The 140,124-nt window shown below is 34.4% G+C and overlaps 11 protein-coding genes and 1 long non-coding RNA gene across 19 annotated transcripts; 8 read left to right on the top strand and 4 right to left on the bottom strand.

The window, feature by feature from the left end:
* Nucleotides 1–11,686: 11,686 nt before the first annotated feature.
* LOC122611291 (annexin D2-like) lies at nt 11,687–15,708 on the top strand. Its single transcript, XM_043784295.1, has 5 exons — nt 11,687–11,865; nt 14,126–14,271; nt 14,346–14,564; nt 14,721–14,933; nt 15,248–15,708. The coding sequence occupies exons 1-5, from the start codon at nt 11,790–11,792 to the stop codon at nt 15,542–15,544; spliced, it is 951 nt and encodes a 316-aa protein (XP_043640230.1). The 5' UTR covers nt 11,687–11,789; the 3' UTR covers nt 15,545–15,708.
* Nucleotides 15,709–17,707: 1,999 nt separating this feature from the next.
* Nucleotides 17,708–18,515, top strand: LOC122580641. Its single transcript, XM_043752909.1, has one exon. It carries the CDS (start codon nt 17,911–17,913, stop codon nt 18,496–18,498), a length of 588 nt encoding a protein of 195 aa, XP_043608844.1. The 5' UTR covers nt 17,708–17,910; the 3' UTR covers nt 18,499–18,515.
* Nucleotides 18,516–21,723: 3,208 nt separating this feature from the next.
* On the top strand, nt 21,724–22,476 carry LOC122580575. Its single transcript, XM_043752847.1, has one exon. The coding sequence runs from the start codon at nt 21,738–21,740 to the stop codon at nt 22,323–22,325; it is 588 nt and encodes a 195-aa protein (XP_043608782.1). The 5' UTR covers nt 21,724–21,737; the 3' UTR covers nt 22,326–22,476.
* A 1,022-nt stretch (nt 22,477–23,498) lies between these two features.
* On the top strand, nt 23,499–24,758 carry LOC122610403. The gene is made up of 2 exons (XM_043783395.1): nt 23,499–24,096; nt 24,361–24,758. Exons 1-2 carry the CDS (start codon nt 23,499–23,501, stop codon nt 24,756–24,758), a joined length of 996 nt encoding a protein of 331 aa, XP_043639330.1.
* Nucleotides 24,759–35,970: 11,212 nt separating this feature from the next.
* On the bottom strand, nt 35,971–36,755 carry LOC122610404 (VQ motif-containing protein 22-like; the record flags this gene model as incomplete). The annotated part of the gene is made up of 1 exon (XM_043783396.1): nt 35,971–36,755. A coding segment is annotated over exon 1 (663 nt), but the record flags the coding sequence as incomplete, so codon positions are not given.
* Nucleotides 36,756–64,473: 27,718 nt separating this feature from the next.
* Nucleotides 64,474–69,466, top strand: LOC122578932 (probable mitochondrial adenine nucleotide transporter BTL3). The gene is made up of 4 exons (XM_043750983.1): nt 64,474–65,195; nt 66,556–66,859; nt 68,068–68,535; nt 69,231–69,466. Exons 1-4 carry the CDS (start codon nt 64,768–64,770, stop codon nt 69,303–69,305), a joined length of 1,275 nt encoding a protein of 424 aa, XP_043606918.1. The 5' UTR covers nt 64,474–64,767; the 3' UTR covers nt 69,306–69,466.
* A 3,616-nt stretch (nt 69,467–73,082) lies between these two features.
* On the bottom strand, nt 73,083–77,773 carry LOC122579788. The gene is made up of 8 exons (XM_043752023.1): nt 77,536–77,773; nt 77,099–77,167; nt 76,842–76,871; nt 76,371–76,403; nt 75,986–76,056; nt 75,372–75,453; nt 73,975–74,067; nt 73,083–73,396 (listed from the first exon to the last, which is right to left on the bottom strand). The coding sequence occupies exons 1-8, from the start codon at nt 77,611–77,613 to the stop codon at nt 73,352–73,354; spliced, it is 501 nt and encodes a 166-aa protein (XP_043607958.1). The 5' UTR covers nt 77,614–77,773; the 3' UTR covers nt 73,083–73,351.
* An 11,692-nt stretch (nt 77,774–89,465) lies between these two features.
* Nucleotides 89,466–103,037, top strand: LOC122609820 (calmodulin-binding transcription activator 3). The gene is made up of 13 exons (XM_043782763.1): nt 89,466–89,674; nt 90,378–90,497; nt 90,651–90,766; nt 90,907–90,995; nt 91,424–91,466; nt 94,103–94,295; nt 94,658–94,771; nt 94,853–95,076; nt 95,257–95,760; nt 96,347–97,047; nt 100,404–100,968; nt 101,679–102,017; nt 102,695–103,037. The coding sequence occupies exons 1-13, from the start codon at nt 89,635–89,637 to the stop codon at nt 102,803–102,805; spliced, it is 3,159 nt and encodes a 1,052-aa protein (XP_043638698.1). The 5' UTR covers nt 89,466–89,634; the 3' UTR covers nt 102,806–103,037.
* A 1,149-nt stretch (nt 103,038–104,186) lies between these two features.
* On the bottom strand, nt 104,187–108,152 carry LOC122578963 (BTB/POZ domain-containing protein DOT3). 6 transcript variants are annotated; one of them, XM_043751032.1, is made up of 7 exons: nt 107,882–108,152; nt 107,676–107,793; nt 107,512–107,581; nt 106,274–107,139; nt 105,915–106,173; nt 104,951–105,079; nt 104,187–104,889 (listed from the first exon to the last, which is right to left on the bottom strand). In XM_043751032.1, the coding sequence occupies exons 2-7, from the start codon at nt 107,750–107,752 to the stop codon at nt 104,524–104,526; spliced, it is 1,767 nt and encodes a 588-aa protein (XP_043606967.1). In that variant the 5' UTR covers nt 107,753–107,793; nt 107,882–108,152; the 3' UTR covers nt 104,187–104,523. The 6 variants fall into 6 exon arrangements, with proteins under 6 accessions (XP_043606967.1, XP_043606965.1, XP_043606966.1 ...); XM_043751030.1 differs by lacking the exon at nt 107,882–108,152 and having other exon boundaries at nt 107,676–107,859; XM_043751031.1 differs by lacking the exon at nt 107,882–108,152 and having other exon boundaries at nt 104,187–104,886; nt 107,676–107,856.
* On the top strand, nt 105,025–105,394 carry LOC122578964. The gene is made up of 2 exons (XR_006320568.1): nt 105,025–105,110; nt 105,198–105,394. It is a non-coding gene; the product is annotated as an uncharacterized LOC122578964 (long non-coding RNA).
* Nucleotides 108,153–109,927: 1,775 nt separating the features above from the next.
* LOC122580011 (pentatricopeptide repeat-containing protein At4g02750-like) lies at nt 109,928–112,823 on the bottom strand. The gene is made up of 3 exons (XM_043752280.1): nt 111,846–112,823; nt 111,214–111,636; nt 109,928–110,720 (listed from the first exon to the last, which is right to left on the bottom strand). Exons 1-3 carry the CDS (start codon nt 112,615–112,617, stop codon nt 110,206–110,208), a joined length of 1,710 nt encoding a protein of 569 aa, XP_043608215.1. The 5' UTR covers nt 112,618–112,823; the 3' UTR covers nt 109,928–110,205.
* Nucleotides 112,824–115,008: 2,185 nt separating this feature from the next.
* Nucleotides 115,009–121,412, top strand: LOC122580093 (protein SCAI). Of its 3 annotated transcripts, XM_043752366.1 has the most exons (10): nt 115,010–115,491; nt 115,651–115,720; nt 117,135–117,341; nt 117,455–117,697; nt 117,915–117,981; nt 118,923–119,090; nt 119,178–119,269; nt 119,847–120,029; nt 120,109–120,245; nt 120,768–121,412. In XM_043752366.1, the coding sequence occupies exons 1-10, from the start codon at nt 115,214–115,216 to the stop codon at nt 120,952–120,954; spliced, it is 1,632 nt and encodes a 543-aa protein (XP_043608301.1). In that variant the 5' UTR covers nt 115,010–115,213; the 3' UTR covers nt 120,955–121,412. The 3 variants fall into 3 exon arrangements, with proteins under 3 accessions (XP_043608300.1, XP_043608301.1, XP_043608299.1); XM_043752365.1 differs by having other exon boundaries at nt 115,009–115,720; nt 119,178–119,273; nt 119,863–120,029; XM_043752364.1 differs by having other exon boundaries at nt 115,010–115,720.
* Nucleotides 121,413–140,124: the final 18,712 nt, after the last annotated feature.

Raw genomic sequence — 140,124 nt, forward strand, 5'->3', positions numbered from 1 at the left:
ACCTTGGGAAAGAATCTTTTAAAGTTACTTCCGATATCCATGGATCTAGCCAGAAGCTTATGTCCTTCCCATCCCCGCAAACGCCTTTAAAGAGATTATTTATCCCTACCCCATCCACCTTCATTTTCTGAACCGAGTGAACAATAGTTTTCCAAACTCACGTAAGAGTTTTATTGAGGGGAAGGGATTCCCATCATCTTCTAGTATCGTGCAAAGCTGTGATAACTGACCTCCAAAGGCTATCATGTTCATTATGAAACCTCCATATCCATTTGGAAAGGAGAGCCACATTCGCATCTTTTAACCAGCTCAAACCAAGGCCAGCCACCTAAATAGGTGACGCCACCCTCTCCCACGCGACCCAATGTATTTTCCTCCCCTCGTCCCCCCCCCCCCCCCCCCCCACGATAATCTTGTAATCTTGCTCTCGAGTTTTTGAATAACCGTATCAAGTACTTTGAACAGGCTGAAGTAATAGGTGGGCAGATTTTCTAACACAACCTTAATCAAAGTGACCTTTCCTCATATATAAATACTTTCAGCCTTCCATTTTGACAGCCTGTTATCACAAATATCATAGAGAAAATTCCAGCTAGCTACCTTGTTCATATTGCCACCGATTTGGATGCCTAAATGTTTGAATGGAAAGGAGCCTTCCTTGCAGTTCACCATCTTTTCCATGTATCTGATTTCATTATCCTCAACTCCCACACCAAAATGATTGGACTTTTTCAAGTTGATCTTTAGTCCCGAGCAAAGATAAAAACACCCAAGAATCCTTGTCACCCCTTTCATGTTATCAACAGACCATTCCCCTAAAAAGGTGTAGGCATCTGCATAAATAAGATGCGAAAGAACCAGACCATTGTTAGGAAGAGAAGCACATTTAAAAAGACCAGATTGACCAGCCTTCTGCATCATGAACGACAGCCTTTCCATAACGATTAAAAAAAGGAATGGAGAAATCGGGTCACCTTGGCGTAACCCCTTTTGACACATCAAAAGTCGGTGAAGTATTCACCAAAACCGCTGATCTGACTGCATTAAGAACACCATGGATTCATCTACACCATCGCTCTTGAAACCCCATTTGACTCATAATTTCCAAAAGGAAGAGCCAATTTACGTTATCGTATGCTTTGTTGAAGTTGACCCTTAAGATAAAGACTTTCTTCTTACTTTTTCGCACCCATAAAACCACCTCATTGAGAATTAGAGGCCCATCCAATATCAATCTATCCTTGATGAAGGCAGATTGCGTACAAGATGTCACCGAACTGAGAACATTCTGCAGTCGATTAGCTAGAACCTTCGAGATGACCTTGTTACTCTTAATCCCAGTTTGTCATAGGAGGAAAAGCCCGTTCGATGGGCGGCCATGTGTAAACGCTAGTTTGTCATAGGAGGAAAACCCCGTTCGATGGGCGGCCATGCGTAAACGCACACTCTTTCTCATGTTCTTGTTTTGTATGGCGAAATTTTATGCAATGTTGAAAGTTGTTGCAATATATATTTTTCGCTTGTCATGCATATATACTCTTCCAACAAAATAAATCAATTAGGATAATACATAGATAAAAAACAAAAGATACAAAGAATACCCTACTTATAAACTTGTGGGGCTTGGGCTATGGATCGGATATCGATCATGGAAAGAAAGGAAAAGAAAATAAAAGGATTTTTTTTTTTTAATTAGACGACATGTTTTATGGATACAAAATGGATGAGTATTGTTTGGGGTTTGGTAATGAGTTTGTTGGTTGGACTTTTGTTTGATCTTTGGTTGATTTGTAATTAACTCATATGAGTACTTGAATTATAAATTAACTTAATACTTAATAATTATATATCCTATCAAATATAAAGATATAGATTGTATATATATAGATATAGATTATAAGATGTATATATATATATACTAGTCCTAATACCCGTAGGATACACGATAGCTATATACATTGTATCATAAAGAAATTTGAATATGTCTCATACATGATTTGTGAATATGAAATAAATTGTGATTAAAGTGAAGCGATGATCTAAACTAAATTATAATATATGTTTAGTTAAAGTTTTGGATTTAGCTTAAATTTTTACAATCACATCAAAATCGAAACTTGTAAATATAACGGATGATAGCAACAAACTTGTGATTTCGAATCGTAAATTTAATTTTTTGAAGTCTTCATGTTATTAACTTATTATAAGTAATATACCAATAATTAATAGGACTTGAAAAATTAAAAAAGAAAAAGAGACAATTTTACTAATGAGAAAACGGTCAATCAAATAAGGTTATAATGTGTTTTGTATCTATAAGCTAAGAGTTAGAGCTTAACTCTAAGTATAATAAGAATATTAAATCTATTAAATCTATATATAATTTAAAAAGCTAATTTAATAAAATAAATAAATAAATAAAAAATGTATTGATCAAAAGTTACAACACTTGTTAAACACTCTAAAAAACTTCCTTCCAAATATACCAATAGATAGAGTTTGCTCCCTATATGAAAAGTAGTTTAAATACTAACCTTAACCTAAAAGTTACGAGTAATATTAAAACCCACATTCTCTTCGGAATTTTTTGGGTCGTCCAAAAAGAAAAAAAAAAAGACCAAAACGAAAAACCTTTTTTGGTTCATCTGCACAAAATAATAAAAAAGAATTTTTTTGGTGGACAGAGAAGGAATTAAGAGCAAGATTGTTTTGTTTCTTTCGTTTGATTAGTTTCTGACTAGACAAAAGAGAAAGCGGGAGCTTTTTGTTTTTGTGATTATGATTTAGCAGTCTTCTATTAGACGTGTTCGTGTGGATTATTCGTCGAGATATTTATCTGTGTTCATCGATTCATAAAGGTAATTTTTTACTCACTTTGTAATTTAGAAACATGGCAATTGTTGTGATATAATTGGTTCTTGGTGGAAAACTTTAATCATATATATACGTCTGTTTAAAATTTTTAAAAGAACAATCTCTGATAATGAATTCAATTAAATTTATAATATCAGAAGGAGAAGGACATATTATCCAACGGATGATGGAATTCAACGTTCGCATATGGTTAACTATTCTGTATTTAGAAGGGATAATTATACGAGAGTAACTATGTCAAAATGGTTATGTTGTATAAACTTACTTATATGGACGGAGATAAGGTGGGGCAGTGTGGGCAGCTGCCCTCATTCCGGTCTTGATACAATGTAATATTTTTCAATTTAAATGGTATATTTATAATTTGTCTTAAAAAAAAAGATAAAAAATAAAAGGGAAATACATACAAATGTTACATTCGTTGTCATAAGTCTATTATTTAGAAGTCAATGGTCTTTAAAGCATTAGTTTTGAAATAAATCTATCCATTGAAATAGTATAGTTTGAGTTTTTTTTCTATCAGGAAGAAAAAAAAAAGCAGAATGAAAGAAAAATTTTTATTTATATAAATGTGTAATACATTAATAATGTAGTTGTATGTGGAAGAGTTATTTTCTTTCAAATTATTATTATATATGTTTACTACAACCAACTACTAATAATAATCGTAAGTCATGTAAGAAAAAACTAGTTATTTCATATAGACTTATATATTTTGAGTTTCTTTTTTATATTAATGTTAATGAGATTAGCTAGTAACATCATTTTTTTTAGGAACCTATTTTCTATTCTCTAGCTAGGATTCAATTGCTTTTAATATTATCATATATGACTCTTATAAATATGAAAAATGACTTCTAAATTTGTCCCCTCGTAAAAAAATTTCTGGTTCCGTCCCTGCTTACTTAGACGTTCAATTAACAAAAAAACTTATATATTTTATTCGAACAATGCAAAATATGTAAGAACCATAGATTGTGTGAACAAAATAAATACAAATGTCCTTATATTTATGAGTCAAATAAAAAATTAACTCCCTACATTGATTGTACTAATATTTATTTGACGTCCGAGTAAGTGATTACATTATATAACAATTTTGGCATAGTTTGGACCATTATTTCTATTAAGGACATGTGTATACCTTTTACATAAGGTTAAAAAAATCTATATAATAAAGTTTCATATGTGTATAACCTTATATTTATTTTTTCTTTGAATTGGTTTTTTGCGTGCAGTAATTTAAATATGAAAGCTCAACGTTCTTCGAATTCGGATAGAATGTCCCGAACCCATAATCGCAAACATCCTATGTCATGTCCCCATTCAAGATGCGGTGAGGACGAGTATCCTCTCCAAGAATTGGAGGTACAATTGGACCAACATTCCTCGACTTGCCTTCAATTCGTCTCATTATTCTGAAGTATCCACCCATGGTGATAATTATCAGCTGTCCACTTTGAAGCAAACATTTAGCTCTCTAAATCAAAAGGGATATATGACCAAAAGATGTAAATTCTTCAATGCTATATACCAAGTTTTGTTACTCCACCAGAGTCCAATTGAGGTGTTTTCACTTTCCATGTTCGCAAACAAAAATTTTGCTGAACTTGACCAAATAATCCTTCATTTGTCAAGATTCAATACCCTCAAGAAACTTACGCTTTGCTTAGGTTATGTGACTGGGTATATGTTACCCTATTCTTTCTTTTCTATGAATCAGTTAACTCACCTATCTCTCGAGGGGTGTCAATTGCTTGATGATCAACGAACGTTCAAAGGATTTGGTAGCCTTACAACCTTATACTTGGACAATGTATACATCTCTAAAAACACGCTTCTTCATTTCGTGTCCAATTGTCCTTTAATTAAAAGAATCATTCTCGTAAGTACATTAATCCTTTCGAGCTAGCGTTCTTAACTAATTACCTTGAGGGTTAAGTATCTGAGAGTGTATGTAACTTTTACATTTTTCCTATTGTGTGAAAAAAAAAACTTACATTCGGTTCACTGTATGTAATCAACTTGCAAAATTGAACAACTCGTATAAATAAGAAGCTAAATGCTGCTGTAGGGGTCACTCATTGTGCCACGTCTCATATGTCGGTTGGTGCCACATCAGCATCCAGCCGATTTTTTACACGATTTGTTCAATTTTATAAGTTAATTACATAAAATGAACCGAACGAAAGGTTTTTTTTCAAAATAAAAAGTGTAAGAGTTGCATACCTCCCTAGATGCTTAACTCATACCTTAATATATATTGTAACTTACTTACCGTAGCTTTTAATGGAGGGAAATATTGATGATGTCGACGATGTCAACATTACTAAGCTATTGGATTGTTTGCATTTGGTTGAACATTTTTGTATTACTGAATGGGCTATTCAGGTAATGTATCTAATTGGTTCAACTTTAAATTCAAAAGAAAAAAAAACACTTTTCAATTATGCTAATCTTTGTTTTTTGGCTATGATTATTGATTCAGTGTTTTGTGGATAAATATGGAGTTCCGAAAGAGGTTCCTACCGCTTTAGTCAACCTCAAATCCTTCTGTTTTGTAGATATACGTTTCTTTGAGTTATTTGATGCGTTACCATTTGTGGCTCTTGTTATCAAAAGCTCTCCAAATTTGGAGAAACTTAGGCTCAAGGTAAATAATACGGAGTATTAATCATCCATCTTGTATCTTTTTCTTTTTTTTTTTCGTAAAAAAAATATGTGAATGTATGTAACTTGTCTTCAGCTACTATCTCTGATGCATGGAAACGCCCGGAAGCCACCGTACCCCGTACCGGAAACTCGCCGGGGACGGAAACGTGTACGGAGACGGCTGCGAAACGTTTCCAAAAATTTGGGGACGTTCCTTGACCGCTTCGATAAGTCAACTGGTGTTTCTTGTACCGTTTCTAGTTTTAGGGACGTTTTTTTTTAAGTTTCCGGCAGTCCCAGTGGCGGATCCAGTGTAGAATGAGGGTGGTCACTACCCCACCCTCAACCCATTTTTGTTAGCTTTTTTTTTTAAGGTCTGTAAGTTCCCGGAATAACGTATACAGAGGAGGGAAAGGTATGACGGCGTATTTATAGGTTATCCAAATGGGGAAGATGACGTTCTCTTATAATATTTATTCATTTAAGTCCTTTTAGTATACTCAAAGTTTAAGTTTAGTCCCTACGCATTTAAAGTTATAATTTCTTTAGAATAAAATTAATAATATATTAATTATTTGTAAATATCATCACATGATTTTACTCTATGTTGAGTAATTTCTTTTAGTCAGTTTCTAAAATTTAAATAATGATTTTTTTTTCCTTCTTGAGCAGTTTAGATTAGTTTATATTTAGAATACGAGCCTTCACATGGTTCATTTGGTAAAAATGATAATACTTGTAGGTCATGTGTTCGAGGTCGGTATCGATATTTAAACGTATAGTTTATATTTGGGATTAGTTTCTCAAACTATAAGTCTTTAAGATTTAATTAACACGAGAGCAAGTACCCGCGCGTTGCGACGGTGAGATGGTGGAGTGATACATAGGTCATAGAGTATGATAGATGATAGGAGTTGATATGTCATAGAGTATGATTGTCAAATGCCTTAGCCGTACGGGCTCCGCCCTCGGATTTAAAAATTTGTCGAAAGTATATCGAATGACATCTCTAATGAAAGAGCATGAAATTTTAAGAACATCCATACAATTTTTATAATTTATCGATGTATGGTTTTTGAGATAAAAGATTTTGAATAAATTGGAGGAATAAATGATTTATGAGGAGAGAGAAAAAAAATGATTGGTTGAGATTTGAGAAGAGAGAAATGGTATTATAGTTATTTTAGATAAATATAGAATAAATAAAAGAGGCATTTTGGGGAAGTACTTAAAATCAATATTGAAAATTTCAAGTTCAATGTTTAAAATATAGGGAAAATCTGCTTTATAATATAGTATAGATATAGATAATACCTCCATTTTTTTTTATTAATTTAGGTTATCAAGAATATAGAAGATGTATGAATTTTGAAAGATTTATGATTTTCTTTGGAAGATGTATGAATTTTGAAGTTTACATCAGTATGAATATATTTTGAGGTTTGTGGTACATTATCTATAATATATATATATTTTTTTTTTATGTATTTACCGTACCCGTGCCGTACTCGTTTCTTGATTTTTTTAGTTTTGCCGTTTCCCGTACCCGTACCCGTTTCTCGTTCCCGTACCAGTTCCCATGCAACATAGGCTACTATTGTAGGAAATAAACTTTGTTTTGGTTCATTATATGTAAGTTTGTCTCAAAAGTGAACGAATTTGTAAGAAATCGATCAGATACTACGTGGCACCATCAAACATCTGATACGTGGCCCAATGAGAAACCACCACATCAGCATTTTTACACGATTCATTCAGTTTAGCAGGTTACTTACATACAACAAACCAAAACAAAGTTTTTTCCTACAATAGTAGCTGAAAAGACAAGTTACATACACACAGATTCTTTTCCCATTTTTTTCTTTTATTCTAAATAATTATATGCACTGATTGACATGAGAAATATATATATATATATATATATATATTCTTACTGACAAATGATACAGATAAATAGAGATGATCCGGATCTTGACAAAGACGAGATAGAGTCCATTGATTTGCAAGATTATTCGAATATTTGGATGGAGCATCTGGAAGTAATTGAGCTTGAACATTTTATCTACTTAAAGCAGGAAATGGATTTTGTGAAGCTTATGTTGACCAAGTCACCTGTACTGAAAAACTTAAGCATATTCCTCTACTACAAGGTTACTAAGGATGAAAGAGATGATGTTAAGAATTCTCTTACGCTCCCCACGCGCATCACCGAAAGTAAAAATTTTTGTTGAGCGTCGTCCCGATAGTATAACTGAAGCTGAGTTTAAACGTATATATACCCGTGCCTGATGATTTAATTAGTTGTTTTCGATTTTTTATGTACTTATCGTTTGCTAAGAGGATCGAATACTGATGAGTGATGAGCCTACCTCTTTTTCTTGATAAATATTGCTCTTTCTGTTTTGTGTTGTTTATTCCGAATAGCTAAGGAGAATCATACTGTATGTACATCACTTTTATATATATATATGAAGGAAACTAACATTTGAACCTTCTGGTATTCAATAACTAGTTTTTAAACCCGGGCCTTGCCTGGGAAATGTAACGATAAATCAACCTTGCAATGTGTATAAGATGAGTGATATATGCGAAAAGATAGACGTCCATTACCAAAGCGTATCATAGAACTAAAAAATTACAACATGGAGAATAAAAAGTGGTTCAAAAGACTATTTAAAAATAATACTATGACATAGTGTTATGTGATTACCAGGTCATTAGTCATGCAAATATTAGTTGTTTTTAATTTAGAAGAACCCTTGTTGACAAAAGTTATGTGGTGAGAAGTAAGATAATGAAACTTTCGTGGCAAAAGTTAGAAAAATAAAAGTATAAAAAGTAAATAAAAGAAAACTGTCGTGCGAAAAGTAAAAGAAATGAAAGTGATGCGGCAAAAAGTAAAAGGTCTAAAACTTTAGTAAATTTATGTGATAAAAAGTAAAGAGAATGAAACATTTGTGGCAAAATTTATAAAAACGAAAGTTTAAAAAGTAAACAAAACAGAACTTTGATGCCAAAATTAAAAGAGATTAAGTTTTGTGAAAAAAGTTAGAATATAAAACTTTGTTGACAAAAGTTAAAAATCCAAAAGTTATGTGGTGAAAAGTAAGAAAAATGAAACATTCGTGTCCAAAGTTTAAAAACTGATAGTTTAAAAACTAAATAAATCAAAACTTTTGTGCCAAAAGTAAAATATTTAAAGTTATGTGACAAAAAGTAAAATATATGGTAAAAAAATAAAGAGAATGAAATTTTTGTGGCAAAAGTTAAAAAAATAAAGTTTAAAAACTAAATAAAACAAACTTTTGGGCCAAAGGTAAAATAAATAAAGTTATATGACAACAAATAAAAAGGTTAAAAATTTTACGACAAAAATGGAAATGTCAAAAAGTTATGTGGCAAAAGTTAGAAGAATGAAAGTTTAAAACTAAATAAAACAAAGCTTTTATGTCAAAAGTAAAATAAATAAAGTTAAGTGACAAAAAATAAAAGGTTAATAGAAATAAAGTTGTGTGACAAAAAGTAAAAAGATTATAAAAAGTAAAGAGAATGAAACTTTCGTGTCAAAAGTTAGAAAAATGAAAGTTTAAAACTAAATAAAATAAAACTTTTGTGCCAAAGGCAAAAGTTTTAAAGCTATGTGACAAAAAGTAAATATATAGTAAAAAGTAAAGAGGATGAAATTTTTATGGCAAAAGTTAGAAAAATGAAAACTTAATATCTAAATTAAAGAAACTTTTGGGCCAAAAGTAAAAAGAAATAAAGTTATGTGACAATAAATAAAACGGTTAAAAAGTTTCGAAAAGTAAAATATATGGTAAAAAGTAAAGAGAATGAAACTTTCGTGACAAAAGTAACAAAAAAAGAGTAAAAAGTAAATTAAATAAACTTTTGGGCCAAAAGTAAAAAGAAATAAAGTTATGTGACAATAAATAAAGAGGTTAAAAGTTTCACAGCAGAAATGGAAAATGCCAAAAGTTAAGTGGCAAAAGTTAGAAGAATGAAAGTTTAAAAACTAAATAAAACAAAGCTTTTGTGTCAAAAGTAAAAGAAATAAAGTTATGTGACAAGAAAAATAAAAGGATAAAAGTTTCGTGACAGAATTAAAAAAAAAAAAAATCACCATTCGTAAGAAAGTCTATAATTGTCGGAGCCTGTCTATAATTGTCGGAGCCTGTCTATAATTGTCGGAGCCTGCCCAATAAGGTTAGTGGGTTAGGCGACAGTTTAAGGCCTTGATCTGAAAATCCCCCCGATTTTACATCCATATATGTGAAGGTTTGTTAAGAAAAACTTGCAAAGGAAGATAAGGTTATTTAGTTTTGTGAAGAAGATGATGTAAAATCATTTTTACAGTATTGGTCCCTTGTATAGTATTATTATACACAGTTTAACCCTTATCTGTATTGTCTGTTCATTAAATTAGCCCCTATACTTATAAATTATTAAATATTTTGCCCAAAGGAAAGTTAGTTTCATCTAATACTACTCGGTTGTCAGTGTAGATTTATGTGAAGTTTGAGCTTTATATATTTTACTTCTCTTGTAATTACATCTTAAATTTTATATATCTGTTTTCTTAAATACTCGTATAACTTAACTAAACAATTTATAACCAATTATAAATATATTTTTTTTCAATAACATAGCATAACAGAGATGACTATAAGATAAGAAAATAATTTTGGCCGTCAATATTTATTGTCACGGAGTATTAGTTTTGGCCACCCATCTTGTAGATTCCTGGCTTTGCCACTGATTTTAGCTTTTAAGACTTAAAAAGATCTAGTTAATGAGTATATAAAAGGCCCCAAGATTAATTCCGTTTAGAGTCTCCAAAAATGTTAAGGCGGCCTTGATAATTGTTATATATATATATATATAATAACCGAATGGTTTCTAACCAAAGTAGATGGCAAATGTTTGTAAATTATTCAAGGTGTGTATATACAAGGGTATTTTAAAGCTTAATTCGAAACATTGTAAAGAATTTTATGAGTAGGTACGTTGAACTAAAATAAAAATGTAATGTAACTTGGTTAATTTCTAAACTTATATTTGGAGGTTATATTGTGAATGTTATATATCAGGTATTATATTAGTATCATATAATTAAGTTCCAGTCAAGAAAAATAACACTAAAAATGCGTTGTCCATTCAAATTACCAACAAATTGTTTTTAACCTATAAAAACTAGTATATTCAAATTTCAAATTACCTATTAAAATAGCTATTAAGAGTTTGGAAGGTTTTTTTTTAACTGTTTGGGCTCGAGATCAGTTAGATGTGCTATGGGCTATAAAATTTTTGGACTACAAAATGGAGGGGACCTAAAGTTCTTAATAATAACCGGTGGTGGCCCGCTTAATAAATACTAATTTTTTCAACTAGTACTACGCGCAAAACAAAACGGGAGGAACTCCAGCGGGCCTAATAGCTATTTTATTTGGGAGAGATATTTATAAGTTTTATTTAAAGAATTAATTTACAAAAAAAATAAAAAAAAAATAAAAATGTGTGAGATATTATCAACCAATGAACATTACGCAATAACAATATTAAATTTCGGATGTTTCGAATGTCAGTCTTAAGATCGCATAAAAAACTTGATATCAAAGCCCGTCCTGAAGTTTCGAGGTTCACAAGATTAAATGTAATATCCAATGTCAGTTGTTTTTTTCGGGTTTTTATCTCAATACCTTGATGATGTATGAGAGAGGTTGAGATAAAGACAGTATTACCTCTACCAAAATTGAGAAGCTATTTCCGAGTTCTATCTAAATGATAGAAAAGAACCTCTAACTGTAACATGAGATGAGGAATGAAACTTTTATATTTAAATGATAAAAAATGAATTTCGACCTTTACATATGTTGAATATTGATGATTCCTTAACCTTTATTTTAAAGGTAAAACATTTTAACCATTTAATTGAATCATCCTATTTCAAGGTTCACATGATTGTAATTATCAAAACCTCTTATAAATATGTTTTAGGGTCAAATTCATGTGTAGCACGTAGCTATTAAAATCTTTGAGAAAAGGAAAGGAAATAAATAAGAAACGTGTGTCGCGGCGTGTATGGTGTGTTATTTATTGCAATACCATTATTTTGTATTACATATACTCATTTTGCAACAGATTTGAAGATATATTCAACATATCATTGTCATATCATATATTCGTACCATCTATAAATATTAAAAGAAAGAAGTAAGGTAGAGAAAAATATCACAAGAAGAATTAACAAGATCAAAGAATTAATGGCAACTCTTAAGGTTCCATCAACTATCCCTTCTCCTTCTGAAGATTGTGAACAACTCCGAAAAGCTTTCGCAGGTATCGAACATTCTTTCGATTTTCATTTTCTAGTGTTTAAATTGTTGGAATATTGTATCAGATCTAGGTTATTTTCTGTACGTATTCAATAGATCATTATTTTGGATAATATTAATAATGTTGTTCTTGATGATGTTGGATCATCATGCATTGTATTGTAATAATGCTGCCAGAACTGGATGGGTGGTTGAAAATAATGTTTTTCAAAAAATGTCATATGGGTATCTAGATCTCATCAATACATATACAAAAAATATATATGTGTGTGACCCTTGGTTAATCTATTAAGATCGTGTCGTATATTGATACAATAGTGCTACAAGATGTTTTAAAATTGCATGTAGATCATATCCTAGCTAATTAGATCATGATTCTATCATACTAGCACGGTACCCGTGCAATGTGGCAATGGTTGTGTCGGCGACGGTGTAGGGGTGGAGTCGACTGTTGGTGGTGGAGACGACGTTGAGTGGTGTATATTGATGTAAATATAATTGTTATAAATGAGTATAATTTAAAGGATTAGACGATTAGTGCGTCGAAATATAACCAATCATGCCCAAAAAGTGATAGTAACTAAGTCCGATCTTTATTTTATGCACGAACTTATAAAAAATGTTTATATCATACAAAAACATGGTCGACCAATCAAAAACTTGCACATGACAGTTAATATGGGGTGTCATGTGCTCACGTAGTTGATATGAGTTCTCACGCATGCATTTTGTATGATATAACTTTTTGATCATAGCTTATTACATTTTAGCGCATTAAACCCTAATTTAAAAGATAATGGTAAATTTAGGTAAATAATATATTAAAGGAGTATTGTAGGTAAAAATATTTTAAAGGTGCTCTTAACGCTTTCAAAAATAATTTTGTGTTTTTTTTACTGGATAGTATAAATTAAAAATAGTACTACATAGTAAAAGTAGAAATTATGTTTATAATCAGAAATGCTCACAAGGTACGATACATTGAGGTCCCAATCAAATTCTATAAGCAGAAAAATATACCCGTTGTGGTCACAAGACTTTCACCGGTGACGAGTACTTCAGGCTACTCGTTAAGCTGGTGGTCGTCCTATGATTAGTTGATACTTAGGTTAGTGGAAAAAATTCGTTTTAAGTAGCATTTTTATTTTATTTGTTTCAAACTAAATATCTACTATATTTCAACCGATTAAAAGAGATTTTAGTTGGTATGAACAACATATTAATGGTAATTTTAAACTAGGCAATTTATATTGAACTATGGAACAACAAATTTTTCTAAGAGGTAATTATCATAATTTTAATTGTTTCTACATATTTCAGACAAATGTTGACTTTATCATGTCTTACAAAGCTGTGTGTCATTGTTTATTAATTAGCAATTTAAGTAATCTATGACGGTCATATTGAGGAAATGGAGTTATTTTTTATGTTGTTTTTGTCTTCATGTTAAAAAAATTTTATCTTATGTTTTGTGCTAACTTACAATATATATAAAATTATTTTTTTCTTATTGGACGGCAAGAGCTAATTTTTAATAGTTAGACATCGGGTCTCATGAATAATTACTTTTTATTATATGTATACACTCTTGTTAATGGTTCGATCTTTTTGATTAAAACCTAATTCATATAAAACTACCTAAATTAGATTATTTCACATCGATTAATAGTTACATGAAATTAAAATTACAACAATGTGATCTTCGTGCGTTCGTCATTCACTTGTGAGATGTACTTTCATTAATATTGTTTTTGGGTCAGGGTCCCATTTTAGGTGGCCAGTGTTTGACTGATATATTGTTTAAGGATATTATTTGAAATTGGCCGGTAAACTATATTTGAAAAAATGATGGACACTTGTAAAGTATAATAAACAGAAATGGAAACACGGACATAAAAAAATAGTAGTGACGGAGTAAATGTCATTTTTAACACTAAATGTGTATGAGAATCAAGATCAGACATGTAATATGAATATATGATGTATGTTTTGTGTTTTAGAATAACAAATTATGGTTAGCATGTAGTCACATCGATACACTTTATTCTAGGAGAATGTATGCAAAATTTCTCGATATTTGCGAGTAATCTATACTTTCTAAAATAATAAAAGTTACAATCTAGCCAAGCCTATGATATTGTCTTATCAATCATTTTGCAACTGAACATGAGTGCCATTTGAAGCGATAATCAAATCGCTTGTGACATTTGGTTTAATCTTATTAACTTTTAATCCAATATAACGAGTAAGTTAATATTTTACAGGTTGGGGAACAAATGAGGCATTGATCATTGATATCCTGGCCCATAGAAACGGAGCTCAGCGCAAAAAGATACGAGAAACGTATACCGAAACATATAGTGAAGATCTACTCAAAGATTTGGACTCCGAGCTTTCAAATGATTTTCAGGTCACTATTTATCTAAACAATCAGTATAACAAAATTTGATATAATACTGACTGTGTTTTACTTCCATAATTCAGCGGGTGGTATTGTTATGGACACTGGAGCCAGCCGAGCGTGATGCATATTTGGTTCATGAAGCAACAAAGAAACTGACTGCAAGCAATTGGGTTCTCATGGAAATTGCCTGCTCTAGGTCTTCGGATCAATTACTTAGTGCAAGGAAGGCATATCATGATAAATATAAGAAGTCCATTGAGGAAGATGTTGCACATCACATATCTGGGGATTTCCGAAAGGTATATCCTTAAGTTGCACATCACACATTATGGGTTTTTTTTTTTTTTTTTTCTTGTAACCGGTGATGTAAATGAAAATAGCTAAGGAATTAATGAGTCCAGTGTGTCATGCTACTATGAGACCATTTATGGGGTTATTTTTATATCTCTATACAGCTTTTAGTTTCTCTTCTGAGTGCTTTCCGTTATGAGGGAGAAGAGGTAAACATGACTCTAGCTAAATCAGAGGCTAAAATCGTTCATCAGAAGATCTGCGATAAAGCTTACAACGATGATGAGCTCATTAGGATTCTAGCAACAAGAAGCAAAGCTCAACTCAATGCAACATTGAATCAGTACAACAATCAGTTTGGGAATGTCATCACCAAGGTATCTCTTGATCCAAAATCATTTCTTAATCTGACAAAATTACCTAAATGTGTATGTACTTGGGTTGATTTGTCTTAAAAGAAATGCTTATTGAGTCAAAATTAGGTACTATCCAAAGCAACCCACGATATACAGATAGTTTGGTTCCAAATGGGTTACATAAGTTCTACTTGATACACACAAACAAAACAAAAAAAGAAATTCGTAATACCATATTCTAAGTTTTGATCCATTAATTCACCACATTTAAATCATTTCTTACATAGGATTTGAACTTAAGGTTTTCTATACCGAAAAGTAATCATATTTTGCAGGACTTGAAAACAGATCCTGAAGACGAATATCTCAAACTTTTAAGGTCTGCAATAAAATGCTTAACTGTTCCAGAGAAATACTATGAGAAGCTTCTGAGGTTGGCAATTAACAAACTAGGAACAGACGAACGGGCTCTGACCCGTGTTGTGGCCACTCGTGCTGAAGTTGATTTGCAGCGTATTGCTGAAGAATACCAGAGAAGGAACAGTGTGGCTTTGGATCATGCAATTGCTGGAGACACATCTGGAGATTATGAGAAAATGCTTCTTGCATTGATGGGCCATTGTGATGCTTGACCATAACTCTGCCTCAATGATCTTGCTTTTACAACTTTCATGAATCTGTCTTGTTGAGTTTGGTGATTTTGCGTTTGGCATATTTTCTCAACTGATGTGTTTGAATATTTATGTGCAACTATGAGTGTGAATTTGTGCTATGTAATGAGGATTTACCAAGAACATAATTTTGGGAGTAGAGTTTGGAAATTTAGAATCTGAAATAAGGCTAACAAAATTGAGAACTAACCACTTACGATCCACTAAAGGGCGAGTTCCTTTCTTGTCTTGCCCAATGACACAGATTGCATATGCTACAAATCCAACAGTGAGTCTGGCTTTAGGAGCTTAAGCCGGCCTACAAACGTGTTGATAAATGCCGAATTTGAGGCTGAAATTCCTTACATGTACTCATCCTATGAAGTTGAGTGTGAATCAGTCCACGAAAAGTAACAAGGTTTTGATTTTGGGTGGTGGACCAAATCTCATTCGGCAAGGAATCGAATTCCATGCTTCATTTGCCCTTCAGCTTTGTTCATTTCATGGATTGCTATATTTAGTGATACATACTACAGCTGGTTTATTAACCATTTACTTAAGGATCGGTCTCTTTGGGTTGAGTTGTATCTCAAAGGCGCCAGTTGATTATTAGTTTTAAATGAAATGGGAACCGTTTAAATGGGATCAACCAGGTTGAAAGTCCTTCACAGTTGATTTTTAACTGCATTAAACCTATTTTGACCCATACTAAAAACAGTCCGCTTGAACCTATACCCGTTTTGACGGTCTGACCCACGATCCCCATACATCATGCCACTTCTATGTGATACTGGTTTGATTAAGCAACCGACGCATCCATCCGGCTAATTTAATCTAATTTACTTATTTCACTTATTGTGCCTATTTATTTTTATTATCTTTATTTTTGAACGGAAAGTGTTAGATGCAATGTTTCGACCGTATAAGTGACATCCAAGGTGGACTAGAAGTTGGAATCCGCATAGTCATGCTAAACAGGTAAATTTTTTTGTATCTATGAAATCATAAACTGTTTGGATCTAGTTTCGATTAATCAAGTCTTGTAAACTATATACCACTATAGCTAGCGAATATAATTACCTGAACACGAACATTGATGTCATTGGCTTGTGCAAAGCAAAAGTGACAAGTCCACTAAATAGGCAATGACTCAACAGGACATTTTTTCAATAACGTTCGACAAATTACATGACTATAGATTTCAGTACTATTTTAATAAACATCGATATCCAATGAAGGTATAAATTAATACTTACAACTATAAAGTTAGTCCTTTCAAATTTATGCTTTTCTATAGTGCCTGGATGTGTCTTAGCCACAACATTGTTTAACTTTGATACGATAAGATTTTGTTAATACTTGATCTTTTATCACTGCCAAAATCTAATATGAGAATCTATTACAATAATATGTTTAACCATCTTGGTTATAATATTCATCAAAATGTTACTGTATGGCTAAGTGTGACCCGACTACTAGCTGAAAATCGATAGTACGTAAGTAACAATGTTTTTGCGGCCAGACTGGCAACAGTGAGTAAAGGTGGTCTAGCTAGTCATACACGGTGCACTTATACGTCTTCCATTCAACTGGCGGGTTGAACTGGTAGTTGTTGGTTGGCCCGGCCGAGCTTTAAAGAAAAAACATCATTAGTTAGTAAGTACTTACAAATTGAACTGTGAACTTCGCCCATTAAGTCGGTTCAACATCCGGTCATATTCTAAAAAAATCATTTGTTAGTAAGTAAATACAAAAATGAGTCACTTGAGTACAAGCCTTTTATTTGTTAGGCCAAATGGGCAGATTATAAAAAGTTAACCAGCTGGAGTACCACTTTTTTGATGAACTGGCAAAGGGAATATAACCATGGTGAAAAAGTAAGGTGGAACTTTTTGTACCTTTGAAATTCTTGGTATAACCTTTTCTTTTAAACATATATATCTTTTAGGCATATGGTAGATTTACCATAAGCAATGAAAATCTATCTTTCATTTTATAATAACGACTTATGATACATACTAGATCTCTTGGCGATCTTACCTTTATCTTGTTTGATATTTGATATACACCATGTATTATTATATCTTCAAAGATTGATTAAATAATATAAAAGAAATGGATCTCAAATCCTTCAAGTATATAAAATATGCACTGCCCGTTCAATCACAAATGCTTTAGTTGGAGTCGGTTGATTTGGTGGACTTTTATATTAGATTTTGGGTTACTTCTTGCCTTGTCTATATAAATACTACCACTCCAATCTTCCTAGATATAATAACTTACTCAAAAACAACTTCAATTCCCTCTAATTCATCAACTCAAACATATTAGAAACATATAATACACATATGGATTCTCTAAAAGCTTTATCGTCTCTTCATTGTGAAATGAAGATAATAAGTGCTAAAAACATCCAAGTTGCCAACTCCAATGGATATTTGTTTGTTAGATGCTATCTTTCAACCGAAAATAACAAAAGGGTACGTATAGACAGCCGAAAAGTATTTCCTAATGAAGTCGTTTCATGGAACGAAGCGTTCTCCTTGGATTGTATAGGGGCAAACCAATCCATGGATATGATCATTCATGGAAAGATTGTTTTGGAGATTCGTTGGAGGAGCAATTCAGTTTCTTTGTTTAGCACGGCGTCGTCACAACTCCTTGGAAGAGCTGAAGTGTGTTGGAGAGATATTTTCGACTCGCCAAAGATGGAAATGGAAAGATGGGTGATGATGAAATCAAAGAAAAAAGATGTAAAAGCACCATCGATTAAGATAGCTATGAAGATTGAAGCTCCTCAAAGTGTTGTATTAGTTGAAAAGAGGAAGACCAAGAAATGGGAAGAAAGATGTGCTTGTTGCCATGATGATTGTTGTAACAATACTTGTGTAGATAGTGAACTTTTTGTAATAGGAGCTACATTGGATGCATTTTAGATGTAATACATATAAATAGACACTTCAATTTTTTAGAAAGTATTTTGATGAAAAAAATGTATAAGTTATAACTTTTACCTGACAAACAAGTTTGCTAAAGGCATCTTGGTAACTTTTATATTGGTAAATTTCCCATTTTTGATCGATGGATACCTTTTACATAATTAACTAAGGCTAAAGGGTATGACGACAGTTGCCCGGCGACTCACGTCCTAATCGCCTAAGGATCGTCGGCTAACCACCCCTGTTAGGCGATCCAGCTCCAAGGCGATTCCAAAGGCTCGCTCCAAAATTGTTGACCAGACACGGATTTCCAAATATGTGGCTTTTCAAACGGCTCCTTTTTTATTGAAAAAAAAAAACTTTTTTCGTTTTTTTTAGTTACACATTTCCGTCCAATATATAAAACAACATTTTCACACTTTTTCATACTTCACATCTATATATTCCTATATTCTTACACTTTAAAAGAACACATTACAATTCATATTTATGGATGATATTGAATATTTGTTATCATCCTCAAGTTCCAATTCTAGTTTAAACGGTTGGACGGACCTAGATGAGGCAATCGATAGTGTGGTTGCATTGACCACTGCTAGAATGATACAAGCCACAGAGGAAGAGGATCAGGGGCGGATGTAACTAATAACTGACGGAGTATGGCCCCCAATGGCATGAAAATATAATAACCTATCTAATACTCCGTATTTGCCAAGAACATTTTTATATACTGTATAGTTGATATGTCATCGGTTTAAAAAAAGTCATGCCCTCTGTGTGATAAAGTAAAAGTTAAAAAGTTGGAGTATAACTATTTAATCTTCAAAATTTTTAGAGTTTATCATAAATATACTATATTGTATATTTATATTTTTCTATTTATATAATACTCCGTAGATGAAATATAAAAAAATTTACTTTTTAGGCTATGTGGGGTAAAACCTAGTCTTGTCTGCTTTGCTCATATTTTTTTTGCACACGATCAAATATTGTTTTCCCTATTTCATTTTTTCACATTGATCAAACATTTGTTTTATTATTAAAATTATACACATAATATAATTTCATTTTTCTCTACTTATTTATTATTATCATAAGGTTAACTTTTAGTTTATTTTATCTCAAGTTTATTGTGATTAAGAGACAATTATGTAAATTATGCAGCTTTGAATTTGTGATATAATGGTTATGGATTTTTTTATTCGCTAAAAAGTATATAATTTTTAATATCGTGCACGCATTATGAGTTTGTGTTAAAGATTACTATTTATTATACGAGTTATGTAGCGTATATAATTTTTTTTTAGTACTTACTAATTACTTGTTTTATTTGATGTGTTTTCTATTAATAACATCAAAATAATAAGGTATTTATCTATTATTTTTGTTGTATTTTTTTTCTGTGTAGTCGTTTCATGGTTTTCTTCTTGCTGTTAACAAGTTGTGTAGCTAATACTATGCTGGTGCTTTTTTACCATTTAGTCGCTACAGAATTTTTTTGCCCCGTTATGTCGAAAGTTTGGATCCGCCTCTGAAGAGGATGGTGGGGTGGTTTTTAAAAGAAGACGGTTGTACAATTCATCGGCACAAGGCAAACGAGCAGTGTGTGCTTTTACTTTAATGATGACCTGGTATTCAGATCGAGGGATTAAGCGGCACTATCGTATTGAGTAAGCACCTATATTTTAGGTGCTTACTCAATAATAGTACTAGTATTTTCATCAAAGATTGTCATGGGAGGTTAGGTTTCACCACGACACAAAAAATGTACTCCTGCGCTTCATTAATTAGCATACGGCATGAGCGTTGACTCCTTTGATGAGAATTAGGAAATGTCAGCTAGGACTTCACGTGAGTCATTAGCACAGTTTTGTAAAGGTACTTTTCTTATATTCATTTTGTGTTAGTTACGTTTTTAATATTTGTTTATAGTTTTAATAGTAGTTGCAATCTTAGTATATTTTTATAGTAATATTACACTTTTATATTCATCTTATGCTAGTATGTTAATAGTGGTTTTTTTATTAAAATTTTTTTCTAACATATTCTTAATATATCTTATAGTAATATTACATTGTTAGTATAGGTATAATAGACATTTTTGGACCGACATATCTATCGACTTGGATTGACGTTCAGCGCATATACGAAGTGCATGAGTACTTCCATGGTTTTTGGGTGGGCTTGATTGATAGTATCGACCCCACTAATTTATCAATTAAACCCATGACAACTCAAAACCTAAGGGCGGCTCAATACGTGAGATCTATTTCTTAAAATTTGTGATTTAATTACTAGATACGTAGCTTCTTTCAAAAATAAAACATAAAATTGGCATTAAAAAGTAATAATCCTATTTAAGTGATTATTTTTTTGGATTTTTTTTACCGTTAGTTGAGAATCGATTTTTAGAATACACCGGACCATAAATTGGACGAGCTAGCACAACACTCTGATCCATTACAAGCTCAAAAGCTATTATTAGTATTCTTGAAAAAAAAAAAAAAAAAAAAAAAAACGACTTGTCACCAATAAGGCAATAAGAGTATATGTAATGGTTCACACATGCACATCAGCGCCACATCAACATCATACAATACCACCTCATAACAACATCATATCCGTAATAATAACTATACCACACCATATTAAAAACAAATTAAAAAAATAAAAAAGAAAGGAAAGAACACACCACCCAATCTAATCTCAAGGTGGACTCATCCACTTTGTAACCTCCACACCAAATTCACTTTGAAGTTGTAGTGATACCACATCATGTAGTCAAGGTTATACTTTTCATCTTGTTCACACCATACCCCATTACAAAGGCTCTAAAAGATGGTGTGTGTGGGGTGGACCCACCCCCAAAGTTATTCCGTATAATAAGCAAATGAAATTATATCTTAATTAATTTTGTTTTTGTATAGAAGACTTGCAATCTGATACAAGATCTATTGGTGATTTTTCCTTTATTTAATTTGTTTGATATTTGATATAGACCATGTATTAATTATATATTCAGAGATTGATTAAATAAAGTAAAAGAAATGGATCTCAAAATCCATCAAGTATATAGAATGTATGCACACATGATGCGTTAGTGGGAGCCGATTGATTTTGTGGACTTTTATATTGGATTTTGGGTTACTTCTTGCCTTGCCTCTATAAATACCACACCAATCTTCAACTCCCTCTCATTCATCAACTCAAACACATTAGAAACATATAATACACATATGGATTCTCTAAAAGCTTTATCATCTCTTCATTGTGAGTTAAAGATTATGAGTGCTAAAAACATCCAAGTAACCAACTCCAATGGATATTTGTTTGTTAGATGCTATATTTCAACCGAAAAGAACAAAAGGGTACGTATAGACAGCCGAGAAATTTCTTCTAATGAAGTCGTTTCATGGAACGAAGCGTTCGCCTTGAATTGCATAGGAGCAAACCAATCTATGGACATGATGATTCACGGAAAGATTGTTTTGGAGATTCGTTGGAGAAGCAATACAATTTCTTTGTTTAGCGCGTCGTCGTCACAACTTCTTGGAAGAGCTGAAGTGTGTTGGAGAGATATTTTCGACTCGCCAAAGATGGAAATGGAAAGATGGGTGATGATGAAATCAAAGAAAAAAGATGTAAAAGCACCATCCCTAAGAATATCTATGAAGATTGAAGTCCCTCAAAGTGTAGTATTGGTTGAAAAGAGAAAGAACAAGAAAGGTGAAGAAAGATGTGCTTGTTGCCATGATGATTGTTGTAATAATACTTGTGTAGATAGTGAACTTTTTGTAATAGGAGCTGCATTGGATGCATTTTAGATAAAATATGATATGAAATACATAGAATTTTCTAGCGAGGATTTGGATAAAGAAAAATATGTAAGTTATAGCTTTTTTTTTACCTTTCCTCATCATGTATCCTATAGTTATCCGGGTAACTTTTGTAATTCTTAGATTTATGGTTTATGGATACAGGATACCTTTTATATAGGTAATTTAAGGGTTTAAAAGAGAGAGATTATAAAAATCCTCTTAACAAATCAACTTCACAATTCCTTTAACTATTTGATCATGTCACATGATAAAATCAAAGAATTGATGTTTTGTAGTCTTGTTGGCTTTAATATCATGAAATAAAATAGAAAAAAAAGACCTTCAAGATAATAACCATTTTCAAAAGACAAACTCCAGTGAATCACTTTCTTCCGGCCCAAAATGCTTGTGTATCTTTTCTAATGATAATGTCTATTAAATTGATTTGTTAAAAAATATATCATTTTCTTTTATTAAACTGATGAGTTAACAAAAATAAACAATTGTACGACCCAGTACTATCTTTCACCAATAGACGAGATATGGGGGGAAAAAAATAGATGAGATATGGAAAAAATTAGATGTGATAGTCTTACCAACAACCTAATAAAGCAATTTTATACAACTGCTAACTTTTGTCTAGGCGTGACAATTAATCAAACACCATTTATGTAAATTCGAGGAATTGAGGTGTTGGTGTTGTGACTTGTGACAAATTCCGATTTTTTTTTATGTGGAGAAAATGACTTTTCTTGTAAGTTTATTTATCCGTTAGAACTCAAGTAGCTTGATTTGAGAAATTGGTCATATACATACACTCAAGTGGAGGTGATTTTTTACTAACAAGGAGCAAGGGTGTAGTCGGCTAATTTTATCGGCAAAAACCATCGGCTAAATCGGCAATGCTATAGCACGTCACTCGGCAAGTATCGGCAAGTTTAATCGGCGAGAATTGGCATGCTACATCGGCTAGTTTTGGCCGATCAAAGTGAACGTTGGGAGTGTCCTTTTTGACCTTTTTTTTTTGTTTTTTATGAGATTTGAATGTTGGGAGTATTTTTTTTTCCCTTTTCCATCTTCTATATATACAAACACATATTTACCAAACAACAAACTATCACATACATCACTACTATCACATACAATCAAACACCAAACTATCAAATTTCATAAGGCAAAATGTCTGACGATGAACTACCCGTGTATATAATTCCTGAATTTTCGTCGTCGTCGTCATCGTCATCGTCTTCTGGCGGCTTCGAGTTTTTGGCGTCTGTTGCTCTTGCAGCCTTAGAAGAAGACACTGCATCTTCTTCTGCAAACTCACGAAGATATATTTGGAGAGATCGGTACTCGGCTCATGAAAGATTGATGAACATGTACTTTGTGGATGAGCCGATGTTTGAGGATGATGTCTTTCGCCAGAGATATCGTATGTCGAGGAGGTTGTTTTTGAAAATCGTGGAAGATATCACTGCAGCATTTTCATGGTTTCGGTCTTCGGTAAGTGCGGCGGGTATTAGAGGGTTCTCGGCGATTCAAAAGTGCATGTGCGCGCTACGGCAACTCGCGTACGGCAACCTCGCCGACAACTATGATGAGGGGTTGTCGTTCTCTACTAGAACGGCCCGTGAGTGTCTAGACAACTTTTGCATTGCCATAAAGTATCTTTATGGTAAAGAGTATTTGCGTTCTCCGACTAGCCACGATGTTGCGTGTTTATATGAGGCGCATGAAGCCCGACATCATTTTCCTGGCATGATCGGTAGCATAGATTGTACCCACTGGAGTTGGAGAAATTGTCCACATAGTTTGCGTGGTCAATACCACCGGGGTGATCATGACCGCCCGACTATCATACTTGAGGCCGTTGCTTCCTATAATTTATAGTTTTGGCATGCGTATTTTGATGTTACGGGCTCAAACAATGACATCAATGTTTTGAAGCAATCGCCATTGTTTATTCCCGAGGTGAATGGGAAGTCTCCTGAGTACGGCTTTACCGTAACCGGGAACCGTTACGATAGATGATACTATCTAGGGGATGGTATTTACCCACCATGGTCTTGTTTTCTCAAGGCGTATGCATACCCGGTTGCGAGAAAGGAGAAGGTTTTGAAGAATCTCCAAGAGTCCGCAAGGAAAGACGTTGAGCGAGCATTCGGGCATTTGAAGAACAAGTGGGCGATCATCGAACGACCGGCACGGATGAGGGACAAAGAAAAGATCATTAACGCGGTGTATACGTGTGTTATTTTACATAACATGATACTCAAGGACGACGGCAACACGATATCACCGGTGTACATCAGGGATACTCCTAACGATATTCGTGCTACCGACCCTAATTTTCTCTATCGCTTACATAACAAAGAGACGCATTACATGTTACGTCGTGATATTACGGAGCACGTGGGAGATCTAGATATCGATGTTTAGTGATCTTGTTTTATATTTTTTAAGTATTTGTATGTTTTATGTTTTAAATAAGGGAAATGCTAAATACAGCTCTAAGGGTTGTATTTAACGTGCATAAAAAAACTTGTACCTTCCATATTAAAAGCCCACCCCCTGATTTTCATGGTAAATGTACAAACAATATATGCACCTTAAACACAGTCCTAAGGGTTGTATTTAGCAAACCCCTTTAAATAAATGTAATGTTTTATTTAGTTGTATTGTGTTTTTAAGAAAAGTGTAAGGTTTCTTTTGAAAATATTTTCAATTGGCAAATTGGCAAAAAATTGGGACTATAACATGTAATTTGGCAAAGTTTGGCTAGTTTTTGGCAAAAAAATCTTCGGACACGTGGCGGCTTGTGATTGGCTTGTTTCTTGCCAATTTTTTCCAATTAGCCACAAGTGTAGCACTACACCCTTGCTCCTAATAAGCCTGGGCCTCTAAAGATTATAAGAGGATAAAAGATCAATATTCCATCCATTCCATTAGGAATGTCTTTTTTTGAATTTTAGAGTTTTTATTTTTCTGTGTCATTTCAAATATATTTTTTTGTGTTATATAAATAAAAACTATATTACTGAAAACACATTAAAAAAAACTCAATTAATTAATAAGGTTATGCTAAACAAAGCCTTAAGAACTTTCGCCAAGGTACATTAGATAGTTATACATTTACCATAAAATTCAGGGGTATGGTTTTTGATATTGAATGTACAATATTTTAATGCACGTTAAGTGAAACGCTAAAGGCATCGTTTATCATTTTTCAAAAATGAATAGAGGAAAGACAAGTGGAAATTACATCAATTTTATTCATTATTTTTAAACATCTTTACTTATTATACTTATTTTGTTTTAGTATATTTATATCATCTATCAGTAATTATCCTCAAATCAATAACCAACACTAGTCTTCGTCGCTACAACTACCACTGGTCGCCGCTCGCTAGTACCCCTCTATCTATACAGATTATAATTATATACTATATAATTGGAAGAAAAAAAACACCTATATTGAAAGTTACACAGAGGAATTCTCTCTAAAATACCACTCGCCACAAAAACAACTCCGCCCTTTTCAGTTGCATCCATTCACACACAAAGACAACCTTCTCTCAATATCTCTCTCTTTCTTTCATTTGCACCCATTAATGGTATCCGCTGAAACGCACGAGTAACATGCTCCTATTGTAAAAATTATAACTCCCATGTTGAAAGTTACATGGGGAGAATTGTTTAAAATACTCTTTGAGCATGAAAAGTTAAGCTCAATCACAAAAGGGGTTTAACCACGAAATCATCAAAATCTCCTAAATATAAGAGTGCAAACCTACTAAGTTCTTGACGAACCTAAGGTAAATGATGATTTTCCCAAAGAGATGTTTTGATCTTTGGAGGATATGAAATATGAGTATTTTTATGTTATGAATGATTGATTGTGAGTAAATTGAATGAATGATATTGAATGAACTATGTGTCGAATGTCTGAATTGAATTCCTCTTAAATATGTCTGACAATTAGTATTTATAGATAGCCAAATTAGGGTAACCTCATGATTTGGGCATGTCAGAAACGGGACTTGGCCTTAAAGTCCAACACGATTTCATAGAATAGAATATTGTAGAGCACTTGACACTTCGCTAAGATTAAAGGCTTGTTAGTTTTCCAGTGTGACAGTGTGACACCTCATCTGGGTGTCAGTCTTCTAGTGTGACACCTCTCTAAGATTAAAGGTTTGCTAGACAGAAGGCTTTCTAGAGGCTTGCCACACGTAAACTTATATATGTAAATTAATTAATTCACATAAAGTTTGATCCATTTGAAGCCTTAATAATATTTGACTTTTCTTAAGGTTAGATGAAGGCTCTCCTCGAGCGCACTTCCATCCTTTACACTCTTTGTCTTTTTCCTAAGGTTAGATGAAGGCTCTTTCAAGACCTTTCCGCCTTAATCCTTTCCAAAGCCTTCCTTTGCCAAGTCTTCTATAAACGTATATTTGTTTGTCTATATTTATTATTATTTTTATTTATATGGGAGAAATAAAAATTGAGTTATCTTACTTTGAGTGTGGATTTAAATCGGATCACACCTCATCAAATACCTTTAATGATTTATATTACACAATCAGTCTTTTAATTTTTTAAATATCTCCATTAACACATTACATTAATTATTATATGTCAATTATCCGTTTCCACCCCACACCATCGCCGTCAATACAAACGTGTTATTACGCGGGGGTGACGTACTAGTACGTAAATACTTATATGCGTTCTATCCGTTCTTACAAATTAATCAAATAGTCGGTCTAGTTTCACATCTTTGAAAATAAGGGAAAAGGGTGAAAGTTATTTGACTTGACTAGGATATCAAATTTTATATTCAGTTTTATCGAGGATTATGCATGTGGGAATTGACGAGTTTTTTTTATTCTTTTTTGGTAATCGTAGTCATCTGTTGTAAGTCAATCAATATTCAAACTTGAATTCGTTTGGAGATAACCCATAGGAATGTGGAAGATGACACATGAAGCAATGCAAACTAGTGTTGGGAAATACATGTTGATCTTAAAGTTGTTTTTTATGTGATTTTGCGATCCGACGATGTGCCTTAGATTTTTATGAGTTTGTTATGTCCATTGAAGTGCACCAAGAGTCTAATAGAATTTATAAAGATTTCGACGTCCATTTTGTTCGAGCCCATATATAAAGTTTTTAACTCAATTAGAATTAATTTATTGGAATTTAAGATCTATATATCTTTATAAATATTATAACTTATTTATAAAAAAAGTTATCAAATTACTCAAACCTCTATCTTTAATCTCTATCTATCTCTAATTTCTATTTTTAATCTTCTTTATATATAACTAGTGTTCCGCCCCTCCGATGGACGGATAGTCTTAAAATATATTAATCAAAGCTTAAAAATTGGAATTCAAGTATATTAAATAGATATGGAATAAAATTACAATTCTTAAAATTAATACGAAAGTTAAATAAGAAACATATGGAAAATAATTTCATATAAATATTGATTCTAGTTTACTCTTTTTTTTCAACTTTAGTTATTTTCTAAAAGTGTACAATACATAATTTAAAAAATACATATCAATTCATCAACAAAGACCATCTCAAAAGTTTTAATTTTCTTTGGGTTATTCCACTCCGAAACAGTCTATACATGCACAACACGGAGTCGTAGATAATGGTTAACATGTGTTTGATTAAAATCTTCAAGATGAACTAATGTGGTATTATTTTTTGTTGTTGGAAAAAAAAACCATAACGAATCTATAATAGATAACAAACTAAATTAAAAGAGATAATAATAATAATAACATAAAAATTAAATGTTTAATAATCATGATAATAATAATTAATATGAAGAAATTATATAAATAAATAAAAAGCTTGCTAGTCGAACAAAAAACCCTTGTAAATCGAACGTAGGTATTTTTTTGTGTCATAGGTTTTTGGGTTTATATATATATAGATAGATAAATAATAATAATAATAATAATAATAATAATAATAATAATAATAATAATAATAATAATAATAATAATAAAGTTTTTTTTTATTAAAACTAAAAGTTGGTCATTATTTAGAAAATATTTAAAAAAAATAAAATAAAAGATTAATAAGGAGGGGAGATTAGACTCAAGGTGATTAGGGGGGTCATTATTAAGAAAATATTAAAAAAATAAAGGATTAATTAGGAGAGAAGATTAGGTTCAAAGAGGGGGATTAGGGGTGCCAAGTGTACCCCCAGCCCACTCTTTTAGTTATATTATAGATTAAGAGAAGATATGAAAAAACTTATATAACAACTTTATTTAACTTACAAGTAAGATTTTAACTTATTTGACAATTGTTAGATGAATCAAAACTATAAAACATTTTAGTCTTTTATCAAGCAATGTATCCTTCTCACTTTATAGACGTAATAATAACTCTATTATATAATAGTAGTATACATATCATTATAAGTTTCGTAATAATTTATGTTTGGTTAACCATACATCATACTGGGATTAATCTAGTGTCTAATATACAATAAAAAAAAAAAATTCTATAAGTTAACAATGAAAAACTATGAACCGTTAATAACACTTTTAATTATCACACTTTAATCTAGTTATTTAGAAACCTTTTATCTAAATCTTTTTGTTATTCGAATTTTGACTTTTTGTTTGTATGTTAATATTAACTTACAAATATTTATAAATACCAAATTTTCAAATAAAAGTTATATTGGGAAAACCATTATTTGATTGAAACAAAATATTGATTAATACCGGAAATACCGGCCAGGTTAGTATCATAAAAGTATTCTTAACAAAAGTTGTTATAATTTAACATATATGTATTTTACAACAAAATATAAGTTTTAAATTTCACAAATAATAAAAAATAACATTAAAGTATCATAAAGCTATTTTTTCAAAAAGAAGAAAAAGTAAAGATACCAGAAATATCAGAACGGTAATACCACGAAATATCGACTCGTATTAAATAGTGAAAATACAGGATAAAATATTAGGATAATTATACCGGGATATCCTCTGATACCACCATACGGATATTACCGCTCGGTATATATATACTCGTATTTAAAACATATATAGTACTTTACCCCAACACAATTGTAAACTTCGAACATATTTTGATTATTCCTCCAAATCCGCTACCTATCTTTTTTTACTTTTCCATAAAGTAACCCTCCCAAGTCAATTTTTGTACATCTCTGTTCTTCTAAAACTCTAGCAATTCTGGCTTTTCCTCTTCACAAGATGGCACCAATGAATGTCGAATGTGGAGCTTTTGGAAATATTGACGTAGGATTAAAGCCACAAGCCAATCTAAATTGTCCTTTCAAACTTCACAAAGGCTTTATTGCCTTAATGAATTTTCATGGTTATATACTGCATCACTTGCAAATTATTAGTATTCAATTCAAGTAAACCATAACTCATGTATAAAGGAAAACCACCTTTTAGAGAACTACACAAAGGTATATATATATATTGTGATTTTACTTTTTTGTGTTTTAAAGATAATAAACACTGATCGATGGGGTGATGGGTATTGAACAATTGACAATTAATGTCAACATTCCCAACTTACTTGTTATATCCACTAATGTCCAATAAAAAAAAAAAAGTGGTTTTTAATGGCGTTATCAGCTGTAGTCTTGGTCTTACATAATGTATGAGCTAGGTATCCTATTCAATAGGAGCTTTTGTGTACAGTGTAAGAGGAATCCATAAATATTACTGCAAGTAGGAAAATTCGGATCTGCTTGAAGCAAGAAGCTGTTTCGCAAGAAACATCTCAGATCGACGATGAATAATAATCGACTGATTCTCAATGACTTCTCCCCTAATAAGCAAGCAAAAAGGCAATTTAGGTTAATTAGGTTGGTTACAAACTTACTAGCACTACTAATACCCGTACGATCATTGTACGAATTGACAATATGTATGCATTATATACACTCTAGAAAAGGGGTTATAAAAAAAATTAACCTGTAACTTTTTTTTATTATGATCAAAGTTTTTGGTAAATATTCATATATGATCATCCACACAAATTTATGTCTACAAAATTATTAGATCAAAGTGAATAATTTTAAATTATAAGTAAGAATGAGATATAAAACATACCAATGATAATATGACGTCGTCTAGCCAATGATGATATTGATTACAATGGAACGAATAGAGATGTTGTTTAAGAATAAACCATCGTAATTCGAAATTATGTTAACTCTTATTATATAGCCAAACCTTATGATATTAAATTTAATCTACATAAAAGTATCCACAATGTATAAAAGGTTAAAACTCTTGTAGACATCGAGTTGGTTTTTGAATCTAAGATGGTTTCCTTGTTATGTAAATAAATATTGTATATTAATTAAGATAAATATAAATAACTCTTGTAAATTATTTTTTTTTTAAAATTTTGCCAAAAGTGACCCATGTCTGCGTTAAAACAATTTTTCTTTGAACGAAACTTGTGTTCTCTGATTTCGGCCCACACTGGAAATTTCAAAGTGGCAAAAAGAAAAAGTGTTGGCACTTTGGCCCACCAAGCTAGACTTGGCCCATCTATCTCAATTCAGTAAAACAAGATCTATATTTTGCTTTATGTACTCGTGCCCAAAACCCGAACAGGTTTGTTCGAACCCGGATTTCACCGGATTCAGTTTTTGGCTTGTTCGATCCGATTTTCAAAACCTGGTTTTTTCAATTATGTACCCATCCACGGAGTTCAATTTCTATAAATTCACCGAGTTAGTTTGAAATATTGACTTCGAGATTGATATAGCACCGATATAGATTTTAGGAATTCACACTGTGGTTAAATTCACCGACATATTAATATATTGATAAATTAATATTTTACATTGTATGTTTTGGAGAAGACACTAGGTCGTGTTTGGTTCACAGAATTTGATGGAATTGGAATTGAATTCCATTACTTAGTGTGTTTGGTTGGTTAAAGATGAAGGAATCACATTCTGTTGGAATGTTAACATTCCCTCATTTGATGGAATCTCCATTCCTTGGGGATGGGGGAAGGAATCTCATTCCGTCCCTCACTTGAATCTTCAAAAAATCAAAAACATTCCGTCAAATTCCATTCTTTTAGATTCCAATTCCTTTGAAAGATTTCATTCCTTCCAAAAACATTCCGCGAACCAAACGCGCCCTAAAAAACTTGAAAACTTGATTATGGGTTTGCATTCAAAATCACTTACTAGATTATCCTGGAGAAAATAATGAATATTATAAAGTTTAAAGCATTGAAGAAAAAGAAATACTACAATTACTAATATTTTACAAACACTTTTTATACTAACTGATATGGCATTGCATATGGACCTTCCATGTCAGCAACTAACATTGACTACAGTTAATTTGTTCATCTCTACCCCTAATTTTAGCAGAGTAGTTTTCTTTTTTAACATTTTAATTGTCCTCTTCATCCCGATGAGTCTATATCTTAATTGAATCTAACTTCGTTCCAATAAATCTTTTCTCTTCTATGAATATAAAACTAAAATACTTTTCTCTCACAAATATAAAATATGTTTATAATTCCAAAGTATAAGTCTCTTCACGATGTTGGTATTTTTAAATGGTTCCATCTTATAATACCAACTTGGTTTCTGAATTGACAGGTAAAGTTCTATATGTTATTGGTGATTGTATGGTAAGTTTTATAATATTGGATCATTGATTTTTGATCAAATAATTAAAGTTTGTGAGACATATGATGAGTATCATCCTATTATATTTCCCCGTACCATATATTGCATCATGTTGAATCAATATAATTCGTCTTTCATGTTTGGGCCAAGTTTTATTTCACTAGACGAGATTTATGCAGATGAAAATGGATCTAATAATCCATCATGTTCTTACAATAATGTCTCTGTTATACAATAAGTTCCTTTAATTTTACAAGAAGATGTAGACAACTTAATCAAACCGAAAAAAACAAGTATGCAGTCAACTGAAGAATGTAATGTTTAAGTCTTTTGTTTGTGGCTTTTTAACCTAACATGTTCTTGCAATAATGTCTCTGGTATACAAGAAGTTGATTAAATTTCACGAGAAGATGTAGCCAAGTCAACGAAACTATACAAATCAAGCATGAAGTCAGCTTATGAATTTAATGTTTAAGTATGTAGTTTGTGGTTTTTTATTTTTAGTTATATGGTAATATTATGTTCACATGGATATCTAATCGAGCTCTTTATGATGTTATGGGTTTACACAATTATGTTTCTAATTGCTTATGTGTATAATTGCTTAAAGAATAAAGTTTAAAGATTGCTTACGACTACAAGCGTATCGCACGGGTCTAAGCACTAGTTAATTAATTAATATATACAAGGTTGAGTACAGCTATTTCAAACTAAAGTTATTTAATTTTCATTTTTTTTTTCTTATGTAGGATTATTTCAAATGTTTTTAAACAATGTGTAATATGTTTTATATTTTATAACTGTAAGCAATTAGTATTATTTAATTTTTATAACGTTTAGTTCATTTAACATATTATGTCAAAACATTCTAGAATTTATTTAATATAAATTTTTTTTTATATTTTTTTATTTGCGTATCCTTGCTGTACCCATATCTTGAATTTTTAAGTTTTGCTGTTTTTCGTCCCTGCATCTTATTACCGTACCCATTCCCGTATAACATAGAATACCGCATTACGTATTTACGTGGTACTGGATACCCATCTAATACGTAGTGTACTTTTAATATGAGCAAAGTATAGGCAGTAGTATCATATCGCTTGTTAATTATAAAACTCCATGTTCCTAAACAGTAACCAAAAGTCAAATCGCATGTGACATCCATGCCACTCCACTCCATCCATCCATTATTTTCATACATTTTCGTCAACATTGTCTTCGATTCTTCAGCCTAATAATCCAAATTTATCTACACATTTTTTTTTCTTTTTTCTTTTTGGTAAGTGTTTGAAAGGAAAGACACTTTAGTGATTAGTCTAAACTTTTTTTTGCATATGGGCAAACTTAAACATGTGCACACGTACCCTAAAAAAAAGGTAATCTTATGACGACACGTACCCTAAACTTTTTCTTACAGTTAATTTTGTTTATGTTTATCAAAATTGTATTATATATATATATATACCAATAAACTAAAACATGATTGACATATTCTTAATTAAGACGACATGTGGCGTAATCCTTAATCGATATGTGTTCTTTTAATTTATTTATTTAGCTTTTATATTTGTATATAAATTCAATTTTCTTATTGGATTTAGAATTAAACTCTAACTCTTGGCTTATTAATACAAAAGACATTATAACCTTATTTGATTGATCGTTTTCTCATTAATAAATTGTTTTTTTTTTCTTTTTCAAGTCTTAAACTCCTATTACTTATATTAAATATAATAAGTTATTGATATGAAGACTTCAAAAGTTTGAGTTTACGATCCGAAATCACAAGGCTATTTGTCATCATCTACTATACTTACAAGTTCTGATTTTGACATAGTTCTAAAAATTTAAGGTAAATCCAAAATTATAGCCAAACATATATTATATTTATTAAAACTGTTTATTATAATTTTCGATCATCGATTTACTTTAATCACAAATTAGTTGATACTCACGAATCATGTATGAGACATATTTGAATTTCTTTAGGATACAATCTATATAGCTATCATACATCGTACGGGTATCAAACTAATGTATATATATATACACACACCCTTTAATATGATACTTCCTTATAATTTATTATAGTTTTGACTTTCCGTTGTATTTCAAAAAAGTTATTGAAAATTGACAAGACTTTATTCTAAACATAAAGTTTTTTTCCTTTCATAAAGAAACAAATAAAATTTAATCCTCGTAGTAAAAATAGTTTATTTATATACGGTTAGCACTTCATTACAGCATGAAAATACAACGAATTGAAAACAATTGTCTAATACTATAATTAAGTTAGTCAATACATAAACATATAGAAATCGGTTATTGTAAAAAAAGTATTAAAAGTAAAATACATAGGCCAAGATCTTGACCTTGGTATCATTATAAAATTGATGCATAAATATTCAGGAACCATATATAAATATATTGATGCACAACGATTTTCATGATGCACGGTAATTTTTAGTGAAGAAAAACCTATTGTTTATTTGTTTCAATTTAATATATGCTTGATTTTAACTAAAACGCATAGAAGTAACTAAATAAAAAAAGTAATGTGATGTACTTCCCCTTATAGCTCAGCAGTTGAGGACTAACTTTATATGTTGGAGGTTTCGAGTTCGAGACATGGGAAGGACATTTGAAGAAATTTCATAATAAAGTCCCCAGTGAAGCAGGTTTGAGTCCTGCAGGGACATGGTTTTATAGCAATTAAATGTCATGCCTTCGGGTGGTTTAGTTGGGAGTTTCTCCTCTACTAGATATTGAGGGTGGGAGGGTTCTCTAGCACAGACCCGGTTAAGAAAACGTAAGCTAGATCCCCTATTACGAGCAAATGACTCACACCTTTAAAAAAACATAAAAGAGTGATACTTTTAAAATATAACTTAAGCGTTTCAATGGAAAATATTCTGATATCTAGAGACAGAGGTCAAAGGTTAGATCCTCGATCATCTCATGCTAAGATCGGAGGTCCTTTTCTACCATTTAGGTAGAAACTATAAGTAGTTTCTCTACCTTGGTAGGGGTAAGGTCTGCCTATATACCTTTTCGATATACCGTCAAGGTATTGGGGCTCAAAACCCACGGAAAATGAAACTGAGCAGACCCACAGAAATTTAACAAATTGTATTATAGTATGATGCAAAATTAGTCTAACGATAAAAATAAGGTACAAACACAATTTGAAAATATAACAACACCCGTCTATATAAGTCATCACTAATAATTCACTATGCAGTAAGCCAGTAACAATGGTTAAACATTAGATACAAGCAAATAAAAAGATTTAAACTTGAATATATATACAGTAAAATATATCATTTTGCATGTAGACTATAATTGGATACATTTTCAAATATATAGTGTAATTAACCTAGCTAATAAATATAACCCCCAAAATCATATATAGAAAAACGTCACCACTGCTAATTGAATAATAACCATATAGTGTTTTCTCAAACTCGTAACAAATCACTAATTTTATGGACAAACCATTTCTAATTCATAAGTGATCAAGTGTTTGAACACATACAAATTAATCATGGCTAGCTACGTACCTAGTTGTTGTAATTAAATAAAAGAAAGAAAAAAATACAATAAAAACACTAATCAATTAATCAGATGAACAAATTATATCCATGGTTCAATAAACCCTTGGTCATCACCTTTAACACCAGCTGATGATTCTTCTTTTCTGTTTTTGCCATCCCATATATTATTGCCTCCCACTTGATGATGATGATCATCATCAACATTGCTAGTTGGTAGTATTTCAAGAATCTGTTTTTGTTGTTGTCCAATCATCACATGATCATCATTAAAAACATTTCGAATAATGGTTTTAGGGTCATCTTGATGAAAAGTTGATAAAATAGGGTTATTATTATCAGAATCACAAGTAGTAGTAGGAAATGTGATTGTAGTGTTTTGTTGCATGGAAGAATAATTTTCCAACAAAGATGAAGTAGAAGAAGAGGATGAAGATTGAAACAGTATATTTGAAAATGGGTTGTTGTTGTTGTTATCAAAAAGAAGTAGTTGGTTGTTATTGTTCACAAATCTCATATTCATTGAAGAAGAGGGTAAAAAAGATGGTCTACTAAAAAGATCAAAACTATTTATATTACTACTTAACCTAGGTGGAAACAAAGGTGATGATGATGGAGTAGTAATAAAAGGTGGTGCAGGAATGCCAGTAAATTCTTGAACCATGGCTCTAAAGTTACTTGTATCTGTTGTCAAAACAGTAGTTGGTGCTTTTCTTGAGGCTCTTGATCTTTTCTTTGGGTTTTTTGTTGGATTAACCAAATGAGGGTTTGGGTTTAGGGTTGTTGGAATAATGGGTGTGATGGGTTCAGGAGTAGTAGTCAAGTTGTTGTTTTTGGACCAAAAGACTGAGTCAAGTTGTTGTTGGTGTTGTGGGGTTGGTGAAAAAAAGGTTGGGTTTGGGTTTAAGTTGTTGATCTGATTAGAAGTATTATTGTAGATATGGTGGTTGAAAGGTGGTGGTGGTGGTGGTGGTTGGTGAAGTTGGTAAATATTGGTGGTGGTGGTGATGGATTGAGAATCACACTCTTCTTCAGCCCCACTTGAAGATTGTAAGCTCATCCCACTATTAACAGAATCCATATGTGTTGGTAAATATGTTGTTTCTTATAAGTTGTTTTTTTAGAAAGATGAAAAGGGGATCAAAAAGGTGTGATCTTGAAGAAATTAATCAGCAACAGATTTGATGGTAGTGGTGTGTGTAAGTTTATTGTAGGGTTTCCATAAGAAAAGAAATAAGAATCAAATCAAATATTATTATTGGTATAGATACAGAAGATTGAGAGAAGGCTGCTAATGTTTCCACTAGAAAGAAAGAAGAGAGTAGTGGGGACATAGCATTAGTTCACAAAGCATATATGGTGTTTCTAGACAGAAAAGAAACACAGGATTTGGTTCAAATGGAAGGTGTGAAACCAAGAAAAAAAGATGGGACTAGTTCAGTCATCACACCACTCTCTCTATATAAAGCGTCATGATTTTATAAACATACAAGAAGTATTATATTATTTGGTCTTTTACACGCGATTTTTTAATACGTTTTAATAGTGAAACTTAAATATTAATTATTTTGAAAGATATGTGTTGAGTGTAAATTTGGTGATGACAAATCTGATAGTAAAACACTTAGAAATCTTTTGGTTCTTGTAATATGATCTGAGTCAGACTAAGCTAACACAGCTTACGATCTGTTTCTGGCCCAGATCACTCTTCATATTTTGTAATGTAATATCTTATGGAAGCAAGTGCTATTCAAACTGTATCAACAATGTTCATAGCATTCAATCCAAGTCGAAGAAGAGGATTGAAGATAGAAGACCAAGCTGGTAGTGAAAGTCAGCTTGGGATTAGCATGCAGCTTGGAATCACTTGGGCAGATTGAGCTTTGACAAATGGCTCAATCTGTGTCTGAAAATCAAGTGAAGATACAATCTGGATTGAAGATCATCTTAGTCTTCACATAATTTTGTTTGCTCTTATACACAACTTAGTATGTAGAAGATCAGCTTGCGCTGATTCATGTGAGTAGAAACTTGTTGATTGTAATTTGCCATTTCAAATGGGTTGTTTAGATATTTGTAGGCTGTCTTATTTTCGTAACAACCATGTGATTCTTTGTATATATCATATCTTAATAAAGAGTTACAGTTGAAAAATTACAATCTGTGTCGAAGAATATTTTCTTATTTATTCAGCTAAACTGTTTTATTGATTCATGTTCTTTACATTATTAATATATAAATTGAGTCTTTAAAACGAATTGGTAAAAGTTTGTAAAGATCGAATTAAGTTGTATTCCCTCCCCCCCTCCTAAAAGTGTTTTGTGTATATATATTTTGGTATATTGATACACCTTAGGACTTGTCAATATGTAGGCAGATGTACCAATTTATCGATCAATCACAACTTTCAATTAATTTCAATATTAACTTTTGCCATTCTAATTATAAATTAGATTATTGCTTTTTTTTCACAATATGCCAAATACACATATAAATTTTCATAATAACATAACTAATAATTATATACGTACTACATCTTCTTGAAATATAATACTATTATTATTATTATTTAAAAAATTTTTTGTATTAAAAATAGTTTAATAGATTATATATTTATTATATCTTGTATAAAAATAGTTTTATATTTATTATTTTTTGAAAATATGATATTATCATTTAAAAATGATGTTTGTATTGTACATGTTTTGTAAGGTATGTGTATTATATATTTGTATAATGATGATGTAAAATTATATATATATATATGATAGAGATCAAATGAGAAGGTACCTTAAAGAGAGAAGGGAGAGAAGGTTCATTTTTTATTTTATTTAACTTCTTTTTTTGAACTTTTTTTTCGTTTTTCACTTTTTTCATCTCTCTAATAATTAACTAATTTCATATAAAAAATTTAAATTTTTTTTAAAAATATTTATTTTTCAAAGGGCGTAGCCCGTAAGCTATAGACGAAACCTTTCAGACTATGGCGGAGCCATGATAGCTAATTAAGGGCGAAGCCCGTAAGGTAGATTACTCCATCACCGATCACCCCTATGAACTATCACCCTCAATGACCTATCACTCCCACCAGCTACCCTTTATTTATCCTTAAGGGCGAAGCCCGTACCGTACCCTTACATGTATAACTCGCTAACTCAGGTTAGAAAAAAAAAATTTCTAATTTTTTAAAAAATTTTTTATGGATTGAGTTAATTAAAAAAAAGAATGAAAAAAGTGAAAAAATGAAAAAATATTATAAAAATAAGCTAAAAATAAATGAATAACGGACCTTCTTTCCCTTCTCTCTTTAAGAACCTTCTCTCTGGATCTCTACCCTATATATATATATATATATAGGGTGGCAATCAAATGAGAACCAACTTAAAATGAGAACAAATAAGAACACTTAAAAACTATATTTTGATGCATTAAAAGTCCATAAAACTGACACAGTGCATAACTAATTATCATTATTTAAGTGTTTAACAACACATGGATCCGTCAAAATCGAAAAAAGTATTGTTTTTTGTTGGATGCATCATTTTGATAATATGCATCCAAGATGGATGCACAAAACAAAAAACGTGATTTTTTCGATTTTGAAGGATCAATGTGTTGTTAAACATTTAAATAATGATAATTAGTTATGCACTATGTTAGTTTTATGGACTTTTAATGCATCAAAATGATGTTTTTAAGTATTCTCACCGTTCTTATTTTAAAAGTGTTCTCACCGGAGTGTTACCCTATATATATATATATATATATATATATTTGTAAGGTATGTGTATTATATATTTGTATAATGATGATGTAAAATTATAACACTCCGGTGAGAACAGTCTTAAAATAAGAACGGTGAGAACACTTAAAAAATATCATTTTGATGCATTAAAAGTCCATATAACTAACATAGTGCATAACTAATTATCATTATTTAAGTGTTTAACAACACATTGGCATGTCAAAATCAAGAAAATCATGTTTTTTGTTTTGTGCATCCATCTTGGATGCATATTCTTCAAAACGATGCATCCATCAAAAAACGTGATTTTTTCGATTTTGACGGATTAATGTGTAGTTAAACACTTAAAATAATGATAATTAGTTATGCACTATGTTAGTTTTATGGACTTTTAATGCATCAAAATGATGTTTTTTAAATGTTCTCACCGTTCTTATTTTAATACTGTTCTTATTTGATTGTTCCCTATATATATATATATATATATATAGGGGTGAGATAATTTGAGACCACCTCTTATTTTAGGACCAACTAGGACCATTGATTTTTGTACACCATCATGATCTACTACGATATACAAGACTTTTTTGTAAAAACACTAAGACTTTCTGGCGATGGATCCATAGAAAAATCATGTGTAAGTGTGTAAGTTAACTTACACATGATTTTTCTATGGGCCCGTCGCTCGAAAGTCTTAGTGTTTTTACAAAAAAGTCTTGTATATCATAGTAGATCATGATGGTGGTGTGTAACTTACGAAAATCAATGGTCCTTTTTTGGACTTTTTTTAGTTGGTCTCAAATTATCTTTATTAAATATATATCATAGTATATATATATATATATAAACATGTTTATTAAATATAATAATAAAATTCTAAAAGATGCATATCTAAAATTTTATACCTTATATCAAAACTATAGACCGATATTGAAAAGTACATATTAAGGATATGCGAAATGTTTAATATGTCACTGTTATCTATATACATCATTTATGTATCCTGTAAATCTTTAAATACATATATTATCCCCATTACAACAATTATCTTTACATTTGCGGATTACCTATATTTAGTGTTGTGAAAATCGGCCGATACATTCAATTCTTGGAATCGGATCGTGTATCGGTCTGGTGACGATCTGAGTTTGCCATACTCAAACTAAAAGCATTACAAACTAGAGCCAACTTGGTCAAGACTTGGGTATATCTGTCAAGAATAGGGTGTATCAGATTGGGTCAACATAAAGTTAAATTTTTATTTTTATTTTTAAGCTTTGATGAATTATGTTATTGTAGCTAAACAATTATGTTTAAGTTGAAAAAAATTATGTCATGTTTATGTTTAAAGTTTTTTTTATATATTTTAATATTCCATTAGCTATAATTTCAAAAATTATTATTTTATACATAATGACCAATCCGGATTTTCTCGATACGAACTAATTCTTAAAATACTTTTACTCCCCACCTTGCCGATCCAATCCCGAATCCCGAGTTCCGCAACTTTGCCTACATTATTCGCCATCATTGTCGCCGCCACCATTACACCGCCACCGCACCTATGTCCTTACAAAACTAAATATAATGATGTTTGGAACCACCGACTGTGACCAATATTGAAAGTCTTAAAATTTAAATTTGGTTTTAAAAAATATTATATTTCTAACTTTGCTAAGTTAATTAAAATCAATTATCTTACTTATTAATATAAAATTTTAACATTCGATTGTTGAAGCCTGTTAGACTCCGAAGCAACTCGGGCAGGATGTAATTGTAAGGATTTCAAGAAAAAAAAACCCACAGGGTTGTTACTCCGGAGAGTGAAACTCAAGACCCCTGAGTAAACCAAAGATGCCTCCTTATTCAAACAAATGTTAGCTGATCTATGTCTCATTGCCACATTATTAATTTATCTTATAAAAATTTGAAATTGTAATATTAACATTAAATGATTAATTAATAATATTATTATAAAGAGTTAATTAATATTACTTTTCTTATATATTTAATTACATTAGGTCATGTGTTCAATTCTCTAGAGTCATGAGTCATAAGGGTTTTTTTTTTTTTTTTTTTTGAATTACACTTGTAACAACTCATGGTTTACATTTTGTAGTCTAGAGTACGTGTAAGGTTTCAAATTAGTGAGGTTTCCCTTGATGCAAACCTTGTATGGAACGACTCAACCCGAAAAAGACCAAATATTTTATTATTATTATTATTATTATTATTATTATTATATAGTTGACTTTTATTGACCGGTTCCAACACTTAGAAAAATATTGTCAAGTTTCGCTAAAAATCAAAGTACTCAAATTCAAGAAATGACGATTGGAACATTCTTATAATGATATAATAAGACTAATTTACAATTTTCAGGACTCGAGAAGTTCAAACGAAGGCTCGAAAAATAGTGAGTTCGAGGACAGCGGATGGTGTGGCGGATGTCCGCCTTCACCTGCGGATGCTCTGGCGGACAATACGCAACATCCACAGTTTATGCAGTAACACCAAATTCAACAACACTTCATGACAACATTCTTTTGACCAAATTGATTTAACTTACATTTTGACATCCAACTAAGTTATATACTACAAATCTAACTTCCCAAGACCCTCCATTTGATCAAGTATGCATTTTACACAAAACAAAAAAATTATTTGCCTACTCTACCAAACAACCAAAACCAATTTGTCAAGATACAAATGACCATATGACCATGTTATAAGTACAAAAGCATACATATTTTACTTGCCAAAACATAACCAATGTATCATGAGCCATAAATGAAGTGGGATATCTAAGTGTCTACACAAAATATCATTCTTCCATGAATGGCAATACCTCCAAGTCTTCCAAAAGAAACTTCAACTTGAATTCAACAAAGTCCTAGTTCCTTCTTCCAGAATCGCCTAAAATAAAAAGGGAAACAACTAAAACGTAAGCGAATGCTTAGTGAATATACTTGCATACATTTATGAACATGAAGGAGGGCAACGCACAATGGACTATTATATGTAACTTATGACACCATTGTGCCATACTTACATACTCACCTTTATACTTTAACGTTATACATGGATCCATATAAGCAAATCAACACAATCAATATCACATACTTGGGGTTCTTAGGCCCCATTCACAACAGGTTCTTAGGCCTCATACACAAGGGATTCTTATGCCCCATAAGTCACAAATCAAGAGGTTCTTAGGCCTCATACACAAGGGATTCTTAGGCCCCATTTAACACAATGCCCCACATGGGTTTTAAAGCCAAATCGATTTCCATACATGAAATCCATCATCATATGAAAATTGACCCAACGTATACATAAATGTATGCAAATATACTCACCTCCTCTGCGACTCGAACAACAACTCAATATAATGGCAATGCACAAATATAAGCTTCAACCTATAATCACATCATAATATGCATATAAGCTAACATTCACAATTTTGACTAACTCAACTTAGTCATTCTAACATTTCACTAGCATTCTCAACCCATAATCATCTCACTTTGTCATTGAGTTGCTTTTCATTCAAAATTTGTTTATTCAATTCCATTCATCATCAACATCATTACTTTCATCACCAAATAATTTAACTAGTGATAATTATCACTTTCTCAAAATCAATACTTTCATGTCAACACACATATTTATAGTTAAATACATTAAGCAACTCAATAACAAACTAGAATAAACTAGAATTTGGGGAAATTTTATACAAAATCTCAATTTCTAACAAAACCCCCCAAATTTGGGCACCAAGAACCCTAATTTTCAATATAACACAAAACTAGGTTAAGGGTTTAACACCTTAAGGATTCAAGAACAAATTTCAAGACTTTAAGTGGAAATTTCTCCTCCTCCACCTTTTCTTCTTGTAATTTTCGGCCACCCCACACACACCAAACCCTTTCTATTAATTTCTAAGTTAAAAAAAAGATTATTATTCTTGTTGATATTGGAAGAACTCTTTAGTTGAATTAGGGATGAGATTTGATGAAAACAATGGATGAAGAAGGTAGAAGAAGAAGATAGAAGATGTAGTGGAGGATGACTAAGGAAAAGAGATGGGTATCTGGCACTTTCTTGAGATGCCACGATCCAATTCACATTTGTGGGTAATTGTCCGCTATCCGCTAAAGTTCCAACTAAATTAACCCCATAATCAAAAATAAAATACTATGAAATTATTTTAATGTCAAAACTATAAAAAGGGATTAATTTCTTTACCTTAAAAACTTTGGGGGTGTTACATTGTAAGTGATCCCATGTCGTCTTTATTTGTATTGTACAACTATTACTCGAGAATCGACACAACACCTTTTTTTTAATGTTTAACTCTGTGAACTCACCAACCTCGTATCGACATTTTTGTTTGAACATAATAATTGGGAGGGCTACAGTTCAATATGTGTGATGTCCTCTCGTTTAGTAAATGTTGTTTGAAATATTAGTTTCAAAATTAAAAAGTAAGTGATGGTATTAAGCTAGTTGAAAAGTAAACAAGAAAGGGAAGGTAAAATATTAGTGGCTAAAAATAAATGGTAAAAGTTAATTGCCAAAAGTGAAAAAGAAAAAAAAATGGTGGTGGACTGGTGGGAGTCGAACTCTTGCAAATTGGTACAAGGGTGACTGAAAAACAAACATAAATCAACTAAGCTATAGTGAATTGATTTAATACTGCTACAAAACAGTTTATATATACATAACTACAAAGATTCTTAGGAGGGACACAGCCCTCTCTGGTCTCTACGTAGCTCCGCCTATGTAGGTAACCCAAATGATTCGATGATGAAGGTTGATAGAGCTTGCTGAAAATTATACACATCACACATCTTTTGTTAGAATTAAATTAGGGATATATGTGAACATTTGTTAGCTTCACTTGATAAATTATCATACATACCAAAGGAAATCAGTAGAATAAACTTCTCAAATGGAGAAACATTTATTTCTTAAATGGAGAAACATTTATGAAATACCATTATATAAAGGCGGCTATTACTTGCACCCCTCCTTCAAATGATATATAGATACTGGACCACTAGACCACCAAGTATATATGAAACCAAGTGATTTATAAAGGGATTTTGATTTGTACAAATTGTACAGTGTACTATACTATGTACAAAATGTGTGTATATCTCCATTTCTCAAGTGTAAAAGTCATCACCAAATGTTGGCCCAAGTTTAAGTCATGGAGTACACAAACATGTAAATTACTACGTTATGGTATTTGATACTCGTATTTTTATGATAATAGAGTTCTAGTCTCTAATTGACAACAAAGTGAAATTATGTTTTTGATGAAATGGTTAAAAAGGAACAATAGATAATATTATATCATTTTTCTAATCATCAATATTAATACAAGTTTTCACACCTCCTGAACTACGATTGGGAAATTTAAGTTGATTGTACACATTTTGTCTATGCAAAAAAGGAGTTTCCCATGCCCGGTTGAATGCGTTGCTAGACCATAGTGGATGAGTAGGAGGTATCGAAAAATCTCCTTGAAGTACGAATCTTACAAAATGGTTACCATTGACGAGTGCAATTACCCAAATATCATGCGGTTGCGAATTTGGTGGGCTACTAAAAAGTGGTAAAAATTTTGTCTCTTCATTGTTGCTTAAAGTAATTTAGTGCAAATCATATTCTGACTAGTCATTGTTACAACTAAACTAGTGTCATGACTAGTCAACCTTTGTGCAAATGGATGACCCTCCATAAACAGTACAGGTTCATGATTATGTTCATGACATTTCACTGTTAACACCCATACATCATTAGTTTTATAATACTTTCCCACCAATTCAAATTTGCAATCAATTTTTTTGGTTTGAGTCTCTCTAACAACAGGATTAGTACTTCTAGACACACCGCCATGATCACATATAAGTACAATTTTAGAAAGATAACCATTTTTTTCTTAGATCTTTTGGTTACAAGAACGTAACCATGAGAGCGTGTCACTTTTTATGCCCATTCTACTAATTCTTGATTAGAGTTAAACACCTATAAATATCACATAAGTGGTTTGTTATTTACATAAACAAGTATTTTAAAGCAAGTATTCTTGATGTATAATATAAAACAATCTACATAAACAATAATATAAAACAAATATTCTTGATGTATAATGTAAAACAATCTACATAAACAATAATTACACTAACAATCTACATAAACTATATGATCAACTTTATCGAACTTCTTTTCTACTTCTGCTTTTTTGGTTGGATTAGTTTGTATGTTTGTGTAGAAGATATACAAAATATATAATAGTTGAAACATTTATTACAAAGTATATTTATTAGGGGTGAGCAAAAACCAAACCGGAAAACCGAAAAAACCCGATAAAACCGAACCAATAAAACCGAAAACCGAACCAAACCGATCGGTTTGGTTTTGGTTTTTCAAAAACCGAACGGATCGGTTCGGTTTTCGGTTTTATGTACAAAAACCGACCCTCAAAACCGAACCGAACCTAATACTATATATATAATTTTTAATTTAGTATTTATATCATTTTGTATCTATTACTAGTTTAGCTTCTATACGTAACTAATGCTTCATTACATTATCTACAATACGAATACGAAAGTCACATTAATTTGTTTTTGCAACTACTCCTGCTTAATAGCCCAGTTCTACATAAATATAAGTTATATTATGTTCTATGTTTTTTGCTGGTAGACATTAACAATAGATGACCAAAACTTAATAGTCTAGCTTCTATAAACTTTTAAGAATTTTACTACATAATAAACATTTTTTTAGTTAACACTACATAATAAAGCAAAAAAAAAAAAAAAAACACCGAAACAAAACCGACCCAAACCGAACCGAGAAATCGACAAACCGAACCGAATCCAATGGTTTCTGGTTTTCAAAAACCGAAAGTTTCGGTTCGGTTTTCGTTTTTGGGCCAAAACCGACCCAATCTCACCCCTAATATTTATTACAAAATAAATAGACTGTCAAAATATCATACGAATCTATCACTATTTTGTATAAAATCAATGTCACTTTATTAAAAACATATTTATTACTTAACTTAATTTATGAAAACCGAAGGTAGTATTGTCCTCACTTTTCTGTTCCTCACTTTTCCTGCAGAACCTGCAAAATCATATCATTATTTTGTATAAAACTAATGACAATTTCTAAAAGTGCATTTGTTTTTAACTCGATTTGATTCTCATAAATGTCACCTGACATTTTATACAAATGTATAAAATTAATGACCTGACAAAGTTATACAAAGTTATAGGCAATGTTTTAAAAGATTGTTTCATTAATGTAACAATAGAAATAAAGATGTATATGTCACTATCCTTAAGTTTTGTCCTCATTATTAATTTTATAAACATGACAGAAACAACTTTCTCAAGTGGTCCATTTTATCTTGTGGTCCATATGTCATATTTATGTTGTTCATTTTATCTTGTCAGTATCTTGCGTTAGCCTCTTTATTTTCATTTTGTACTATATAACATGACATCAAGCTAGGGGATCGAAATAGCATCTAGTTATTCAAGTATATCTGTAAAAAGCATAACGATCACGAAAGGCGACAAAATGATTCCGACGAGAAAGGCATTCAAGAAAAGGCAAAAGGAAGTCATCAAAATGTTCAAGTCCTTCAAAAGCCAATTCTCAACGATTTGAGTAAAAGGAATAATATTTAAAAAACACGAGAAAAGCCAATGTTAGGTCCAGTTTAAGCCAAACTGGAGCTCTCCAGCGACATCTGGAGAGCATGCGGAATTGTCCGAAATATTAGAAGTCCAGTTGCAGTGTACAGGTTTAGCAACTGATGACTTCCTCCAGTTGAGATCAGAAGACTAGAATCTGAAGACCTTCCAGTTGAAGTCAAAGACAACAAATGGAACATTTTGAATATTCTCAATATTCTGCAATATTGGTGAACTTGTGCAATATTCTCTCAATCGCAAAAAGGAACATTTCACAACTCTAAGTGTTTCGATTGTTTAGGAGAATTTCCAAGTTTAGATCAATTGTAATTCATGGGTTGTTAGGATATTTACATTCATGTATTATCTTGGTTCCCCAACAACCTTGTATTTTATTTAAACAATCAATAAATAAAATACACTTGAAAATTACATATTGTCTCACCAGTTTATATACTTGTCATTTATATTATTGCATTGTATTTATTTACGTATTCTGTCACCTTAATACATTTACTCCAGTTAACCTGGTACACGATCAATCTAAAACTGGTCATATCCAGATTAATTGATTGTGTTGCAAAGTTCACTCACCATCGACATAGAGGTGTCTTCAGCACCCATCTAGTAATAGTTGGGACTAACAAGTGGTATCAGAGCAGGCAGGTTGAATTGTTTCAATTTTATAACCTAGGTCTGCTTCGATGGCTGCTGAAGGTGAGAATGGTTCTGGTCCAAATGAATCTAATCCTAATATTGCTACCCCTTTAAATACTAACCCTCCTCCTCCTCCAACTCCTGGAGCTAACCACATTAATGTACATTACTCCAACTCTCATGTTCCCAAATTCGATGGGAATGGTGAGACATTTGGTACATGGAAGGCTAGAATGCTCTTGCATTTTGGTGGGATAGAGAGGTATATGTTGAAAATCCTTAAGGATGGACCATATATACCCATGTCCAGTGGTGTTAGCCCTCTTCTCGACCCTACTGGGAGAAGAGGCACCTGGGAGAAATCTGAGGAACATTGGTCAGATGAGGATCGCAGATTGGTTGATCTTGATACCAAACTGAAAAACATGATCCTTTCTGCTATACCTGAGGAACTAATTCCTACTCTTGTGCTATTTCCTAGTGCAAAATCTATGTGGGATGAACTTGTTCTCCAGTTTGAAGGAGGAAATGACACCATTGTCACCAGAAAGGTTGCTCTTAACAAGAAGTATGAATCCTTCTTTGCTCTTCCCAATGAAAGTTTAACTGGTACTTATACCAGATTTACTGGCCTAATTAATCAACTTAGAGGCTTGGGAGTGGAGAAGGATAAGGATATTCTTCTTGAAAAATTCTGTGATGTTTTGCCATCCAAATGGGCACACATGGTTCTTGTCTTAAGACAAGGAAAGACCTTGCATAGCCATACTCTTGCTTCCCTTTGTGGAGCCTTCAGATTCACTGAAGATAACGATGCTGCAAGATTATTGGCTGAGCAAGATGCTTTAAACCATGCTTAGAGTTCCAAGGCTGCCAATTTTTCTGGGCAACCTTGTGCTGCTTTAATGTCTACTGAGAATGTCCAGTCACATTCTATGAAGGAAATGTTAAACAACTTACTGAACTCTGGCCTAACCACAAATCTCAGTGATGGTTGTGAGGAAACTGACGATGATGATCTGGTAGCCATGATTGCTAAAACCTTTAATAGGTTTAAGCATAAATCTAATCGATTTAATGGGTCCAATAATGCTTCCAGTTCAATTTCTATGGATAAGGCTAATCTTACCTGCTACAAATGTGGTAAGAAAAGCCATTTCATGAAGGAATGCAGATCTAGTCAGATGAACAACCAAACTGGTCCTATTGTCCCAAATTTTGTTAAAACTGATGATTATAAGGCCAAATACAAGAAACTTAAGGCACAGATTGCTCTCATGTCACTTGAACAAGAAAACGAGAAAGAAAAGAACAAGTGCATGATGGCTCAAACTGAAGGGAAATGGGAACTCTCTGATGATTCATCTGATGATGAAGAAGAGAGATGTGTGTTTCATGGCATTGGAGAATCAACAACCAGTGGTGAAAGATGATGTTGTGTCAGGAAGATGGGTTGACATCATTTTAAAGAAGGTAAGGGATTATGATGTCGAGATAGATTCAGAATTGAAACTGGATATTGCTGAATCATTGAATGATGACTTGTTATTTGTTGATACCATGAGAACTGACTGTGAAAGATACTTAGAAACAGTTTTGGTTGAATTTAACAACATGAAAGGTCAAGTAAATGATTTGCAAAGTGTCCAGTTGGCTCTTAAAGAGTCAGATTTGAAAAATGAGGCATTGGAAAGAGATAACCAAAAACTAAAATTTAATCTTGAAAAGGAACACATGGTTATCAATTCTTGGGTACAAGCATCTGGTAAAAATTATGACGCTTTTTCTAAAACCAATGATGCTCAAAAAACTGCCTGGAAATCTGGTGATCTTCAGATGGCAGCTGTTTTACCCACAATTCACCAATTGCCAGAATCTGTTAGGGTTGAAACTCCTTATGATTCATCTGACACTGTCAAATCTGAATTCACTAAGACCAACCCTGTTGAGGTCAAAACTGGAGCCAAGAAGGCTAAAGCTCTAGTTAAAAAGGAATCTGGTGACAATCCTTTACCTCATAAGTCAAATGAGTCCTCAACTCAAAAGACTAAAACCCCCGCTGAGCCCAAGTCCATAGGCCAGCAGCCTGATGAAAAAAACATTTTGTTAAAAATGGAGAATCAACTCCAAAATTTGTCAAGGCAGGTACAAAGTTGTACTGCCAGAATTAAAAATTTGGAAGGAGTTGCATCTTCTTCTGTTGAAAAACAAAATGTCAAAACTCCTCCTCATAAACAAAAGATAAAACAATCTGCTCAGAAAGGAGCAAACATCGAAAAGAAAAAGGAGGTCAATGTTCCACTAAAACCAATTGTTTTCACTCCAGAAACTGGAGAGAACCCTCCAGTTTCTTCATCCAGTTCTACACCAAGTCAAGCACCTGGGACTTCTCAGAAGAAGTCCAGTGGACCCATCAAGAAAAGATGGGTTCACAAAAATAACTAATTACTTACTTGGGTGTGCAGGGCGATCGAAAGAAGAATATTTGGTATCTGGACAGCGCAGCTGGCCGGACTATGACCGGATGTAAGCCCCTGCTGGAAGAGTTCACTGTTTGCGATGGACCAGCATTGATATTTGGTAATGATGGAAGTGGGAAAACTGAAGGATATGGTGTTGTTGACAATGGGCAGATCCAGTTCACAAAAGTTGCGTTTGTCAATGGTTTGAAATATAACCTGATAAGTGTCAGTCAACTTTGTGATGATGGATATAGGGTACTGTTCGACATTGCTCAAGGCACTGTTTTTAACAAGGATTGGAAGGTAGTCATGATTGCACTAAGAAAAGGGAATGTGTACATCATGGACATGGAGCCTGCTCCAAAAGAGCATTGTTTCTATGTCAAGGCTGATGAGGACACCAACTGGTTGTGGCATAAACGGTTATCCCATCTTAATTTCAAAAATATCAACAAGTTGTCAAGGAAGCAACTGGTTGATGGGATACCTTTGTTCTCCTTTACAAGGGAGAAGCCATGTCTAGGGTGTGAAATGGGCAAAAAGAAAAGAGCCAGTTTCAAGACCAGACAGAATTTCGGTATCACTGAACCTCTTCACATGCTTCATATGGATCTCTTTGGTCCAGTGAATGTTCAAACTAAAGCTGGTAAGAGATACACTTTAGTTGTGGTCGATGAATACACCAGATTTTGTTGGGTAATATTTATCAGATCAAAGAGTGATGCACCTGGTGAAATTATTTCTCTCTCATCAAGCGAATTGAACTCAAGTATACCAAGAAAGTGTGTCAGTTGCGAAGTGATAATGGTACAGAATTCATTAATAAAGAATTGGAGACATTTTGCACTGACACTGGCGTTTCTCAAAACTTTTCGTCAGCTCGTTCTCCAGAACAAAATGGTGTGGTTGAAAGGAAGAATCGCACATTGATTGAAGCTGCCAGAAGTATGTTATCTGGATCTGGTCTTCCCACCTGTTTTTGGGCTGAAGCTGTGGCAACTGCTTGTCACACCCAAAATCGGTCAGTTTATGTCAAGAGACACAGGAAGACTGCCTATGAAGTCCTCAGGAATCGTAAACCAAATATTGGATACTTCCATGTATTTGGTTATCCTGTTTACATTTTAAACGATTCCAGTCAGTTGGGAAAATTTGATGCAAAAGCTGACGAATGTGTCTTTGTGGGGTATTCAGATATTAGAAAAGCCTATAGAGTTTATAATTATAGACTCCAAAAGGTACATGAGACAATTCATGTCACATTCGATGAATCAAATGAAGCAATCAACAAAAGATCAACCCTTGATTTATCTTCAGTTGTCCCAGTTGATTTTGGTGTATCTGATCAGGTTCATCAATCAGTTAGTACACCAGAAAATGTTTCCAGATATCAAGTCTTGGAACCAGCTAAAGAAAAGAAGAACTTCTGTGACACCTCATTTTATCCTTCTATCAGTTTTAACCTACCTGAAAAACTGGTAATTGGATCTGATGTACGTGCCACAACAACATCAGAACCAGTTCAAGCTTCTCCAGTTCTTCAAGATATATCTTTGTTTGAAGAAAATCATGTTAACTCTTCAGTTGACACTGATGATGAAGTTGAAGTAGTTTGGACTGATCCTCCTCCAGTTGCTACATCTGTTGGAGATCGTCAGGTGTCTTGCACTGATGTTGTAATATATCAACCTAGTCAATACACTAAATGGACTGCTGCTCATCCCATCGAGCAGATTATTGGCAATCCAGATAGTGGGGTTCAGACTAGAAGAGCCACAAGTGATCAATGCTTGAACGTCACCTTCTTATCACTGATTGAACCGAAGAAGATTGACGAGGCTATGGTAGATCCAAGCTGGGTTGAAGCTATGCAAGAAGAACTCAACCAGTTCGAAAGGAACAATGTTTGGGAGCTTGTTCCTTGTCCTCCAGGGTTAAAGAGAGAACCCATTGGAACGAGGTGGGTCTACCGGAACAAGATGGATGAAGATGGCAACGTGATAAGAAACAAAGCTAGATTGGTTGCCAAGGGTTATTGTCAAGCAAAAGGTGTTGATTTCGATGAAACTTTTGCTCCAGTTGCAAGACTTGAAGCCATCAGAATTTTCTTGGCTTATGCTGCTCACTTGCAATTCAAGGTCTTCCAGATGGATGTAAAAAGTGCGTTTCTGAATGGCACGTTGGAAGAAGAAGTGTATGTTACACAGACTCCAGGCTTCATAAATGAAAAGCATCCTCATTGGGTATATAGACTGAACAAAGCTTTATATGGTCTTCGACAAGCCCCAAGAGCCTGGTATGATACTCTAACTAAACATCTTCTCAAAAATGGTTTTCAAAGAGGTGCAATAGATAATACCTTGTTTATCTTGAAAGAAAAAGGTAATATCTTGCTGGTACAAATTTATGTTGATGATATTATATTCGGGTCAACTGATGATGGAATGTGTAAAAGGTTTTCGAAAATTATGTCTCAAGAATATGAGATGAGTTTAATGGGTGAATTAACATTTTTCTTAGGTTTACAAATCAAACAAACCATGGATGGTATTAACAAACCATGGATGGTATTTTTATTAACCAAGAAAAATATGTCAGAGATTTGTTAAGAAAATACAAATATGATTCTATCCCATCAAAAACCACACCTATTTCAGCTCCATTAAATTTGGACTCTGACCCAAATGGAAAACCAGTGGACCAAAAAGAATATCGTGGAATGGTTGGTTCACTGATGTATTTAACTGCCAGTCGACCAGATATAATGTTTGCAACATGTTTATGTGCCAGATTTCAGGCAAATCCAAAAGAATCACACTTGCATGCTGTTAAACGCATTTTCAGGTACCTAAAAGGGTGCCCTAGCCTTGGTCTTTGGTATCCCAAAGGCTCAGGGTTAGATCTAATGGGTTATTCAGATTCAAATCATGCAGGTTGTAAGATTGATAGAAAATCCACAACTGGTGGACGTCACTTCCTAGGGGGAAAACTGGTGAGTTGGACCAGTAAGAAGCAGACTTCGGTCTCAATGTCTACTGCTGAGGCAGAATACATTTCTGCGGCCAGTTGCTGTGCCCAGATTCTCTGGATCAAAAACCAGTTACTTGATTATGGTATGAAATTCACAAGAACCCCAATCTTTTGTGACAACACCAGTGCAATTGCTATATCTCACAATCCAGTGATGCACTCAAAGACAAAGCATATTGATATCAGGTATCACTTCATTCGTGATCATGTTATGAAAGGAGACATTGAAATACATTTCATCCCCACTGATAAACAGTTAGCTGATGTTTTTACAAAACCTCTTGATGAGAAAACTTTTAAACATCTCATCAGTGAACTGGGTATGTTAAATCCTCATTAAACTGGAGAGGCCCTTCAGTTGAGGATGGTCCAGGTGATCCTTGATTGGTTGGAGATTGAACGCCTTGATGTACTCAAAGACTAGTCATTGATCAAATGGATCACATTTTTAGGGGGAAAAGACTCAAAATATTTTTCAAAATAAATTTGTTGAAAAATGCAACTGAAAGTCATCAGTTGAAACTGGCATCTGAAAAATTTCTCCAGCTTGCTAGTTTGGTCTTGTCTCAAAATGGTGGTCAGCCAGATTTCATAACGTTATGTTTTACTTGGTGGATGGATACTTGTGACACGTGATGTTACTTGAGTGCACACCTCGCACTCACAAACGTCACCTGACATGTCTTACGTGTCAAGACTTTTTGCTGAAATGTACTGCACTTTTTATGGGTATTGATGAAGTTAGTGGGTGAGTGGGAATACCAGCCGTTGTAGCATTAAATGCTTGATGGGAGGTATTAAATATTTTTGAATTCTCAAAATTTCGGAAAATCACTTTTTTACAAATTATTTCAAACTTTTGGGGACTAAAATATCTTTTCGTATATATCTTGGCAATATTTTACTGCCTATATATACCCCCACCAAATATTCGTCTCATTTACTTCACTCAAAATTCCTTTCATTTACTCTTCCAATCATTCACAATTCGAGATCCCTTTCTCTCTTTCTTCTTTAAGTCCAAAACCCTAAATCCAATTTCACAAATGGCTCCTAAATCATCTTCTTCTTCATCTCGTTCTCGTGATGTGAATCTACTCACTGCTGAGTACAATCCATCACAAAATGTTACTCGTGCTACTAGTGCTCCCATTAGTTCTAAACTTATCAAATTAAATCCAAATAATCCAATGGCATCTCTTCAAGGGCACCAGGCCGCTGACTCTCTTATAGGGAGAATCCAATCCTTTCTCCGGATTTCTCCCCTCAGCGATGCCTTCTCTTTGAACCCAAACAAGCTGTTTCACGACTACTTGTGTGAGTTCTGGTACACTGCTTCTCTCTCTAAGGACTGCTCATCCATCTCCTTTTCTTTAAAGGATGGGTCGGTCCTGTGTACCATCACTGTTGAAACATTGAGGGAAGCCCTTAACCTCAACTACTGGAGAAATAATGAAAATCCAGTGGTGATTCCCTCAAATATAAATTTCCGTCAGGTCTTCCTTGACATGGGGAATAAGGAGATGGCGGAAGGGGATGTTTTGAAGACCAAGGGGTCCATTACAATGAGAGGGTTTTCACCATCCTGGAAGTTCTTTATGGTCCACCTGGTGGAGAGTTTGGGAGGGAGTTCTGGTGGATTGGACCAGATAAACTCCTTCCAGGCAGAGATGGCTTACTGCCTCTGGAATGGACTGAGGGTGGACTTTGCTGGTATTTTGTTCAGGAGCATGGTGTTTAAGCTGAAGGGCAACAGGGGTCCTTGTATCCCCTTCTCAAGATTTTTTTCCCTCTGTTTCATTCATGTTCTGGGCAGAGAAGAGTACTACAATACACAATCATTGTTCTCTGTGCCAGAACTGTTAAGGAATCTGGACAATCTGGTGTCCACTTCTGATGAAGTCCAGATTTCCCCGAGAATGATCTTTGCATTCTCTCGAACTGATGCACCACCATCTAGTGAGTCAGAAAGGCAACTAGGCGGGCCTCAAAATAATGAGGGACCCACCGGTTCGTCTACTGGTGTGGTGACTGTGGCAGAAGCTGGAGTCCAGGCGATTCCTAAAGCAAGAAGATCTTCCAAAAGCAGAAGGAGATCCAGATCTGGACTTGCTACATCTGACCGGTCACAACCTGTGACTGTGGTCTCTGAAGCCGCTGCCAGTGATACTGCAACTGAGGATAGAGCAGTTGTAGTTGAGGCACCAGTCACCTCTGTCCAGGGAGAAGATGCTTCGGCAACGGATCCCATAACTGATGAAACCATTGAGGCCACTCAAACTGGTCATCAGGAGTCTGAACAACTTGTTCAGCCACCCCCAACATTTATGGATCTTGGCATAAATGAGGGTGAATTTCAGCTTGAGTCTTCAGACTCATCTGAGACTGAATCTGACCAGGAGATGGCTGATGCAACTGTACTTGATCAGCTCCCTTCTCTCCTTGGTCAACTCCAAGAACCACATGTTTCAGTTTCCCCAACAAATGTACAAAGCTTAGATATACCTCCTATATTCGCCTCTCGCCAATTACTTTCTTCTATGGTGTGCCTAGAAATAGACACATCCTAACACCACTGTCGCCGTCGTTCACACCTGAGCATTCTCAGCATGAACGACAATTTGAATCTCTTCCCTTCATTTCTACAAACCCTCCTCTTCTATCAACTGACGCTACTGCAACTGGAGAACCAGATATTGTCATACCTCGTCCAGTTGCACCAGTAGCTTTCAGGGCTGGTCCAATGACTCCTTCTCCTCCGTCACTGGAAAGCCAATTTGTGTCTTTCCAAGCCGATCTGTCGAACCTTCTCACGAGGGTGGAAGAGATTCAAAAGACACTTGATAAAAACACAAGTCCCTCTCCAGGTACCAAAAGGATCATTTGCAAAATGTTAAAGTGGTTGACCTGGGGATCAATAAGTTCTCTGCCAATGAGGACTTGGTGTTTGGCAAGCTGAACGAGTTAGTAGAATCCTCCAACCAACTGGCAACATCTTTAAGGGAGGCATTCGCACTGACTCAATCTGGAGTCACATCTTCAATATCCAACCTGCTGAACAGTACTGTCAGATCATCAGAGGTTGATATTAAGAATCTGGAAAGGCAGGTGCAAGATCTATGTAACAAACCTGGCCTAGATGTGACAGAGCTTGGTAGTCAGTTGGCCTCTTCAGTGGGTCTAAAGATCGAAGAAACTTTGGCTGCCAGTGAGAACAATTTGATTGAAAAGGTGATGTCTGAGATCACCAAGATTGCAGCGCCCCAGGTCGATCTCACTCCAATTACATCTGAGATCGATCGGCTGAGGTGCAGTCTGGATACGCTGGCCAGCAAAGTGTCTGAACACTCAACTGCTATATCTGATCTGACCACTGAAGTTGGCAAAGGAAGGGAAGATGTTCCTGAAGGAGTTAAGGAAGTCCCTGCAACTAGGCTTTCTCTAGATGATCTCTCCATACTCAAACAAATCTTAAAGAGTCAAGAGCAGACAAGTGGCAATGTTATGACTCAGTCTCAGGAGATCAATCATCTGTGGAGGACAGTTCGCATGATTTGTGGAGTCTTCAAAGAGTGCAAGACAATGCAATCATGGCAGCCTCTAGATCGCTTGCCCTCCAGTCATGCAGATTTTGAAGCTATCAGGCAAGGACTAGATGCTGCCAAGGGGGAAAGGTCTATTCATGCCCCTCGCACTCTTGTGGAGACTTCAGGTAAAGGGAAGGAGATAGTAGTAGCTACCAGTACTGAGGTTGGTGAGCAGGAGTTTGAGGTGTTTGATGATGTGGTGAAGGGGAGTATTGATAAGGGAAAGGCCATTGCTGATGAATCTATGGAACCGGCCACCGATGCACCGATGTTGGAAACTGGCAATGTTGATTTGTTGCCTCCAGTTACTGAAAGCGAGAGTCAGAAGTTAGCAAGAGTGGGATACTTGGTCAAGGAAAGGAAGAAACAGATGAAGGTAAACCAATTCGAATCAAGAAGAAATCTTCCAACCCCTCTTGTTGATATCACTGATGCTCAACTCCTTGGCTTGACACTTGTTGAATACAAGAAAATCAAAGAAGATCCAAGGATAGTCAATGCACTGAAGGAGATGCTTGAAGTTGAACTGGACAAACACTATCAGGATGATGAGGCTGTTACCAAAGTGTTGAATCCACCCAAGTCCAAAGGAATAAAACAAAAGGCTTTACCAAGGGATGCAAATCTAAGGACTTGGGTAGAACCATCTGAACCCACAACTGATGATATTCGAGCTGCTACACAAAAGCTGAGCACGAGCAAAATTAAACTGACAAATGAATCTGAGGCTCACACATATTTGTCTGATGTACAGCGTCGAAGGCACAATAGAGGCAAGATTACTGATGTAAAAGTTTCGATCAAGCCTAGTGCGAAGCATTTTGTTGTTGAGGTACAATACTTTGGTGGACCTAAGAGAACAACTGAGAACCCGGATGTCCATCAGTATGGTCATTCTGAGCATGTAGAGATGTTGAGGTTGCTGGAAGGGAGGCAGAGGAAGAACAAGGTTGAAAAGGGCTGGGAATACGTATTGCAAAATCTTATCAAGTTCAAGGAAAACATTGAAGAAAGATTAGGCCTTGATCTTGAGGACACACAGCCAATTTCATCAGTTAAAAAAAGAAGGAAAACTGGCGAAGGGCCATCTGTTTAAGTTTTCCTTCTAACTATCTGCTTGTAATTTTGTTTACTTTCTTGTAACTTCTTTGTAAATGTTGTATATATACAAGTTGCCAGATTGTAACTCACAAGTAAGATATCTGATAAGATCTACAAACAATTAAAACAAAATCCAAGACATTTGATGATCTATAAAAATGTCTTGGAAACTTAATAGGTTTTATCAAACTCAAGTATTTCAAACTTAAACTTGTATAGAAACAAGTTTGAAAATACTTGACAATATTTCAGGACAATTAGGGGGAATTTGTTAGGTCCAGTTTAAGCCAAACTGGAGCTCTCCAGGGACATCTGGAGAGCATGCGGAATTGTCCGAAATATTAGAAGTCCAGTTGCAGTGTACAGGTTTAGCAACTGATGACTTCCTCCAGTTGAGATCAGAAGACTAGAATCTGAAGACCTTCCAGTTGAAGTCAAAGACAACAAATGGAAGACAAAGATTGGCAATGGCAGCGAAGCCCAGTTGACAATCTACCAGATCAATCAACTGGAGAATCCTCCGGTGTAAATGCTCTTACAAAGCTTTACACTGATTACGAGGAGGACCTTTTTTACTCTACATCCTTTTAACCGGACAATGATATTGTCTCTGGATAAAGGTGCAAAGATGTAGAGTGGTTGAATAAAGTAACCTTTTGTCTTACTTTATTTAGCACACACAAAGGATTATTTAAACAATACTTTTGTGTGTTGTCAACCATATTTGTACGTCGAAGTTGAGATCCCCATGCTCAATCTTCAACTATAAATAGAGGTCATTGCACAAGCATTTTTAACAACTTTGCAAATACATATATTCTGCAATATTGGTGAACTTGTGCAATATTCTCTCAATCGCAAAAAGGAACATTTCACAACTCTAAGTGTTTCGATTGTTTAGGAGAATTTCCAAGTTTAGATCAATTGTAATTCATGGGTTGTTAGGATATTTACATTCATGTATTATCTTGGTTCCGCAACAACCTTGTATTTTATTTAAACAATCAATAAATAAAATACACTTGAAAATTACATATTGTCTCACCAGTTTATATACTTGTCATTTATATTATTGCATTGTATTTATTTACGTATTCTGTCACCTTAATACATTTACTCCAGTTAACCTGGTACACGATCAATCTAAAACTGGTCATATCCAGATTAATTGATTGTGTTGCAAAGTTCACTCACCATCGACATAGAGGTGTCTTCAGCACCCATCTAGTAATAGTTGGGACTAACAGCCAAGTGTGGAGTATAGTGATTAGTTTGGCGAGGACTAGGGATGGGAATCGAGCCAAGTTGTTCACAAGTTGCTCGAGCTTGAACTCGTTTAAACCGAGTTCAAGTTTAACTATTTCGAGTTCAAGTCAAACCCGAACCACAAAACCGAGCTCGATTAGTTAGACGAGTCAAGCTTTAAAAGAAAAAAATTGGGATCGTCTTGCTCGAAAGATCGTTTACGTTTTCAATCCGAACGAGTCGAACGAGCTTTACGAGCTACTCGAGCTTTGCTATACATGGTTAAAAATATCACTTATATGTTACTAACGAGACCCATGACCTCCAAGTTTAATGAATGACATTTTAACCACTAAAAATAACCATCTATTTATTATTATCTTTGCATATATTTTATATAAAGGATAAAACCTTCAAGTCTTTAACCATTACTATCCATTTCGCTTATGTGTTACATAATTGATAAAAATTGAGTCTTTATACTTTAATAGTGTATCAAACTTATTTTTTTTTTCAATTTATTTCAACTTCCAATTAATGTGATATGTGTCGCTTGCTCTTAATATGTTAACATTTTTAACTTATTACTCTGATAACTAATACATATTCTTTAAAAAATGTAAATATAATATGTTTTTATCTAAATCTTTTTTATATATACTAAAATAACATCTTATTATTCATTTTAACTTTTGTGAGATAACTTGTTTTAGGATAAATGCAAAAATACAAACAACCTTTCATCATATTACCATGAATAAAAATCATCTATCAAAATTATGATTTGTATTATAAATATGGGGAAAATGAATATGGGGTTGTCCCCCATCTAAGCTTAGATGGGGAACCCTCGCAATTTGTTTTTTTAATCCATAAATATCATGGGGGCCCCATCATTTGTTAAAAATACAAATACTAATAAAATATTTGTGTGTGAGGGGTTCTCCATCTAAGATTAGATGGGGGACAACCCCATATTAACTTTTTCCTATATATATATGTGTGTGTGTGTGTGTGTGCGCGCGCACGCGCGCGTATGTGTGTGTAAAGTTAAATTGTCCAAATGTTGGCCTATAATGATACTACATGTATGCCGTGAATAATTTATTTCAGTAGTGATCATTTTTATTCATAGTAATGTGATCAAAGTTTCGATTATACACGAATAATGATCGATAAGTGTTTAATGGTCAACATATCTGATAACTAATACATATTAGTTTCCTTTAGTACTAATACGAAAACGAATATCATATAGTTAATTTTGTCCAAAGTTCTTTCTATAAGGATAACATATAACTATATGTATAAAGTACTTAACTAATTTTATTTCAATATTGGTCATTTTAATATATTGTTTTTATTCATAGTAATGTGTTCAAAGTTCTAGGTATACATGATTGAGGATCCATAAATGTTTAATGGAAACATGTACCGCTCTATAACACGAGTTAATCGAGCTCGAGATCCTAACCACGGAAACGAAACTCGAACTTAGTTAATCCTACAAGTATTCAAATAACTATACGAGCTTCGGGCTCGAGCTCGAACACTAATGAGTCGAGTCAAGTCGAGCTCGAGCTCAATTTTGAATATTTATACGAGCTTGAACTCGATTCGAGTAATAAATAAACAAACAAGCCTAAATATGCTAAAACTCGACTCGACTCGGCTTGTTCCTACCCCTAGCGAGGACGAGGACAATGACGATGATGAATAAAAAGAGCAGTTCTTTTTGTTAATGGAAGCTTTTTAGTTATATCATAATTATGTTATTTTTAAATTATTGTGTTTAATTAAAAAAAGTAGTTGATATAAATACTCGGTGTGTATAACGTCTATATAAAATTGAGAAATGAAATAAAAAAAATGTGTAGTTAAGAGGGAGTTATTAACAACGTTTCGAAGAATAGTGACGGCTAGATCAACGTACTGGCTGAAGTCTTAACCATTTTCAAATGGTCTAGTGGTAAATATGTCCTTTCCTCACAAGATGCTAGGGGTTTGATGTGTGTTATTTTTAAGAAAAACAAAAATTATTTTTAAAATGAAATAAAACACCAGTTTTAATCTTCTAGATTATAAAAAGAGTTGTACAAGTAATTAACTCAAACTAACAACACACTTACGGGCAGTGGACCCGGTCAGGTGCAATATAGTATGTGATAAATACAAGATCGTTCGTAGGGACGCTTGCACTACCTAGTCTAATAATGTGTGTAATTCTAGCGGTTGTGGGTTGTCACAATTTCCTATTTAAACTACTAAAAACAATAAAAGTAAATAAAAGGCCGCAACTACTTGGTCTAGCAAGAAGTCTCTTTTAGTCTAGCAACTAAGAATTGAAAGCAGAAACAGTAGTTTAAAACAAATACTTGTTTGGTATCTCCGATCACTTGTAATATAACAATTATTATCATATCTATTGCTAGTCTGTTGGAAAACTTATTCACGGTTCAGATTCTCCCTAGATTCACTTCGCCAATGTAGTAGTGATGTCGCTAGACTCACACTACCCTTTAAACAGATTCTTGCTAGATTCACTGTTTAAGCATTATTATCTAAGTTTGTGTTACTTATTCATCTTTAACTATACTCAGCTCTTAACTCATGACTATGTATTAATTCTCTCCGGTGGTCATAGTGCACGTTTCAATGTCACTATTCTAATTGTTATGGTTCTAGATCCGTCTGCTAGAACTGAATCACCTTTTACAACTAATTATAGAGCGATTAGTGTTTTCCATCCCAAATATATTAGTCCTAGTGAATGATTATAGATCGATCATCTAAGTTAAACTAATATATCAAGATATAGAACCAAGAACAATATGAAGAACTCATTAACCATGGATCTACGACAAATAGTAATCACACTCCAACAGATCTAATAAATAAACAAGATAAATAAAAGTCTACATGATCACATCAATCCAAACAAATACTAAAGAAATCACAAAGTCTGAAAAGATAAAAGACATTGTTTACCAACAATAATACTAAAGAAAGATGAAGATCTAGGTTGAAAATGAAGATCAAGAGGTGTTTGTAGCTCCAATCCTCTTAGAAGCTGCAAAATTCGACCTAGGGTTGAATTGTGGCGTCTGGTGGCTGAAAATCTGTCCTCCTTAGGGTTTGAGAGTTTATTCTTCTATTTATAAGGCTGTAAGTCGGTTCTGGTTTCGGGCCTCCCAGCGGTGCTGGGTGCTTTTGTTCTACTACCAGCGGCGCTGGTTAGGAATCAGGATGACTAGCGGCTTGCTCCTGTAGCTCCAGATATTCTTCGTCTAACTCTTGTTTTGCCTTATTGTGTCTTGTAACTACCATTGGTTTTCATATTGAGTTGATAGATGTTATTCACCCATGTTCGCATCTTCCATGAACCTACATTAACATTGAATCCATTAAGTACCAAAAGTTCACATTTATAAACTCATTTAGACATTAAAATGTGGCTAAATGGTAGGGGAAATAATCACAAAATGAACGTTCATTAGGGTGCAAGTCCTACCCTATCTAGGCATATTTGGGGGTCGTCACAAGTATTTAATTTCCATCTATGGTGGGACTGGGTGAGTTCTCTCTTTCAGATCTCTGGGTGATACGGGTTTGTCATCGAATGGTTTAAATTCATGATCAATTTGGTGAAGGGTTTCTCTAGAACAGGCTGAGTTAAGACAACGTAAGCTAGACCTCCTGATATTCTTGAAAAATTTCACATTATAAAATAAAAAATAAAAAAATTCATGTCCAGTTTATCTCCGGTCATGAGTTAGAGACTCAAGAGTACATATATGGTTTCACATTAGACTAAGAGGAGTGGAGGGTTATGGGAATGTCCCTCCTCCACTCTTTGCATGACATGTGTCTAAGCCTAATCATGAGGGGCATTCCCCTCATTCCCTTGGGGTGGAGGAATGCCCCTAGGGGCATTCTTTTTCTTTTTCTTGAAAAAATTATTATTCATAAATAAACTAAATAAAACATACTACTTTTTATTAAATAAAAAACACATCACACTAAAAAATCTTACATAAAACATAAAATAAAAGTACTTAATAAAAATAAACAATAAAAAAAGCTAAAACTAGACGTCATCAAATTCGTATTTCGCGCGAATCTTTCGTTTGATTTGCTCCGATCCAAAACATTTCTTTCGTTTGGTGGGAGATGAGATAAGTCCTTAGCCAAGAAATTCATTCATTTGTTTCTTGTTCCGCTTTCTTAAGTTCAAGCATCTCGAATGCTATGTCATCCTTAGACTTGCCCTTACAGGCCTTACGAGACGACCCCACACGTGATAACCCTTCTTCGCCCTGTTGACCCGCTGAACTAGAACTTGGCTCACCATCACTACCATTCAAACCTCAATTTTCCACTACATCCCACTACAAAGATGCCCTAAAGAACTGCCATTCTTCAAAGAATACAAAATCTTTAACGGTTGTCTCGTACTCCTTCACAGCAAGAACAACTATACTATTGTCATACGAATGAGTTTGATAATTTGAACCACTCAGTTCTTTGTAAATTCGGTCAGTGCTAAATAGCAGTTCGAATTTTGTACCACTTCCCCTACAATGACTTGAGACTTTGATTGAACGGTTTATTTATAATAATGTGACATTTTTCTGAAAGTCCGGACCAAAAAAGTTTTCGTTTATGATACAAGGCTATAAAAAAAAAAGTTAGAAAAAAATAAATCCTTATAAATATGTATATAAATGTAAATATACAAAAATATACCATAATTGGGGTCTTCGGATACAGCAACCCAAGCTTGACACAAAGCCATGCTTTCGTCCTTTTTCCAAAGCATTTGATTTTGGTTTTTTTTTTGGCGTATCGGTTTCTTTCTTCTGATGCTTTCGTTTTGTGGGAATGTTTTGAGGCGAAGAAACGCTATGTTCAGGTTGTGTTTCTTTGAAATCAAGGTCGTATGATGATCCAACGTTCATAATAAAAGCTTTGTTTTGAGGATTCATTTTTGTAAAAATAATGTTGTGTGAGGAAATGTTTTGTAGTAAATGGTTTTCCAACGGATGATATACGTATTTATAAAAGAAGGTGGCACACAATTTAAGGAAGTTCCTATAAATGGCAAAGATGGCACACAAATTAAGAGGAGGCGCAGGCAAAATGACAAAAAAGAATGACTGAAGCATCGCGTTACAAATGCAAAGGGACACAAATATTAAAATGGTGGAACGCTTCCCGGGACCAATGAAGGATGTTCTGGGGGCGTTTCGGGGCATTTCCATTATTGTAATGCCCTGTGTAATGTTCAATTCCGTTCGATCTTATTAAGATGTCCAGATGTCAAAACTCATTGTCTTTTTTTTAAAAAAAAATCTTTACTCGTTCGTTTGTCGAGTAGTAACGACAATACCAAAGATCGCACACCTTCTACTCAAACTAACACCTAACATAGTAGTACTACCAAAGTACCAACAACAATAACAATGTCCACAAAACAAAAATTCCCAAAAACAAAAACGGGAATAATAATCACTACGTTGTTAACTAAGCTGTAAACAACACCAATGTTGTCCCAATTCAATTCATTTATTTAAACATCCATTAACCAACACTTTCTGATCTCCACTTTTTAAAAATTCTCTGTTTTTTGTGTTGTTTTATAATTAATTTATAAAAATAAAAAAATCAAAGATGAAAGGGTTGGAGTTATGGATGAAAGATCTAATTGGATCGAAACAACCCGAAAACATAATTGAGGGTTCTTCATCTACAGATTTTGTAAAGGGTGGATTGTTTCTTGAATCAGGTACATTTGTTTCTTCTTCATCATCTATATCATGTTTTGTTTCTATACAAAATAACAATACTAGTAGTAGTAGTAGTAGATCGGGTGGACTTGTTTCGTGTTCGTTGCGTCGAAAAAGGGGTCGTAGGGGACACGGTGGGGCCGGGTTTTTGTCGGTTACGTTGTCGGTTAAAGACGGTGGGGGTGATGGGGGACAAGGGTTTGAAATAGAGAATGAAAATGAAGAGAAAGATGTATTGGTGGAAAAGAAAGTGGGTGCTTTTAATACTACTAAGCATCTTTGGGCTGGTGCTGTTGCTGCTATGGTCTCAAGGTTTGTTGCATTTTTTACTCTTTTTATGTGTTTCGGTTCGTATATTATATGAAATGGTTGTTGATAAGTTTGAATTTGCGTATGTTTATAATTTGTTGGGGAGTAAAATTGGAAAGAATAATTTGTCGAATCCTCGTTAGTTGCTTGTAGTTTAGGAGGTTTTTCATTTCTTGGTAGAGTGATATTTCATCGAAAACTTGGACACCAACTACTAGTTTGTAGCTCAGTTAGAAACCAAAATTTGTCCTTTTAGCTTTCAAGTCACGTTGTCACTCCTATGAAAGCTATGTTGTTAGATACGATCAAAGTTATGCATTATTGAGCTTGTTAGTAGCTTAGTATGTATAAAAGACAGGACAGTCATTGTTTAAAGATAGACTTTGCGTGTAGAAAATATTTGGTTCATGCAAATAAATTTGGACATGGGAAACTTTAAAAGCCTCGTATCGTAATGCGATTTTTAAATCTCTTCTGTAAGTATCATTTTTCGCTGTTCACCTCCTTTTGTTTATGATGGTTTAGTGAGACTTAAAAGAGTAAGTTATCTCATAATAACAAAATGAAAAATAGGTTGTTACTTTAGATATATAAAAAAGTTCAATATATTCCCTTCTTCCATTGGGTTTAGAGGTAGCGACATTATCTCATTTTGGTTATGGTTTTGCTCTTTCTAGATGATGCGAGGCACTTAGCATTGAGCTACCAGTCTACCACATAGTTTGCAACATATAGGACATAGGTCTCGTACACATGAGGGTAGAGCTGTAAAAAGGCATTTTTCTCATCTAGGACTGGTGAGACTTGAGAGCATCGACTTGATTAATTATTTGTAGTTAACACCGCATCCCCCAAAATGTGATAAGGAAGATGATCCTTGATCAAAAGTGTTTCTGTCGCATCCAGGAGATTGAGTTGTTTTATCTATTTATTTGTAGGATTTGGTTTCAGGAACTTTGAGCTCTTTGAATGAATTGTAGCTTAATGCTTTTTGCATTATCAGAGTGCAAGAATTTCATAGATATCCTGATAAATGTGCAAACACTTCAATTTTGGCTTATAACATATGAAATCGAGCTTGGTAGTTGTATTTTCAAGCTACAAGAAAGCATAGAATAGTAATTCTGCATTTGTATAAAGGATTTTTGACTTTTTGTACAATGGAAGTAGAGAAACTTAAGAAAGTGTGCTGCATGAGCAAAAACAGTGTGAACAGATTTTTCAGTGTAATTTGATACTTATTAGTAGTGGTTCTAAAATAAATTAGAAAATCATGAATTACACATCTGACATATGTAATTGTCCCCACACCTTATTTTTGGTTTAATGTATGTCTTCCCTATATATATGTTTATTGTATCAGAACTTTTGTTGCGCCACTTGAGAGACTGAAGCTGGAATATATGGTTCGTGGGGAACAGAAACATCTTGTTGACCTTATCCAATCGATTGCGGCCTCTCAAGGGATTAAAGGATTTTGGAAAGGAAATTTTGTGAATATTCTTAGAACGGCCCCATTTAAGGCCATCAATTTCTATGCTTATGATAAATACAGAAGTGAATTGCTGAAGCTAACTGGAAACAAGGAAACTACTAACTATGAAAGATTTATTGCTGGTGCTGCTGCCGGAATTACGGCTACTATACTCTGCATACCCATGGACACTGTATGTAGCACTTTACTTTATGTGTTTATGTTTCATGCTTTGTTGCTAGAAGTGGCAATTTCAACCCATTTATACATTGAATGGGTCAATTCAGGTTGTCTTGTGTCTAACAAGTATATAGATAAATAAATAAAATACCTAAAGAGGAAATAAGTCCCTAAGTCTAATTTATATGCATACAGCTTCCTACATGCATATATGTTATTTTTTATTAACATCAATATATGTATGTATATATATATATTCGTCATTGTAACAGTATAGTTTGTAATCATGTTTTAATGTATTAATTGTCCAACCGGCCCATTTTACCACCTCTATCCCGATCTAGTGACCGTAAGGGAACTTTTAAGAATAGTTTGCAAGTACATTAGAATTACTAGAAAGTTAAGTCTACATGTTCTTTTCCCTTTGTAATGCTCATTTCAGTATTAAGTTGAAGTTGTAGTTTTGACCCATTAAGTCTGCATGTTCTTTTCCCTTTGTAATGCTCAATTTAGTATTAAGTTGAGATTGTAGTTTTGACCCATTAAGTTATTAATGGGTCAATTTAGTTATACTATATATAATAGGTTGGAAAGGTAATGCTTAAATAGCTAATTGGATTGAAAGGAAACGGGTCAAATGGGTTGAGTAGATCCAATGGGTTGAAAGTTGCCCAAAGTGTAAAAAATATTTATACTATTTTTAGAAAAATATCAACCCGTTGACATAGTATTTCACTCATTGTCCCTAACGAGACTTGAACCCACAACCTTTTGGTTGGTGGGCAACTCACGTACCGCTAGGCTAGAAGTCTTTTGTTGCCCAAAATGTAATTCAAGGCTACACTTTTGTAATCAATATCCTTGAGTATTATTCAATTCCTAAAGTTTTTGGACTCATATATGTCTCACTACTTAATTTTAAGTTCAAATTCAAGAATTGGAATAATATTGTTTCGATTCTACCTGACAGGCTGACACCCTGTCAACCAATACGAAGCGGGTCTGTTACCAACCAGTTTGTCATACTTATTATGCCACCTTTAGTGTCAAGTACTTAATATATTTCTTCACTTTGAATTCTTGCAACTATACTTCTGAAGTTCTGATCCACTTTTTCTTTGTCTCCCTTCATGTTCAAATTGTATTGTTGTGATCCTTTAAGTGTAGTATTAATAATATGCGATAAAAATATTTGATTGTAGCATGCTATCGATGTCACAGATTAGAACAAAAATGGTGGCACCTGGTGGAGAAGCCTTGGGAGGTGTTATTGGTGCTTTTCGCCACATGATCCAAACTGAGGGATTTTTTTCATTATACAAAGGCTTACTACCTTCAATAATAAGCATGGCACCTTCAGGGGCAGTATTTTATGGAGTTTATGATATATTAAAGTCAAATTATCTGCATTCAGCCGGAGGAATAAAGAGACTTCAACATATGAAGGATGCTGAGCAGGAACTAAATGCTTTTGAGCAAATGGAACTGGGTACCGTTAGAACACTAATATATGGGGCGATTGCAGGATGTTGTGCTGAAGCTGCTACATACCCGTTTGAAGTTGTTAGAAGACAACTTCAAATGCAAGTTCGTGCCACAAAAATGAGTGCAGGGGCGACTTTTTTGAAGATAGTTGAGCAAGGTGGCGTCCCTGCTCTGTATGCAGGATTGACTCCAAGTTTATTACAGGTATGGCCTTTATTAGACTACATTCACTACTGTAAATAGTTTAGATATAAAGGGTACCCATGTGTAACCTATTGCTTTATATATAGAGATCCATGTAGTCCTTCACAACATACAACAATAACATATAATAGTCACTTGTGACTATAGGCCTTTTATAGAGGTTTGGTTAAGTTGGGCTGACCTGCAGCTTTTCTTATCTGTTGGAATTTTGAATAGCTAATTTACTACATTTGATTAGAAAATCTTATTATTAGGACAATAATCTGAACATTTTTTAATGAAGCATTAGAATACTAACTTCTAAGAAAACTTTCGACCTGTTTGACCTGCTCAATTAGGGGGAAAACAGTATTCAAATTGACCCATTTGTATGTATCTGAGTTGAAGATTACCTCCTCTAACCTAGTCATTCCCCACAGTGAGATTGCTCGTTGACTCAAAGCTTTATGAATATGACTAGATATGGCAATTTAGACGCATTCGCTTATGAATGGGCTGAGTTGGGTATACCTCAAAACTGGTCAATATAAAAAACTACAAAAAGGGGATGGTCATAGAGGATACAAAAAGATTATTGTAGATTAGAGTTTTTTCTATTTATGAACATGTAAAGAACAGTGGCAGCTGCTTATTGTAGATTAGTTTATATATTTGTGACATTAGTTTTTGATGTTTCTCATGTTCTGCTTACTCAGGTGCTACCATCGGCTGCAATAAGTTACTTTGTTTATGAGCTCATGAAGATAGTTCTTAAAGTTGAACCGGAATAAGGCACACCTGGTTCTCCAACTTTAAAATAGTTTTGCACCCGTAAAGAACTTTTCGCTAGGAATACTAACGTGTCAGTGTCCATGATCATAGAAACTTTTGTATGAAACTTTACAAATTTGAGCAAAAATATCGGAATAGCTAGTAAACATGTTAGTCGTGATACCCTTTGTTGTTGCGTTCATTTCATGTCGTAAAGATAGCGCTCTTGGTTTTCTTGTCTTGAGAAATAATTTCTTTCATATTTTGCAATGAAATTTGGCTTACCTTCTGGTTTGATTTTTGTAACTAATGTTACAAGATCATTTATTTACTACGTGGGAAAGTGTCCGTGCATTGCAACAGTGAGATGGTAGGGGTGATAGGTCATAGGAGGTGATAAGTCATAGAGTGTGATAGCCAAATGCTTTATCCATACGGGCTCTGCCCTCGCATTTAAAAATTCGTCAAAGTATATCGAATGACATCTGTAATGAAAGGGCATGAAATTTTAAAAACACATACAATTTTTATAATTGATCGATATACGGTTTTTGGGATAAAAAATTTTGAATGAATTAGAGGAATAAAATGATTTATGGAGGAGAGAAAAAAAAATGAGTGGTTGAGATTTGAGGAGAGAAGAAAATGAGTGGTTGAAATTTAAGGTTATTAAAGGTATATTAGGTAGAGATGTTTAAATTAGTTAATAAAGAATAGGGGTATTTTGGGAATTGAGATTTTCAAAAATGGCAAAATGCTTTATAAGATAGTATAGATATAGATATAGATATAAATATAGATATAGATATAGATAGTATAGAAGTATAGATAATTAGTTGAACAAATTGCATTTTTGGCCCCTGTGTTATCATACCTTTTGCAAGTTTGATACAAAAATGTGAAAAGTCGCGAAATGTATCCCTGTCATATCAGACCTGTTGCAATTTTGGTCCAAAAATAACGTGCCGTTAGAATTCAGCCGTTAATGCCCCCATGTGCTTGTCACATGAGAGGTAGTTTCATCCATTTATTGCTCATAGGACCATTTCTGCAAAAAAAAAAAAAAAAAAAAAAAAATATTTTGTATACGAGTATATCTATAAGTCTATGATCATCATCAACAAATACCATTAGATTAACTCAAAAACATCATTCACAGTTATATTTATCATCAATAACTCACAAAATCATCCAAACTCTAAAAATCTAAAAATCAAATCTTAAAAAAATAATCCAATAATATTAACCATGCCTAGAAAGTCCCCTGTTGATCGTGGAAAAAGCTCAAAAAAGGTGAAGAACAAATCAACTTTAAACCTTATTGATGAAACTTCCCAATCGAACTTCGTTCCTGTTCTTTTTTCATCGATTAATCAATCAAAATACAACCTCATATCATATACTAGTAGTGCTAATTCAATCCCTAATGAAACTCATTCACATCCGCCATTGAATTTGATGGAAACCCCTAAAGCCACCACTAAATCGCCGCAAACCGCCGCACTTGTGGTGGCCGTCGGCCGTCCAGAGGTGGCTATTGGCCCGATTAAGAGTGGGGTGATGGCTGATGTGACTATCAATGTCCAGAAAAAAGATTTTTTTTGGGGGGGGGGGGGGGGGGTTAAACCCGTTTTTGCTTTCAACCGAGAAAACCCTAGCACCACCACAGCGCCGTCACCTTCCACCGTGCATAGAGGGGCTTCCGGCCGACCAGAGGTGGCCATGGAAGCGTCTAAGGTGGGGTGGGGTCTGATTTGATCATTGATAACCAGAAAAAAAATTTAAACACACAGCTAGATGGGTATTAGCTTTTGTGTTTAATTGTTAAATTTAATTAGATGCAGATATATATAAAATTAGTTTTTGTTTTTTTTTATTTTTTTGTTTTTTTATTTGCAAAAAATGGCCCGATGAGCAATAAATGGACGAAACTACCCTCCATGTGACAAGCACATGGAGGCATTAATGGCTGAATTCTAACGGCACGTTACTTTTGGACCAAAATTGCAACATATGTGATATGATAGGGATACGTTTCGCGACTTTTCATATTTTTGTATCAAACTTGCAAAAGGTGTGATAACACAGGGACCAAAAATGCAATTCGTTCTAATTAGTTAGCTTAAATTATCACCCAAACGTTAGTATCAATTTCAATTAATAGTAACCTGAATATTGTTTATTTTTACGTAAATGTCAACAAATTCAGGGTTAGAACTCAGTTTAAGTCAAGCTTTTAACGATTGAAGCTATTTGCTCACGGGTAATTTGGTTCATTTATGACCCAGTTGCGAAATCAAACATTAAGCCAGTTCTTAGGATCGTAAAACATGATTTTTATTTCACGATAGGCTCATATATAGACCAAGTAGGAGAGTTTCAGTGAAATGAATATGATACATTCTAAATTCATTTAATCTCCCAAGTCCCAAACATAAGAAATACTCTGAAGATCAAAGATGTTCGTGATTTTATTATATAACATAATAATTAGAACTTTACACGTGCAATGCACAACGATCAATGATTTTTAGAATTTTAAAATTCAAGTTTAAACTAAAATGTTAACTTACAAAAATAAACACTATACATTAGTCAAGACAGCCCGCTTAGGATGGCAACAGCTAGCTGCTAGCTTCGCCATTTAGCCAACCACCAGCACTATGGTAGTATGGTTAGAGATAGTGTGTGTAATATAGTAACTTCTTTATGGTGGCTCTTCGAATAATAGTTCTATTTTTATTTGTTAACAATTTGATTATTGACTTAGTTATACAGTTACACTATTAACATGGAAAGTTAAAATAAGAATTTCCTTGTACTTGGAAATTGAAGAAGAAAATGATTAAATGTTATTATATATATATGAATAATTGAAACTTGGCCAATTTCAGTCCCTCCATGTGCTTCCAGTGTTAAACTTTTTTTTTTTTTTAAAGGTGAATTTCGCTTGAGAATTTCGTGTCCCGATTCGACAGCGGGAGGTCTAACATACGTTGTCTTAACCGGGTCCGCGTTAGAGAGCTTCCTCGAAGTAGAAATGCCTATTTCAAATACCCGATGGGGGAAAACCCCCTACTAATCCGTCCGAAGGCACGACGATCAATAGGGGTAAACCCTGCCTCCTCAAACTTAAACCTAGGTATACCCAAGCCAAGCCTTCATAGAATGACTTCCTATGTATTTCCAAAAGTTTTAAACCCAAAACCTCTTAATTGTAAGGCAGGTATCTCCTCAAACTTTAAGCTCTTTTACTAGTAAATAATACTGAGTTTATTGGTTAGAACATCCTTATATTATTAATTTATTATTATTGATTAAAGAACATGATTATCTACCCCAAACTTTTCTCCCGTTTTCTCACCCTCCCCTCACTCCTCCCCTCACCGTCAGCAGCAGTGTTACCACACCGTCAGGGGGAACCTCTCACTTAACTTTCATCCAGTGACTTACTTGTATTATAGATAGTGGTACATGGAAAGGCTAAGATTTTAATGTCTTGTACTAGGAAACTTGAAAATCAAGGAAATGATCAAATATTGTATAAATGAGTATTGAGCTATTCAACTATCTTAAACTACTACTTTCAATTTATAAAAAGAAAATCGAATCTATCAGTTTGAAATCCCTCATAGCGAAAATAACAAACCCAAGTGACAATAGACATTTTTACTAGTCAAAGCCTAAATTATTTATCACTAACAAATAAGTGAATTATCAAGGTTTTCATTTTCAGGTTTATAGTTAATGAGATTATCTAGGTCTAAAAGAACCCATGGAATCCATGACAAAAGGTATGAAGCAAACAGAAAAACACATCCAACAATCAATAAGATAGGAATCGTCCAGGACACTAATGAAAACCAACATGGGAGGATGGCTGTTGAGATACTAATTCGTGTCGCTTTATAAGAAATAGAATTACAAAAATCAGTAGGATGTCACTAAGATGGTGGTGACAAAATCCATGTATTGTTTGGCACACTAATCAGCTAAACTTACACTCACTTTGAGTTCAAAACAGGAATATTTGCCATTTCTTTTCACGCGAGGAGAAACCTGGTGTTTAAGCCTGGTTGCTTGTGACAGTCTTCAACACTCCTGTCTTAGCCTAGAATTAACCAGAAAGAAATTACTTCATATTTATATGACTAGCCATGTAATCTTAGGGGTGATAATTCTAAACCGTTTACTGATGGATGGGTTGATTAGGGAAGTGTTTTATGTCAAACAGCTCAAAATTTACTAGTAGGGGCACAAGTCAAATGGGTTGAAAGTTGCCCAAAGTCTTTCTAATGCATACAAACGAAATTTCTTTTACCAATAGATTTAGATTATTATATCAATGGTATTGTTCTTGGTAATCATAATTATCACATTACGTGTTCATATAAAATGCCCAACAAATGTTTCCCAGTCAGCCCAATCCACTTCATTCTGACCTATTACCAAAGGGTAGTGATGTTAATACCACAAAGATCGATAAATTTACCACATAGTACAAATTATATAGCATACTGTATAAGTGTTCAATACACCATTGTGGTAAATCTATCAATTTTTGTGGTGCAAATATCACCACTCATTACCAAACCCACCTGACCCGCCCATCTTGCCACCTCAATTGTATCTTAATCAACGTTTAACTAACTTGGTACTTACAACAGAAAAACAACAGAAAAATGGTACCTTCCCAAGAGTATTTGATGCACTAGAAAGACCTTGTATTTCCTTTCGTAAATGTTCAACACGATTTCTCAAGACTTTCTTCTGTTCTTCTGACTACAAATACGATTTCACATTCAAAAACACATCATGGTTAAGCATAAACCACTTGTATAAAGGCTTTACATACTCCGCTCCAAAGTATATGTTTCAAATTCGAAATTTGTGTGAATATGCTAACAGTTTAGACAAAATTTGCAATAATTCAAGATGGTTGTATGAGTTCTTATACCATAAAAACATTAGGTTTGGATAGAAAGCAATTAAGCTTATCTGGCCCTGATAAAGGACCAAAATCGTCTAAATCAAAGATATACCAATATACATGTAATAGTCTTCGTTATTAGAAGGCTATAGACACTCCGAGGCGATAAGGGTCGGAAAGCTAACTCAAGGTGCATGCCTCACATATATTTGACACCTGTTTTCACCGAATACTTGTATCACTTCTACATATCACTTTTCTAATAAGCAAATGCTTATGAATACTTATAAATCACTACTACATAACAAAAATACATAAAGATACTTTACTTGCTAAAAGTTGTTCAAAAATTGTACTGACTAGTGTGATAGTATCTTAGTTAGCTATTCGACACAATTTCAAAAGAAACAAAGCAGCTAAAAATAAGCAACCATCAAAGTAAGGTAAACAAGAAATCAAACATACATCTCTATTATGCATTTTAGGATAAAATAGAGATGACTGATGAGATGGTTGGGACTTGGGACTGGGAAAACAATGGGACATACTTGTAGCCACTGTTTGATTAATGTAAGGTTGCATGATAGGTTAACCAAAGGCACCTTTCTTAGTAATATTCACATAAAACAGGCTTAAAAAGAAACCTAATAAAAACCCAGTTACAGGTACAGCTAAAATTACAGAATACATGAGACGAAGAAAAACCCTTGAGTGTTGGTCACTCCAAGGTGCCGATTAAACGTTGGATATCGTATGTTCTCTTGCCATCGCCTGGCACCAAAATATGCCTTTTTATAACCATGTTTAGAATACTTATACATGACATATACACTAGGCACCCCTTTTAGAGCCAAGTTTATAATGTGTTTATCTATGCTGAAACGTACGACTAGGCCCAATGCAGATGCTTCTCCCTTCTAATAAAATTGTTTACATCTTAGATATTTAAAGAGCTCTCCAAATAAATAAAACTTGAACAAACTCTATCTCCAAAGTTCATTATAAATAATATACCAGCAGAAAAGAAATTAATAAATCATGTTCCTGACTTCCTGATATGAAAAAACAGGTAAACCAAGAAAGCAATAAGAAAAAGTAATTAATATTACAGGTTAATTATATATTTCTAACAAGATAAAGTTAAACAGCCACACACCTTTTCCAGGATAGCTGTAAGGTTTTTAATCTCATTCTTTTTCGATGTGGACAAAGCTTGTGCAACATCTTTAACGTTTGTCCTGCAAAACATACAGTATACATCATCTCTGATCTCTCATATGGATTCTGCTCGAGTCTATAGAGCAAAATATACATATCTTTATTATATGACATACATAATTATGTTATGAATTACCAGCCTCTGATTCATTTCACATAATGATAGAAAGTATTAAACATGTTAACTATAGAAAGGGGATGTTTACTGTTCTTGGATATCACTGAATGAACATTTACTATACTCTTCAAGTCAAGTTAATAGTATGTTAATATGTCTCTGATTAAAATATGACAATGGGTACAAGTCAAATAACGATGGGGATCAGTTTATGTAAACAGCATGAATGCATCAGTGCATGGACATTAGCACTGTGAGACTTGGACTTTCCTTCCTTTTTAACAAAAACTATCATTTCTCACATATGCTCAAGTAACGCATTGAAATTATCATTCTTTTTATAACACTTGAGTTCTTAATTATTTTAATTTAAGCAACATTTATTACATTAACTATTATACAAGAGCTAGTACAAGGACGTGGCAGATGCTTACTTTTCAGGATGTAGAGGATCCAGGGTTTGTTCTTCAACAAGTTCTTCTACGGTTTCAAGAACACTTCCCAGCTGCAACCAAATATTAGAACATATCACAAGTGTAGTCTTCTAATCCTCCCAATCGAAAATGAAATTTCAAAATCTACTAAGAAAAAAACTCATATGACTAGACGTCTTCATATACATCAGTGAGGCAAGTCATATCTAGCATTTCTTTTTGAAGTCACAACCTTGCCCTTACTTTCAAAAATTATCAAAGACAATGCACCTGTTATCTAGCCTATTATTGTAATCAGAAGTATATAGGCTTTAGTGAATTAGCACTAAATATTCATAAAATTTCAGCTTTTCATTGCAGAAAGATAAAATCAGAAAAAAAATACCTTAGTCTCCTCGCACAAACGTTCAAACTCATCCTGTAAAATGCAGTTCAAGGCATTAGAATTTGAACAAGTACCCATGTTCTACAGTCATGGTTCTGCAGTTCTGTATATCATATCTGTAACTATAGTTAATTCCTATCAGGCCCGTGATAAATTATGTAATCAATATATTCATGAACTCTTTATCATACTTGTCAGTATCGTACGATACACGATACGTCTCGTATCACAACTCAAAAAAAAGTAACGTCTCGGTTTGTGTCTCAGACAAGGTTTTGACTCGGTTCAATACGATACAACACGGTTTTGACTCAGACAGGAGTCTTCATGGAAAAAAAGAGAACCTTCGGGCTAACAGTACTCTCGACCCTCTCAACTCCCTTTTATCATATTTCAGATATAAAAGCATCATACTTTCTACAAAAAATCAAGCAACAATCACAGATACAATAACACACGGAAAGCTTATACCTCGATATTCTGATGCACAGATACAATAACCTATGTCATGAAAAAGGGAAAACGATAAGTCGTTGACTAAACGTCAGAGTGAATAATAATAATGGTAAGTACCTAAATATAAAAAAAATAAAAAATAAAAAGAAGATTAGTGTATGGTATGAGGCCTCGACGTTCATTTTAACTTCTTTTTTATGTATGTATCTATACTAGTTGACTTCGAATATATATGAAAAAATAGGTTGTAAGGATTACAACATGAATAGCACCTGAATATATAGACGATGCATACGGTCTTGTTCTGCCTGAGTAAAATTCGGAAACGCATTGCAGAAATCCTTTTCAAATATACAATTATAAACATAAGCAAATATTAGAAATAAGCATTCCAATTGAACTTCAGCAAACAACTTGACTTTTTTTCTTTTGGCTAATTGTACTTTACTAATCAAAATAAAATAAAAGACGTATTTTTTGTTAAAATAATAAATTGTATAATCGGGTTATCGATTCAGAGTGAGTGTCAAATCCTTTACATTCAAATTTCATAAAAAACAAACAAACCCTAATTTTAATGGCAGTATCCTAAATTTCATAACCGCATACATATTCTTTTTTTAACTATTAATTAATTGTGTATATCATAGTTCAATTGTAATAGTGGGTGATTGTATTAGTTAATTAATAATGATGATGTAAGAAGAACCTGTTTGGAGAAAGTGGTGAGAAGGAGGTTAAGAGCAAGCTTAAATGACCTTTTCAGATCCTTTTCTCGACTCCCCATTTTCTTCTTCAGATTTTCTTTCTGTTGAATGTGTGTTTTTGAGGAAAAGTAGAAATTGGCAAAGGGGAGCGGGAGATTTAAAAACCTTTCATGATGATGATGAGAAGGTAAAACCAGCTTCAAATGATGGGTGAAAGTGAACTGGTGCGGTTTTCAAAAGTCGTGGTGGTAAGTAAAGGGGGTTCAAAGAAAAAGTATAGGGGTTCAAAGTCAGATATTCGAATTTTTTTGTTTTGGATAAAATTGGTTCGGGTTCGATTCCCTAGTTGTAGGTGATGATATAAAGGTTTAATTCTTCGATTGTAGTGGTTTAACTCTTGATTAACTCTTTTTCATTGAACAAGATTGATAATTCTGAAAATTTAAAGGATAATGAGAGAGTTGTTTTAGTTTTGTTTGAAAGACAACTAACGAATTGTTTTTGTGTTGTTTTGGTATATAAATTGATCTATCCCTTTTTAGATTTTTTAACCGAAAAAAATGTCATATCTGTGAATTTTTTTTTAACGGCATTCTATCCTACTTCTAAATTATATGTATGCTTGAAACCAGGACTCTCGAAAAACTCCTTATTAATCCACCCCAACAAATGTGAGAAGTGAGACTCGAACTCAAGTGGATACTCCCAAGGTCAAAGACCTTACCAATGGACCACCAACCCCATTGACATATAGGTATATAGATATAGCATTACAAAAACCTCCTCCCTGAATGTTTTTGGCAAGATTTGAACTAGAGGTGTCAAATCGTGTCAGCCACGAACACATCACGATAACTAACCACTTTAGTTTCTTATAACATGAACAAGAAAACGAAATTTAACATGTTACACGATAAGACCTGTTAAGATATGATAAGACTTTTTATATTTTATTCTTTTCGTTTTGAAATGAAAACAAAAGAAGAATGGATGTTGAGAGATCAGTTTTATATGTATTAAAAAAAATGAATAAGCATTACCGAGAATGGATGTTGAGAATGGATGGATGTCTAATACAATATATGGTTTTTTTATTTTCATGATTTTTTTGTAAGGAATATAATATGAAATACTAATTAGTGTATGGAGATAAGGGATTGAGATAAAGAGAGTTGGAGACTATGATGCACGGGGACGACATTTAGGTGCTCGTACCCGTTTCGGGAACTCCTCGGGGATGGCTAGCCACATTTCCAGATTTTGGGGGGACGTTTCCAAAATGTTTCCACCGGATTTCAGACGATCTTTCATAGCCGGAGATGAAGACAACATCGGTGATTTATTGTGGGTTTTGTTTCAAGAAATCGCCTAGAAGAAATAAGTTGTTGACGGCAGCCTCTTCTTATTTTTCTGAAAAAAAATTTGGAGTTAGGAGAATAACATGTTGAATTTGAAGAAGTGCATGACGAAGTGTGTGTGTGTGTGATGGTTTTAACCAAAGAGAAGTATGGTGGGTGAAAGAGATGTATTGTTTGACTGTATATCGGGATAAAAAAAACAAACAGTGGTGATACAGAAGTCTGACATATCTATTACTCGTTTGAAGATAGAAAATTCCTATTTCTAGATAAGTAACTAATCACATTTAAACTGGCAATGCTACAAATATAATACATTATGCATTATAAGTTGTAAATGGATCTGGAATGCCGTTAAAAAAAAAGATCTGGAATAAATTTCAAGGAATGGTCAATGGAGTGAGGAACTTACTCATTTTATATTAGTGTGCATCTTGTTTGAAAATTTTAGTAATTTTAATCATTTTTTTAACCAAGTATTATTTTTGATAGTTGCTATAATATTGTTAATCTAAAGGGGAAAAAACTCAATGATAGTACATTAAAATATATTAATTTCGAAATTTCTTTGATATACTTTTTATTCTATTTTTTATTTTTTATTGTCGTATTTTAGCCGTACCCGTATCTTGTATTATTGAGTTTTGTCGTTTCCAGACCCGTATCGTCCCCACACCACATCACCGTACCCAACTCCGCGCAACCTAGGTCAAAGAGAAGGAGTTTTCTAATGCCATGATATTTAAATAACAAACAAACTTGTTGTATTGAAATTTTTCAGGTGCTTACAATTGAGAAGTGAAGATATTTATAGAGCCTTGAAGCTACATAATTTTGATTACATGATTACAACGGACAAAGAAAAAATCAAGACAAATTTGAAATGATATGAATATTTACAATTAAATATTTATTGAAATGAAAGGAAATGAATCTGTATTATTTCTTGACGGCCATACTTTTGAAATTATTATTTTGTAATCGTCATTATATATATATATAAATCGAGGGTGAGAGGAAGGAGAATGGAAGTCAAGATCCATGAGTAATACTATTCAAATGGAGTCATGAAGGTTGGAGAATGGAGAATCGGAATTAGTTTAAATGAGACATGTCAACCAGGCGTTGCCCTGTGAGACATTATATTTGTTACAACTTAATAGAAAAAATTATTCAAATTTATTAAAATAAATTTTTGATAGAAATAAGTATATTAGTTACGACATTTCGATAACGATGAGATAATGCGTTACAAATAGGTGTGCATTCATGGATCGAGGTTAACATACCACAAATTGTTTGAAGAAAACATGTATTATTTAAATGATTAAGAATAAAACAAAAATTATAAAAGTTTAGTGCTAAAAGTGTAAAGAGTTAAACTATTGTGGTGAATATAAAAAGAAAAAAAAATTGTGGTGAAAATAAAAGAAAATAAAAAGGTATAAAAGTTAAGTGCTAAAAGTGTAAACAGTTAAAGTGTTGTGGTAAAAATAAAAAGAAAGAAAATTAAAAAGTATAAAGTTTAGTACTAAAAAGTAAAAAATGCTAAAGTATTGTGGTGAAAACAAAAAGAATAAAAATGTTTTGGTGAAAATAAAAGAAAATCGAAAAGTATAGAAGTTTAGTGCTAAAAGTGTAAAGAGTTAAAATATTGTGGTGAAACTAAAAAGAATAGAAAGTTTGTTGTGAAAATAAAAGAAAATAAAAAGGTATAAAAGTTTAGTGTTAAAAGTGTAAAGAGTTAAAGTATTATGGTGAAAATAAAAAAGAAATTAAAGTTTACTATTATTTGCACGCGAATCCGTATATATATATCAACTATATATTATTAGTATTAATAACGACATTTCTGTGGTCTAGTGGTAAGGAAAACACTTAGTGATCTTAAGGTCTCAAGTTTGATCCCCGCTTGATGCAGTCTAGACACATATGTGAAGTTTAAATACAAAAAAAACTAAAAAAAAAAAAATTACAAACCAAAAATTTTTAAAAATAGATAGGTAAAGACAACATTTAAAAAACAAAAAAAAAGGAAAAAGATATAGGTGGAAAAAAAAAAGGAAAAAGATATAGGTGGAGAAAAAAAAAGGAAAAAGATATAGGTGAGAAAAAAAAGTTGGGCACTATTCTTTGCATGCATATAGAAGGTTTGTTTTTAATATATATATATATATATATATATATAATGATAGTTTGTCGTTTAAAAAAAATATTATTGTGTTTTAACGGATCTTAACAGGTTTAAGACACGAGATCTGATCGTATCATTTTCACGACACGAACATGAACAAGTCACATACGAAACCTATTAACTTCGTGTCGTGTTATCGTATCTGTGTTGAAATTGCCAGCTCTATTTGAACTATGGTCATTCTCAATATAGTCATATGATACCCAATCGAAAGCTATAGTTACTTACTTAATACACTCATCTTTTCTTTCCCTATTTGGTCGAGGGCCATATGAAAACAATTTTTTTACCTTTGGGTAAAGGCGAGATTTTTTATATCTCACATCTCTCATATCCCGCTTACACAAGGATTAGGTATTGTTGTCGTTGTTGCCTCCATGATGAACCCTTACTTCATACTATTTGTAACACCCAAGATTTTATTTAGATAAATAAATTAACCTCTTTTTGTAGTTTTGACATTAAAGTAATTTCCTAGTATTTTATTTTTAGATATGGAGTTAATTTAGTTGGAACTTTAGTGGATAGCGGATATTTTACTCACCGAAATTATTATGGGATGTGGCAAAGGGGGGAGAGTGCCAGCCATCTCCTATTTTGTGACTCACCCTCACCCTCCATCTCCATTTTCTTCTTCTCCTTCTCAAAGTTTCTCCTCACTTCCATTTTTTTTACAATCAAAACTTCTAATTCAATCAAGAAATCCTCCAAGCATTAACAAGAATAATAATCTTCTATCTTATTAGCAATTTGAAAGTAAGGGTTTTAGAGAGGTGAATGATGACCTACTTTTATAAAGAAAAATAAGAGGAAGAATTTGAGATTCCCAATTCTATTTAGTTGATTATTCATCCAAGTTGTAATTGATGGTTATTCAATTGGTAAATTAGGGTTCTTATTACCCAATTGATTTGGGGTTGCTTGGTTCAAGATTAAAAAAAAAGGAAGAATACAATTTAGTGTGTGATTGCATGTCATCCTCTAGTTGATTTCACCTCAATTTGAAGGTATATCTAATTCATTTGATTGTTTAAATTAGGGTTAATGCAAGTAATTAAATTGAGGTTTTGATAAAATGGGTCATTTTGATTAATTTCAAGGGATAAGTGCCCCAAAATGTAACTAAGTATTGCCGAATGTCTATTGTATGAACCAACTATAAGTTTTGGATATTTTATGGAATTAACTTGGTAAAAGTGTCTAAAACATGAATTTATGACCGGTTCATTCATTAGCCGGTAAATTCCACACTCAAACATGTATATCCCGACCCAAAAACATGAAACCCAGATTATGGTATATCTATATCTACCATTAGCCAAACCTATAGAAACTTATCTCTCCATCTCTATACCTAACAAATACATATACGAAACACATCCCCACCTCCATCATTATTTATCTCCCATTTTTTTGCCATATCAGGACCAAAAATAAAAGATATATCATCATCACCCCAGCAACCATATATATCCACCACTACCTGAAATATCGACGACCACCACAGTTATGGCTTTTCTTGTTTGCACTCTGATCTATCATTCATTCACATTCATCGACCTACCCCTACTCCCAGTTCACAAAGAGGATACACTATCGCCGGGAAAAAAACGAGTGATACTTCATCGTCCGAAAAACATGATTAGGTATATCTATGTATATATAGATCTGTAAACTTTTTCTGTTGAAAGTTGCAACTGAAAAATGCGGTGGTGGTGGTGGCTTTTTCCGGCGACAGAAACAGCAAAACCGGTGGTTGTTGGAGCTTTTTCCGGCGACGAAAAGTTTCTGTGGTTAGCCTCCGAGATTCGCAACGAAGGAGAAGAATCTAGCAGCCTCCTAATTTTTTTTCTTTTGATGGATTAATTGATTAGTTTGGTCAATTTAATTCATCTATGGAACAATCTGACACTAAGATGGGACGAAATTTGAGGTGGGAATATATACATATGCTATGGGAAGTTTGATGAATATGATGTTTTGTGTTTACTGTTAGATTTAATTCTAAGATTATCGGATATCATTTATTATGTTCAAGAATCTGGGTTTCATGTTTTTGGGTTGGGATATACATGTTTGAGTGTGGAATTTACCGGCTAATGAATCAGTCGGTCATAAATTCATGTTTTAGACAAAAGTTAATTCCATACAATATCCAAAACTTATAGTTGGTTCCTACAATAGACATTCGACAATACTTAGTTACATTTTGAGACACTTATCCCTAATTTCAATTTAGGGTTCTTGAATTGATAAGAATTGAGGGTTTTTCTTAAAATGGGTTATTTACTGAAAATCAAGCTAGGGTTCTTGAAAATTTACAAATTGGGGATTTTAAAATGAGTTGATTATGCTGTAATGCTTTTCTAAATCCTTACTTCTATTGGAGCATATTGATATGTGAATTCATGAATATTTTGATGAAAATATTTTAGTGATTTCTATGGCCAAAGCAAGAAAATGATGGTTTTGAGTAATAATGTAGCATGACCATATAAAAGTGATTATGAGAAGATGGAAATAATGATTTTGAGTAAAATGTGTATGGTCATATTGATGAGATAATGAAATGGTGATTTTCGTATTAGAATGAAGTTATGGTCATGATGTTGTGAAAGTAAATTGAGATTTTAAAAGAGGTCAATTCAAGAGCATGATGAGAATAAGAATGAGTTAAGATTGCTAGTGATTTATTTGTGTTTGGCTATGGTTAGATAGCCTTGGATATGATGGATGGCCTTATATGTGTTTTGAATTTGATTTGCCAGTGAAACGACTTGGCCCAAAAATAAGACAATTTTTTTTTACTTGATCAAATTACTTCAAACCAAATTTTGGATAACTTAAGTCTTGTTTCATCATTGAAAGACATTACCAATGGAAAGTAGACTCTCTAACACGTTTCCGTAGATAATTTGAACGTTAAAAACGGAGTTACGGTTTAAAAGTTATAGTCGTTTGAAAATTTGAGTTATGTGCTGAACGAGAAAAAGTTGCGGTGAACCAATTCAAAGTTGCGGCGAACCTAAGAGGTCAGAAAAATGGACAAGATCAAAGTTGCGGTGAACCTACTAAGAGTTGCGGGGCAACTTTTGATCAGATAGCAAAATCATTATTTTTGACACTCCAAATGACTTGCAACTCATTCCATTTATTTCCAACTTTTTAAAACAGTTTACTAACATCCAAAATGACCCAAAAACACTGAATACAACATCAAATGAGTTACCAACCTTTACTTGAACATATACATAGTTTACCAAACCAAATGGGTCACTTGCCCGAATTACCCAAGTTGTCAAAGCACCCATTTGACACAATGTCAACTACAAACTTACCAATTCAGGATTACAAGACTCAAAATGATGACATTACAACACTTTCATACGAAAGGACACAAAATGTACCAAGAGCCATATGAGGTGGAATGAACTAGGTTTCTATCAAACACCATTCTTCCAAGAATGGTCAAAATACCTTCAAATTCCTAGCAACTTCGATATGTCAACAACTTCAAATCACATGAACTAGTTCCTTCTTCCAGAACCACCTATCAAAATGGTAAACAACTAAAAAGTAAGCGAATGCTTAGTGAATACTTGCATACAAATATACATACGAAGAAGGGCAAAAACACAAATGACTATCGCATGTAGCCAATGATACCGTCGTGCCATCACTTGCATACTCACTTTTGCGCTAACAAACACATACATGGATCCATATACGCTAAACAATAATCAAAGAGGTTCTTAGGCCTCATCTCAATACAACTATGGGGTTCTTAGGCCCTGGCCTAAAAATTAGGCCCTAACGCAATCCACCATCATATGGTAATCGACCCAATGCACCTGAAGAACCACGAAAGGAGGAACATACTTCGGAAGTGTATGCAAATTTACTCACCTCATCCGCAACTAAAACAATCAAGATTGCCACAACAAGTGCAAAGCTTTCAACCTAACAAATCAACACAATATGCATATAAGACTTTATTCACAAACTTGGCTAACTCACTTAGCCATACTATCAATTCACTAGCATTCCTATTCACCCAAACTCATTTTCTTTGAGTTGGCTCAATTTCAAGTCTCATTTAACAAAATTCAATCTTTCAAAATCATCAATCTCAACTATCTATCATTTTGCTAAAATCTCTTTTGTCATCACCATATGGCCATTTCATATCATAGTTACCAAGTTCTCATTTTGGCCATAATGGTCACTAACAAACTCAAATCAACAATTTCATGCAACACTATAATCATATATCAAAATGTAATTAGAATTTAGGGAAAAAGTAACAAAATTATCTTCCAACCTCAAAATCCCCGAATTGGGTTTCCCATGAACCCTAATTCTAAATAGAAATCGCAACTAGGTTATGAAACCTTTACCTTAAGGAATGGAAGAATATAATTAGGGATCCAAATCACAATTTCTCCCCCTTCTTATATATTACTAATTTTTAGCCACCACCACCACACTTAGAACCCTCACTTTTCAATTTCTTAGATGATGAGAGATTATTATTATAATTAATCTTTAAAGAATTTCTTGGAGAATTAGAATTTGGTTAGAATGGAGTGAAAGAAGCTTGAAGAAGATTTGAGAAAAAATAAGAAGCAGTAGTGGAAGAATGACTAAGGGGGAAAGTAGGAGGCTGGCACTCTCCTGAGATGCCACGCCCATATCAACTTTTGTGGGTAATTTTTACCCACTATCCGTTAAAGTTCCAACTAAATTAACCCCATATCCAAAAATAAAATACTAGGAAATTATTTTAATGTCAAAACTACAAAAGGGGTTACTTTATTTATCTTAAAAAAATCTTGGGGTGTTACAGCTAGATTGAAAGCTTATAATTTGTGTTCTTGCGGTCATCATGGATTTGGTTGTCGCGAAGGAGGTGAGTACTCTTGCATACGATTATATGTACGTTGGGTCGATTACCATATGATGGTGGATTCCGTGTATAGTAATCGATTCGGCGATAGGGCCTAATTTGAGGCCGGGACCTAAGAATCCCACAGTTGTAATAAGACGGGGCCTAAGAATCCCAAGATTGTATTGAGATAAGACCTAAGAACCTTTGGGGCCTAAGAATCCCTTGAGATTATGTTTAGCGTATATGGATCCATGTATGTTTTGTTAGCGCAAAGGTGAGTATGCAAGTGATGGTATGACGATGCCATTGGCTACATGTGATAGTCCTTTGTGTTTTTTTGCCCTCCATCGTGTGTATAAGCGTATGCAATAGTATTCACTAAGCTTTGCTTACCTTTTAGTTGTTACCCTTTTTATAGATTGTCATGGATGTGGAAACAAAGATAAGTGCTTAAAGATTGAAGTTGAATTGGAAATATTAGCTTTTACGGTAGTTGACTTGTGACTAGAAACCATTGTGGCCCCTTTGAACTAGTGGCTCTCGGTACAAAGATTTTATTTTATGACTTCTTGGTTACTTATAGTGTATTTCAGATTTGATAAATTTGTTCTGTTGTAAGTTAAAGGTCAAAATGTTGTTTTGGGTCATTGGACAAAACGGGTAATGAACCCATTTTATGTTAAAATGTACATTTTAGCAAATGGAAGTTTTGAAAAGTTTGATTTAATAAGAATGTCATATTTGAGTCATGGAGTCTTGAATTGAAATGATTTGTATGGTGTCATGGTGTAAATGATGTATTTCGTCAAGTTGGGTAAATGTGGGCAAACGACCCGTTTCATTGTAAATGGTTTACTTGATCAAATGAAAATTGTTGAAATGTAGAGTCATGTATCTTTAACTTATTTGAAGTTTGGCAAATTGGTTTTTAGGTATGGAAATGATAGGAGAAAGTTTTCAAGTCTTTTAAGTGCTCATCTTGGTTTTGAAATTTTATTCATCTTGGTTCTGAAAATTTCTTCATCTTGGTTCTGAATTTCTTCATCTTGGTTTTAAAAACTTCTTCATCTTGGTTCTGAAAATTTCTTCATCTTGGTTCTGAATTTTCTTCATCTTGGTTCTGAAGTTTACTTCATCTTGGGTATAAATTTACTTTACCTTAGTTGTGATTTTTCTTCATCTCGGTAAAAAAAAAATTGTATTATTTTCGGGTTGAGTCTTTTCACTATTAGACCAAGACTCCGATGGTTATCTATCGGTTTTGTTAATATGATTTTTATTATGTAGACTAAAATGTGACTAATGACTACTTTTTTAAGGTAAAAAAAATTTGAAAAGATTTTTCTTTTGTTATGATCGTTCACCTCATTCGGTTCTCCTCGTCGTCATGCATCGTTTATACGACGCCTCCCAACGACGCTACCCTACGACATCATGAGAACATTAACGTTGCAAACGATGTTTGGTCTCGACACTCCATGACGGGCTCGACACCACTAGCCTAACTTTTTGGACGATGTTCGAGTTTGACGCCCTACGCTTAATAATATAACATAGATATATCGCGTGTTTTTTTGTGTGAATTACTCATGAATGATTGGAAGTATAACATATATTATTGTAACCGGGTTCGCTCGATAGAGCCCCTCGCAGAATAAAGTATCAATTTAAACCCATATATGGGAAACTCATATCATTTAGAATTTGGAGGGGGAACTCTCTCAAGGCCGGTATGTGTGAAAATTATATACATGTGGCCACCTCCAAATATCCTCATGGTAGGATTCACATTTAAGACCTTATATGAGAAAACAAGTTTTGTTTGCCACTAAACCATTTGGTGGTGTGCGTTTATTATTAAATAATAATTCCATCAAATTCAAAAAGTTGAATAGATTACATTACATCAAAAATAATACTTTCATCTAACTTTCGAAACAAAATTGTTTGCATCTCAACTCCCCCATAGCACGCTGGTAAGGAATAGAGATTAGTTCCTGTTGTTTTTGTTGTTGTAACTTTCTAAACAAAAGATTGTTTCAATAAAAAAAAGATTGTTTCAATAGTGAAGATTATAGAGAGTAACATGCCGTTTAAAAGAATAAGAAAAAAAAGATATAAAGAATCTAAATATATACTATAAGACATTTAAACTAATGACTTATTAATTAATCACATTGTTCAATTCATCAAATTGACTGTCATCATTTAGATAAACTACAAATTAAAAATCTTAATAATCATTATCTAAATATATTATTATATTAATATTTATATTAACTTGTAGAAAAAGTCTAATTAATTTACACTTTTTTGTTTTACATGAATAATTTATACTTTTTAACCCTTAATACTTAATTTATATTTATTTTTAACCATCAACTTGAGAGAATTTTTTAAAATTTACAATCATTTAATTAAATAAAAAATTTTTTAACGTATGAAATATTTTATACAAAAAATTATTTGAAAACCTAATGACTTATTAAAAAATATTAGATTAGATTTTTATAATTATAAATATTAATATTTAGTTTAATATTAGATATAAATACAATGTCAAGTACGGGATCACAAATATGTTTATATTTTAATTCTTAATATCTTTTATAATAATATCACATTATGAGTACATCTGGTTTCAAAATATTCTATAATGGAGAAGTTAATATATATAGCTTATGCTTTTGTGGTATGACTACGGCAAACAATTCCATCAATATATCTAAGCTAATAATGACAGTGACGAACATATTATTATTGTACTACAATTTGCAAAATATAACACTTAAAACCGTATTTTTTCAAAATTATAAGTCTTTCAGACTTAAATGTATGAAGATCTAATATTGATAATATCGTAAATCTCATGTCCAGTGTTGAACATGAGTCTAAAATCTAGTAATATACCGTTTAAAAGAAAAAAGATTTTACTAATGATAATCTTAACGTCCATAAATTAGCGGTTCTCCTATTAAAAAATTGAAGAATAAGATTTTAATATAGAACATATAAATGTTTTATACGAGTTAACCTTAGAACTATCATTTAAAGATCTTAAAAGAATACAAAAAATAAATAAAAATATGAACAATGTGTATAGTGTGAAAAGGTCAAAAGTGTAGTTTGAGTTAAGAATCGACTCGTGTTAGAAATGTTTTTAGTTTTAAGACAATGAAATACTACATAAAAACTTACCGAGTATTAAAACCCTTTTATGGTTTGTATTAGATCTCTCTCTTTCTCTCTCTCACACAACACACAGACACTGATAAAATATAGATATAGATATAGATATAGATATAGAGATATAGAGAGAGAAAAAAAGTTGGTCAAATATAAAAGGATATAAAAATTGATGAGCAGTATATAACTGTCTTACAATTCCAATTCGGCGGCTTTCGCAGCTCCTTCCTTTCCTTTCTTTTTCTTAACATAGTCCACTTTTTAATTTAATCCAATTCATTGTATTGTATATTTTTTTTTCTTTTCATTTTTTACAGTTTATTTATATATTCTCAATAATAAATAACAATATATTTTCCATCAAATAAATAATAATTGTAAATCACACATCAGTTGATGAGCTAATAGTGAGTTGATTTTAGGGTTTAAGAGGTCGATCTGTTTATATTTATTTGATTGGATTGTTGTTTTGTTAATGGCGGATGGTCGTCGTTACGCTCTTGGTGCTCAATTAGGTCACCTTCACTCTCCTTCTTCCACTTTATTTTTTCTTTCCTTTTTTAGTAATAATAATAATTTTTACTTATCTTTTATTGATTATAATTAGTATTATTGTTGTTTTTGATCAATTAATCTGAGGGTTTTTGTATGTATATATGTATCATTTCCTATGTGTGTTTGCTACTTGTATGAAAGTGTTTGGTTGAATAATTTCGTTTTCTCTAATTTTAATTTTATTTTTTAATTGGGGTTGTGGTTTTCTAATGAGTAAGATTTTTTTTTTTTTTTTTTTTCCATAAGGGTTTCTTGTTTTATGCCATTAGGGCTCTAAAAGTTGGAAACTTGATCTTGGTTTGTTAAAAGATTGATCCTTTTCGAGCTTAAACGAGCTTGAGCCGAGTTCGTTACTAATTTTGGAGTTTATTTAAGGAACGAGTTCTTAACCCTGAGTTTCAGACCCTTAAGTTGACCAAAAAGTAGAATCTTATTTATACGCATAAACGAGTTTTAGACACTAAATTCGATTATGCCACTACTTTGATGTTTAGTTGAATTAAATGAGTGAATTGTTTTAGTTTGTCGACTTTTTCAAACATCAGATTTTAAATAAAAAAATAGATTAAAAGTTAGGAAAGTCATGTGTACTCTGTTCGAGTTGTTGATGATATTACGTTGTTGGTGTTGAGATTATTTTGACTCCAGTTTGTTGCTATGCAGACATTGCGCAAATACTTTCAGAAGCACAGCATCGGTGGCTTCGACCTGCAGAGATATGTGAAATCCTTCGAAATTACACAAAGTTCCGCATTGCTTCCGAGCCTGGAAATAGACCTCCAAGTATCTCTCATTTCTAAATCATGATTATTTTTCTACTTACTGATGCACACATGGCCCCGCCCTTGATTAATATCTTAGTCCCATATGTTTCAAATTGTATTATGCACCTATAGACATCATGGCCTGATGTACATGTATGCTTCTATTTTCCAGATGGTTCCCTTTTTCTATTTGATCGCAAGGTATTAAGGTATTTCAGAAAAGATGGACATAACTGGAGGAAGAAAAAAGATGGAAAAACAGTTAAGGAAGCTCATGAAAGGCTCAAAGTAAGTGTTGAAAGATCTCTAACGCAATATATCTAGTACTCGCCCATCTCGTTCGTCAGTGCTGCTTTATTTACTAAAAGCGCAATCAAATGTTTTCATTCTGTTTCTTAGCCATAATTTTTTGACCAAATTTTGCTCAGGCTGGAAGCATAGATGTGTTACACTGCTACTATGCTCATGGAGAAGAGAACGAAAATTTTCAGAGGCGTAGCTATTGGTTGCTTGAAGAGTGAGTTGAAATTCTTCTCTACTTTCTGGTTGCTTGCTAAAAATAATTATCTAAAAAAAGAAAGTAGTGACCAAAAATAAAAACTTGTAAACTGGCTTGCATTGGCCGAACCTCCCCCACCCCACCCACTTACACACACACAGTTGATAACAGTATACAGTTAACGTTTTATTAAGAAAAGACATATGCGTAAAGTCTGGTTCAGCTGGTTATAGTCAAGTCTGGTTCAGCTGGTTATAGTCTTCCATGCAATAAAAAAATAGTAATAATAGAAAATGAGAATTGTTCAACTTCTGCCTGGCTTGCCAGATGCCACTTACCAAAATAATTGTTCTCTCCATTACATACAGTCACACACATGTACTTCTAGTTCTGTGTAATGGTTAGAGCATGTCAACTGACCTCTTATATGTTTACTTTTGCTGCAGGGAGCTATCAAATATTGTCCTAGTCCACTACCGTGAAGTAAAGGTTTGTCTAATCTTAGTATTTTTTATTTTTTCTCTTTTTTCCCCCTCTTATCTGGTTCCATCTGTAGTTCTAAGTTTCGGGTACAATGTCACTTATACAAGTACATGATTATTTTTCTGTCTTAAATTAAGCGCAACAGTCATGTTTTTGTAATGTCACAAAGCCAATAGATTTCTACTTCTTTCGAAAGGTTATTGTCCGAATTTATCTTTTGTTATCAGTCCTAAAAGATGTCGATAACCATCAAGTTGGTCGACAAGATTCCTCTGCTTTGTCATTATTAAGGCAGTTGTGTGATACTAAGCAGTATTCTATACTCAAGTACTTCCATTCTACTTTCTACCATGTCTAGTTATTTGATGATTGTGAATTGGGACGGGGATGGTATGAAGCTTGTATGTTTGAGTTGCTATGTGGTTCCATGTTTGCATAGTGTTTAACTAACATGGGTAAAGTTATTGTAAAATTGTAGTTTATAGATGGGATGAAACTAGAGATGGTACTAGTATATGCGTTCCTATGAGTAGTATAGTAGTAGCAGAAACTATGCCACTGATAGGATATGCGTTGTAATAGTAAGTAGGTTTGGTTCAAAGATAAGTTTGCCAATGGGTTTGTGTTTGAAAGAAAATAATTGATATAGTTATTATTCTAGTATAATAATATAGAATGTAGTGAGAGAAAGATAAATGATAGTGTGTGTGAGAGAATGTGAGAGAGGAGAAAACGAATGAAATTTAAGTGTGTGGATGAGAAGAAAGAAATTATTAACTCAATGTATGACTCTGTTTTCTATAACCCTTGTGGGTTTGTAGAAACCCATTACCGCTAAATAACAATAACTTTCACTCCTATTATCTCATTCCCATACCCTTGCACCAAAAAAGCCCTTATTCTTAGTCATATGAATATGATGAATAGCATCAAAATTATTAATCAATGATACAAAACTGAAAGAATGACCAGTCAGTAAATCTCTTTTTATGTGAAGTCCATAATATTCTAGTAGGCTACTAGGCTGAAAAATACAGAGCTCATCATGATAAAGGGATTTATCCGTAATAAAGTGAAAAGTGTAAGAGATGAACATACATTTTTATAAATTATCAAGTATGATGCACTTTGCTCCTAGTTCTTTTATTCAGTTACACTTCTGATAAGGACATTGGGATCTCTAAAGCTTACACAACTTCCCATACAAACCTCCTTGTTGAAGTTATTAGATGGGTGAGATTTTTATGACTGCCATTCATAAGCTGTTACCTGTTCTTAGAGGTAGCAGTCGCAACCCATTTGTTAGGCAATCTGCTTTATGTTCTGGATTAAAAAGTTAAACAAAGAAAGCAGGTCTAAAGTTGTTGAAGATTTATTTTGATGCATAAAATCTTTTAAACCATTTTATTCAAAAAACAATTGAATTAAAATATAGATCATATTTTTGACAATCTGATTTATTTATAAGCGTGAAAAGATTGCACAACGTAGGGTATTGGTCAACCTGATCTTATCGATACATAGAGTAGAGGGAAATAAAAATTGTATCAAACAGGTTATACACACACATACATCATACTAGATTTCTACCCGTGTGAATAGCATTTTATAAATACTTGTATGACTAAGTAATATTGAAGAATATGTCAAAAGCCCTTTGTCTTATTTACGAATTCTCAAAGTTTTATATACGTTTATTCACCAAATTTAGTAGTGTTGGATGTAGTACTTTGTCAATTTTGATAAATATATGTGTATTGAATAATTTTAATATCATGTAATGGTTATTTGCATAATTATTTTGATATTTGAAGGAAAATATTTGAAGTTATCGTAGATGCATTAACCATTCTGTGTACTTGTATTGCATGAAAATTAATATCATATAATGTTTATAGTATCTAGACATGTGTGGTCACGCGAGTTGTATTAGATGATGGCTTAGAAGTATTTGAATGACCAATAAGTATTGAAGTTTTTATTTACCTATAAAGTATTTGACAGTATGTATAAATTATTCGAGGCTTTTATTTATAAGTGGAACTGGCTTTTTCAAATTTTTTATATATCAATATTAAAGATGCACATACATATATCAATAAGACACTTTGTACATACATATTATGGTTAAAATAACTAATACAGGAAACAATATTTTTAGATGCACATTCTATTTATTAACTTGTTAAGGCTATGATAATGTTGGATTAAGATCTAGCTATAAAGAATAAACTAATACAAGTTTTATAACGATTTACATATGGGTGCTTGTGTATGAAAAATAAAGTCGAGATCATAGATATATCTATCTATATTAATAATTGTATATAGATTGTTGTGGGAAAATAGAAGGTTGTGATTGGCTAATAAGTCAGGACAACCTTCTTTTAGTATATAGTAGGAGATGTGGGTTACTATGCGAAGGCTTTTAGGAAGCGTGAGAAGTACTAACATACAACTTAACTATTACTGAAATACATCTAACTAAGATGTATGTCAGTAATATTTAAGCTAAGCTCAGCCATTGACTGAAGTCTGAACCTTGCCCAAGTGATAGATTTTTACACTGTTCCATGCTATTACAGTATTACGTTCTTTTCGAATAATAAGTGATTTTGTTTATCGTTATGTATATTTATCAGGGGAGTAGGACAAACACAAATCGTGTTAGAGAGGTTGGAGAAGCAACTCCCAACTCTTTGGAAAGTGAAGAGAACATATCTACTTCTGAGGTTGATAGTTCCGTGTCTTCTAAATTTCGCACATATAACCCTGTGGCTTCTCAAACTACTGACAATAGCACACAAGCCTCAGAATACGAAGATGCAGAGTCAGGTTTGGTTGTTCCTTTTAGTTTATTTTTATAAAGGTGGAAAATTACTCAGGCTAGTGGGTTGGGTAACAATTTTAAACAGGTTTTGATTTACTACTTATATTGGTACTGCTCAAAGTGGGAGGAGTGTTGTTGGGTTGACCTGATACACTTTTTGTCAATATCTAGTTTGTTTAGTACGATGCTGAAAGCTATGATATTTTAATAATAATTTATAGAAGTTCAGATATACTTATTTGACCTATTCACGAGAAGATGGGTTGAAAAGTGAAATTGCCACATCTAGTGTTCTTATTTGTCTGTCCGCTTCTTACTGTCGACTTATCTGAAATATGATTAGTTCGGATATGAACTTTTGCTGCAGCATATTCTCACCAATCTACTTCGAGATATGGTTCTATCCTCAACTTGCAACCGTCAGCTACAGTAAAGACAGATGATTCACTCCCTATGCCTTATTATCCAGTTCCTTCCTCAAGTAATTCTATGAAAGATTCATCAATGCATATATTTTGTTAGATTTCTTTCATTACCTCATTCTAACCAAACCCACCTACAGATGATTACGATGTAAAATTTCAAGGAAATCCCGATATGAGTTTTGTCTCACTCATGCAAGGGGACAAAAGTGCAAACAATATTGATGTTGGTTATCCATATGCGTTTGAAAGCTACAGTGCAGGAAGTCAGTCTGCCAGCTACCAGCCAACACATCTCTCATCCGAGTCTTATAACACAGGATTTGATCAAGCGCAGGAATTCAAGGGAAGTTCAGGGTGGCAGGTACTACTACTTACAATCATATATATTTATTATCTTTAACATTTGTGGTATACTATTCAGGTTTTCAACCATTTTGTTATGTTTCTAGTTGTAAACTGAGCCAGCACGTGAACGATTCAGTCACATTTCATATGAAATTACAAAACATTCGCTAAGTGATCTGTTTATAAAAATTTGCAGCATGATGCAGCATATAACAATCTTCAATCTAGGCTCAACGAAGAAGTTAGTTATGCAGAAATTTTCAATTCGTTTGAGACTGGCAATGCCATTGATCACAATAAGACTCTTGAACAAGAAAATTTTGAATTACAATTTATAGATGAAGATGGTGAGAAACCTGTGAAATCGAATCTGGTGGGCAGTTTGAATATAGATGAAAAATATGGCTCTTTGAAATCTCCATATGTGGAGGGGCTGAGCAAAAAGGAGGGTCTTAAGAAGAATGACAGCTTTGACCGATGGATGGCCAAAGAACTTGGAGACGTGAAGGAGACACAAACCCAGTCCACTTCTGAGACCTACTGGGAAGCTGTTGAAAGTGAGAATGGAGTTGATGATTCCATTATTAGTCCACAAGTGCATTTGGACAGTTATGTTTTGGGCCCGTCTCTCTCCCAGGACCAGCTCTTCAGCATTATTGACTTCTCTCCGAACTGGGCATATACTGGGTCCGAAATTAAGGTACAATTATTTCTTACAAGTTCCAATTTGGGATTTGTAAACATAAAATAAACATTACTTTGAATGTGTTTTATAGATGATCCTTGCTATCTGGTTTCACAATAATCAGCTGTGCGTCTGAATATAACTGATTATGAATATGAATTTCCAATTACCAGAGTCAAGTTATCAGATGTAGATTACTATGCAAGAAGTTTCTGTAGAATACCCATCGAGATAGATGTAAAATTGGGCAAGGGGTTTTTCCAGTTGAGGAGGTTTACCTTAAAAAGATACATGTTGTCTGAAATCCAATCTGTTTCGCCTGTGTATTGTTCAACTAATTATTTTCCTTCATATCTGGCACATCAAAAGAAAATTACTACCCAAATTGACCCATTCATCAGTAATTGAACTGAATCTCCCCCCTCTAGTACCGGTATCTGATGTATTTATATATTAGAAATTGGAATAATGACCTTGCCTATGCACAAAAACATATCCTTATAACCGTATTAGTAAGAGAAAGGAATAATGTAGTTCAGACGTATAGTAAAGTGGAATTCTGCTGTTTTAATTGTGCATCTTTTTTTTGCATTACAACTAGGTTTTAATAACGGGCAGATTTCTAAGGGGTCAACAAGAATTGAAGCACTGTGAATGGGCATGTATGTTTGGAGAGTTAGAAGTCCCTGCAGAGGTTGTAGGTGATGGTGTTCTCCGTTGTCGTACACCCGAACACAAGCCGGGAAGGGTCCATTTTTATGTAACGTGTTCCAATAGAGTTGCTTGCAGTGAAGTACGAGAGTTTGAGTTCAAACTCATCGAGAATCATCAAGATATGGATGGTGCAGATCTCAGTAGTGGTGACAACTCTAATGAAATGCTTCTACACATGCGGTTTGTGAAATTATTATCTCTTGGATCTGGAAATTCCCAAAGCTCTGTAGACAGTTTGAATGATCCTGAACTTAAAATGCAACTTAGTTCATTGATTCAAGAGGATAACAGTGAGTGGGATCAAATGCTAAAGCTTACATCAGAAGAGGATTTTTCTTCAGAGAGAGCAAGGAGTCAACTTTTTCAAAAGCTGCTCAAGGAAAAGCTGTATACATGGATCATTCATAAGGTGGGAGAAGGTGGAAAAGGTGCTTGTGTGTTAGATGAAGGTGGGCAAGGTGTGGTGCATTTTGCAGCTGCCCTTGGTTATGACTGGGCTATTCCGCCTACTGTTGCTGCAGGAGTTAGTATCAACTTTCGAGATGTCAATGGCTGGACCGCCCTCCACTGGGCTGCATCTTGTGGCAGGTAACTTGTTGGCTTGTGACACTTTGGATGACTTTTAACCCATTCAATCAGTTTTCTTGTTAATTAGATCCTTGATATGAACCAGAAGTCCAAGGGTGTCAATTGTCGATTTATAATAATTGTCTTGTTATTCTTGGAAGTTACTTGTTCTCCAAGATTAGGTCAATGTAAGGAACAACCCTTAGCTAAGCACAGCGGAAGCAATTTAAACAAGAAGATAAAACCAGAAAATAGATAAACGACACAAGAATTTAACGTGGTTCGGCCCCAGTGGGTGGCCTAGTCCACCGGCTGCAACTAGGTTATTTTATTAAGCTCTGAACCATAAGATTACAATTACAATGAGGAGATATATATATGAGAGAACAGCTTGGGTTAGAAACTTGGTCCCCAAGGAAACCTAAACAGGCCTCCTTAATAGATCATGCCTTTTGGCCAACAAGCCTTCAAACCCAACAGTCTCCCACTTGAAGTCCTTGCGAAAAACTTCAGCCCGCCATTCAAGCAAACAATATCCCATTCAAACAGTTACTCTACTAATCTTCAATAACAGAAATCCTCCAAGCCTCCAGTTCCAAGAACAAACTAAAACATCAACAACGGAAGTTTCTCAAGTCTTCGGTTTTTCATGAACAAGCTAAGATTTCAATAAAAATAGATAGGAATAGAAGTCTTCACAGGTCCAGTTCCCAAGAACAAACCAAACTTCAATCCATGCATCCCAAGTGTACCTAGTTGCAGCGGCCCTTTTCATAAGTCACCTGACAACCCCATTGAAGCTGTAAACTGCTCCAATACAGTTAGACACAACTGACTCAGTCATGGCAAAGTCCACTAATGACTCATCCTCAATCTCAACCGGCTCCTACTGATTTCAAAAACCGGCTCCAGAGACTCTAGGGGAATAACAACACTCTTCACTAGCGGTAGCATCACAGGAGTGATTTCATTCGGAATCTTGGTCTTCAGAACTCAACGTCGATTTCAACATATGTCAACACACTCCTCGTGCTTCCACTGTTACAATATCCCGTCCAAGTTCAAACCTCCGAACGTATTCAAACAGATTACCTGAAAGTCCCAGAGTTCTCTACTGCGAACTAGACTCGTATAACTCTCGAATCTGTGAGCCAAGACTTTTCTCCGAAAGTTGGTTCATTTCTTCCGGTAGTGCAGTAATCTGCGCTCCAAAAGTCTAAACAAGAGATTCACCAGTGTTTCACTACAGTAGGTAACATAAAATGAAGCAAACTAGAATTTGTAATAAGAGTCTTCACTACCTTCCAATGAGTCCCAATTCATCAACCCAGACACATTCTCATAAGCAGAATTTTATCAACTCTAAAATCCCGAGCACCTCATGCAACCCCACAAGTCAACTACGTACAACTCCCATTTTCCCTGTTATTCCAACCACGCTAAACCAGACTTCATGCGACGAACCTCCACTCGTATTCAACCAGCGAAAACCTTCGCCCAATACCAAATACCAGTACAAAGATCCACTCAAAAGTCAAACCACTGATTAAAACTAAACAAGGAATACCATCCACAGTTCCAGACCAGTTATCTTCTTTTCTTTTCTAATCGATCAAGGTAATCACAACAACAAACTTAGTAACAACCACCCGCAAAAAACACACCATAATCGTCAATGAGAATAACCCGAGATACAACTCAAACAATAAACTATAAACTGAACAGAGAGAGACAGTACCTCTACCTCTACCTCTACCTCTACCTCTACCTCTACCTCTACCTCTACCTCTACCTCTACCTCAACCTCTACCTCTACCTCTACCTCTACCTCTACCTCTACCTCTGATCAATGACGAACAAGAATGTCACGGTGGTAACCAAGAACAGTAGCCAATACCTTCTCAAACAAGAAAACCAAAACAGTGCTTTTATCATCTTCCAATCGATCATTCAACACCAAAACCCCAAAAAATAGAAACCCTAACAGAATTCCAGCCGTTCGGCTGACAACAGCAAAGACAGCTGCAACAGCGGCGGCGGCAGGCGGTTAACAGTGGTGAAACAGCGGCGGAACAGCAGCAAAACAGCTGCAAACCAGACCCAGAAAGCAACAGCAGTGAAACAGGTCCTGAATATTGCTGTGAAACTGCAGCAGCAACAGCTAATAACTGCCACAAACAGCTGCAAATAACAGCAAAATAGCAGCAGCAGCGAACAAGGGTAAAAACCCTAAACGCGTACAGCAGCTAGCTAGAACAGATCCGAACAGCCTTGCTCTTAGAACCCTAATCGCGGCTGAAATAAACAGCAGCAGGCTCTGTTGGTCGACACTGAAAAAACGGCGAACCATAGAAAGTCCGAACCAAACCCTAATCCCAAATAACCAACAGCCACAAGCAAAGACAACCGAATCAAATAGAACCTAAGCTTTGATGCCACTTGTTAGGAACAACCCTTAGCTAGGCACAGCGGAAGCAATTTAAATAAGAAGATAAAACCAGAAAATAGATAAACGACACAAGAATTTAACGTGGTTCGGCCCCAGTGGGGGGCCTAGTCCACCGGCTGCAACTAGATTATTTTATTAAGCTCTGAACCATAAGATTACAATTACAATGAGGAGATATATACAGGAGAACAGCTAGGGTTAGAAACTTGGTCCAAAAGGAAACCTAAACAGGCCTCCTAATAGATCAGGCCTTTTGGCCAGCAACCCTTCAAACCCAACAGTCAAGTGTAAATAAGGCTGCTAGCCATTAGGATTAAGTGTGGAGATTATTATTATTGTCGTATGAGACATTGTGGAGCTACTGGAGCTCAAATCCAGCATATAACTTCGTTATTGGTCTGATACACATCAATCCTCTAGTCTAACCCATAACACAAATCAACCCATTTTTAGCCTTTTAGGTAATTAGGTCGGATTACCACATCTTGTTATTTTTTTAAGTTTCTTGCTAGCAAGTCTATATATGACTTCCCATACTATTTCATAATAAAGTGAAGTTGCAATTTGATTCAGCTTTAGAAATTTTGATGATCGGGGTGGGTGGTGGTTGATTTATTTCTGTTTGAAACAGGCAAGTACTTGTTTGTTTGTTTTTACAGTGTTATCTCAACGTTAAAGCAAGTAATCAATATGTTGGCTATGACCTGAAAATAACTTCAAAAAATAACATTATACATATAGTAGTTTAAACCTTTGGGGGGTGTTTTCACTAGAACAGACCTTTTGGGTGATTACAACTAAAAGTTGGATTCACCCTATTTGAGATACCACGGTCTCCAAATTTAGCTTTCATAAGTAGATGGGCTGAAACTGTCGTCTATACATACATTTCAGTATCTAAACGAGCAATGAACATATTCTTTTGCAGAGAGCGCACAGTGGCTTTTCTCATTTCACAAGGTGCCGCTGCAGGAGCACTAACAGATCCTTCTCCGAGATACCCAACCGGTAGAACACCTGCAGACTTGGCTGCTAGCAATGGAGACAAAGGGATTGCAGGTTATTGTGCTGAAGCTGCATTAAGTGCCCACCTTGAACTTCTAAATCTAAAGGATGCCAAAAAGGAAGGTGAAACATCTGGTTCCAAGGCCGTACAGATAGTGTCAGAAAGGACTCCAACTCCCGTGACTTATGGGGATTTGCCTTTAAAAGATTCACTAGCCGCTGTTTGTAATGCTACTCAAGCTGCTGCTCGGATTCACCAAGTATTCCGAGTGCAATCCTTCCAAAAAAAGCTGCTAAAAGAGCATGGTGGTAATAAATTTGGGATGTCAGATGAGCGGGCCCTCTCACTTCTTGCTTTAAAGACAGCCAAGACCGGTCAACATGATGAGCCGGTACATGCTGCTGCAGTGCGGATTCAAAATAAGTTTCGAAGTTATAAAGGGAGAAAAGATTTTCTGATAATGAGGCAGAGAGTTGTCAAAATTCAGGTAACCTATTTACCAGTAATGAGTAGAGTGCTGTTTGGATTGGTCATTTTAATAAAGATTACACGATTATTGCGCCTTGAAACTGTAATAATCAGTTTTCAGTGTACCGCTTCTGATTATTTGATTGGTGTCGAAAAGTTATCTGTAGATAATCGGTTCCATACCTGCTGTAAATTAACTGATTGTGAAAGATGTATTATGATTTATATATCCCTCTTTTTTATCCTGATTTTCATTTTTAATAACTGAAAGTTTCTTCAAACTATGAACTATAGGTCTATAGTTTCATAGCTGCTTAACATGTCATGAGTTTCTGCATAAAACTGTTCATATTGGTCAATTTATTTAAATATTAGCTCCTTGAACGATCAAAAAGCTGAGGTTAATAGTCTACAACTAATTATCTGATATTTAAATCTACTAACATCAAATTTCCATGAACTATATCCCACAGCACATGGAAAACCTTCTCCATTTACCCATTTATTTAACGCAGCACATTTCATTCTAACTGAATATTATTTGGTCGTATTTATTCAATATTACAATTGGTTATATCTGATTGAGTTTACACATGTCACAGTTTCTTCTTTTCTTTGTGTTACATCAGCTTTCTTATCATGTTTCTGCTTGTAATCTGCACAGGAATCTGTATATGTTATCTAGAACGTTGTAGTATGTAATTAACATGTGGTTGTCATGTGATGTAGGCACACGTCAGAGGACACCAAGTGAGGAAGAACTACAAAAAGATAGTGTGGTCGGTGGGAATATTGGACAAGGTAATTTTAAGGTGGAGGCGTAAGGGACGTGGTTTGAGCGGATTTAAGCCTGAAGCAATTCCTGAAGCAATACCTGAAGGTACTAGCACCATGGAGGCTAAGCCTTTAAGGGAGGATGATGATGATTTTTTCAAAGAAGGCAGGAAGCAAACTGAACAACGATTGCAAAAGGCACTTGCAAGAGTCAAGTCTATGGTTCAGTATCCTGAGGCAAGAGATCAATACCGTAGATTGCTCAATGTTGTCAATGACATGCAGCAAAGCAAGGTATATGTTTACATGTCCAGTTTATGAAAATCTAGGTGGTGGCAAAATGTGTGGGGCATGTAGGTTGGGTAAGTGTTGAAAATGGGTTTTGGTTTTATGGCTGGAAATGGTTAAACAAGGTAAGGGTTATAATAAAACGTGTTTGAACTTTTTCTTTAAAAATTTCTATGTAAAATTATTAATAGTTTAGGAACTATAATAACTTAATTTTGGAGGTTTCATACATTATAAAAATGACCTATTTACCCATTTGGACTGTTCTGTTTTTTAGTTTTAATATGTTTATCAAACTGGTTTGATCTGTTAGAGATAATGGTCAACCTAGTAGGGAGTAAGTGTTGCATTTTGCTTAATCATCCTCTTGCACAATCTATCATAAATTCATAATCCCAGGGGTTTAGCCTATTTACTAAGTCTTGGATCCCACATGTCTTGTCAACTTTTAAAATGGACATGCCCGCTGGGTCGAGTACCTAAAGTTTGTTTGGACTGTAAATAGTTAGCTTTGTGTGAAATCCTGTGGACTGTTACGGTCAAAGGTGCTGAACCACGTAAATGAAAGTAATAACCATCATGCAAGTGACAAACTAACTGCCTTCCCTTTTGTATCTCACAATATAAATGTCTATATGCTTGCTTATGCTTTTGGGTTTGTTATCTCAATCCATTGTTGACAGGCTGCATATGACAAGGCTATGGAGAGTTCAGAAGAAGCTGCTGATTTTGATGACGATCTGATCGACCTTGATGCATTGCTAGGCGATGATGACACTTTTATGACTATCTGAGCCTTGATTTCGTCTTATTGCATTGTGGAATCTGGTTTTATATTGTGCCATATGCCTTCTGATACAAAGCTTATTTTTGTAAATGGTTAATTGTTTGATTTAAAGTGGGACTTAGACTTGTGCCAAGGATTTGCATAGGAACGGTGTTATCCCTGTACATTGTATGCTAAACAAGATATTTGACTTTGGCAACAAACTAATATTATTATAAGTAGGAAAACAACTACATTTATATTGTTGTCTTTTGACTCGAAGATTAGTTTGCTTGCTTACATGTTACAACACGTGTTAAATATTAGTTGGAATTTGTGTATGTGCATGGTTAAGTTGCTTACATTCAATTAAAAAGTATTCACCATTCCTGGATATTCAAAACTAGGAAGACTTTCTCCTTTTAGTCGTTTATTATGTACAAGCACCACGCGATAATAATGTTGCAGATGTTCATATCTTTCATTCGCTCTGATACATGCTGGTTCTTGTGGTTTGGTGTGTTTATGCAAAAAATAAAATAAAATGGCTTCGTAATTATTTCATCAGATGAAGAATGCAGGTGTATATTTTATTTTAATATTTGCGTAATTTGGATGCAATTTTAACCTGCCAATATACAATGAAGTTTGAACACACAAAACCTTCCAAAGTTCCAAGTAGATTTCATGTTTTCCTTCTCGTTGAATGAAGCTGGATATTATTGTTTGTTAATTTGGTATGTTTAAATAAGTATCTGTTTTTGATATTACTTTTACTTTTTTATTATGATTCTAGTTGTCACTAAACATCACATGGAGAAACAAACTATTCTTCATAATTACAAAACTAGAGGCTACTCTTACCCCCCCAAAAAATAAAATCAATCGAAAAAAGGGGGAAAAAACCCCTAAAACTCTTATGATTGTTTCAGTAATTCTCCAGTATATTTGCTTAAATAAATACGAGAGCAAGTATCCGCGCGTTGCGGCGGTGAGATGGTGAGGGTGATAGGTCATAGAGTATGATAGGTCATAGGAGGTGATATGTCATAGAGTGTCATAGCCAAATGTCTTAGCCGTATAGGCTACGCCCTCGGATTTAAAAATTCATCGAAAGTATATCGAATGACATCTCTAATGAAAGAGCATGAAATTTTAAAAACACTCATATAATTTTTATAATTTATCGATGTACGGTTTTTGAGATAAAAGATTTTGAAAGAATTAGTGGAATAAAATGATTTATGGAGGAGAAAGAAAGTTGCAGGCATTAATGTATGGTACATTATATATTATCATGTTTACATTGTTGAAGTTAAAAGTTGAAAGTTGAAATCCTATTTGCTTTATAATATAGTATAAATAACTATTGTCATATCAATTTTCACAAGTACTACTAATAAGAAAACTTTATGACAAGGATTGATCTTGTTCCATCTTAAATCACAACTAAATTTCCACGAACATAAACTGGACTGAAATTGATATATACTGTCAAAAAAAACACAACCGTGCCCCAATACCGTCTTCTACACTCGCAAGAGGACCTCGGGTTTTCCACTTGATGCAACCCAGTTAGTCGATGAATATTATCACATATATGTCGAAATTTGATGTTTTTGATTACTGACATGTACACGAAAACGATTGAAAAACCGATGGCCAGTAAAAATGACAAAAAAAAAAAAAAAAAGAAAAAGAAAAGAAGAGAGAACTAGCACTTAGATAACTACTTAACTAATAACTTCAACCCACAGATTGCCTCCTATTCGTTCTTAGCATAGAGCTGATTCTTTTTTCTCCCTTCCCCTCTCTATTTTCATTTCCATTCAATTTCGAATGGAACAAACTAGTTTTTTTGATTTTGTTCCATCCTAAAATCCAACCCGACAAAGCGTTCTGTTTTGTTCTTATTGTTTTGCAATCTTGTTGTAAATTTGTGTGATCAGTTTGGATCTCTTCAATTATAACCATCATTTTCTCCAATTCTGCTTTCAGCATTTTGATTTCTTCCTTTTGAGAGGACCAGTTATCTTCCTGGTCTGCGTTTGTTGTTTGCTGTTTTTCTTGTATTGTTTCCCTTAGCTTCACTTGCTCAGCAAATAGTACCTGCTAAGTTTGGTTAAGATCAGATATTTGTTTCAATACGGAGATCTTCTAACATGATAGTTACCTGCAGAACTGTTCTAACAGGCAGTCGATCGTTTTGTGAAGCGTGAGAGCATGCATCAACTGAAAGTTTCTGACAGTTCATGACTCTGCACAATCTTCTTCTGTCATGGTCTGATAGCTCAGGATGTGCCTGGTTACGAAAGACACCAATAGCTTCAACAGTGAGTATCTTGATATGGTTCAAATATAGGATACCATGTTACTGATTTTATAGGACTAAAGCTAATATTGATTTTATCTGCTAACAGCATTTAGGAATGGAGTGCTTTTTTTCCTACTGTTTTGCTGTTGGCAATTTTCTAGTAGTGACGAATGTATGCTTGCTAGAAAGGTAGAAAAGTTGGAAATCTGTATGTATTCGGGTTTGTATTTTAAATTTTTAATCAATAACTGGATATTAGTATCAATCGTGTAATCACTTTGTGAATACAGTGATTCGACCTTATATTCTTTGGGTATCACAAATTTCGTTTGGGGATAATATATGTTGAAATGTTCTTGTTTTGACAGCAAATCAAGAATTCTTTTGCAGGTATAATTTCTGATATTGTTTGTGTTCTTCAGTGTTCACAAATAGACACAAAATAAAAAATTTAGAAGCAATATACTTTATCACTAATAAGTAACAGACTTTATCTACAGCTATGTGAACTGTATCTGATATGTTTTTGCCCCTTCGACCCCACAAGAGACGCTGCTTCCTTGACCCCCGCTATTTTGTTCCCGGGTGCACCTTGCTTTATACGGATGTACATTCCGTACAACTGATTGTATCCTCGAGATAGACACATCAATACTAGTAAAGTATTAGTATCAGGATATTGCAATTCACATGCCTCAGTTAAGCCTTCTAAAATCATTGACAATTTCTTTCAGTCAGTATTCTTATAGATTGATATATTTGTATTGTTATTGGTGTATTAGTAATTAGTGTTAGCAGATTTTTAACAAAACTAACATCTGACCTTGAGATATATGTCAATTGCACGGTAGAGTCCATCATCACATGGACGTGCAGCCTCAGGTAACAATTCAGCAATCACTTGAAATTTGGTGGCGGAAAGATTTGGATCTCCTGCTATTTCTGCAAGGTAATTATCCAGCAGTTTACTAATGTTTGATTTCCCATTAGTTCCTGTGTTTCTCTGCTGTTCATTCATCAAGTAGTATTCCAAAATCCTTTGAACAGAATCCACATTGTACATAGTCTGCTCCCCTAATGATCTGCACAAGATTCACATAAATTTAAGTATGTAATTGGTAAAAGGAATCGGTTATTAGATACAGCTATTACATACAAACAACGAAACGATTGAAAGCTTACTTCAATTGATTTCCTTCAGCTGGTATCAAAAGATCATATACACTTGCATTTTCCATTACCATCCCCACTCGTTTCTCTAGCTCAGAGACTAAAGCGGGTGAAACCGAATAAACCATAGCCATCTTCAACATCCACAACAAAAATCTGCAAGAAACAGCGTCTTTCTGATGAGGCAATATGCTCACCAGGGTCTCTATAATTACCCGTTGCTCTTGACTCTGATTGCCTGATTCTTTTTCCTTTTTTTGTCCATTGTAAATACTCCATACAAGCTCGTTTTTACCATTTGTATGGTGTTTTAACCCTTCTATTTCTACATCATTACCTAGCAACCATTTTTCTGCATAAATCATAATGCATGAACCTAAGAATTCCGGTCTTGTTCCTTTTAGTGTCATTGATGTTATAATCCTCTTGAAATGATCAATATGGAGAGTGGATACATCGTTTAACCACCGCCTTTGTGCACTGGCGGTTTCTTGAGAAGCCCAAGCGATTGAATCACAACACCTTCTTACAATCTGAAGGTTTTCAGCCCACGGAAAGAGATTTTTGCATGATTTCAAGACCGTAATGGAGTCCTTCCATGAAGAAAAGACCACAAAAGTGAGAAAAGATTCAGTTTTAGAGATAAGATTGCCATCTTCTAGCTCTTCAGTCATGTCTAGGAACTCTGCTGCACACCTTAAGTAAGCGACGTTTCTGGGGTTCAAAGATACCGAAAGACCATAACAAAACTTCACCACGACTTCAAACGTTTCTGCTCCACCTGGAAAGTTTTCTAGTTTCATTTCGTAACCATCATTTGAGGCTGAAGTCTGTAGATCAATTTGTTGTAGATAACCACATCTTGAAACTAGCGGATACTGAACATATGACCACAACAAAGTCAAATATATTAATACAGTATATAATAGCAGCTAGGATATGCCCAGGTTTGATTGTGGGCGTGGGCATGGGCAAAGCCAGAAAATATTCCAAAAGGGTCAAAACTATTTTGATGGGTCAGCCACTCTGATGTATAATAGTGTTATATATATAACACCAAATATACAGGTTGACCGACAAACTGGACATATAGTGATGAAATCGGTTATTAAAAGGTGCTTTTCTTGTACTGTATAGGTTCGCAATACGATACTCTAATACTTTACTATAAGTTTAATTACATATCGGAACTTTGTGGGACAACTGCCTACACTGTCCCAAAGCTGAATGCCCATAGTTGGGTGTATTACCTTGTTGACATGAAATGTTATATCATCAAGTTTTATAGATAGATCGGATGGAAGTTGAGAAACAACAAACCTGTGCATCCATAAGATACAACATATATTAGTACGCGTATGCGTTGAGCGTATGTATGTGTACATAATGATTGATATTTGATAGTAAGTGTTACCATGAATGGCCTTTTTTCTCAAAGCTTTCTGCCATAGAGATTAGTGTTGCAGGAACTACTAGTTCTTGCTGATGCATCTGAGTATTGTCACCTTCGTAATCGACGATCTCAGTGGAATCTAGAAGATGATCAGCCATTGTTTTATTATAATTATTATTAGTATAGATTATATATTATATGTAGTATATATAGGACAATATGCATACATATATATGGTTATATGTTGTTCTCTTTGCCTCCCAACTAGTTCACCTCATTGTCTGATACAGTGTGATTCTCACGCACACTCGTTAGACTGTCATGTCAGCATTACACATCTCTCACTTTAATCAATAAATTACATGGTAACCATAGTTTAGAACCACTTAATTGGCTCGTTTCCTACTCAATACATTTTGAGTACTAGCAAAAACTTCTGTCGGCCCCACCTCTCGCTGGCCCTTAGTGGTGGAACGTGACCACTTTGTTTCAGGGACAAATTCAATCAATATATAGAACACAAACTCTGTCTCTATATATAAATGAAAACTTTGGTGGGCCAAGGCCCTCCTCTGTCTCTTCATAGTTCCGCCCATGCTGGCCAAGATGGCGGTTATATTCACATTTTATGAGAGTTATAATCACCATATGCTAAAGATGGTTGTGAAATCCAATTATATGTTTCAAAAACATTGTGGTCATGTGGGGTTGATGGGAGTAAATTTAGGATATCCAAATGTGTGGTATTTGAAGAAGTTGGTTGGATGATACACATTATGAGATTGTGACAAGTGAATATAGCAAAAAGAATGTTTGGGCATCAGGCTATCACAAGTCATATTCAAATTATGTGTATACAACTCCACCGTTATATCACTATGTGGCTTATGGTTTATTTTATATCCAGATATGCAATAGTATTAATTAGAAAAAGGTAAAATTATCAAGAAAGATTTGGTTAATATATAACACTAATATCACGTCAAACAAAGAAGTTATTGATCAATTCAAGTTAACTAAAGGATGTTTTGATGAGTCAACATGGCGAATGTGGTAGTCCATATAGGCCATGGGGCAGTCCATGTTGGCTAAATTAGACTGCCGCGTTGGTAAAAAGATGTTGACTCAAGACTCATCAAGCAATTGAAATGATACGTAACTTTTTTTTATATGTGGTGAAATTTATGTTACCTCCTAAATTAATTATCAATCTCTTGGCATTTTGCCCTAAATATAAAAACAGATGATATGTTACGAGAATGCATTTAATAATGAGCAGGAAGCATATCTGCCAAAGGTACGCTCTTCCAGAAAATATTGTACAAGCAAAAGGAACAATTCAGTGATAGAGTTGAATACCGTTGGATCGATGGTTTAAGGATCATGCAAACAAGAACAGATCTCTTGTTCTCGAAACATCTGCTGGATGCTTCTCTGATTAAAGCGAGCATCGTTTTTCATGGAGACAATTGAAATTGCAGGTTACTAATTCAATGCTAACAAATGCAAACTTTGTTTATCTTGAAAACATCCCTGCAACAAAATAGCATACTATCATCAAAGAATCTTTATAAAGTTCTTCCCTGATTTCAGCTGACATAATTTTTATCTTTGTTAAGTTGTGTGACTGTCTCACAAGCTTAAGACCTCTAAAACCATGGGACTAAAACCCACAACCCAGCCAATGGGGTTAGTTGCCCATTGGTAAGGTCTTTGACCTTGGGATGATCCACCTAGGTTCGGGTCCCACTTCCCACATTTGTGGGGGTGGATTATTATGGGTTTTTTCAAGAGTTCTGGGTTTCATCCAGGCATGTGTGTAATTAAGGAGTATGGGTAGGATAGAATGCCGTTCAAAAAGAAACCAACAATGTTTGCCCTTAATCCGTAATAGGCAACATACATTCTGTCGGCACTCCTTTCGCAGCAGCCACAAGGCAGGCAGAGTATGATGTCACTATAGCTTATATCTTGTCTTATTAGTTGCATCAAAACAGTAGCTAAAACGCCTCGGTTGGCATTGCAGTCCTTTGGAGCAGGCGTCACAACGTTAATCAAGAAACATATAAAGAGATGGTTATATCACATTATCACAAAGAAAGATAGAACAGCATCGTCTAATTAGTCATAGTTTAAGACAGTTTTCCAACCATCAATCCATCCATCCCAATTGTGAAAGTGAAACTCAAAGGAATAAGATACTGTTTTCAAATAGAGCATCATTATCTCATAGTAGCAACAATTAAAAATCATCGGAAACTAAGCAAGAGAGAGAATTAAAAATATAGTAGATTATGAAGTTAAACATGATTTTACAAAACACAAATGTACGCATTCACAGTTTGCCAACACTATGAAATTCAGTAGAACAATGTATCATATAGGATGAATTTTATCATATATTATCTTTGATTTACACACAAACTGATCATTTTCTTTCCTAATAGTGTGGCTAAATCTTAAATCTAAGTATACTTCTCCGCCAAAAAACCAGGTAACGACAACTTTTCATAATTGAAACTCCAGCACACATACCTCCGTTTCACCATTGCTAGCTTAAAGCAATATCCTCGATATCTTTCATTTGTGAGTAAAGTTGATCAATAACACTGTGAATCTCGTCGATAGCTATATGAGATACATCTCCTCCCACGAAATCATGTACCATGTTTTCGATTTCCATCCAACTATATGCTGTTTGTTTCTTGACACAGTTTTCCTTCATCAAATGTCTCACACAGGTCACTTTTCTCCATAAACCAGATGCAGCATAAATGTTAGACAGCATAATATAAGCCCCGGAGTTTGTAGGATCCAGCTTCATGATTTTCTGTGCAGCTAATTCTGCAAACTCAGTATTCAAACTGAAACGGCATCCTGCAAGAAGGGCACCCCAAACTCCCAAATCGGCTTCAAAAGGCATCTCTTGGATCATCTTGTACGCATTATCAATTTGACCAGATCGACCCAAAATATCAATCAAACAGGCATAATGCTCAGACCTGGGGGTAACATTGTATATATTTTTCATGGCATCAAACCAGTATATACTCTCCTTCACCATACCTGCATTAACAAATACCAATAGTATCCAATAAACTTTAAACAAAAGGTACCAGAGGTCAATCGTTCTGGCTAAGATTTAAAACATGATTTAAGTAAACTATATTGTGAAAATTGGTAGATTAAAATAATGATAAGAATAAGAGGTTCTATGCATTGTCGATACAATCTTGCAACTTTTATAATTAAAAATAAAAAATTATAATTAAAATAAGATAGGTTAGTTATTAAACGAGTTAAGAATATAAATAGAGAAGTTCGACTAGAAATTTATAGGAAACTATTGATTACTGTAAGATTTGAAACGGTAGATAGATGTTTTCAAGTTTTACCCATTTGACCCATTGGAAGCAAAGTACAACCCAATAACCCATGACTCGTTTACCCATAAACATGTATAAATTGCGACCTAAAGTGAACAGTCCCACGCTTGGTCTATATCCCTTTCCCCCAGGAAAAAGTACAACGCCTGAATCATAGAAAAAGTTGTTTTTACCTGTGTGACCACAAGCGGAGAGTAAGCTAAGGAATGTTATCCCATCTGGTTTAACCTCATTTAACTCAATCTTCTTAAAAAAGCAGAGAGCTTTCTTATAAAGTCCATGTTGTGCAAAAGCAGCAATGATTGTGTTCCAAGAGACAATGTTAGGACTACAAATATGTTCAAAAGCTGACTCAAAATCCTGAAGACATCCACATTTGCTGTACATAGTGATCAGAGCATTTCCTACAGAAACATGAGTGTCAAACCTATACTTGACCACAAGTGCATGAGCTTGTTTGCCTTCCGTTAATGATGCAAGGCCTGAACATGCTGCAAGGATAGAAACAAGGGTGTATTGATCTGGCCTTAACCGACTACGTATCATATCTACAAGTAGTCTTAGTGCTTCCACACCTCTTCCATTTTGCTCATAACCTAGCAAGTATAAAAGGTTAGGACAAGTTTAGTTGGAAAAACACCCGTTGTTTTCCAAAAATGTTAACTAAACAGAAAACTAAGAAAATGGAAAACATTGTTTTCTATTTTTTATGTAAAATTAGAAAACATCTTTTCATTGTTTTCCACAACTTTACTTTTGTCTATATATATAGTCGATTATAAATTTATAATGTACTCGAACACACCTGTTATCATAGCATTAAAAGAAACATCATCTCTGCATTCAATTTCATCAAACAAAACCCTGGCCTCTTCCACCTTTCCTTCCTTGCAGTAACCAGTAATCATAGCAGTCATAGAAACTACATTCTTAAACGGCATCCGTGCAAAAAGTTGTCTAGCCTCATCAAACCGATCACTTTCCGTGTACGCACTAATCATCACAGTCCAAGAAACTTCATTACGACTTGGCATAGACTCAAACAACTCCCTAGCTTTCTGAATCTCCCCTTTTTGTGCATACCCGTCAATCATAGCCGTATAAGAAATGACATTCTTCCTTGGCATTTCGTTAAACAACTTCACAGCTTCTTCAATCCTTTTACACTTAATAAACCCGGAAATCATAGCATTCCATGACGCGATATTTCTCTCGGGCATCTTGTTAAAATACCCAAATGCATCATCTATACAACCATTTTCGATATACCCAGCGATCATCGAGTTCCAAGACACGACATTTCTCAAAGGCATTGAATCAAATAGCTTCTTTGATTCACAGATTAACCCATTTTTCCAGTAACCAGTGATCACAGTGTTCCACGTGACAACATCTCTTTTAGGCGTTTCGTCAAACAGTTTACGGGCAATGCCGATTTTCCCGTCACGAAAGAGGGTGCTGATTCTGATATTTACATCTCGAAATGAATGGAAATTTGAAATGCTTGTGAAGAAATAGTGAGTAATAGAAGAAGAAACCTTTTCAAGCTTTGCCCGGGAAAGACGCCACACAAGCATAAAGGCTGTTTTATTATTGGGGCTTGGTTTGAAATAGTTTCAATTTTTCCTTTTTATATATATTTTTCTTACTTTTCAAAAAAAAGAAAAGAATAATATATTTTTCTTGGAGTAAAGGCTCACAAAATAACACAAACCAATAAATAGCCCATTATATGAGATTACCTAATTCTAAGATTATAAATATCTCTCTTTGTCACTTTGTCATTTATGAATTATCCACTTACAATCATTCATTTAACAACACTCCCAATATCATTTAGATATAAAATTATCTTTAAGAAAATTAACCACCACCTTAGGTCTATAAAAGAGTTGGAGCTTTGTAAGAGGTTTGATGATATTTTCATGACTAACCCCATTTGTGATAGAGCGTGTTAATCTGTGCTCAAACATGATATCTACAATTTAATGATTATTGGACGGTTATTTGTTATAACAAAAGCAAAAATCATCATTTTTTCCGTTATTTTCTTAGTTTTGTATGATTGTAAAACAAAATCTTCTTTTAAAATTTGTTTCTTCCAGGTTGGAGATGAATTTGGATGAAGGAAATTCTCCGATGATTAATTTAGAAACATCTGAAGTTTCCGACGTTTAAAGTATCTCAGGTGATAAGTGTCCGAATCTAGCTTCCAAATTTAACCAAATATCTATGAGCACCACTTATATTCCGGGTGATGGATTTGGGCTACCACCCAAGGATAGTTATGGTTCTAGTAACAGATCCAGACAATTATCAGGGAGATGGCCTAATTTTATTTTATATTTTGTTAAACATATTGTAACACCATAATCTTTAAGTAAATCCATATTAAACCATTTAAGTAAATTCATATTAAACCATTAAATTATAGATAAGTATCTAAAGTAGATTACACAAGTACATAAAAATGTGAAAAAGAAAGAGATTTTATAACTATTGGCATTTTAAACAGGTTTGACATTTTTCTTATTAATTATCTTCCATTTAAACAAAAGCTAAATGAAAGTTACTCGAATGTCTTAACAAAAGCAAAACTGAAATAGCTATTAATATTTCAGGGGCTCAAATGAAAGTTATTTTAATATACATATAATCTAGTCGTCTTCTTCTAAATCTAGAATCCATACCTGCAACTAAACAATAATTCAGCCAATGGTATTCAATTCAACACTTAAGCCATTGTTCTTCAATTCAAGGTAAACAAAAATGTAAATTCTTCTTCAAATCTCAGATTTTGTTTGTGGACTTACTGAAAACTCTATTTTGAGTTGGGCCTAGTTTAAAAAATAAAAAAAATCATTTGTACTTTTTGTTTGAGGGTAGTCCCCCCCGGCAATGTTGGTTCACTATATTCCACACTCCCATCTATTACGTCTCATGTCATCATCTTCTATCCTGCCCTGCCCTGTTCAAGTAAGTTTGCAAAATGGCATAGTACATCTATGGCAACTAGCCAATCATCTTTTCAATCAATGGCTAGTCCTCTCGGTAATGCCTACCCAGAAAAGTCATTTGATACAGTTGATCAGATTTTCCGCTCTAGTACTCATTCAACCTCAAGCTGCCACCACGTCCTCCGAGTGATTGGTTCTCCCAGCTCACTGTTGCGTTAAAGCCAACTCAAGCTCACCCTGCCCTACAACCGTCTTCACCGCCGACAATAGCTAGTAACCTAATTAATAATATGAAATTTTTTATTATTATTATTATTATTATTATTATTATTATTATTATCATTATCATTATTATTATTATTATATTACCTGTAGAGACAAACGTCTCATTTTTAAATTTAGTAGAACCGATAGTGAGGTTCCACAATAGCTAGTAATTACGCAATGGTCACTCAAATAATTTACTTAATTTAAGCTTCCAGCTTTTAATCCTTGTAGATTATTAGGATTTAAAGAAATCTTCTTGTTCTAATATCTAGCCATTCTCGGGATCCTTATAATCTTCATTCATTTGTTTGGAAAGATTAAATGTTCTTGTTTTGGCAATGCCAATCTCTAAATGATGGTAGTTTCGAAAGGGCTCACCTTGGTACCAATATGTGAGTGTAGAGTTACACTTGATGAAGATGTTTGCATCTTTTACAACATCAATCTTTTTTTTGAAAGCTTTTAATAGCTTTTTACATTTCTTATGTTAATAGACTAATTTATAACAAACTAGGAGAAAGATATATGAACTTTATTAGTCCGCCTATAAAGCTAGAGAAACAAATTGATGATTCAATAGCTAAAATTGACGAATACGTTTCAATGTCTTCCATTAATAAAAAAAACTTGATGCAAATGAATATGTAACTTAATAGTTAATGAAAAATAAAAAAATATAATTGATGTAATACTAAAATAAAATAAACAGGATATTCGCCAGCTGATAGCTGACTAATAAACACAAAGAAGAAAGTGGAAAAAGTCCAACCCCCTCTTAAAAAAAAACAAAAAAAAAAAAAAAACCCAACTAACCCACACACACACACACACACACACACTGCAGCTGCTGCTGCGTTGTCAAATGGTGTTGTTAATTTCACATCTTTTTCCAGGTCTCTCCAACTGCTTCTTCTCCTATTAATTAATTAATTAATAAAAATAATTAATAATGACAACATCAAACGACGACGTTCCAACCAATTTCCGGTCACTAGTAGAATCAGCAGAAAGAAAATTCGCAAAAGTAAGAGACACAGCATGGTACGGACGGCAACCAAATCATTACTTTCCAAAAGTATTCAAATCCTACATGAAACTATGGGAATACCAACAAAAAAACCGGTCAAAGCTAGTCGAATCGGGTCTACAGAGATGGGAAATCGGCGAAATCGCTTCTCGAATCGGGCAGTTGTATTTTGTGCAGTATATGAGGACAAGTGAAGCTAGGTTTCTTATTGAATCATATATATTTTATGAAGCTATTTTGAATAGAAAATATTTTTCTGAAGAAGGGAAAATAAGTGGGGGTGTTAAAGATAGAGGACTTATATATAAAGAGTTGAGATTTTATGCAAGGTTTTTGCTTGTTTCTTTGATTTTAAATAGATGGGAAATGGTTAACCTTTTGCTGGATCGGTTTTCGGGTTTGCTTCATGATTCTAAATCCAAGTTCCCGGTATGGTTTTTTTTTTTTTTTTTTCATATATGTATAGGTTTAGACCCTTAATTGTTATATGGGAAAAGTAAGTGAATGTGTGACTGTCATGTACCTAAGCTTAGGTTTAGACCCCTATTTGTTATTATATTTGTATATGTTTACATGTTTAGATCCCTACTATGTGTGTTTCATTGTTTAATTAAGGTTTTGTTTTTAATGTTGTGATTTATTGACTTTTCAAATGCTAACAAGTTTTGAGTATGATAGGAGTACTTAATAAAGTTCTATTATTTAATGTAAAGGAACTTTTAGAACCAATTTTTAGAATTTATGATAATAGTAGTAGTTGTTGCTTTGTAACCCGCACAAACCTTTCCAAAGGACCGATGCATAGGCAATGAGACTGAAGCTGATTTCAAAATGGGGGTTAGGTTTGAACCTTAGACATGTATCCACCGATCTAGGCCTACCAAAAGTATTTCCTTCCTAAAGCTAAACTTTTTCTTTCGCTATTTATAGGTTTGTTACAATTGTATACCCTTTTGTCGCTATGGAGGTTCACCCGCGATGACTTAGGGCTACTTGTAAAGTTGGTGGTCATCCTCAGATTAGTCACCATGCAAAGCGGGGCGGATACCTAGATTGACCAAAACCAAAATTTTTTTAGCATTAGAGTAGGAAGAACATGGTTGGTTTGTTTCTTCAACATTGTTGGATGTCCTTTTTTAGCCGTGTAAGAATAATAAGAGGTGAAGTTAGAGCCAGGACTTCAAAATTGGATTAAGAAGAATATTGATGATTCTACCTTTCAAGGGAATAAAAGCACCTAAAAAGAAGCTAATCAAACTATACATACCTAAGAAATTCTTCTATAGTTCCCTTTCAACTCTTTTGCATACACGGCTTGGTTTTTCTCTCTTTTTCATAGCTTAATGTTTACCAAGACTTGCATGAATTATTTCTGTATATGTGATGATTAATATCATTGTCTGTAAGGGACGCGTAGTACTTTGGGTTATGATGTTTTCAGATTTGCATCTTGGTGTGGATTAATATTTTAACCACTGTTCGACTATTTTAGCTAGGATAAGCACAATTATGTCACAGAATGTCAAGCTACAGAAGTTACTTGTAAATATTGTAAATTTCGTGTGAAAAGAAGTTAGAAACTGCTAATTCTGTACTTCGCTCTAGATGTATTGACCCATTTAATACACAGCTGGATTTCCATGCAGCATATTAATCTATGTTATATGCCCAAATTATGCAGCTGACTTGTTGTTAATCTCAAATCTATGTGTAATACACCAATAATATCGTTTGTGATGCCTCTGATATCATTCTTCTGTATTTATAATGTGATGCTTTATCTGTAGAAGCTATTATGACCTTTAAAGTTTATGAATTCATGACACTTTTTCCGTTGTTGCAGGATACCACCTTTAAGGAATGGAAGGTCGTGATGCAAGAAATGGTGCGGTTTATGAAAGTTGATGCAGCATTTTTAAACACCAGGCCTTTGCGATACTGTGCTATGTTCGATTCTCATCCAAAGTCACTTCCGTATGTAGCACGTTTCCATGCAAAGAAGGTTTTAAAGTTACGAGATGCGTTGCTGATGAGCTATCACCGGAATGAGGTAACTGGTATCCATAATTGCATTGCTTCCTGGTCTCGATGATAAGCATGTTGGACTTGGACATGCATTGACTCATTAAATAATATCTTTGACCAGCGCATACTTCATTTCAGGTTAAGTTTGCAGAACTTACGATTGATACATTCAGAATGCTACAGTGCTTAGAATGGGAACCAAGTGGATCCTTCTACCAGAAGCAACCTGTTGAATCCCATGAAAATGGTACCACGACTGATCAGTCTGCTACTTCAGGGTTGATTGATATAAATTTAGTTGCAGATATGACTGATCCGTCTTTGCCTCCAAATCCGAAAAAGGCTATTCTCTACCGGCCATCTGCCACACAGTTACTGGCCGTGAGTACAAAAAATCTTCATTGATATTTTCATAGTCTTTCACTTGATGCTCAAAAGATTTTTTTTTAATGTTCAATTTATTGAAGTTCCATAGTTATGCAACTTATTCTTCAATTACTAAGGAAACGAGTTACAAAAAAAGAAGCAGCAATGCACCAGGAGTATGAATGCAGTTTGGAAACTGGATTACTTGAGCTAATTTTGTCGGTCTATGCAGGTTTTGGCTTCAATCTGTGATGAGCTCCCTGCAGATAGTGTTATGCTTATATATATAGCAGCATCAGGTTACTTCTTGCATTCATTTATCCAGCATTAAATGTGATTGTTATAATAGATGTGGTAATTTCAACCCATTCACTTATGAGTTATGAATAGGTCGATTTGGGTTGTGGTTTTCCATAACATGTCTAATGGGTCAAATTGTAAAATTGAGGGGAAACCGGGTAAATGGATGAGGTTTTCCATATTCAGGTTAACAGTTGAGGAGGGAGTAACACAGGTTTTGAGGGTTAAAAAAGTTGCATGTGGTGTATCTAATGCTTACAACCTTGTAGATCTTTTTTTCTGTTCTTTCTGAAGTATTATCGTTATAATAACAAAGGACAGGTTTGGTGTGTTGAATTTTTGGGCATGTTTGGCAAGAGCTTTTGGGGACCTTTAGCTTTTTTATGTTAAACAATAAGCTCCTATTGTGTTAAAACCTTTGTTTGGATGCAACTACTCTAACTTTTATTCCAAAGAAAAAGCTCCAAAATGAAACGTTACTTGAAGTAGCGTTTTAGGAGCTTTAGTTTTTCGATGAAACTTTTAATCTTTAAAAGTTACACAAATACCTCTTGAAGTTGCAGCTACAGCTGCCATACCAAACACTTCTACAAATAAAAGCTCTAGCTAACAACTTTGCTTAAAAACTGCAGCTTATAGATCCAGCTACTAGCTACAAGCTAATAGCTACAACTACTTTTGCCAAAATACCCTTTGTGTCTGGTAAAACAAGCCACCATAGTTTCTATTAAGCTTTATATGTCCTAAATATCATTGTAACATAATCCTGTTAGTCAGATTTAGCTTATGAACTGTTCATAAAGAAATTTATGCTGGCCGACCTGTTTCATTGTGAGACTGCTTTTAACTGTTACCAAATCCACCCAAGCACTCGAGCAGACCATTTCGTGACCCATATAATAGCCACATCGAGCTGTATACTGACTTGTGCCCTCTGCAGGGGAATCTGGTCAAACAACTGTTCCGCAGAAGCACATTTCTGGAAGTGTGAGGACATCATTGAAGCTAAACACTGTTTATGAGCAACCAATAAGTCTTGTTAATGGCAAAGGAGGCTCCAGTCATCCTGTTGAAAGCTCTATCTGGTTAGGGCCAACTAGAAGGGGAGGTAAGAAGTAGGAAATTTCATTATTGAGCAACCAATAAGCTAAAATTATCATGAAAGTTTGTTCACCTTTTCGTATGTTATTTACAGGGTCTAACAACCTTTACCCTGTTGATCTAATCCCTTTTACTAGAAGACCCACTTTCTTCATTATCGATAGTGACAACAGCCATTCATTCAAGGCAGGTTTGTCGGAACTTGTCTATCATACATTGGGGTAGATAATTTGGAAATATTAGTTATAATTTAAAACTTTGTTTGGGTAGTACCCTACACTCCTACAGTATGCAGCCATAATGTGCATATCAATGTGTACTTTTTTATATTGATAAAGGCAAAAAAAAATATTCCGGAAAATGTGTACCTTTCTTGTTCTTGTAATTTCGCTTTCTAGAATTTTAAATGGATTTGCTAAACTATATGTTAGTGTTGACATTGTACAATTTTGCAGTAGAAAGTCTCTATGCAAACAAGGAACACCTTCCCTTTTATGTCTTTCATAAACTTTTAATCACAATGATACTTCGAACATGTTAGCATTTCCACTTTCTCTTTTTCAGAGAAGTGAGTATCTTTGTTGAGTAAAGTCTGTATTTAAGATTCTCCTAGGGTGGTGAAGTTTGCATACAATGCTATTGTAACTCCTGGTGGAAATATATCAAATAATCACTAGGGGTTGTGCATCATACTTTTTAAGTTGTCTCATATAATGTCATCTTATGATTTAGCTTCTTATGTACTTTTGTCTATTACCTTCAGGTTTTACATGGTGCAGAACGAGGAGAACCAGCTGCCCTGCTTCTTTCACCTTTAAAACCAACATTCAAGAGTCAATCGAGTGCTGATATAGCACAAAATGGAAGTCAGTTCACTTTGTTTTTGACTGCTCCATTGAGGGCATGCTGGCAAATGTTTGGCCTTGCATATTCTGATGATGAAGTGGTAATTAAACTGGATACTAAATATCTTAGTGCAGATTTCAAAATCACATCGTTTCTTATATCTGTGTGTTTGCTTCCAGGATGTGATGGAAGATGCCGAAAGCATTGTTTCAGCCGCTTTTTCAGAGTGGGAAGTAATACTTTGTTCTTTAACTAGTGTAGATCTGGTGTGGGCCCAAGTTCTCTCTGAACCTTTGTTGCGACGAATTATTCTCAGGTAATTTGTCTTCCATAGTTCCTGATTGGTCTGGTCACCTAACATATCAAAATGAGCTCCAGTTTAATCATTTCTCTTTTTAGTTTGAGTTAAATCTGGGTTGATTGGCAAACAAATTTATGTTTACTTTCTAATAGTTTCATATAAAAATGATGCATCAGTTTTTTATTACGAAAAATAATTTATTGTGGCTATTCAAATCTTTAAGTAAAACAAGGAGGTGGTAACTGCAACTACGGTTTATTTCCTTTCTAGACGTTTTTCTGTCTCTTTGGAATGTCAAACAAGAGTTGGGCATGTATTCAAATGCTTAAAACCTTATAAATTACCTAATTAAACAATTTACCTTGCAGTTGATAAATAACGGTATTATTGGGTGGTTGGCCACCCGACCTGACCCGTCATGACCTGTACTGTATCAGTAATAACTCATCTAATTATATAGAGTGATTTCAACCATATTTTGTTCCTGTTATTGGTTTTTATTGACCTAAAATATCCTTATTTTACTCTTCTATTCAGATTTATATTCTGCCGATCTGTACTCACTTTCTTCCGCCGTCGAGAAGAGAACGATCCCTACCTTCCTGTGTGCTTCCCTGAACTTCCAGATTCTGTCTCACCGAACTCTGAAGTTGTTCAATCAGCTGTCATGAGACTTGCAGACCATCTTAAGGTTTCACATTGTTTTCGTTTCGACAACTTATAACCTATTATACTAGTTAGGAGCAGATATGTACATTCATTTTGGCGTCTTAGTATCCATGTTTAAACGAGTGAAGATTTCAGCCAAGGGGGCTGATTCCGTGGCTGGATGCAGAATGCATATACCCTATAGTTTTTATAGGTTTATTTTCATGCTGGTGTAAAGGTTTAATTGTCTTATACTTGTTAAGGTAAAAACACAAACTACTGCTAATGAGTTTTTATTTTATAGTTGTACAATGGATAGGGAATTAGGTAGGCAGGGTGTTTTTTACTTTATTTTTTATTTTATATATTTTCTTATTATTTGGAAAAAGGGGCAGCCAAAGTTACCTTAGATTAAAAGGTGACTACATAATGGACCCAAGGAGTTATTGTATTGTCTTACATTTTATTTTCATTGTCTTCTTTTCTATTTTTATGTGCTGGAATGTGTAATAGCATGCGTCACTTTTCTTGAAACGAGTTTATGTATTTCATCTGTCTTCTTTCTCATTCTTTTCAAGCAAGTTTCCAAAAAGTCTGCATCTTTTTATCAAATATGCATCACTTAAAGAAAAGTGTATTGAAAAGGTAAATCGTGATCCGGGGAATCTATCAACAATTATTGAAATACATGCTCAGAAACTTTAAAAGTAAATAACAGTAAAAGTTTGTCATTGATATATATACATACAGAATCAAAGACCGGAAACCCACGCGCGTTGTGACGACGTAGTGACGGTGGTGGTGGCGGTGCCGCCGTGATGGATGGTGGCGGCGTGCGGCGGCAGCGATGGTGGTAGTAGTTGTGGCGGCGACAATTGGTGGGGGTGGTGGTGACGGTGGCGATCGAGGGTGATGGTGGCGGTGGCGAATAATATAAGTTATTGATGCAATGTGATTTTGATTAGTTGTTTGAAACTTAAAATTGAACAAAATGTAATTTACTTTATAATATAACTAGCTTTGTCGTGCGAGGGTGAAATAGTGAGGTGATAAGTCATACAGTGTGATAAGTCATAGGAGGTGATCGGTTATAGGGGGTGATAGGTCATAAGGGTGATCAGTGATGGGGTAAATCTATCTGGACGGGCTTCGCCTTTGGATTTAAATATTCGTCGAAAATATATCGAATAACATCTCTAATAAAAGAGCATGAAATTTTAAGAACACCGATATAACTTTTATAATTTATCAATGTACGGTTTTTGAGCTAAAATTTTTGAATGAATTAGATAAATAAATGATTTATGGGCAAGAGAAAAAAATGAATGATTGGGATTTAATGAGAGAGAGGAAAATGAATGGTTGAGATTTTTACGGGTATTATAGGTATATCAAGTGATGATATTGAAATTAATGGATAAAAGACAGAAGTAATTTGGGTAGATTAACTTCGTTTTTGAGAAAATGAGAGAGAATAAATGATTTATAAGGTAGTGTAGATATAGAAGTATAAATATATCTATAGTCATTTATAAAAATTATCATACCCCCATTTTTAAAATTAGTTACATACGGATTAATAAACACTCACTACGGAAAGAGTTTTTATAAAATATCAAATTTGCCCTTAATAAATTAATTTGAACTCTAATCCTTTATTCTAATAATTAATACTTTAAACCCTTATCTACTAGAAATTTCCACTATTACAATGCATCATTCTGCACCACTTGACACCGTCACCACTATCACCACCACCACCACCACCAATAACACCCTCATCAACACCAATAGACCCCTTCCCTACCATCGCCGCTTTGTTGTGCGGGTACCATGCTCGTATATATAGATATAGATAGAAATAGAGATCTTTTAAAGCTGGAAACAATTTTACCATGGTTGATTTATCATATTTGACTTGACCTCTAATTTTACTCCAAAAGTAAAGATCCGTTTCTTAAAAATCACATGCTTAAAGTATTTGTAATGTCAGAATTCTTTTAAAACATGATATTTTTATAATCATTACAACGCCATAAGTCCATTTCTAATATAGATAGAGCTTGAAAACAGCTATTTATTTTTATTTAGATTAATATATAACCGTGTACATCTTAATTTTCGGTTACTCCTACGATCTGTATACGATAATCTCTATATTATGTCCAATACTGATTGGTAAGACACCTTAGAGAATATTTTGTAATATACGGTTAAAAGCTGGTGAAAGATCATTACCTTCTTTAGTATTGCTACGTTAATTAAATTTTGTCATATGGGGTGTCTTCAAACTTTATCACAGCCACAAAGAAACATGTGTGCTTCACTAAGCTAGAATAGTCGAAATTTTGATCTTGTTTATTGTATAGCCACAAAGAAAATATGTATATTTTGCATAACCACAAAAAAACATGTGTACTTCATTGTAGAAAACACCCGTTTGATCCACCTAAACCTCTCATTCCTCAATAGTTGATCCAAGTACGTCAACGGATATATATATATATATACACATATATTGGGGATGTTATGGTGCTAGTATTATTTATTATTATTTTTTTCTAGTAGCAGTGGTGAACTGATGATTGGACTAATGATTGAACTAACGGTATGCCTATTTATAATGTCTTAATAATAATACGTATGCAAAACACTAATACACAACTTAAATATTACTAGTATGCACTTTTAATTAGAAAACATATATCATATAACTATATTTTTTTAATCGACACTGTTTGTTTGTAAGTGGTAATTAAAATGCATGTAGTAACCATGCATTTTGGTTTCAAATGACATACATCTTAATTACAAAGATGTATTATAACTTAGTAACTATGATAGTAATATTAAAACTAGTTTTGTATTCTATATATATGACAAAGTTTCTTATTTTTATTTTTTATTTTATTTTTAAAAGCTTCACAAACTGTTGGGGAAATTCGTGAATAACGAACAAATAACTGGATATAATCAAACTCTGAAAGGCGTGTAATTACTTTTAGATTAAATCAATTTGGCGGTTCATCTAAACTATTGAATCGGATACAATTCAGAGAATTAAGAACGTTTAGTGTGTTGATGTTTGAGAGAAAGAACCTGAAAAAATAAACACGCCTTATATATATGATCAGAAACTTTGTTACGGGATGTATTTATCAACATTAAACTGCCAAAACGACAGTTATATACAAGGGTATCTCGAATTGCCACTTTTGGTCCCTTAAGATCCAAAAATTAAATTTTCGGAGGGATTTTCACTATAGCAATACGTCGAAAATAAGATTTAGTTTGTATGTAAGATTTAGTTTAATATATGTTGATAAGAGTTTGGGTTTTAAGATTTAGATTAACTAATTTGAGTTAAATGTAATTATTAAAAGTTAGGGACCAAAGATGAAAGTGATGGTTCATAATAGGGACGATTTCTGTAAATAACTCGAAGCCAAATTACGAGATTACCCATCAAGTGTCAGACACATGACCTTCTTTTGACGGACGTTTATGGTTAGGACTAAAGGTGTTGACAGAGCAAAATTTTTTGGATTAAAAATGTAATTTATTAAACTTAGGGACGAAAGATGCAAGTATAGATCCACGACAGGGACGATTTATGTAACTGACTCAAAAACCAATATGTGAGTTTTCCACACCAAAGTTTAGGTACCTAACAACCTTATATTACCATCCCTTTATATAAAACAATTAGAAACATGCTTAGCTATAATACAGTAACATTTTGTTTTTCTTATCATTTATCATATAACTTTTGCCTTTTCTTTTTTTTTTTTGCTACAAACTTTAAGGCTTAAACTTAGACTTCCTATTTTAGTTTTTACCACATTTTTGAGTCTTTTTACTTTTACTAGAGACTTTAAATTCTTTTAATTTCTACCATTTAAATACAATAACTTACATCATGAAGGCCATTTTCCTAAGTTTAAACGAACACTCAAACAATAACAGTCTTCCCATTAGGGATGTGCAAATGGCCCGACCCGGCCCGATCCATGAAAACCCGGCCTGACCCGCGATCCGCTAGTACATGAAAATCAGAACCGTGACCCGACTCATGATGGTTCGATTCGGGTTGGTTCGGGCGGGTCGCAGGCGGATCACGGGTTTCCTTCACCTTTTTTCAGGTTTTTGGGTTGACCCCGCCCGACCTAGCCCGACCCGTGGCCCGAAAATGTAACAAAAGCTTGACCCATGACCCGACCCGTTAGCTCTTCTGGCGGGTGGGTTCGAACCGGTTCCGGGTCACGGATTTCGGTTTTTTTTTCTCACCCCTACTTCCCATAACGTCCACCGTTGTAGAAAGCCAAACCACATCATATTGCATACACTTTAGGTTTTCCCAAAAGTGTAAGTGTAAGACATTTATACTTTTTTAAAAAAAAATTCACTTTAGTCCCTAAAATTTCTATTTTTTAAATTGTACTCTTATCATAATTATATATATATATTTTCATAACGTGTAACACTTTTTCTAATTTGTCAATTTTAGTAATGTATTATGGTTTTTTTCCCTTATTCCTTAAATTTGGGTTCGAAAATTTTGAAATAAATGTATTTGTATTACACTAATAATACTACTATATATTTTTATTGTATAAAGAACTTTGTCATGTAAAAAACGTGTTCCGCAGCAACGAACATGTACAATTAATAGTTGTATATATGTATGTTTTTTTTTTAGAAACAACCTCATGTACTTTATTGTAATTTATTATACATGAATTCTGTTCAATGCGGTGACAATGGTTGTTGGCGGTATAGTGTCGGCGCATGCGACTCGCGGTGGTGGCGACACGAAAAATGTAAGTGTTATTGATGTGAGTTAGTTGATCTAAAAGGGTAGTTATTTAGGAGTTAGAAGATTTCTAAAATAAAAGTTGTTTCTTAGATGTATAAATGTAATAAATTGTTTTATTAGGAATATTTTTGGTGACCATATTTGTCCGATGCTAAGCGATTGTATAGAAACAATTGAGCTAGAAGAGTTTATGTTTTAAGAATTAGAAAAGAGATTGTTTGCTTTGTATAATTGTATGATATTATTATAGACTATATAATATATTTACCAAGAAGATAGCAATAAATTGGTAATTTACATGTGAAAATATATATATTTAATACATATTACATGTAAATAAATTTTTTATTTATACAACAAGGAGTTGGGTTTTGTTAAACAAGTATTAAAGTAATACAAATAGGGTAAGATTTTAACCCTTAGATCATGATTATGTTGATTCAGATAAATTTACGAGGCAATTGACGCATGATAATTTTCATGATGCACGGTGATTTTCAGTGAAAAGAAACCTTATTGTTTTACTTTAATACTTGTTTAATTTTACATATGAAAGGACTCAACCCAAAACAAAAGCATAATTAATAAAAACACAATTTCATAGCTTATACATAGAAAAATACGACCATTTTTTGTGAAAAATCAAAATATTCCAATTCAAGAAAAGACAATTGGAATGTTCTTAAAATGGTGTAAATAAACTACTAAGCAAGTTTCAGGACCCGAAAAGGTCAAACGAAGGCTCGGGAAAATCAAGGTTCGAGGTGAGTGGAGCATGGGCTTTGCAGTCTGCAAGAGTCGTGCTCTAGGACACAGAGGTCGTGCTCTGTGACACAGAGGCCATGTTCACTGTTGTACACCAAAAACACTCATTTTGACGTTTTTCAACAAGTTGACTTAAGAATTAGAAAAGAGATTGTTTGCTTTGTATAATTGTATGATAATATTATAGACTACATAATATATTTACCAAGATAGCAATAAATAGGTAATTTACATGTGAAAAAATATATATTTAATAGGGATTATGACATTTGAGTGTAACCATCTATTTAAAAATGGTTATGTAATGCAACCACGTACTGGAGTGGCTATGTAAAACAACCACCTTCAATATTTGGGTTATGCCAAGTAACGCGTTACCTGTTGTAAAGGTAACCGGTTACCCTCACCGTTGACACGCGTTGACTTGGACACGTGGCGGTTGGCTGATGATTTTCCATATAAAAAACGAAAAAGCGTATATATCTATCATTTTCTATAGATTAACACCAAAAAAATATCAATAACCACCTCCAAAAACCCTTCTTCTCCCTTATTCATCTTCCCTCCATTACCACCACCAAAAACCCAAATTATTCCGATCGTTGTTCGATTTAAACATTATCAAAGGTTTATGAAGGTATTTCCTTTTCCTAATCGTTACATGTCAATTTTTCCCCAAAATTCTAGGGTTTTCCGATTTTTTTTCCTTTTTTTTGTTTATTTATTTCAACCTAATCTTTATGTAATTGATGGATCTAAAGTGTTAATTTTGAATTTTATTAGTCCCAACTATCACTAGATGGGTGCTGAAGACACCTCTATGTCGATGGTGAGTGAACTTTGCAACACGATCAATTAATCTGGATGTGACCAGTTTAGTTTGATCGTGTACCAGGTTAACTGGAATTAAGTATTAAAGTGACAGAATGTTAATACATGCAATAATATAAATGACGAGCATATAAACTGGTGAGACAATATGTAATTTTCAAGTGTATTTTATTTATTACTGTTTAAATAAAATACAAGGTTGTTGCGGAACCAAGATAATACAAGAATGTAAATATCCTAACAACCCATGAATTACAATTGATCTAAACTTGGAAATTCTCCTAAACAATCGAAACACTTAGAGTTGTGAAATGTTTCTTTTTATGATTGAGAGAATATTGCACAAGTTCACCAATATTGCAGAATATTTGTATTTGCAAAGTTATTGAAACAGCTTGTGCAAGGACCTCTATTTATAGTCGAAGATTGAGCATGGGGATCTCAACTTCGATGTACAAATATGGTTGACAGCACACAAAAGTATTGTTTAAATAATCCTTTGTGTGTGTTAAATAAAGTAAGACAAAAGGTTACTTTATTCAACCACTCTACATCTTTGTATCTTTATCCAAAGACAATATCATTGTCCGGTTAAAAGGATGTAGAGTAAAAAAGGTCCTCCTCGTAATCAGTGTAAAGCTTTGTAAGAGCATTTACACTGGAGGATTCTCCAGTTGATTGATCTGGTAGATTGTCAACTGGGCTTCGCTGCCATTGCCAATCTCTATTTTCCATTTGTTGTCTTTGACTTCAACTGGAAGGTCTTCAGATTCTAGTCGTCTGATCTCAACTGGAGGAAGTCATCAGTTGCTAAACCTGTACAATGCAACTGGACTTCTAATATTTCGGACAATTCCTCATGCTCTCCAGATGTCACTGGAGAGCTCCAGTTTAGTTAAAACTGGACCTAACAAATTCCCCCTAATTGTCCTGAAATATTGTCAAGTATTTTCAAACTTGTTTCTATACAAGTTTAAGTTTGAAATACTTGAATTTGATAAGACCTATTAAGTTTCCAAGACATTTTTATAGATCATCAAATGTCTTGGATTTTGTTTTAAGTGTTTGTAGATCTTATCAGATATCTTACTTGTAGGTTACAATCTGGCAACTTGTATATACATACAATTTCAAATAAATTACAAGAGAGTACACAAAATTACAAGCAGATAATAGTTAGAAGGAAAACTTAAACAGATGGCCCTTCGCCAGTTTTCCTTCTCTTTGAGACTGATGAAATCGGCTGAGTATCCTCAGGATCAAGGCCTAATCTTTCTTCAATGTTTTCCTTGAACTTGATGAGATTTTGCAATACATACTCCCAGCCTCTTTCAACTTTATTCTTCCTCTGCCTCCCCTCCAACAGCCTCAACATCTCAACATGCTCGGAATGACCATACTGATTGACATCCGGGTTCTCAGTAGTCCTTTTAGGTCCACCAAAGTATTGTACCTCAACAACAAAATGCTTGGCACCAGGCTTAATTGAAACCTTAACATCAGTAATCCTGCCTCTATTGTGCCTTCGACGCTGTACATCTGACAAATATGTGCGAGCTTCAGATTCATTTGTCAGTTTGATTTTGCTCGTGCTCAGCTTTTGTGTAGCAGCTCGAATATCATCTGTTGTGGGTTCACATGGTTCTACCCAAGTCCTCAGATTTGCATCTCTTGGTAAGGCCTTTTGTTTCTTCCTTTGGACTTGGGTGGATTCAACACTTTGGTGACCGCCTTCTTGACCTGCTCAGTTCTCTTGAGAATCCCTTCAGATCTGATCTCTCTGGCCTTTTCCACCGATACATTCAAACACTTTGCATCCAGTTCAGCCTCATCATCCTGGTAGTGTTTGTCCAGTTCTACTTCAAGCATCTCCTTCAGTGCATTGACTATTCTTGTATCTTCTTTGATCTTCTTGTATTCAACAAGTGTCAAGCCAAGGAGTTGAGCATCAGTGATATCAACAAGAGGGGTTGGAAGATTTTTTCTTGATTCAAACTGGTTTGCCTTCATTTGTTTCTTCCTTTCCTTGACCAGGTATCCCACTCTTGCTAATTTCTGGCTCTCGCTTTCAGTAACTGGAGGCAACAAATCGACATTGCCAGTTTCCAACATTGGTGCATCGGTGGCTGGTTCCAAAGATTCATCAGCAATGGCCTTTCCCTTGTCAACACTCCCTACCACCACATCATCAAACACCTCAAACCCTTGCTCACCAGCCTCAGTACTGGTAGCCATCACAATCTCCTTCCCTTTACTTGAAGTCTTCACAAGAGTGTGAGGGGCATGTACCGACCTTTCCCCCTTGGCAGCATCTAGTCCCTGCCTGATGGCTTCAAAATCAGCATGACTAGAGGGCAGGCGATCTAGAGGCTGCCATGATTGCATTGTCTTACACTCTTTGAAGACTCCACAAAGCATGCGAACTGTCCTCCAAAGATGATTTATCTCTTGAGATTGAGTCATTACATTTCCACTTGTCTGCTCTTGACTCTTTAAAATTTGTTTGAGAATGGAGAGATCATCTGAAGAGAGCCCAGTTGCAGGGACTTCCTGAGCACTGTCAGGCTCAACCGCCCTTCCTTTGCCAACTTCAGTGGTCAGATCAGATATGGCAGTTGAATGTTCAGACACTTTGCTAGCCAGCGTATCCAGACTGCACCTCAACCGATCAATCTCAGATGTTATTGGAGTGAGATCGACCTGGGGCACTGCAATCTTGGTGATCTCAGATATCACCTTTTCTATCAAGTTACTCTCACTGGCAGCCAAAGTTTCTTCGATCTTGAGACCCACTGAAGAGGCCAACCGACTCCCAAGCTCTGTCACATCTAGGCCAGGTTTGCTACACAGCTCTTGCACCTGCCTTTCCAGATTCTTAATATCAACCTCTGAAGATCTGACAGTATTGTTCAGCAGGTTGGATATTGAGGATGTGACTCCAGATTGAGTCAGTGCGAATGCCTCCCTTAAAGATATTGCCAATTGATTGGAGGATTCCACTAACTCGTTCAGCTTGCCAAACACCAAGTCCTCATTAGCAGAGAACTTGTTAATCCCCAGGTCAACCACTTTAATATTTTGCAGATGATCCTTGTGGTACCTGGAGAGGGACTTGGTGTTCTTCTCCAGTGTCTTTTGAATCTCTTCCACCCTCGCAAGAAGGTTCGAGAGATCGGTTTGAAAAGACACGAACTGGCTGTCCAATGACGGAGGAGAAGGTGTCACTGGACCAGCTGAGAAAGCTACAGGTGCAACTGGACGAGGTATGACAATATCTGGTTCTCCAGTTGCAGTAGCATCAGTAGAGAGAAGAGGAGGGGTTGTAGAAATGAAAGGAAGAGATTCAATGTGGCGTTCATGCTGAGAATGCTCAGGTGTGAACGACGGCGACGGTGGGGTTAGGATGTGTCTATTTCTAGGCACACCCATAGAAGAAGGTGATTGGCGAGAGGTGAATATTGGAGGTATTTCTAAGCTTTGTACATGAGTTGGGGAAACTGAAACATGTGGTTCTTGGGGTTGACCAAGGAGAGAAGGGAGCTGATCAAGTATAGTCGCATCAGCCATCTCCTGGTCAGATTCTGTCTCAGATGAGTCCGAAGACTCAAGCTGAAACACACCCTCATTTATGCCAAGATCCATAAATGTTGGGGGTGGCTGAACAAGTTGTTCAGACTCCTGATGACCAGTTTGAGTTGCCTCAATGGTATCATCAGTTTGAGGATCCGTTGCCGAAGCATCTTCTCCCTGGACAGAGGTGACTGGTGCCTCAACCACAACTGCTCTATCCTCAGTTGCAATATCATCGGCAGCGGCTTCAGAGACCACTATCACAGATTGTGACTGGTCAGGTGCAGCAAGTCCAGATCTTGATCTCCTGCTTTTAGAGGATCTTCTTGCTTTAGGAACTGCCTGGACTCCTGCTTCTGCCACAGTTACAACTTCAGTAGACGAACCGGTGGGTCCCTCATTATTTTGAGGCCCGCCCAGTTGCCTTTCTGATTCACCAGATTGTGGTGCATCAGTTTTAGAGAATGCAAAAATCATTCTCGGGGACATCTGGACTTCATCAGAAGTGGACACCAGGTTGTCCAGATTCCTCAACAGTTCTGGCACAGAGAACGAGGATTGCGTGTTGTTGTACTCGTCTCTGCCCAGAATCTGAATAAAACAAAGGGACAGAAACCTTGAAAAGGGAACACAAGGACCCCTGTTACCCTTAACTTGAATACCAGGCTTCTGAACAAAATGCCTGCAAAATCCACCCTCAGCCCATTCCAAAGGCAGTACGCCATTTCTGCCTGGAAGGAGTTTATCTGGTCCAATCCACCAGAACTCCCTCCCAAACTTTCCACCAAGTGGACCATAAAGAACTTCCAGGATGGTGAAAGCCCCTTCATTGTAATGGACCCCTTGGTCTTCAACACATCCCCCTCCACCATCTCCTTATTTCCCATATCAAGGAAGACCTGGCGGAAATTGATATTGGAGGAAATCACCACTGGAGTTTCATTATGTCTCCAGTAGTTGAGGTTAAGGGCTTCCCTCAACGTTCCAGTGGTGATGGTACACGGGACTGACCCATCCTTTAGAGAAAAGGAGATGGATGAGCAGTCCTCAGAAAGAGAGGCAGTGTACCAGAACTCACACAAGTAATCATGGAATAGCTTGTGTGGATTCAAAGAGAAGGCATCGCTGAGGGGAGAAATCCGAAGAAAGGATTGGATTCTCCCGATAAGAGAGTCAGCGGCCTGGAGCCCTTGAAGAGATGCCATTGGATTATTTGGATTTAGTTTAATAAGCTTAGAGCTTATGGGAGCACCAGTGGCACGATTAACATTTTGTGATGGAATGTACTCAGCAGTGAGTAGATTCACATCACGAGAACGAGATGAAGAAGAAGAAGATTTAGGAGCCATTTGTGAATTTAGATTTAGGGTTTGGACTTAAAGAAGAAAGAGAGAAAAGGATCTCGAATTGTGAATGATTGAAAGAGTAAATGAAGGAATTTTGAGAGAAGTAAATGAGACGGATATATTGGTGGGGGGTATATATAGGCAGTAAAAATATTGCCAAAATATATACGAAAAGATATTTTAGTCTCCAAAAGTTTGAAATAATTTGTAAAAAGTTATTTTCCAAAATTTTGAGAATTCAAAAATATTTAATACTTCCCATCAAGCATTTAATGCTACGACGGCTGGTATTCACTTTACCCACTAACTTCACCAATACCCATAAAAAGTGCAGTACATTTCAGCAAAAGTCTTGACACGTAAGACATGTCAGGTGACGTTCGTGAGTGCGAGGTTAGTACTCGAGTAACATCACGTGTCACAAGTATCCACCAAGTAAAACACAACGTTATGAAATCTGGCTGACCACCATTTTGAGACAAGACCAAACTAGCAACCAAAAGAAAATTTAGATGCCAGTTTCAACTGATAACCTTCAGTTGCATTTTTCAATAATTTATTTGAAAAATATTTTGAGTCTTTTCCCCCTAAAAATGTGATCCATTTGATCAATGACTAGTCTTTGAGTACATCAAGGCGTTCAATCTCCAACCAATCAAGGATCACCTGGACCATCCTCAACTGAAGGGCCTCTTCAGTTTAATGAGGATTTAACATACCCAGTTCACTGATGAGATGTTTAAAAGTCTTTTCATCAAGAGGTTTTGTAAAAACATCAGCTAACTGTTTATCAGTGGGGATGAAATGTATTTCAATATCTCCTTTCATAACATGATCACGAATGAAGTGATACCTGATATCAATATGCTTTGTCTTTGAGTGCATCACTGGGTTGTGAGATATAGCAATAGCACTGGTGTTGTCACAAAAGATTGGGGTTCTTGTAAATTTCATGCCATAATCAAGTAACTGGTTTTTGATCCAGAGAATCTGGGCACAGCAACTGGCCGCAGAAATGTATTCTGCCTCAGCAGTAGACATTGAGACTGAAGTCTGCTTCTTACTTGTCCAACTCACCAGTTTTCCCCTAGGAAATGACATCCACCAGTTGTGGATTTTCTATCAATCTTACAACCTGCATGATCTGAATCTGAATAACCCATTAGATCTAACCCTGAGCCTTTGGGATACCAAAGACCAAGGCTAGGGCACCCTTTCAGGTACCTGAAAATGCGTTTAACAGCATGCAAGTGTGATTCTTTTGGATTTGCCTGAAATCTGGCACATAAACATGTTGCAAACATTATATCTGGTCGACTGGCAGTTAGATACATCAGTGAACCAACCATTCCACGATATTCTTTTTGGTCCACTGGTTTTCCATTTGGGTCAGAGTCCAAATTTAATGGAGCTGAAATAGGTGTGGTTTTTGATGGGATTGAATCAAATTTGTATTTTCTCAACAAATCTCTGACATATTTTTCTTGGTTAATAAAAATACCATCCATGGTTTGTTTAATTTGTAAACCTAAGAAAAATGTTAATTCACCCATTAAACTCATCTCATATTCTTGAGACATAATTTTTGAAAACCTTTTACACATTCCATCATCAGTTGACCCAAATATAATATCATCAACATAAATTTGTACCAGCAAGATATCACCTTTTTCTTTCAAGATGAACAAGGTATTATCTATTGCACCTCTTTGAAAACCATTTTTGAGAAGATGTTTAGTTAGAGTATCATACCAGGCTCTTGGGGCTTGTCGAAGACCATATAAAGCTTTGTTCAGTCTATATACCCAATGTGGATGCTTTTCATTTATGAAGCCTGGAGTCTGCGTAACATACACTTCTTCTTCCAATGTGCCATTCAGAAACGCACTTTTTACATCCATCTGGAAAACCTTGAATTGTAAGTGAGCAGCATAAGCCAAGAAAATTCTGATGGCTTCAAGTCTTGCAACTGGAGCAAAAGTTTCATCGAAATCAACACCTTCTGCTGACAATAACCCTTGGCAACTAATCTAGCTTTGTTTCTGACAACGTTGCCATCTTCATCCATCTTGTTCCGGTAGACCCACCTCGTTCCAATGGGTTCTCTCTTTAACCCTGGAGGACAAGGAACAAGCTCCCAAACATTGTTCCTTTCGAACTGGTTGAGTTCTTCTTGCATAGCTTCAACCCAGCTTGGATCTGCCATAGCCTCGTCAATCTTCTTCGGTTCAATTAGTGATAAGAAGGTGACGTTCAAGCATTGATCACTTGTGGCTCTTCTAGTCTGAACCCCACTATCTGGATTGCCAATAATCTGCTCAATGGGATGAGCAGCAGTCCATTTAGTGTATTGACTAGGTTGGTGTAATACAACATCAGTGCAAGACACCTGACGATCTCCAACTGTTGCAGCAACAGGAGGAGAATCAGTCCAAACTACTTCAACTTCATCATTATTGTCAACTGAAGAGTTAACATGATTATCTTCAAACAAAGGTATCTCTTGAAGAACTGGAGAAGCTTGAGTGGTTCTGATGTTGTTGTGGCACGCACATCAGATCCAATTACCAGTTTTTCAGGTAGGTTAAAACTGATAGAAGGATAGAATGAGGTGTCACAGAAGTTCTTCTTTACCTTAACTGGTTCCAAGACTTGGTGTTTGGAAACATTTTCTGGTGTACTAACTGATTGATGAACCTGATCAGATACACCAAAATCAACTGGGACAACTGAAGATAAATCAAGGGTTGGTCTTTTGTTGATTGCTTCATTTGATTCATCGAACGTGACATGAATTGTCTCATGTACCTTTTGGAGTCTATAATTATAAACTCTATAGGCTTTTCTAATATTTGAATACCCCACAAAGACACCTTCGTCAGCTTTTGCATCGAATTTTCCCAACTGACTGGAATCGTTTAAAATGTAAACTGGACAGCCAAATACATGGAAATATCCAACATTTGGCTTACGATTCCTGAGGACTTCATAGGCAGTCTTCCTATGTCTCTTGACATAAACTGACCGGTTTGGGTGTGACACGCAGTTGCTACAGCTTCAGCCCAAAAACAGGTGGGAAGACCAGATTCAGATAACATACTTCTGGCAGCTTCAATCAATGTGCGATTCTTCCTTTCAACCACACCATTTTGTTCTGGAGAACGAGCTGACGAGAAGTTTTGAGAAACGCCAGTGTCAGTGCAAAATGTCTCCAATTCTTTATTCATGAATTCTGTACCGTTATCACTTCGCAACTGACAAACTTTCTTGGTAAACTTGAGCTCAATTCGCTTGATGAGAGAGATAATTTCACCAGATGCATCACTCTTTGATCTGATAAATATCACCCAACAAAATCTGGTGTATTCATCGACCACAACCAAAGTGTACCTTTTACCAGCTTTAGTTTGAACATTCACTGGACCAAAAAGGTCCATATGAAGCATGTGAAGAGGTTCAGTGATGCTGAAATTCTGTTTGGTCTTGAAACTGGCTCTTTTCTTTTTGCCCATTTCACACCCTGGACATGGCTTCTCCCTTTTAAAGGAAAACAAAGGTATCCCATCAACTAGTTGCTTTCTTGACAACTTGTTAATGTTTTGAAGTTAAGATGGGATAACCGTTTATGCCACAGCCAGTTGGTGTCCTCATCAACCTTGACATAGAAACAATGCTCTTTTGGAGTAGGCTCCATGTTCATGATGTACACATTCCCTTTTCTTGGTGCAATCATTACTACCTTCCAATCCTTGTTAAAAACAGTGCCTTGAGCAATGTCGAACAGTACCCTATATCCATCATCACAAAGTTGACTGACACTTATCAGTTATATTTCAAACCATTTACAAATGCAACCTTAGTGAATTGAATCTGCCCATTGTCAACAACACCATATCCTTCAGTTTTCCCACTTCCATCATTACCAAATGTCACTGCAGGTCCATCACATGCAGTGAACTCTTCCAGCAGGGGCTTACATCCGGTCATAGTCCGGCCAGCTGCGCTGTCCAGATACCAAATATTTTTGTTTCGATCGCCCTGCACACCCAAGTTAGTGATCAGTTATTTTTGTGAACCCATCTTTTCTTGATGGGTCCACTGGACTTCTTCCGAGAAGTCCCATGTGCTTGACTAGGTGTTGAACTGGATGAGGAAACTGGAGGGTTCTCTCCAGTTTCTGGAATAAAAACAATTGGTTTCAGTGGAACATTGACCTCCTTTTTCTTTTCGATGTATGCTCCTTTCTGAGCAGATTGTTTTATCTTTTGTTTTGAGGAGGAGTTTTGACAATTTGTTTTTCAACAGAAGAGGATGCACCTCCTTCCAAATTCTTAATTCTGGCAGTACAACTTTGTACCTGCCTTGACAAATTTTGGATTTGATTTTCCATTCTTACCAAAATGTTTTTTCTTCAGGCTGCTGGCCTTTGGACTTTGGCTCAGCGGGGGTTTAGTCTTTAGAGTTGAGGACTCACTTGACTTATGAGGTAAGGGATTGTCACCATATTCCTTTTTAACTGTAGCTTTAGCCTTCTTGGCTCCAGTTTTAACCTCAACAGGGTTGGTCTTAGTGGATTCAGATTTGATTGTGCCAGAGGAATCATAAGGTGTTTCAATTTTAACAGATTCTGGCAATTGGTGAATTGTGGGTAAAACAGCTGCCATCTGAAGATCACCAGATTTCCAGGCAGTTTTTTGAGCATCAATGGTTTTAGAAAAAGCGTCATAATTTTACCAGATGCTTGAACCCAAGAATTAATAACCATATGTTCTTTTTCAAGATCAAATTTCAGTTTTTGGTTATCTCTTTCCAATGCCTCGTTTTTCAAATCTGACTCTTTAAGAGCCAACTGGACACTTTGCAAATCATTTACTTGACTTTTCATGTTGTTTAATTCAACCAAAACTGTTTCTAAATATCTTTCACAGTCAGTTCTCATGGTTTCAACAAATAACAAGTCATCATTCAATGATTCAGCAATATCCAATTTCAGTTCTGAATCAATTTCGATATCATAATCCCTTACCTTCTTTAAAATGATATCAACCCATCTTCCAGATACAACATCATCCTTCACCACTGGTTGTTGACTCTCCAATGCCATGAAACACATATCTCTAATCTCTTCTTCATCATCAGATGAGTCATCAGAGAGTTCCCATTTCCCTTCAGTTTGAGCCATCATGCACTTGTTCTTTCTTTCTCATTATTTTGTTCAAGAGACATGAGAGCAATCTGGGCCTTAAGTTTCTTGTATTTGGCCTTATAATCATCAGTTTTAACAAAGTTTGGGACAATAGGACCAGTTTGGTAGTTCATCTGACTAGATCTGCATTCCTTCATGAAATGGCCTTTCTTACCACATTTATAGCAGGTAAGATTAGCCTTATCCATTGAGATTGAATTGGAAGCATTATTGGACCCATTAAATCGATTAGATTTATGCTTAAACCTATTAAAGGTTTTAGCAATCATGGCAACCAGATCATCATCGTCAGTTTCCTCACAACCATCACTGAGATTAGTGGTTAGACCAGAGTTCAAAAAGTTGTTTAACATTTCCTTCATAGAATGTGACTGGACATTCTCAGTAGATATTAAAGCAGCACAAGGTTGCCCAGAAAAGTTGGCAGCCTTGGAACTCTGAGCATGGTTTAAAGCATCTTGTTCAGCGAGTAATCTTGCTGCATCATTATCTTCAGTAAATCTGAAGGCTCCATAAAGAGAGGCAAGAGTATGGCTATGCAAGGTCTTTCCTTGTCTTAAGACAAGAACCATGTGTGCCATTTGGATGGCAAAACATCACAGAATTTTCAAGAAGAATATCCTTATCCTTCTCCACTCCCAAGCCTCTAAGTTGATTAATTAGGCCAGTAAATGGTATAAGTACCAGTTAAACTTTCATTGGGAAGAGCAAAGAAGGATTCATACTTCTTGTTGAGAGCAACCTTTCTAGTGACAATGGTGTCATTTCCTCCTTCAAACTGGAGAACTAATTCATCCCACATAGATTTTGCACTTGGAAATAGCACAAGAGTAGGAATTAGTTCCTCAGGTATAGCAGAAAGAATCATGTTTTTCAGTTTGGTATCAAGATCAACCAATCTGCGATCCTCATCTGACCAATGTTCCTCAGATTTTTCCCTGGTGCCTCTTCTCCAGTGGGGTCGAGAAGAGGGCTAACACCACTGGACATGGGTGTATATGGCCCATCCTTAAGGATTTTCAACATATACCTCTCTATCCCACCAAAATGCAAGAGCATTCTAGCCTTCCATGTACCAAATGTCTCACCATTCCCATCGAATTTGGGAACAGGAGAGTTGGAGTAATGTACATGAACGTGGTTAGCTCCAGGAGTAGGAGGAGGAGGAGGAGGGTTAGTATTTAAAGGAGTAGCAATATTAGGATTAGATTCATTTGGACCAGAACCATTCTCACCTTCAGCAGCCATCGAAGCAGACCTAGGTTATAGAATTGAAACAATTCAACCTGCCTGCTCTGATACCACTTATTAGTCCCAACTATCACTAGATGGGTGCTGAAGACACCTCTATGTCGATGGTGAGTGAACTTTGCAACACGATCAATTAATCTGGATGTGACCAGTTTAGTTTGATCGTGTACCAGGTTAACTGGAATTAAGTATTAAGTGACAGAATGTTAATACATGCAATAATATAAATGACGAGCATATAAACTGGTGAGACAATATGTAATTTTCAAGTGTATTTTATTTATTACTGTTTAAATAAAATACAAGGTTGTTGCGGAACCAAGATAATACAAGAATGTAAATATCCTAACAACCCATGAATTACAATTGATCTAAACTTGGAAATTCTCCTAAACAATCGAAACACTTAGAGTTGTGAAATGTTTCTTTTGCGATTGAGAGAATATTGCACAAGTTCACCAATATTGCAGAATATTTGTATTTGCAAAGTTATTGAAACAGCTTGTGCAAGGACCTCTATTTATAGTCGAAGATTGAGCATGGGGATCTCAACTTCGATGTACAAATATGGTTGACAGCACACAAAAGTATTGTTTAAATAATCCTTTGTGTGTGTTAAATAAAGTAAGACAAAAGGTTACTTTATTCAACCACTCTACATCTTTGTATCTTTATCCAAAGACAATATCATTGTCCGGTTAAAAGGATGTAGAGTAAAAAGGTCCTCCTCGTAATCAGTGTAAAGCTTTGTAAGAGCATTTACACTGGAGGATTCTCCAGTTGATTGATCTGGTAGATTGTCAACTGGGCTTCGCTGCCATTGCCAATCTCTATTTTCCATTTGTTGTCTTTGACTTCAACTGGAAGGTCTTCAGATTCTAGTCGTCTGATCTCAACTGGAGGAAGTCATCAGTTGCTAAACCTGTACAATGCAACTGGACTTCTAATATTTCGGACAATTCCTCATGCTCTCCAGATGTCACTGGAGAGCTCCAGTTTAGTTAAAACTGGACCTAACAAATTTTGTTTTGCAAAAATGACAAAGTTCTTTAAATTCCAAGTCATTATGAGGGTCTTTCATGGAGGATCCGTTAGTTATATTGAGGAGGGAAGTGAAACCCTCAGACCCGGTGTAAATTTGGAAGAGTTGGTGACAAAAATAACCAGAAAACAGGTACTAATTCTAATGATAGTATTGTAGTTATGGGCACATTTGGAGTGTGTGAAAAAATGAGAAGGATTGTATAAGGTTTTTACCTCTCAGTCTGAGTATGATTTATAAGTGTTTCGATACTATTAGTTAGATTTAAGTAGATATGTTCTTAAAGCATGAGTGTGAGAGATGAAGTGTGAAGAGGAAGGTGATGCTGAATTGAAGGTGAAAATAAGTCTAAAACAGACATGGTGAGAGTAGTAAAGGTTCAGTTAATGATGAAGTGAGGATGTGATTATGTTGAATCT

This window comes from Erigeron canadensis, chromosome 8 (assembly GCF_010389155.1).
Source record: "Erigeron canadensis isolate Cc75 chromosome 8, C_canadensis_v1, whole genome shotgun sequence".
Classification (NCBI taxonomy): Eukaryota; Viridiplantae; Streptophyta; class Magnoliopsida; order Asterales; family Asteraceae; genus Erigeron; species Erigeron canadensis.

Excerpts from the sequence above, each read along its gene's own strand:
- LOC122611291 (XM_043784295.1), top strand. The coding sequence starts at position 11,790 with ATGGCAACTCTTAAGGTTCCATCAACTATCCCTTCTCCTTCTGAAGAT. Across the intron at positions 14,272-14,345 it reads AGCTTTCAAATGATTTTCAG|CGGGTGGTATTGTTATGGAC; the intron begins GTCACTATTTAT and ends TCCATAATTCAG. Across the intron at positions 14,565-14,720 it reads TATCTGGGGATTTCCGAAAG|CTTTTAGTTTCTCTTCTGAG; the intron begins GTATATCCTTAA and ends ATCTCTATACAG.
- LOC122580641 (XM_043752909.1), top strand. The coding sequence starts at position 17,911 with ATGGATTCTCTAAAAGCTTTATCGTCTCTTCATTGTGAAATGAAGATA.
- LOC122580575 (XM_043752847.1), top strand. The coding sequence starts at position 21,738 with ATGGATTCTCTAAAAGCTTTATCATCTCTTCATTGTGAGTTAAAGATT.
- LOC122610403 (XM_043783395.1), top strand. The coding sequence starts at position 23,499 with ATGTCTGACGATGAACTACCCGTGTATATAATTCCTGAATTTTCGTCG. Across the intron at positions 24,097-24,360 it reads CATGATCGGTAGCATAGATT|GGGATGGTATTTACCCACCA; the intron begins GTACCCACTGGA and ends GATACTATCTAG.
- LOC122578932 (XM_043750983.1), top strand. The coding sequence starts at position 64,768 with ATGAAAGGGTTGGAGTTATGGATGAAAGATCTAATTGGATCGAAACAA. Across the intron at positions 65,196-66,555 it reads GTTGCTGCTATGGTCTCAAG|AACTTTTGTTGCGCCACTTG; the intron begins GTTTGTTGCATT and ends TTATTGTATCAG. Across the intron at positions 66,860-68,067 it reads TCTGCATACCCATGGACACT|ATTAGAACAAAAATGGTGGC; the intron begins GTATGTAGCACT and ends TCGATGTCACAG.
- LOC122579788 (XM_043752023.1), bottom strand. The coding sequence starts at position 77,613 with ATGGGGAGTCGAGAAAAGGATCTGAAAAGGTCATTTAAGCTTGCTCTT. Across the intron at positions 75,454-75,985 it reads GATCCTCTACATCCTGAAAA|GACAAACGTTAAAGATGTTG; the intron begins GTAAGCATCTGC and ends TATGTTTTGCAG. Across the intron at positions 74,068-75,371 it reads TTACAGCTATCCTGGAAAAG|TCAGAAGAACAGAAGAAAGT; the intron begins GTGTGTGGCTGT and ends TCGTATTTGTAG.
- LOC122609820 (XM_043782763.1), top strand. The coding sequence starts at position 89,635 with ATGGCGGATGGTCGTCGTTACGCTCTTGGTGCTCAATTAG. Across the intron at positions 90,498-90,650 it reads GCCTGGAAATAGACCTCCAA|ATGGTTCCCTTTTTCTATTT; the intron begins GTATCTCTCATT and ends TCTATTTTCCAG. Across the intron at positions 95,761-96,346 it reads ATACTGGGTCCGAAATTAAG|GTTTTAATAACGGGCAGATT; the intron begins GTACAATTATTT and ends CATTACAACTAG.
- LOC122578963 (XM_043751030.1), bottom strand. The coding sequence starts at position 107,812 with ATGGCTGATCATCTTCTAGATTCCACTGAGATCGTCGATTACGAAGGT. Across the intron at positions 107,140-107,511 it reads TAACATTTCATGTCAACAAG|TATCCGCTAGTTTCAAGATG; the intron begins GTAATACACCCA and ends TCATATGTTCAG. Across the intron at positions 104,890-104,950 it reads CTGTTAGAACAGTTCTGCAG|CAGGTACTATTTGCTGAGCA; the intron begins GTAACTATCATG and ends AACCAAACTTAG.
- LOC122580011 (XM_043752280.1), bottom strand. The coding sequence starts at position 112,617 with ATGCTTGTGTGGCGTCTTTCCCGGGCAAAGCTTGAAAAGGTTTCTTCT. Across the intron at positions 111,637-111,845 it reads TTTTAATGCTATGATAACAG|GTTATGAGCAAAATGGAAGA; the intron begins GTGTGTTCGAGT and ends TATACTTGCTAG. Across the intron at positions 110,721-111,213 it reads CTCCGCTTGTGGTCACACAG|GTATGGTGAAGGAGAGTATA; the intron begins GTAAAAACAACT and ends TTGTTAATGCAG.
- LOC122580093 (XM_043752364.1), top strand. The coding sequence starts at position 115,214 with ATGACAACATCAAACGACGACGTTCCAACCAATTTCCGGTCACTAGTA. Across the intron at positions 117,982-118,922 it reads TATATATATAGCAGCATCAG|GGGAATCTGGTCAAACAACT; the intron begins GTTACTTCTTGC and ends TGCCCTCTGCAG. Across the intron at positions 120,030-120,108 it reads CATATTCTGATGATGAAGTG|GATGTGATGGAAGATGCCGA; the intron begins GTAATTAAACTG and ends GTTTGCTTCCAG.